At 36.0% G+C, this 135,275-nt stretch overlaps 25 protein-coding genes, 1 long non-coding RNA gene and 1 pseudogene across 37 annotated transcripts in view; 8 read left to right on the top strand and 19 right to left on the bottom strand.

The window, feature by feature from the left end:
• LOC111481306 (glutathione S-transferase T1-like) overlaps positions 1–548 on the top strand; it is a 2,827-nt gene extending 2,279 nt beyond the window's left edge. The window contains exons 6-7 of the mRNA XM_023126741.1: positions 1–14; positions 114–548. The exon at positions 1–14 is cut by the window's left edge and continues 192 nt beyond it. Of these exons, the coding sequence (XP_022982509.1) occupies positions 1–14; positions 114–290 (191 nt within the window). The 3' untranslated portion in view covers positions 291–548. The remainder of the gene's footprint in view (positions 15–113) is intronic.
• Positions 443–5,652, bottom strand: LOC111479197 (probable LRR receptor-like serine/threonine-protein kinase At1g63430). Its single transcript, XM_023123752.1, has 12 exons — positions 4,886–5,652; positions 4,368–4,506; positions 4,049–4,264; positions 3,800–3,949; positions 2,935–3,045; positions 2,790–2,854; positions 2,135–2,389; positions 1,846–2,051; positions 1,634–1,766; positions 1,395–1,549; positions 1,072–1,287; positions 443–955 (listed from the first exon to the last, which is right to left on the bottom strand). Exons 1-12 carry the CDS (start codon positions 4,968–4,970, stop codon positions 710–712), a joined length of 1,977 nt encoding a protein of 658 aa, XP_022979520.1. The 5' UTR covers positions 4,971–5,652; the 3' UTR covers positions 443–709.
• A 3,704-nt stretch (positions 5,653–9,356) lies between these two features.
• On the bottom strand, positions 9,357–12,271 carry LOC111479768 (myosin-11-like). Its single transcript, XM_023124620.1, has 6 exons — positions 11,837–12,271; positions 11,489–11,689; positions 11,280–11,399; positions 11,162–11,199; positions 10,961–11,060; positions 9,357–10,423 (listed from the first exon to the last, which is right to left on the bottom strand). Exons 1-6 carry the CDS (start codon positions 11,912–11,914, stop codon positions 9,452–9,454), a joined length of 1,509 nt encoding a protein of 502 aa, XP_022980388.1. The 5' UTR covers positions 11,915–12,271; the 3' UTR covers positions 9,357–9,451.
• Positions 12,272–13,297: 1,026 nt separating this feature from the next.
• Positions 13,298–15,601, bottom strand: LOC111481959. Of its 4 annotated transcripts, none has more exons than XM_023127592.1 (4): positions 15,430–15,601; positions 15,214–15,335; positions 15,106–15,144; positions 13,298–14,493 (listed from the first exon to the last, which is right to left on the bottom strand). In XM_023127592.1, exons 1-4 carry the CDS (start codon positions 15,585–15,587, stop codon positions 14,432–14,434), a joined length of 381 nt encoding a protein of 126 aa, XP_022983360.1. In that variant the 5' UTR covers positions 15,588–15,601; the 3' UTR covers positions 13,298–14,431. The 4 variants fall into 4 exon arrangements, with proteins under 4 accessions (XP_022983360.1, XP_022983364.1, XP_022983371.1 ...); XM_023127596.1 differs by having other exon boundaries at positions 15,214–15,331; XM_023127603.1 differs by lacking the exon at positions 15,106–15,144.
• LOC111481204 lies at positions 15,601–18,469 on the bottom strand (annotated as a pseudogene).
• Positions 18,470–18,864: 395 nt separating this feature from the next.
• LOC111482199 lies at positions 18,865–40,355 on the bottom strand. Its single transcript, XR_002718153.1, has 3 exons — positions 40,336–40,355; positions 30,729–30,739; positions 18,865–19,053 (listed from the first exon to the last, which is right to left on the bottom strand). It is a non-coding gene; the product is annotated as an uncharacterized LOC111482199 (long non-coding RNA).
• LOC111481645 (40S ribosomal protein S10-1-like) lies at positions 18,898–20,959 on the bottom strand. Its single transcript, XM_023127188.1, has 5 exons — positions 20,860–20,959; positions 20,561–20,609; positions 20,188–20,467; positions 19,834–19,969; positions 18,898–19,197 (listed from the first exon to the last, which is right to left on the bottom strand). Exons 1-5 carry the CDS (start codon positions 20,860–20,862, stop codon positions 19,117–19,119), a joined length of 549 nt encoding a protein of 182 aa, XP_022982956.1. The 5' UTR covers positions 20,863–20,959; the 3' UTR covers positions 18,898–19,116.
• On the top strand, positions 22,090–23,635 carry LOC111480438. The gene has a single exon (XM_023125473.1). The coding sequence runs from the start codon at positions 22,166–22,168 to the stop codon at positions 23,369–23,371; it is 1,206 nt and encodes a 401-aa protein (XP_022981241.1). The 5' UTR covers positions 22,090–22,165; the 3' UTR covers positions 23,372–23,635.
• Positions 25,963–27,252, top strand: LOC111482054 (heavy metal-associated isoprenylated plant protein 39-like). Its single transcript, XM_023127692.1, has 3 exons — positions 25,963–26,117; positions 26,275–26,350; positions 26,866–27,252. Exons 1-3 carry the CDS (start codon positions 26,112–26,114, stop codon positions 27,114–27,116), a joined length of 333 nt encoding a protein of 110 aa, XP_022983460.1. The 5' UTR covers positions 25,963–26,111; the 3' UTR covers positions 27,117–27,252.
• Positions 30,729–32,933, bottom strand: LOC111479912 (1-aminocyclopropane-1-carboxylate synthase). Its single transcript, XM_023124820.1, has 5 exons — positions 32,674–32,933; positions 32,448–32,579; positions 32,207–32,367; positions 31,347–31,935; positions 30,729–31,254 (listed from the first exon to the last, which is right to left on the bottom strand). The coding sequence occupies exons 1-5, from the start codon at positions 32,842–32,844 to the stop codon at positions 30,853–30,855; spliced, it is 1,455 nt and encodes a 484-aa protein (XP_022980588.1). The 5' UTR covers positions 32,845–32,933; the 3' UTR covers positions 30,729–30,852.
• On the bottom strand, positions 37,044–39,777 carry LOC111481338 (2-C-methyl-D-erythritol 2,4-cyclodiphosphate synthase, chloroplastic). Its single transcript, XM_023126762.1, has 3 exons — positions 39,298–39,777; positions 38,908–39,038; positions 37,044–37,458 (listed from the first exon to the last, which is right to left on the bottom strand). The coding sequence occupies exons 1-3, from the start codon at positions 39,641–39,643 to the stop codon at positions 37,225–37,227; spliced, it is 711 nt and encodes a 236-aa protein (XP_022982530.1). The 5' UTR covers positions 39,644–39,777; the 3' UTR covers positions 37,044–37,224.
• Positions 40,356–43,299: 2,944 nt separating the features above from the next.
• Positions 43,300–44,564, top strand: LOC111481241 (probable WRKY transcription factor 29). The gene is made up of 2 exons (XM_023126646.1): positions 43,300–43,665; positions 43,798–44,564. The coding sequence occupies exons 1-2, from the start codon at positions 43,361–43,363 to the stop codon at positions 44,258–44,260; spliced, it is 768 nt and encodes a 255-aa protein (XP_022982414.1). The 5' UTR covers positions 43,300–43,360; the 3' UTR covers positions 44,261–44,564.
• A 1,332-nt stretch (positions 44,565–45,896) lies between these two features.
• LOC111481692 (probable WRKY transcription factor 43) lies at positions 45,897–47,058 on the top strand. Its single transcript, XM_023127257.1, has 2 exons — positions 45,897–46,258; positions 46,678–47,058. Exons 1-2 carry the CDS (start codon positions 45,915–45,917, stop codon positions 46,853–46,855), a joined length of 522 nt encoding a protein of 173 aa, XP_022983025.1. The 5' UTR covers positions 45,897–45,914; the 3' UTR covers positions 46,856–47,058.
• A 127-nt stretch (positions 47,059–47,185) lies between these two features.
• LOC111478602 lies at positions 47,186–61,903 on the bottom strand. Of its 2 annotated transcripts, none has more exons than XM_023122967.1 (9): positions 61,591–61,903; positions 58,570–61,263; positions 58,385–58,488; positions 57,457–57,526; positions 53,787–54,593; positions 53,094–53,296; positions 52,793–52,916; positions 48,923–49,132; positions 47,186–47,947 (listed from the first exon to the last, which is right to left on the bottom strand). In XM_023122967.1, the coding sequence occupies exons 1-9, from the start codon at positions 61,744–61,746 to the stop codon at positions 47,804–47,806; spliced, it is 4,512 nt and encodes a 1,503-aa protein (XP_022978735.1). In that variant the 5' UTR covers positions 61,747–61,903; the 3' UTR covers positions 47,186–47,803. The 2 variants fall into 2 exon arrangements, with proteins under 2 accessions (XP_022978735.1, XP_022978744.1); XM_023122976.1 differs by lacking the exon at positions 61,591–61,903 and having other exon boundaries at positions 58,570–61,075; positions 61,150–61,263.
• Positions 61,904–62,891: 988 nt separating this feature from the next.
• Positions 62,892–69,790, top strand: LOC111479123. 2 transcript variants are annotated; one of them, XM_023123614.1, is made up of 7 exons: positions 62,892–63,346; positions 64,382–64,690; positions 65,399–65,545; positions 66,318–66,658; positions 67,026–67,548; positions 67,671–67,703; positions 68,990–69,790. In XM_023123614.1, the coding sequence occupies exons 1-7, from the start codon at positions 63,169–63,171 to the stop codon at positions 69,502–69,504; spliced, it is 2,046 nt and encodes a 681-aa protein (XP_022979382.1). In that variant the 5' UTR covers positions 62,892–63,168; the 3' UTR covers positions 69,505–69,790. The 2 variants fall into 2 exon arrangements, with proteins under 2 accessions (XP_022979382.1, XP_022979390.1); XM_023123622.1 differs by lacking the exon at positions 68,990–69,790 and adding an exon at positions 67,955–68,494.
• A 1,856-nt stretch (positions 69,791–71,646) lies between these two features.
• Positions 71,647–72,751, bottom strand: LOC111481485 (protein LURP-one-related 17-like). The gene is made up of 2 exons (XM_023126924.1): positions 72,336–72,751; positions 71,647–72,193 (listed from the first exon to the last, which is right to left on the bottom strand). The coding sequence occupies exons 1-2, from the start codon at positions 72,603–72,605 to the stop codon at positions 71,813–71,815; spliced, it is 651 nt and encodes a 216-aa protein (XP_022982692.1). The 5' UTR covers positions 72,606–72,751; the 3' UTR covers positions 71,647–71,812.
• A 2,546-nt stretch (positions 72,752–75,297) lies between these two features.
• On the top strand, positions 75,298–82,788 carry LOC111478739 (respiratory burst oxidase homolog protein A-like). Its single transcript, XM_023123172.1, has 14 exons — positions 75,298–76,316; positions 76,396–76,558; positions 76,928–76,976; positions 77,718–77,831; positions 78,803–79,225; positions 79,308–79,691; positions 79,795–79,890; positions 80,016–80,131; positions 80,580–80,747; positions 80,848–81,004; positions 81,162–81,344; positions 81,443–81,571; positions 81,804–81,882; positions 81,974–82,788. Exons 1-14 carry the CDS (start codon positions 75,638–75,640, stop codon positions 82,081–82,083), a joined length of 2,850 nt encoding a protein of 949 aa, XP_022978940.1. The 5' UTR covers positions 75,298–75,637; the 3' UTR covers positions 82,084–82,788.
• A 1,168-nt stretch (positions 82,789–83,956) lies between these two features.
• Positions 83,957–86,819, bottom strand: LOC111480174 (probable membrane-associated kinase regulator 2). The gene is made up of 2 exons (XM_023125121.1): positions 85,069–86,819; positions 83,957–84,926 (listed from the first exon to the last, which is right to left on the bottom strand). Exons 1-2 carry the CDS (start codon positions 86,351–86,353, stop codon positions 84,859–84,861), a joined length of 1,353 nt encoding a protein of 450 aa, XP_022980889.1. The 5' UTR covers positions 86,354–86,819; the 3' UTR covers positions 83,957–84,858.
• A 3,453-nt stretch (positions 86,820–90,272) lies between these two features.
• Positions 90,273–95,518, bottom strand: LOC111478841 (calmodulin-interacting protein 111-like). Of its 2 annotated transcripts, none has more exons than XM_023123345.1 (16): positions 94,913–95,518; positions 94,574–94,695; positions 94,395–94,483; positions 94,263–94,292; positions 94,067–94,163; positions 93,835–93,877; positions 93,637–93,737; positions 93,278–93,342; positions 92,699–93,195; positions 92,540–92,627; positions 92,329–92,454; positions 91,680–92,248; positions 91,430–91,568; positions 91,272–91,344; positions 91,051–91,173; positions 90,273–90,650 (listed from the first exon to the last, which is right to left on the bottom strand). In XM_023123345.1, the coding sequence occupies exons 1-16, from the start codon at positions 95,128–95,130 to the stop codon at positions 90,610–90,612; spliced, it is 2,421 nt and encodes an 806-aa protein (XP_022979113.1). In that variant the 5' UTR covers positions 95,131–95,518; the 3' UTR covers positions 90,273–90,609. The 2 variants fall into 2 exon arrangements, with proteins under 2 accessions (XP_022979113.1, XP_022979104.1); XM_023123336.1 differs by having other exon boundaries at positions 91,051–91,176; positions 91,276–91,344; positions 94,913–95,513.
• A 95-nt stretch (positions 95,519–95,613) lies between these two features.
• LOC111479689 (calcium-dependent protein kinase 1-like) lies at positions 95,614–99,931 on the bottom strand. Its single transcript, XM_023124503.1, has 8 exons — positions 99,153–99,931; positions 98,806–98,949; positions 97,575–97,727; positions 97,222–97,337; positions 96,875–97,042; positions 96,635–96,762; positions 96,459–96,558; positions 95,614–96,025 (listed from the first exon to the last, which is right to left on the bottom strand). Exons 1-8 carry the CDS (start codon positions 99,871–99,873, stop codon positions 95,942–95,944), a joined length of 1,614 nt encoding a protein of 537 aa, XP_022980271.1. The 5' UTR covers positions 99,874–99,931; the 3' UTR covers positions 95,614–95,941.
• Positions 99,932–100,506: 575 nt separating this feature from the next.
• Positions 100,507–101,296, bottom strand: LOC111481603 (disease resistance response protein 206-like). The gene has a single exon (XM_023127131.1). The coding sequence runs from the start codon at positions 101,107–101,109 to the stop codon at positions 100,540–100,542; it is 570 nt and encodes a 189-aa protein (XP_022982899.1). The 5' UTR covers positions 101,110–101,296; the 3' UTR covers positions 100,507–100,539.
• Positions 101,297–102,344: 1,048 nt separating this feature from the next.
• LOC111486467 (cation/H(+) antiporter 17-like) lies at positions 102,345–103,495 on the bottom strand. The gene is made up of 2 exons (XM_023133636.1): positions 103,490–103,495; positions 102,345–103,388 (listed from the first exon to the last, which is right to left on the bottom strand). Exons 1-2 carry the CDS (start codon positions 103,493–103,495, stop codon positions 102,345–102,347), a joined length of 1,050 nt encoding a protein of 349 aa, XP_022989404.1.
• A 668-nt stretch (positions 103,496–104,163) lies between these two features.
• Positions 104,164–107,791, bottom strand: LOC111478865 (cation/H(+) antiporter 18-like). Its single transcript, XM_023123368.1, has 4 exons — positions 107,718–107,791; positions 107,424–107,626; positions 105,669–107,218; positions 104,164–105,355 (listed from the first exon to the last, which is right to left on the bottom strand). Exons 1-4 carry the CDS (start codon positions 107,731–107,733, stop codon positions 104,692–104,694), a joined length of 2,433 nt encoding a protein of 810 aa, XP_022979136.1. The 5' UTR covers positions 107,734–107,791; the 3' UTR covers positions 104,164–104,691.
• Positions 107,792–110,785: 2,994 nt separating this feature from the next.
• Positions 110,786–119,198, bottom strand: LOC111478812 (multiple RNA-binding domain-containing protein 1-like). Of its 4 annotated transcripts, XR_002717549.1 has the most exons (17): positions 118,972–119,198; positions 117,956–118,036; positions 117,661–117,768; positions 117,402–117,516; positions 115,490–116,175; positions 115,230–115,361; positions 114,748–114,837; positions 114,532–114,655; positions 113,954–114,277; positions 113,614–113,678; positions 112,490–112,658; positions 112,207–112,311; positions 112,024–112,125; positions 111,740–111,913; positions 111,380–111,511; positions 110,901–111,252; positions 110,786–110,857 (listed from the first exon to the last, which is right to left on the bottom strand). XR_002717549.1 is itself a non-coding variant. In XM_023123293.1 (16 exons), the coding sequence occupies exons 2-16, from the start codon at positions 117,967–117,969 to the stop codon at positions 111,085–111,087; spliced, it is 2,508 nt and encodes an 835-aa protein (XP_022979061.1). In that variant the 5' UTR covers positions 117,970–118,036; positions 118,972–119,198; the 3' UTR covers positions 110,787–111,084. The 4 variants fall into 4 exon arrangements, 3 of the variants coding, with proteins under 3 accessions (XP_022979061.1, XP_022979082.1, XP_022979074.1); XM_023123293.1 differs by having other exon boundaries at positions 110,787–111,252; XM_023123314.1 differs by having other exon boundaries at positions 110,787–111,252; positions 118,991–119,198.
• A 1,850-nt stretch (positions 119,199–121,048) lies between these two features.
• Positions 121,049–121,921, top strand: LOC111486357. The gene has a single exon (XM_023133452.1). The coding sequence runs from the start codon at positions 121,049–121,051 to the stop codon at positions 121,919–121,921; it is 873 nt and encodes a 290-aa protein (XP_022989220.1).
• An 801-nt stretch (positions 121,922–122,722) lies between these two features.
• LOC111479805 (6-phosphogluconate dehydrogenase, decarboxylating 2, chloroplastic) lies at positions 122,723–124,723 on the bottom strand. The gene has a single exon (XM_023124673.1). The coding sequence runs from the start codon at positions 124,589–124,591 to the stop codon at positions 123,104–123,106; it is 1,488 nt and encodes a 495-aa protein (XP_022980441.1). The 5' UTR covers positions 124,592–124,723; the 3' UTR covers positions 122,723–123,103.
• Positions 124,724–125,212: 489 nt separating this feature from the next.
• Positions 125,213–131,422, bottom strand: LOC111479001 (translation initiation factor IF-2). Of its 3 annotated transcripts, XR_002717583.1 has the most exons (9): positions 131,197–131,421; positions 130,865–131,042; positions 129,397–129,517; positions 129,222–129,291; positions 128,635–128,974; positions 126,700–127,740; positions 126,111–126,260; positions 125,491–126,010; positions 125,213–125,455 (listed from the first exon to the last, which is right to left on the bottom strand). XR_002717583.1 is itself a non-coding variant. In XM_023123435.1 (8 exons), the coding sequence occupies exons 2-8, from the start codon at positions 130,922–130,924 to the stop codon at positions 125,576–125,578; spliced, it is 2,199 nt and encodes a 732-aa protein (XP_022979203.1). In that variant the 5' UTR covers positions 130,925–131,042; positions 131,197–131,422; the 3' UTR covers positions 125,213–125,575. The 3 variants fall into 3 exon arrangements, 2 of the variants coding, with proteins under 2 accessions (XP_022979203.1, XP_022979188.1); XM_023123435.1 differs by having other exon boundaries at positions 125,213–126,010; positions 129,222–129,273; positions 131,197–131,422; XM_023123420.1 differs by having other exon boundaries at positions 125,213–126,010.
• Positions 131,423–135,275: the final 3,853 nt, after the last annotated feature.

Genomic DNA, 135,275 nt, shown 5'->3' with positions numbered 1-135,275 from the left:
TTACGCAACTACAGGTACACTGGTTTTAATTACGTTTAGGGCTGAACTTATTGTCTTCCCCCTAATTTAGTTTTCACTAGTTCTTATCGTGTCATGGACTTGTTGAAATGCAGCTTTTGGATGAGAAGGATCGGAATCGTATTCTGGGTCCGCACCTGAAAGTGAGGGAGTGGCTTGAGAATACTAGAAATGCTACGAACCCGCAATTTGATGAGGTTCATAGGCCTCTCTACATGCTCAAGACAGCCCTTATAAAGCAGGGCGTAGAGAAATTTACTTCAAAGATGTGAAGCTACTTAAGTATCACATTGTGTTTTGGTAGGTTAACTTGTAGTTAAATGAGGCTAGACTATTTAGAATTAGTTTCCAAACCTCAAGAGCTGAAGTAAACTTTGAGAACCAAATAGATATCAAACAAAAAAATGTATTCAAACCAAAACTATATATATAAGAGAAATATGTATTTTTAGTCATAGACGAACATGTTCATGAAACCTCCTTGATGCTTCAATAACTATTTCACGATTAGGGGCTTCCTTCCTGAATAATCTGATGCATTTATGCCCGAACCTCATCTGCTCTGATACTCATAGCATTTACAATAACAGAGAAAGAAACTCAAACTAGAAAAGAAAAAGTATTACATTTCTGTGTGTGTATATATATATATTTATATATCTGATCATCTATGTGTTAGCTTGAACCTCATCTATGAAGAAAGTGCAAGTTCAGCCCAAGCAAGTGAAGATGCCTTCAACTCAACAGAGACCGAGGTGTCAATTCTGGTCTCTAACATGTTGCACAAGTCCTTCATACAAACCAGCATCGCAGGTTGTGGATGAATGCAAAGATTTACCACCTCACATATCGCCCTCAGATCTTCATCAGCAAAATGCTTCACTTCGGGGTCTACTAGGCAAGACATTGTGTCGGGCGATCCGAGGAATTCCTTGGCCTGATTAGAAAGAAAAGGCTAATTTTTAGTTTTTCTGCCCAGTAGAATCAATGGTTCAACATTATTGTAACAACAAAGTTTGTGTCAAAAAGCTCAACGATAAGTGAGTTTCTCACCCAGTCCACCAAGCATTCTTTGTCCTTACAGTATGGAGGTCTCCCACTGACTACTTCCAGTAAAAGAATACCAAATGCGTAGATGTTACTTTCAATGTCGAGATGACGTGGTTCAAGAGAATTTGGGAGAATACATTGACTGACTTGGTTTCCAATGGATCCCGAGTTCTTTTCGGACCTTGAAAGAATGGTCTTCCAGCTTTCAAAGTCAACCAGCTGCAGTTGAAGCCAAGACACCTCTTATTAAGATCCAAGGGTTATAAGAGATCCTTTGTAAGATTGGATTTAAAAAGACACATTTCAGGAGTTTGTATATAGCAAACCTTGGGTGAAAAATCATCTGTAAGATATACAGCACCAGAATTCAACTCTGATATAGTAAATGGTGGTTGAAGTTCACTATGAAGGTACTTCAGTCCACGGGCGATGCCTAAAATAATATTCATTCGTCGTGTCCAGGATAAACAACCTTCTCCATCTGGAGGCAGACAAATAATCAAATGGTATCCAAGGAGAAAGTAATGAGACGGGTAAAGGAGTTCAAAAGAGAAACTCTACTTACAATGAAGGTGTTCATACAATGTTCCATTTGATGCATACTCAAAAACCAGCATCCTTGTAAATGGACTGCTTTCTTTACAATAGCCCAGCAACTTTCCTACATTCTCATGATTTAGCCTGGCTAGATCTGCCACCTGAAGAGGAATTGAACAAAAACAACCACTTAATTGTTTATACACCAGGGTTCAAACGTCTTCCCAAACGGATACTTACCTCTCGCTGAAAATAGAGCTCGAGATAGTCAGTCCAGTTCTCTTCTTTAATGCATATGGAGATAACAGCAATCTCAGGTCCACCTTTCATGGTGCCTTTGTATACCAAACTGTCTGGTGAGGAGCCAATAATATTACTGAAATCTTCACAGGCTACTTCAAGATCTTGCCTGCTGATGCTTGGTACATTTTTCAGCATCTCAGTGTCTATCAATAAGTAACAAAAGCTTAGGCAAACATCATATACGATAACTACATTGATGCGAAGAAATTAAGGTTACGAAACGAACCAATGTAAAGAGTAACATGATCCTTCCCACTTGAGGATTTCTTCCAAGGGATGATGATCGAGGATTTTCCGTTGCATTTTCGAAGAGAAGTGATCAAAGCGACTATAAATAGAGAACCTGTCGTGACTCCAGTGATGATTTTGAGGGTTAGAAGCCAAGAAGGTTTTGAAGTCTTTTGGTGCTTGGAATCATGTTGAACGGGTATGTGCTTTGAGTTGCCTCCTGAGTGTGATCTAGCAGGCGGAGCAACACCACCTACAACAGAGATTGTAATCACAAACTTGAGTGACCAGAATTCATTTGTCAATAGCTATTGGTGATGGCCATTTAATCATAGAAAGTCTAGAAAATGAAATAGTTGCATATTTGGGTGTTCAAATCTAAGACCTTGGCATTGATATATCAAACCTGGGCCCGCCACAAACTATTCCCTATGGGGCACTTCCCCTTGTAGCTCAGAGACCAAAACATAATGGATTAACAACTTACAATCAACACGAGCGGAAATAGTTGCATATCTGTGTGTTCTTCAAAATATTGGTTTACTAAATTTAGTTAACATATACTTAAGCAAACAACTAGAAGCCTATAGCTTGTTCATCCATATCTATATACGCATACATAAAAACACAGTAAGAAACAAGGTCAATCATACCACACTGAGCTGCAGTTCGCTGTTTAGGATCTTTGTATTGAAGGCAATTTCCTCGAAAACTTGACCTGCACCGAATGTAATCAGCAGAAGTTAAGGAATGGAATGAATATGATCCATGATGAAAGAAAAACAAGATATGTGTTACCTTGGAAGATAATCCAAGCACTTGGGTATTTTCCCAACGAAGAAATTGTATGAAAAATCTGCGAACTTAAGCTCAGTTGAGTGACAGAAGCCAGTTGGATTTGAAGCATACCTGAAACGTAATGATAAGAAGGTACCTAAAACCTTGAATTGAGTTCTAAAGCACGGTTTCTTCAGTCATTTAAGATTCCCCTCAAACTTTGAAAGGGAAACAAATATTTAAGAACAAACAGGGAACCTGAACCTTTGCAACATCATCATGATCTCAACATAATGAACATAAACAAAACAAGCCCACCGCTAACAAATATTGTCCGCTTTGACCCGTTACATATTGTCGTCAGCCTCACGATTTTAAAACGCGTCTGCTAGGGAGAGGTTTCCACACCCTTATAGGAAATGTTTCGTTCTCCTCTCCAACTGATGTGAGGTCTCACAATCCACCCCCCCGGGAGGTCCAGCGTCCTCGCTGGCACACCGCTTGGTGCGTGGCTCTAATACCATTTGTAACAGCCCAAGCCCACCGCTAGTAGATATTGTCCGCTTTGACCCGTTATGTATTGTCGTCAGCCTCACGGTTTTAAAACGCGTCTGCTAAGGAGAGATTTTCACACCCTTATAAGGAATGTTTTGTTCTCCTCTCCAACCGGCGTGGGATCTAACACGAACTTTCTGGTGTTAATCACAACTCTGGACATTGAATTAGAATCACTTCGAATTACTTCACAATTTATAACTTAGTGTACTTGTGCTCATAAGCCAAATGGGGAGCATTCATCTAGTAATACTGTCGATTATGGCTATTAACCACAAACTTATGGTGCATACTATCCCAACTGCTTACCACTAGACATGCAAATACTTACATTCTATGCATATTGGACGTATACACTGAATTGTCGCCATCAGGAATGGGTCCTTGAAGTTTGTTCCTATCCAACCTAAGTTCTCTGAGGTATCTCAACTTTCCCAGCTCAGGGGGTATCCTCCCAGTCAATCCGTTTGATCCCAAGTTGCTGCAATGATAAAGAGGAAACCAAGCACAGTAAGAAAAAGTTCATGGAGAAGCAAATTCAAAGCTCAATCAGAAAAAAAACGAAGTCATTTGCTTTCACATTTTCAGAATATCTGTTAAACTCCCAATCTCTGAAGGGATCGGGCCAGAGAGTTGATTCGTCCCCAAATCAAGAACCTTAAGTTTCTTTAATAACCCCAGCTCCTTTGGTATTGTACCGAACAGATTGTTGCCATGAAGATACAGTTCTTGCAGGAAGCTGAGTTGACCCAAGCTTGGTGCTAGAGATCCTTTCAGCAACGCCCCAGAAATGTCACTACAACAGCAAACCCAACGCAGTGCGGTAGATTTAAGCTATAATAGATGAACAAGAGCAAAAGAAAAGAAAAAGAGCCACAAAACATAAGAAACGTACTTACAGTTTTATAACATGGCCTCCATCCGGAGAACAGGCAATGCCAGACCAGTTACAAGGATTTTCAGCTTGTAAATTCCAACTTACAAAAATTCGTTTTGGATCTTCATATATTTGTTCTTTGAAGGTTTTAAGAGCCGACGCTGAAGAAAAAAATAGAAAACCAAGAACATCCCAAACATAAGTCTACGAGTTCCTTCTTTCTGCTTAGCATATTGATATAACTTGAACCAGATAAAGAAACATCACTAAGCAAATAGAGGAAAAATTGATCTAAAAGCAGAATTAGAAGCATGATTTGACCAAGATCCGGATCCCACTACTAGAACTCCGCATCACTTCACAACACAGGATTTGCTCAGAGCTGTTTATTTCCACTTACCATTTCTGAACCGACTGTTTTTTATGAAGTCAATTCTAAGACAAAACTAAGTATATTATCTCTTGAAATTGCCCAACTCAACAAATTTATAAAATATGCCCTGAAAAGGTCAAGATCTAGCAGAGAATAAGATCATCTACCTTCATTCGATGCAAACGAATCACTAGTTACAATCAGAACTGCAGAGATCAGACAGAAAATGTGAACAGAAGCAAAATGTCCCATTCTCTCTTAGTTTTCCCAAAGAAGAACAAAACCCAGATAGCTCAATGAACCCGCATTGCCCAAAGAAACGAAAGAAACCCAAAACAAAATGATGAAGAAGGCGGAAACAGCAGAAGGAAATCGGGTAAATAGGAGATGTAGTAGTAGTTCCTATCAGTAAAATAGCTCTGCATTCTCCCACTCCCAGATCCTACTAACACAGTAATCTACTAATCTCCAATATTACGAGAAAATGGGTCGATTCTCAAACTCAATTAGTACACTAATCAAGTGAGATGAAACCCAGAAGAGCGAAGACTTCATTACTCGCAAAAACCAGAGAAAAAAGAGGGGAAGTTTCGAAAAATGAAGAACCCCTCAAGTTAAGCGCTCAAACTTGAATTGAAAGAGAGGTTTGGGGGAACAGTAAAAGAGGGAGAAGAAAAGGAAATGGGTTGCGAAAATGGAAGAAAGGAAAGCGATAGATAGGATTAAAGTGGGAAATGAGATTGAGAATGTTGCCCTGCAACTTTTGGGAGCCAAATCTGGAGGTTTCGGCAGCTGCCCACTTTGATTCGGCTGTTCCTATTTGCTTTATCTTTAAAACGAAACCACGGTGGTTCAGATTCTTCTTCTTCTTCTTCTTCTTCTTGCATCCATGTGGTTGGTTCGGCTTGGAATTGGATGGTACACACAAACATCATCTTCTTTCAACTATATTTTGCTAATGATTGAATTACAAGTGAGATTTGTTTAATCTTCTTCCCTTAATTATTTCTTATGGAATTTTCTTTTCTTCCCTTATCCTTTTTACTACCCACCTTCTATAACATTTTTTTTAAAATATTTTATAAATTTCTTGATATATTTTAAATAAATGACAAAGATGGAAAGTAATTTTTTAAAAGGTTAAAATATAACCAATAATTTTTTAAGATAACAAATTTGTGGGAGAGAATTGAAAACTCTACGTGTTAATTATAGTTAAATTATAGTATTTTAAAAAAATGTTTAATAATAAATGGTACGTGTCAATTATTATTTGATAATAAATTAATAAACTTTTAATTATGGGTTGAAAATATCAAAATGGGTATGATAAATCATTTAAAAAAATTATCTTCTATTTAGTATATTCTCAATTATTTAATTTTGATCTAATTTATGAATTTCTTTAATTCAATTTCAAACTTATTATACATAAAATTAAAAATAAAACATGAAGGCATTACTGAAAAACAAATAATAAAAAAAAAAGTGATGGTATTTTAATCAATATGCTAAAATTATTCCTTCATTTATTAACATCTAATTATTTGAATTTAAGTTTGACTAAATTAAAAAATTTAGAAGTTGATGAATAAAAGATTATATTTTATTGAGTTGTGAGGGAGGAGAAGTGGCAATAAATATAATAATATAATTTTTTTTTTTTAAATGGGAGAAAATGGAATAAATAAATATTTAAATATATGGTTGTTGTTGATTCAACTTATAATAATAACTCAGCATCTCTGATATAACCCATTCTTAAATATCTCCAACAATTTGGTCCCCCAAACACCGCCTCACACACTTACACTACACATAATTCTCACCATTTTTTTTTTATTTTTTTTTTCTTTTAATAATGGTTTAATTTAAGGCAAGTAAATTCATGAATCTAATAAATAAAACTCTTATTATTATCATTAAATAATGGATAATGTACCGTCGTGGTGATTTATTCATAGTCTAGGATGTTGTTAAAAGTTTTTATCATAATAATTATTATTATTTTCTTTGTTTTGATAACAAATCCAAAAGAATTTTCCCTATAAAAAAAAATATATTAATAAATTTTAGGAATAAGAGAAGACAGAGTGATTGCTTGCCTAAACATGAAGCAACCCTCTGAATGATGATGCTTCTAAGCAACTGTCTAAGAAAAAAGGCAACCACCATTATTATAAATTAAAAAAATTAAAGAATTAAAGAATTCACCCTCCCTTACTTTCTCATTTTTTTTCTTTTTCCCACTTAAATTATTAAATTATTAGTAGGTAGTATGTTTAGATTGAATTTATAGATGGGTTGGAATTAGACAAGTACATCATTTAAATTAATTATGTTTTTGTACCTTCTCCTCTACTAATTGAGTGACAATGTTGATTGTGATACACGCATCAACAACCTTGGACGAGGTATGACTAGGGATGGAGGCTCTGTAGTGACCACACCAAAGGGTGAATCAGAGAGTAGCATAGAGAAAGGAAAAGAGAGATCAGCAGTGTTGGGAGGTGTACATTCGAGGTTTAAGACTTGTGTGACAGGGGAACTAAAATAGGAAAAAGGAGAGAGGGTGGTATGCACTATATCTTCGTGTGTTCGTGATTTTTACGTTTATTTTTATTTTTTTTCCAGTTCTCATATGCATACATATTTGGTGTATTAAACAAAAAAAAAAAAAATCAGGAACACAGTAGTAGTAATAAATAAAAGAATGAGATGGTTGAATTTGAAGAGTAGCAGTTCTAATTAATTGAAGGAGAAATAAATTAAATAGTTTATATTATTATTATTATTAATGTCTGATTGGGCCAGAGAAGAAGAAAAGTCAAATTATGTATTTTAATTTCTGGGAATAAATAAGAAGACATATTGAAAATAATGTGATGTGAAATAGGGACCCCACCAAGCCATCTTCATTTTATTAAATAAATATTTATCCCTTTTTGTTATTTTTTTTTAAATCAAATCTCAATAATTTCCTTCTAGATTAAGGACACTCTTTTTTTTTTTTCTTTTTTTCTTTCAACTAATGCTTTTGGTGGATTGACTAAAGTTAATTAAAATTACCCTTTTTTTTTTTTTTTTTTTAATGCGGGGTTTTCCTTAATGGCCATATAATAGGATTATTTTGTACCATAATTTTTTTTTAAATTTTTTTTTATATTTTTATATTTATGGGTTTTTTTTCTCCCATAATAGACTTCAAAAAAAACTAATTCATATTTTAGTTTCTATCTCTAAATTTAGTTAATTTCTACTCATTTTAACAAAAAGGTAAATCACTAATTTCATTAATATCAAAATTTTCACCAATTTAAATTTGATTATACATCAATAATAATAATTTTGCTAAATTTTAATGTTATTTTTCTTTAAAATTTTATCAAAAACACTTTTAAATTTAAGATATAATTAGATGAATAAATTGAAACTTTAGTTAAACACAAAAAAAATTCTCCTTAATCAAATATTTTAGGTGGTTTTTAAGGTACACGGTCTTATTCCCACTCGATTCATCAAATTAGATTCAAAAGCAAGCCATTTTCAAATGTTGGGTGATTTTCCCAAATAAATTTAACTATAAAAAGAAAACTCCAAAAAAAAGAACAATTTTTAGTAAAAAAATTATTATTATTTTACTTTAAGAACATTGGGATATTGGAATGCTTCCACTAATTTTTTTTAACCAAATCTAGTAGTAAATTGAGTGCATATTATAATGGTCGGTAAGAAATCTTTGTCACGTTGTAAAAAGATATGAGTAAAATTAAATGAAAATAATGAGCATGTAATTATGGAAAACCCACCTGAAAATGCTGAGTTAGAAATAGATTAATAAAATAAAATATTTTAAGATTTACACATAATTGTTGTAATTCTTTTCTATTATTCATCCATAAATTTGAAGATATAATACCCCAAAATGTTATGACCCTTCTTCTCAACACTCAACATACAGCCCAAATGGTTATATCAAAATTACACCCTTTTTTTTTTTCCTTATTTATTTTTTATTTTTAATGACATCACAATAGTTTTAGAATATTTTAGAGTTTAATTTTGAAAATATCAAAACATAAAAAAAAACTATAATCATTTAACTTTGAACATGATTAATAAGATTTATTTAATTTTATGTGAATAGATTATTAACATAATTGAAAGTAATCAAGTTTTTTAATTTTTTAAAATTTAAGAAACAAACAGAAACAAATAATTCAATTACAAAATTTCAGAAAAAATATATTTCAACGAAGTTGCCGAGACAAATTATACTGTTGGAGTGATATCATTCTTTAGTTCATCTTCATTTTCTCGGATTCTCTTAAACTTCTTAATAGTTCAACCTATAATTTGAATTTTGATGAAGTGTTTGTTAAAAACTTGAGACGAGAAATGAGCCTTTCATATAACATGCTAGAAAAGAATAATAATTATATGTGACCTTCTCACATCAATTGGAGAAGGTAACAAGGTCAGCAAGGACGTTGGTCTCGAAAATGGTAGAATATGAGATCCCACACTGATTGGAGAGGACAATGAAATATTTATTTATAAGGGTGTAGAAACTTATTCCTTAATGAAGCTTGAAAGAGAACAAAAAAGGACCATATAAAATCTAATTTATGGAGTTCAGTAAAATGAGCTCCTCAACTCTACATTATCTATGGGGGCACTTTCTCTCTTCGGTGGTGGCCCGTATTAAAGTAGAATTGTGTTAGATAAAAGACTTAATTTCTGTTCGCATTCCTGAGGTTGCGCACAGTCATTACTAGCCGCTGCCTTTCACCTTCCACCTCTGCAAATCTAAGACTTATCTCTGAATATCTCTCCTGCATATCCTTCACTTCACTCTCCATTGTTTCCAATTTTTCCTCATAACTCTCTCTCACGGACCGTATCTCTTCATTTGCATTCTGGAGAGCTTCCTCCAAGCGACTTCTCTGTGACCGAACCTCACTCGCTTCCGCCACCGCTTTCATAGCCACCTTCTCATTTGCCTCAAATGCACACACCATCTGCTTCGACACTCTTCCAAATTCCCCCTGAACCCTTTCTGCAGTACGAGCATTTCTCGACCTCAATTTTCTCAAAGCTTCTTCAGCTCGGATCGCCCTTTGCTCTTGCTCAACCTTGGACAGGATCATTGCCTCTAACTCCGCTTCGAAATCTTCCCCCTGCTTCTCAAGTTCTTCCTCCAAACTTCTGCCATGGGATTCAAGCTCCCTGATTGCATCTAAAGCATCAGAATATTCAGCCTTCTTGGAATTTAACTCGGTGTAAAGATCTGATATTTCGCAGTTCTTCTCGTCCAGTATCTCCTCAAGATCTTGTACTGTTAATATCAACTTGGTGTTTGATTCCTGCGTTTTCTGTACCTGTAACCGGAGATTGCCATTCAAGTCTTTCTCATAATTCAGTTCTTGTCTCATTTCTTCTAAGACAGCCCGCAGATCGTCCGTTGTTAAGATATGATCAGATTGAGTCGACCACTTCCATGCCAATGTCTGATCCTCTTCATGTGAAGTTGGTTTGCGAGAGACCGGGGCGTGGCTTAATGGTGAAACGAAGCCATTAGGTTGCTGATGGATGTTTTTCGTAATCCCATTTTCTATTGGACTGTCAAGTCCAGAGCTGCTTTCAGAACTTGATAACTCACCATTTACTTCACCATTCTTTTCAGCTTCATCACTTAATCCATCCTGCAAAATAAAGAGGAGAGAGATTTGACTCAAAATAACATTGACCCAAGCTTACCGCTAGTAGATATTGTCAGTTTTAGCCCGTTACGTATCGTCGTCAGCCTCACGATTTTGAAACACGTCTACTAAGGAGTTTCCACCCCCTTATAAGAATGTTTCGTTTCTCCCTCCATCCAATGTGGGATCTCACAATCCACCCCCTTGAGGCAAGCGTCCTCGCTGGCACACCGCCTGGTGTCTGGCTCTGATATCATTTGTAACAGCTCAAGCTCATCACTAGTAGATATTTATTCGTTTTAGCCCGTTATGTATCGCCGTCAGCCTCATGGTTTAAAACGCGTCTATGAGGGAGAGGTTTCCACATCCTTATAAGGAATGTTTCGTTCTCCTCTCCAACCGACGTGGGATTTCACACTATTCTTGTGGATTGGACCATTTCAATAATTTGAATCAAACCTTAGCTGAATGTAAATGATGGGGAAAAAAGCGAACAAGAAAAGAAAACGCAGTTTTGGCGTACTGGGGAGGAAATCTTACTTCAGTGTAATTGTTCTTGTTTATATACTCATTGTTCAAGTAGCTGCTTAAGCTCTCATGTTGAGATCTACTTTTTAAACCTTCAAATTCTTCCAAATCTCTGGAAAAAAAAATTCCCAAACAGAGCAGATTTAGCCCCCATGTTCTATAAGAAAACAGTCAAGAAACTTATAAACTCTAATTCACCATCTTATTATCTACCTTTGCTCGCCATCTTCCTGAATCCTCTGTATCCAAATCTGTATAGCACAAGAAACTTCAAAGCTTATGTTTATGAACAAATAAGAACAGAGAGAGACAGAGAGATAAACAAACTAACATGCAAAACAGCAGAATTCGAATTCTGGAGGGGAAGAGAGGCAGAGAAAGGCTTAGTGGCCTCAGCATATTTAGCAAAATCAATAGAAACATCACCAAGTAAACCAGGTCTGGTCAATCCCTGTACAAAACCCACAAATAATATCTAAAAACAACAGCACATTTCGTCGAACACATTGAAAGAAAAAAGAATCCAGCCAAGCTTCATACCGTGGAGACTCGAAAATGGAGAAGTTTCTCAATGAACTTTCCAGTTTTTTGGTCTGCATCGAACTTCACTGTTACATAAGCAGCATTCTCCCACCGACATTTTCCTCCTCGCACTGTGGCCTTTTCCAGTCTCAGCGTCGGCTTTCCCACATCACCAGGAACCACAGATATCATCAACGAATCCCCACCAAATTCCGGTATCTGAAATCACAAACAGTTAATCCAAACAATGAACTAAACACTATTTTGTTTTCCCATTTGCTACATTTTTCCAGAAACCAAATCGAACTCAATCAAAATGAAAATTCCAATACGATCGGAACCCGAAAACCCTGAATCCCAAACGACCTGAGTGGCACAGAACCGCAATTTGAACTCGGCCTTGATCCTGTTCTTCTCACTCCTCCACCTTGCCGACTTGAACATCTTCGCCAATCTTCAAGCTCACCGGAAAACTTCACTCGCCGGAGCTCCAGCCATTTGCTGGAAACAGCAACATTCGAGTCACCCCCAGATGGGTTCAGCTCAATTCAACGGAATCAGTTGGCATTGCCAAAACAAGAGCAGACAATGAAGAAAAGTCAACTGAAGAACAAGTAGAGGCTCGAATGACGAGGAAGAAGAAGAGAAGCCGGTAAGACATGGAAGACGGGAAGAGTTGCATAGGAAATAGAGAATAGACGCTTGGTAAAGAAACAGAGCAGCAGATCTAAAGGACTTTATTTGCCAGAGTGCATTTGGAAAGAGCGGCGAGTGACACGTGGAAAAAGAAAATAAAGAAAGGGAATTAAAGGCATTTTGAGGATAAGATTTACTCAACTAATTATATAATATAATTTCAAATTGTTAATAAATAAAAGAAAATATTTTAAAAACTAGATTCATATCTATTTTTACCCAAAAAAAATTGCAACTTTATACTTTTTTTTTTCTTTTTCTTTTTCCATTTATCCAACAAGTAAGCCTTACGCAACCATGCATGCAAGTGGTTTGAAAATGAAATGGATTAAATTCGAGATTTAATCTTAAATTTTTAAATGTTTCATTTAATTTTCAATTTTATATTTAAATTTTTTTAAAAATTCAATCTTATTAGATACAAATTTAAAAGTTTTCAAATCATATTAGACATAAAATTCAATTTTATAATAAATATAGACCTATTACAACATAATTTACAACATAATAAGAGTTCGATTAAATTAAATTTGACTTCTTAAGGATTATCAGAGTTACCAAAATACTCTTATTATAATTATTGTTATATACATTTAAAAGTATCTTAAATTTTCTTCTAAAAAAGAGGGGTATTATTGGATTGAACCTAATTTCTTAATCTATGTTGGGGATTTGGTAGCATAAAGATAAGGTTCATAAAGATGCATTAATGAATGAGAGATTAAAGTAGAACAAACTTAATAAACTAAGGCTCCCTTAGTCCCATAACTTATACAAAAACGTCCCTACACATTTATCCTTTAAATAAATAAGCCGTTATTATTGTCAACCTTATTAATATTTATAAAAAGGGAAAAAGTAGTCAGTTTAATTTAAATGAATGAATATAGGAAATGGTGTGATGAATAGGAGTCACATTTATATATAAATAAATAGTCAGAGGAAACACTAAGATAAATAAATAAAAATAGATGAGAAGGAAAGATGGATAGTTTCATGGAGGTGGGTTGGAGAGGAACATGAAGTGGGAACCATTGGGAAAGATGATAGCAATTGTCAATTGCTGGATGGTCCCTTTCACCAACTTACTACCCAATCTATAGATCTAAAATCAACCACTCAGGTAGAACCTTCTACTTCTTATAGTAGACATGTTTTAACCACGGAAATATGCGGAGCCTACGACTTTTTAGAAAAACTAAGATATCTTATATTACCCAATGTGGAACTTTCGAAATGTTCAATTTAGTCCTTGAATTGAACATGATTTCGAGCCATACAGATTCAAGTCATACAGATTAGAGATGTTCATTGAACAAGTAGATATAAGATCGAAAAAATAACCCAACAAAACAAACTTAAATAAAATTTAGGGATAAAAATAGAGCAAACGCCAAAATAGAACAAACTTAGGAGTTATAAAGACCCAGACTTGAGTAAAAGAGGGCAAAAGGCTCTGTTTCAAGGCTTATCATGAAGCTAATATATCAAACTCAAGGATGATGATGGTCTCTTTCAATGAAAGATGAAGATTATTACACCCTATTTTGGGTACACCAAAACACATTAAAATTTCAACCTAAAATTTGACATGAAATGAAAAAAGGTCCAATGGCAAAACCCAAAAGATATGATACTTCACCAAATATTATATTCTTCGAGTTCTAATAATGAATTAACCTTTTATTGGTAGCTCAGGGCTCTGTGTTTCCTTATGGAGTTTTCTTTACATTTCCATTCCTCTTTGTTCTATGTGGCCTCATATGACGTTAAATAAAGGTGTGAGTGAAAGAAAATCCATGGCGTCTTAGATCAAAATAACCTTAGATTCCTTAAGAGCAACCCTTTATTGCTGTTGATTCCATGACATGTGAACCATATTGTTTTTCCTTTGTTCTTTTAAGAACACCGACCTATTTTATTGACTTCAACCATTTATAGCATCAAAAAAAGAACAGGAATCAGATCTCGAGGAACTTTGCACAGTTCTTTACATCTAAATAGCCTGTCTTACTAGTTAGCTTGTGGATCTAAAAAGATGATAAGGGCAGCATATCTTTCTTTTTCATACCCCATTTTTTTCTTTGGTTTACTATTTATCTCTGTTCTCATTTCCAGGCTTTCATGTTTATAACCTACTAAGAACTGAGTGGTGACAAACGAGAGAAAGCTGGAAGATGATAATTTTCAATGTGTGTGGAAATGATTGTTTATAAGAAGAGAGACTGAAAGACAGAGTGATCAGAGAAGGGGTCCCAAAGAAACTTACTGGTGAGCTATCTCAGTCACTCCCGTCTGGATTTGTTTTTGACCCTTTTTGCTTCCATCTGAAGAGAGAAAAATGTTGAGACAGATTTATCATAAATGCCAGCCAAGAAAATTACAACACAACATGCTGACCAAACAGAAAGCGGCAGAGAAAGAGAGAAGATAAAATATCTACTGAAAACAACAGCAATTAAATAAAGAATTTAGAGCTTTGACAGCCAGAAAGTGTACACCTCACGTGGAAATCAATCAAAACTTTAGGGCATATTTGAGAATGAAGTTGAAATGATCAAAAGATCACTCCAAAATATTCATTTAATTATTCAAAATCAATTTTGACGATGTGAAAATCACATTAAAACTGTAAAACCAAACGCTCAAATAATTTGAAGGATTAAATATCCCTTTTGAAGTGATTTTCAGTATGACAAAAACTATTAGAACCATTTTAAAATCACTCCCAGAACATGCCCTTTTACTTGTTCTAGAATAGGGGTCTCTGAGGAACTAAGAATTCGTTGAAATATCATAATCCATCTGCAGAAACATCGTTTGAGGAGTTACAAAAAAAGAAATATAGGAATTCAGTGTAGCAGAGACTTTTTTGGCGTGCACCATGTGTAGAAGAACAATCGATGAGAAAATGGAAGAAAACAAGAGAACTTACACACCATGGGTATACCTTTCTTTGTTTTGATCACAGGCACGACCTGCAGAAATAAAATGAAAACAAACTTCACACAAAATTTTGAACGTTTCGTAGATTTATAGAAACCCACCTCGGCAACAATGCCCCTCATTTGATACTGCGAGGTATAGAGGTAATCTAGCATATCCATTCTCTTCTTCTTCAGAAATATTGTTCTTCGCTTTGAGCAGGCATACCTGTTCAAAAACCTTTCTACGAACAATTGAAGAAAAACCATGTGAATTTAAAAATCTTGGGCAATGCATCATAGAAATAGATTGGAAATTTCAATTTGAAAGGCTTGAACCTTCTCTCTTCCCTAAATTGGTACTTGGGCTGTGCTCTACCGTAGCAGAAATGTGGGTTTGGCAAGGAAATAGAAGCCATGCACATATCAACTCTTCTGAAATCAAATAAACTTGAAATAACAGAATGTAAAAGTTCACTTTGTAATAAACTTCTCATGTCATATATTTAGTTTGATTGAACTTAACTCTTATATTTCCACTGTTAATTGAAGTAAAAGCAGAGACATACACTAAAGTAGCATAGGGACACTTAATTCTATGGCGATATCATGAAAAGAAAGTAAAATATAAAACAGCAATACATCAAACAGAAGGGATGGAAAATGCTATCTACAGAGTCCATTAACATAACTATATATTGTTGCATCTCACCCTACAGATAACCTTATAAGCATAGGGTTCTCTAATTTTTGAAGAGCTCGGGAAGATGAGCATTGGTGAGCTTAGTCCTCTTGCTGATATCTTGCTTCTTTTCCTTGGGCTTCGGCTTCAAGGATGCTATGTGTTGTGCATTGGCTCGCCTCTTTGCAGTGTTGGTTGCAGGTTTCATCAGCATGTCGCGAGGTAATTCAATCTCCTGAAAAAGTTGCTTCAGATCGTCATCTACCTTGATTTGAATTCTTGGGTCGTTTGGGTATGCGATATCTTCTTGTGAATCAAAGTTTGAGAGAAGCCAAAGCTGGCCTGAGGCTTTTAGGGCCTAAACAAGAGGGGGAAATACATTGTAAGCTGAAAAGTAAAGGTAATAGACTGTCATGTAGACCTCATTATATCATCTGGAAAATAATAAGTTTATACTCGGTTTCAGAGTGAAAAGTACAGCCACATGCTTTCAATTCATTATACAATTAAAGAAGTTGTAATAATATAAGGGCCAGTTCCGTCGAAACAAAACTTCATAGAGTTTGGGAGGCCAAAAAATGATGATCAACAATCATGGAATCAAAACATTTAATTTTTGAAGAAACACAAACTCCAAGCCGTTCCTCCTACTGCATCGGAATATTATACTTATTAATATCATTAACAAAGAGTTAGAGGTTTGAATCCCCACCTCCACATATAATTGAACTAAAAAAAATCATCAATCATTAGCTACTAAAGAAAGTTGTTTCTTGTAACACTCTCAAGCTACCTCTTCATTAGACAAATCAAAACACGATAAATTGATGACTTTAATATACATTGCATTTATATATCAAATATAACTGAGAATCCTGATCCCAATCCCCAAGAGTTTCTTGAACTAACCTCCTGAGTATTTAGAATTACAAACTAACTATAATTCCTATTATTGTGCAAATCAAATAAATAACCTCAAAAGCAAAAAAGTTAAAAATACATTTGATGTCCAAAATTGCTCATGCATTTAACTCCATAAAAGTTGTTGCCGAAGCAGTTCAATAAGGATAGCATCATCATTGATATATTGCACATTTTTTCATTCAGAACAGAAAAGGCATAAAAAAAACAATCTCAAATATACATACATGCAAATCTTCCATTACGTTTGGATAAGAGTCCTTGAGATCAATAACAGCAATGCCTTCTGGAAATTTCCGTATCAAGTAAAGTTGATTCTTATCCTTCAGATTGTGCTTGGACTGAATAGACGAAAAACAGCAAAAAGAGAAGGAAAAAAAATGTCATACGACATTGAAGGTTCAAACATTTAAACCAAACAAGTACAAATTCGTGCAAATTACACATGTGTTTGAGAATATAATTACCTTGTACGAGAAACGCCTCCCATCATAGTGCACCTTTAGGTTATTCCGTAGACTATCAAAAACGGCTTTGTTTGAATTAATATCAACATAACATGCTTCACTGATTTGCAGTGGGGTAAGGGCTTGCCTTGTCTGTTAACATGCAAATAAGCATGCTGAAAGATTGAAACATACCCTTAAGGTTCCAATTCACAAACAGGAAAAGAGAAAATGCATTTCAGAAAAGAATTTCTTTTAAGCTCTTACAGTCAATTCAAAACCATGAGAAAGAGGGGTGAGGGGATTAACATATGTAATTTACATGTAAAAACACATTTATTCACTAACACAAGTAGTGAAGAGGATCCTAATGACAATCACAAGTCCCACTAGCTGAAGAGTTCCTCTTTCTATGAGGCCAGCCAAATCTCCAGGTTAAAAATTCATCCATTAAAAAGAACATATTGAAGTCGGTAAAACTTGGACAAATTAACAACAAGAAATAAGTGAAACTAAGGAAGCTCTGTGAACATTTCGAATCAATACGTGGTGAATTGCATCCTATCCTACATAGCCTTCCATAGAAGACTTCGATCAAACAAAAGAAACCTTGTAAAACAATCGAAATAAAAAGAACAAAACAGGAGGAAAAGGATGTAAACCTCCAGCAGCAGGTCGATAACCCTCTTGACTGAGCCCCAAACTGGGGATTTTCTTATGCTGTTAATATGTTGGAAGTCTCTCAGTATCATTTGAAAATTTTACAGCAGGAGGCGGAGGTCTTGCAATGGAAGAAGGCGGTGGAGGCGTAAACTTAGGAGTAGACTTGGATGCAGCAATGCCAGTCAAGGTAGTCTGACATCTCTCTTGCTGTTTCTTAAACCTATCTAGTTTTTCTTGCAAAGCCATCCAATCCCCTTAAGCACGTTTCAAGTATCAACCCTAACAATCAAAACAACGATACAGATGAAAATAGACGCAACCAATAAAACCAATTTGAAAGGCATCAAGTCCAACCCACGACTTAAAATGCCCACAAAAGAAGAAGGGAGTAACTAGAATACCACAAAATCGACCGCCGTGGATAAAGACGACGGTGGGGTCGGGGGTCGACGTTTGATAACCTGCAGTATACATAATCAAGCCGACTGTTGAATCGAGTTCAGTGTATGAAGCTATGGAGGCTGGAATGGGGAAAGCGCGGAAGAGAGGGAAATCGGAGTTGGATATGGCGACGGCCTAATAAGAGTTTTTTCTTTTTTCTTTTTAAAACAAATTATCATGTCAGGACTAATAAAGCCACATCATCAATTGATTGGAATTTAAAACAAGTCCAATCAGCATCCTAGTCAGCATTTCATTAAGTCATTAATGGCTGTGTTATCTCGAGCACTAAGATTCAGCATTCTTAAAATTACTATTTTACCCTTAATTTTTATTACTATTTTCTTAATGAATGATATTCTAGGCACAATTTTATATACTTGCTTGAAATTTTACATCCTTTAAATTTCAATTTACATTTTGCTAAATCTGAAAATCTTGGTATTAATAATTTTAAAAAAAAATAGTTGTATTCGTCCAATCAAAACATTTTCTAGACTTTTTCCTCAAACATATGATCTTGATCATATATTTGTATATAAATAATAATTTTGGAGTTAGAAAACAAGATGAAGATCATATATTTGTTGCAGATAAATCAAAACAAGGAATAAAATTACATACAGAAAACAATTATATCGTAAATATAATAAGTTGCTTAAGATGTTTGTTTCCTCATTACCAAGGCAGTCGATCTTCAAGACAATAAAATCACATTCTTGCTCATACCAAACAAATAGTAATTAACCGTTCAAAGAGAGGAACAAAATTTAAATTTGTAAGATCCCCATATGCTAAATGAAAGGAAAACTTAATCAAACTGCTAGCTCATTCCACTGAAAATTCATTAAACTGCTCGTAAGACCATATTTTTCAAGGAAGATTTGAGCTTGCTCCAGCTCCTCCGCCATAGCTACCAGCTCCACGGCCAAAACCCGGTCTTCCACCAGGACCCTGATAAATTTTTAAGTATAAGACAACAATCAACGAAACCATCGAAGAACTCACAAACGACTCTCATAGAGTTGCCAAGTCGTTCAAAATATAACTTCTGCACCTATCCAATGACATCTCTAACATTTCAGCTAATAATTTTTCTATTAACTCTCATTCTTTGATGAAACAGAGTAGCCACAAGCCCCCAATTCTTTGAATATGCCTAATCAACACAGGTAAACCCCACATTGAAATCATTAATCTTTTTCAGATGAGCCCAAGAATATTTTATTAACAAAGACCATGACATGCAAATGCCACAAGAAGCTATGAATTAACATCATAATCTGAGTTATTAGCAGAGCAAACTAACTGAGTAGGGAGCACTTATGAAGGAAAACATGAACAGATGAAGGAACTAAACTATTACAATATGATGCTTCCCATCAACTCTTGACCCCTGGTGCGCAGGGCTCACTTACAAAAATTCTTGCTAGATACATGAACAATGATTGTAATGCATTTTATATCTATCATAAAGAATCATCCCAAGGGCAGATCAAAACAAGGAAATAGCAACATTCTTATATAGAGAGCATCAACCATATTATGTATAGCACTATGATGATGCAAAATGGATGATTCAAAGATTACCCCAAAAGAAGGCCTGTAATCTGCTGGAGCTCCTCCCTTGTCACCACCAAATTCACCAGCAGGTCCACGAGGACCTCCACGGTAGCCATCACGGTCACCAAACCTCCTCTCACCTCCCTCAAAACGAGGTGGACCCCTAATTCATATAATCACCAAAACTCAATCAGAATACTAATATGGGTAAATACAACTTACTAAATAACATAGCCCTCGCATTATACAATCACATATTACATACACCTCCATCTATAAACCTAGAACAGTAACGAAAAAACTTCATAATCCATAGTTCCAAAGCACAAATAAATCAACCATAACCTTAATGAATTGATCAGCATTACAGACATATCTTACCGTGGGCGATCCCCGGGTGGTCCGCCAAAGGGCCTGCCAGCAGGCTTGGCTTGTTTCTTCAAGGTAGCAGGGACAATTTCAGAAGGAAGGTTGAGGTAAGTCCTGAGGAACTCAATGCCATCATTGGTAAGGTACCAGTAGTAATGCATCCAAGCAAATGTCTCGCGCACATATTCCTTGGACTTGAAGCTCTGCATTAGCTTAATAACCTGCAAATTGGGCACATCGATTTCTGGGTGCTTGGCCAAATTGTAGTCCTTCTTGGCATAACAAACCCCCTCTGAATCGCCAACAACAACGAATAAATAAAATCGCGAAATCATCGTCAAATCAGAAATAACCCTCGTCTAAGAGGGATTGAATTAAAGTGTACCTTGAAAGAGGTACTTGGAGATCTCCCTACGGTTCTTCTCTGAAATAATCTGAAGAAAAGAAACAAATGAACATGAGAGACTGAACACGAGGAAAATAATTCTTCGAACGAAAGAGAACTCAACCCACTACATCAATTCAAAATACACAAACAGGGAAACAATTCCCACTGCCAGATTGATTCCTTTCAAAAATCAATTCATTTTAAAACACCACACAACCTTGGAACGAGAATAAGAAGAAAAAAAAAAAAAAAAAGGACATAAATCAGTCGCTATGAAAGAAGAAGAAGAGAAATACCATGGTTGAAGTTCAGAAAGAACTGAAACGGCAGTAGTAGAAGCGAGAGGCGTGAAGATTGAGAAGAATGAGAAGAATGAAGCGTAAAAAGAGACGGAGTTAGGGTTTGTGGGTGTCGAGTGGGCCGCTGGGCTGCGTAGGATGAGCTCGCTAGATTGGGCCGCGTAGGATGAGCTCGCTAGATTGGGCCGCGTAGGATGAGCTCGCTAGATTGGGCCGCGTAGGATGAGCTCGCTAGATTGGGCTGCGTGGGATGAGCTCGCTAGATTGGGCCGCGTAGGATGAGCTCGCTAGATTGGGCTGCGTAGGATGAGCTCGCTAGATTGGGCCGCGGAGGATGAGCTCGCTAGATTGGGCTGCTACAGGTTCGAGTTGGGCTTTGAGAAATATATAAACACACACACGTGTGATTTTCCCATTTTAGGCTGCTGCAGCTCTGTGGGGTAATATTCAAATTTACAGAAGATATGGACCTATTTTGAAATTAATATCATAATATTGAGGCCGAAAAGGTCTTCAAAGAAAAAGAAAAAAACGCGGTTTGTCCAAACTTTTGTGAATACGTAAATATGTGTGTGTGATAATAAAAAGTTGGGATCCTTTCCACAATATTTCAATTTCATAAACAGTCCACACCAAAAGTGTATTTCTTTTATTTTTATATTATAGAATTAAATCAACACTTTCTTACTTACTTTAACATACAAATATTTAATTACTTACAAGTACATGAGTTAAAGAATATATTATTTAGGGGGGCGTTAATTAAATTATTCATTAAATTATTTAAGGCTTAAAATGGAGGAGGAGGAGGAGGAGGAGGAGGAGGAGGAGGAGGGAGAAACTGACGGTGACGGGGAGGCGGTTAGAGAAAGAGAGAGGAGAATTGTGGCGAGGCGTGGGACGTGGAGCCTGGTCAAATGCCCTCTTGACTTTTTCCTCTGTTTTGTATTTTTTATTTTAAATTACATTCCAATTCTAACCCCTGACTCAGATTCTCCATAGGGCGCGCCTTTACCTCTCTATTCGACTCGGCTCGGCTGACTATTGTAATAATGCAATAATAATATTAATATTTCTAAAAAGAGCTTCACGGCTACCAAGCGTCCAAGCCTGGGGTATAATGGTGAAGGTAAAGGGCAATTCCGGAAAACAACACTCTCCGGTCACCCGTACAAGGCGTCGCCTAAAACCTCGGTCCCAAATATATAAAAATAAAAATAATAACAAACCGTAACTTCATCATTCCCTTCTCATTTTCAAATCCCTTTTCTTCTTCTTCTTCCTCTCTAAAATCTCTGCAACTATGCCGGCAACGGAACAGCCCAGCTCCTTCCTTGGCCGTATCAGCACCCGCCGAAACCAAGTCATCTCCATGGACGGTGCTCACGAGCAGGAGCTCGAGGATCTCGAGCTCTTTCAGAAGCAAGTTTCCGAGCGATTTTCCGAATTAGTACCTCCGTCCTCCTCCGACGACGTTTCTTCCGAAACTTTCCTCTCCATCGCCTGGCTCAGGAAGCTCCTTGACGAATTCCTCTGCTGCGAGGCTCAATTTAAGGCTCTCCTCATCATGGGCCGCGATCCCTCTCAGATTGTCAAGCCGCCGCTCGACCGTCTCGTCCCCGAGTTTCTAGATCGCGTCGTCAAGGCTTTGGATATCTGTAATGCCGTTCTCCACGGGATTGAATCGGTTCGCCAGTTTCAAAAACTCGCCCAAATCGCGATTTCAGCTCTGGAGCAGAGTCCGATTGGAGACGGACAAGTGAAACGGGCGCGTAGGGCTTTGAATACCTTGATTACGTCCATGGCCGTTGAGGATAAGGATTTCTCCAACAGTAAATCCGCAGAGAGATCTTGGTCTTTCGGGCGTCGGGGAGGTGCCGGTGCCGGTTCCGGCACCGCCACTCCGCTGCATAAGGACCGAATCGCAGGACAGTTTCGTTCGCTCTCTTGGAGTATGGCGAAAGGTTGGTCAGCGGCGAAGCAGATTCAAGCTATGTCGTCTAATCTGGTTGTGCCACGCGGCGGCGAGTCATCGAGTTTACCGCAGACGGTTTACTTGATGAGTACGGTTTTGGTGTTCGTAATGTGGACTCTGGTTGCGGCGCTGCCGTGCCAGGAGAGAGGCGGCCTGACGACGTACTTTCCGGTGTCGAAGCAGATTAGCTGGGCGCAATCCATGATCGGACTGCAGGAGAAAATCGCGGACGAGTGGAAGAAGAAAGAGAAGAAAGGAAGCGCTGGTCTGTTGGAAGAGATGCAGAGGATGGAGAAACTGAGTCAATCACTGATCGAATTCACTGATTCGTTCGCGTTCCCGTTGGAGGCGGAGCGGCAGGCGGAGGTGACAGAACAGGTGGCGGAGCTGGCAGAAACCTGCAAGAAACTGGAAGATGGATTGGTGCCATTACAGCAACAAATCAGAGAAGTTTTCCATAGGGTTGTGAGAAGCAGAACAGAGATTGTTGAGCTTTTGGAGTACACTGCAAAGGCATCTTCCCCAATTGTGTGAAACAAAACTGAAGAAGAGGAAGCCATTAACACGCCATGATCACTGGTAAAGGATCTTCTAAACTTGCAACCTTTTTCTTGTAGCAATCAGTCCCATGGTGGCTCCCATGTAGATTTTGTAAGACTTTTTATTTATTTATTTGTTTATTTATTTTTGCTCTTACAGTTTTAATTTCTTGCTGGGTGTTAGAAAATATTTAAGGTTAATCTGCAGATGTAATGGTGATGAATTTATATGGTTTATTAATGAAATTGAAATATCTAATTTCTGGGATTGTTGCATGACATGAATGCAACATCATGGTGACCATGTTTAAATTAAGATTTACTTTACTTTTACTTTTAATTATTGGATTGGGCTACGTCATATCACCAACATTAATGCTATAAATATGAGAGTTTAATTCGAGTAAGGCCCAAACTCTAATGCATTACAAAAGTGGCCCAACTATACTTATTATCCAAAACAACAACATTTATTCACGTCAAATTTTAGTTCCTCAAATATTTTTACTTTCGGCACACCTGCGAGTTGAGGCATGTGGAATTGTGAGAGATGATTAGAGGGTTTGACCTCGTGCTCACGAACGGTCCTCAACGACCCTAGAGAAAATTAAGGTAGGTCGGTTGTAACTAGTGTAGTGTTTGAAGTTTCTACTGCTGAGCTAGGCGTGAGGTCGATTAAGGATGGTGGTCTAAATGAGAGAGTTAGCTGGGCTACCCTACGCGCAGGATCCAACCTATGGGAGGACGTTGATCATGCAGCAGAGTTGGCACGTACAGAGAGTAGCGCCCTTGACCTTGGTCTATATTATGGCTTGTGGGATGAGTTCGCCAACTACCTCCTATGTCCCTACTTGTTAGTGAGAATGTTTTTTGAGGTAGTGCCTCAACACATCAGCTACCTCTATGTAGGTAGCTCTCGTGGTCTCCTACTACATCAAGGATGCGGCAAGAACCTACAAGTAGGTCCCTTTCTCCATTTTCTTTTTTCGGTGCATGATGATGCTGGTTGAGGAAGGGGGTGCATGGAAACTCAATAGTCACATAAGAAAGTCAATCGGTAGTGTTTGTTTAGTCACATGTTTTATTGTCATCATTTCAGTACACATCATATATCTCATTCTCTATGCCCTCTTTAAATGAGAAAACATACATATATACATGTTTTTTGTTTTACCTTGGTCGCGTAAATAATGTTGGTAAACTTTTAAATTCGTGCGAAATTTTGTTTTTTTTCATTGTCTTCTCATTCTTTCATTTTGCATTGTATATTCTATTAGTCACGATGCCTCTTGAAATTCAAAGTGATAATTTAAATTTGAAAGCTTTAAACTTAAAAGTCATCGAGTTTGATGTTTGTACTTTGTCAACTTTGAGCCAAATTGTCCTCCAATTGACCTTTTGAGTTCATTTAATCTTCAAAACAATTACTATATGACCTAATTTGGCCGGTTAGACTTACTCGATAAAATAATAAGACTTCTTGACATTATTTGAGATTTGTCATTTTTATTTCTTTAAATTTTGCTCGAGACCCACATGTCGATTTGTAATCCGTTCAAAATTTAATAATATGTAGTTTTATCATTAATTGAAAAATAACGATTTGACAATTTGTGATCGAACAAAATAATGAAACTAATTTAATAAACTATTTCGTCCTAAAAAAACAACTTAATTAACTAAAAACTAAATTAAATAATTGCCTCAGGAATCTAAATTCATTGATCCCATATCTTTTTTCTTGTTAAACTAACATTTTTTTTAAAATGTAGATCAATGTTTGATTTTCTTGTATTTAGTTTATATGGTCTCCATCCATCCCTAATTTAGTTTGACATATATTCATTAGATTTCTTGAAAGGAATTAACATTTATTAAGAGAGACCAATTATGAAGGTCTTTGTTTTAGGTTTTAAAGGTTTTTCTTTGAAATTGACTCCCCAACCACTGATATGATATCATAGACTATGTATTATTTTCACCTAATTGGCTTGAGAGGGCTCATCTTTGTTTTGGTTTAATACTCATAATCAAACCCCAACCCAATTTCCTTTGACCCATAAACCAACCTATACCGCACAAGTGTTTATATATTTTTCGATGATTATGATATTGCCTAATTTAAACTCGAAACTCATACTCTATGGTTGGACGCGCAAATTCGACATCTTAAACCCAAGTTTTTAAATACATGGTATATGACGAGTTCGAACAGTAAATTATTTATGCTCGGTTTCTCCATGGAAAGGTTAACTTAATTAATTAGAAAAATAGTTCTACCATAAGCTCAACTTGTCCGTACCATTGAAAAGGTCTTCTTACAAATAAAAATCTATCTATGGTTGGAGTGACGTAAGACTATGTTTGCATCTCTACGTCCGAAAGCTAACGGTTAAAAATGCTGCATAGCAATGAGCTATAAATGTTTGAAAATAGGATCAAAGTCAATAGGAGGTTTTTTTTAATATTCAAGTTGGGAGGTGGGAGGTTTTTTTTAATATTCAAGTTGGGAGGTGGGAGGTTTTTTTTAATATTCAAGTTGGGAGGTGGGAGGTTTCTTGTTCTTGAACACAACTACAAAACTTGGACTGTTAGCATCTTCATGAACCAATCCCAATCTCCTTATAAACTGACAAATCTATGAGATTGTATAGTGGTAAAAGCCTCCTTATGATCTTAGCTTCTTCTGTTCTTGCTCTATTCTCACTCGAGTTCTTCACAATCCTGAACTAAACATGAAGGTGATTCATTATATTCACTTCTTCTCATAACATTTCTAAATTTTTCTATGTTTTTATTGGCAATTTTGGGTCATTTTCAAGAACCCTAAACAGTTTGTACTTAGAACAGCAGATAATAATGGTATAATAATTGGTTTGTTCTTATATTTTGATGCAGAAAATAGTGGTGAGAGTGGATGTACCTGATGAAAGAGCAAAGCAGAAGGCTATGAAAGCAGTTTCCTGCCTTTCAGGTACTAAGTTTCATCCTCCTCAAACTAATTTAATTAAAAAAACAAAAAACAAAATGGTTATTCAACTAAATTTTAATACATCAAAATATTATAAGTGTGACGGTCTAACCACACCGCTAACAAATATTGTCATTTTTAAAATTTTTCCATCTAGATTTCTCTCAAGGCTTTAATCCCCAATTGATGTGGGATCTCACAATTCACCTATCTTCCGAGTCCAGCGTTCTCGCTGACACTCTTTTCTTTCTCCTGTCGATATGAGACTGCCCAATCCACTTCTTTTAAAGCCCAACGTCTTTACTGGCACACTGACTTAGTGCCCACTCCCATTCGGGGCTCAATCTCCTTATTGGCACATTGGCCGGTGTCTGGTTCTGATACTATTTTTAACAGGCTAAGCCCACCACAGACAGATTTTCACACCTTTATAAAAAAATGTTTCGTTCTCCTCACCAACCGATGTGTGATCTCACGACAAGTGTGTTATAAGTTTGTGGGTGATGTTGAGGATGCAGGGATAAACTCCATAACCATGGAGATGAAAGACAGGAAGATGATCGTCGTGGGGACAGTAGACCCAGTGGAAGTAGTGGAGAAGCTGAGAAAGCTTTGGTTTGCAGAGATTCTCACAGTTGGACCTCCAAAAGAAGTGGAAATCAAAAAACCACTAATTACTTGCATTGGGTATCCCTGTTATTGTTGTAATCAGCCCCCCACCTTCTATTACAAGCAAGAGGAAATCCCAAATGGTTGTGTTCTCTGTTGAAACCATCATTTTTTTGTTAAATAAGGTTTACCTTGTGTGCTGCTTCAATTTTCTTGTTCATTTGTTTGTGTTTTGGTTTTTTTGTGAATTTTAGGATGTTTTTTTTTTTTTTATGGGTATGATGATGAATTTATCATTTGTTGTTCTTGTGTCGAAATACTCCACCCAAAAAAAAAAATAAACTTATAAAAGTTCTATCCATTGTTTTTCGTAGTACCAAGTTGTGCTTAAGTTTATAAGGTTGACGATGACGATGACGATGACGATGACGATAGTTGTGTACTCGAGTTGATAACCTATGAAGCATGAGATAGAACTCTTATGATTTTTTTTTAAAAAAAAGATTGAATTAGGTTGAATCACGATCACACGGACCTATGTGCCCGACATGGGGCCGACCAGGGAACTTGGGCTTCGACCCAAGCTTTTTTTCTCTTTTGTTTGGTGGATCGACTCCTTTCATGCTTTGGTTCATTTTAGTTCGTGTTGGATTTTTTTTCTTATTTAGTTCTTGATTTTTGTTGTATTTTATGTTTGTTAGGTCTAATTTTACTCATAATATATGAATTTAAATTTTATTGGAAATAAAACAAGCCACTTAGGAGAATATATTTGTATGAGATCCACATGAAAATGAAATATTACTTATAGGGGGCGTGGAAACCTCTCTCTAGTATACGCGTTTTAAAATCGTGAGGTTGACGATGATACATAACAAGCAATGGATTGTTACGGTTCGTGTGTTTATTTGTGTACGTGGATGAATTATCATTTTTATTTTTGTCCAAAATTGTTGCACTTAAAAAGAAAAAAAAAAAAAACAATACTATATTTTTTTTATTATTTTATTTGAAGAGATAAGAATATGTTAATTAATTGGTTAAGTTAGACAGACAATGCTAATCAAAAGTTAACAATCATTTTCTTAAAATATAATATTGAAAATTGAGTTGAATTGGGTGCTGGGTTGTTTTAAGTTGGTAAAACTAATATAAATAATTATATGAATAAAAAAATATAATATACATGAAAACAACTGGTTAACGTTTCTATATTAATAATAATAAGAAAAGGTTAAAGTTTCTCTCATTTAAGTTAACCAATGATTATCACAATCAAAAATCAAAATAATTAAGACAGCCTAATTTTTTTTAATCTTATAGTTTTATATACTAAGGTCCCAATTAATAATTATAGGAATAAAAAAATATATTTTATATTTATAATAATAAGAAAAAGTTAAAAGTTTATATCATTTAAGTTAACAAATGATTTATTATTAAGACATGCTAATTAATTTTTTGATGTTAAAGATTTGATCTTATAATTTTAAAGACAAATGCATAATGTTTTAACCATTATTATTTTTCTTAAATTTGTTTGATTAATATTCAAGTTGGCAGTTTAATTTAATGAGCATGACATAAAATAAAAACATTTATAATGGTTATTTAATTATATATTTACATTTTCTTTTCTTTTTCTAAAAAATTCAAATTTACAAATGTTTTATAATAAAAAGCTACGTTGGGGAATCAAAATTTCCAAAGAATTGGGCTGAGAAAGAACAAAAACAATTGAGAATTTCAAAGTTTTTTTTAATAATAACTCAAATCTATTGGAAAATTTTAAAAAATTATATGTTTTTGTTTTACAAATTAGAGCTAAGGTTATGGAAATAATATAATAGAAAAGACTCATAATTTGTGTCGATTTCGTTAACGGCTTCAATTGGAAAAAGTGATGGCGTCGTGTAACGGCTCAAGGTCATATTAGATATTATTTTCTTTAAGTTTTTTCTTTCTAAACTTTCTCTCAAGATTTTTAAAATGTGTTTGTCGGAGAACCCTTATAAAAAAAAAAATGTTTCTTTTCTTCTCCAACCCAATGTAAAATTTTACACGTCGACTCATTCATTTAACTTCAATTCATTGTCCAAATCGTAGATAGGAAGCTCATCCATGTCAATGAACGAAGATTATACTACGTTTTGTTTATCTCAATTATGGTAATGAAATTAATATGAAACGTCCTAAACAAAGCCAAATCAAATTCAAATTCTAAGACAATAAAAACTCCTTGACCAATTAAACTCTTGAAAAATAAACCACTATTTTCAGTCATGATAAGAACAAATAAAAAAAAAAGGGTTATTTCAGTCATGGTAGACCAAAAAGCTTGGTCCCCCGACCTTATCATAAAAAAATAAAACCAGAAATATATATTTATTTATTTATATTATAAAGTATTGCTTGTGTCACGAATTGCATTATTTAATACTTTAATTTCCAGAATGCGTAGGTGGCTATGTTTCTGATTGGTCTTGTCCACTGATGTCCTGTCATTGTTTTAACATTTTCTATTTCATTAACCTAATTAAAATAAATAACTTAAATAATTGGTGTCACATATCACATCACACTCTCAAAATATAGCCCACCCATCCTTACCTTATCTTTTTTTTCATTCATTTCTATTCTGACCCCACTTTGATTTTCTTATGGACTTATAACTAATATATATATATATATATATATAGTTATAAATATTTGACTTATTATATAAGTTGGACCCAATGAGATTTGGTATTACAGGACCATATCATCTATTTTGTTTTTTTTTTCCTTCTTATTTGAAGTATAATTAAATTTATTTTTTTCCGAGTGTTTGAGATGCGATAAAATATTCAATTATTCACTCTTATGTATTTCAGAACTAAAAAAACGAGATAAATAGACTCTAAAAGTATTTACTTGTAAAAATAAAAATTTATCAAATATAATATATAAAATTGAAATCTCCTAAGTAACGACATTGATATCGACCTTGCCAAAGGAAGTAACGTGGAGGGCAAAGAATAGTGAAGAAAGAATCAAGTTGTGTGAATTATTGCATTCTCTGAAATGATAAGACAATGCATAGAACACTAGGGGACATACTAAGAAACATCATAACCAAACCAACCAAACAACCACTACCTTAATGAATGAAATGAGTTCGAGTTATTCGATGTAGTGTAGGCATGGTCTATGCCCCAACAAAATAAACGAGAGTAAAGCTTACTCAAACAATAACTATTATTGAAACAAACAATTGAAGGCAATCTTCTTGCTATTCATCTGTGAGAGGTAATAATCCAATCTCTTTTCAATATCAAATAACATCTATTATTGAAAAGAAATGAGAAAACAATGCAATTATAAGGGTGTGGAAATCTCTCTCTAATAAACGGGTTTTAAAAATCGAGAGGCTGACAATGATACATAATGGACTAGAGCGGACAATATCTACTAATAGTGGGATTGAACGGTTACAAATGTATTAGAACTAGATAGCAGGCGGTATGCCAACGAGGATACTGAGCCCTCAAGGAGTCTGAATTGTGAGATCCTACAACATCTAGAGGTGTGCCAGCGAAGACGCTGCCCTCAAGAGATGAATTATGAGATCTCATGTCAATTGGAGAGGGAAACAAAGCATTTCTTATTTGAGGAAAGGAAAGTTGTTTGTTATTGGTTTATATGAATGGTTGTTACAAGTTGTAACAAACCCTCGTTTACTTTTCACCCATCCATTTGATGAGTGAAAAACGAGTAAAAACAACCCAAATACAAAGCGCACAACTCACAAATTATTACAAACAAAAAATGGATGAATCAATCAATCAAATGAACCACCCCTAACAGTTAAACAAGTAAATTTTGTTAAGCTTGTCAAAACATCCATATCGTCCGCTTCAAGTTGTAGCACGCAGCATTGGCGACTGAGGCAATGGCGAGTGCGGCGACATTATGTCCTCAAGCCTTCGAGACGACAGCCTAAGTTCAAGGCTGCTTTGGCGCCAGCAGAACTTCTGTTTCTTAATCTTCGTTGTTACCTCCTTGTTTTGTAGCACAAAGTTTCTAATTCTCGTTATGGATATCTCCATCGTGTTGTCGTCCATGTTCGCGAAGCAAACTCTAAACCATCCCGGCTCCGAGCAATGGAAAGACGACCCCGGCGACACATTCAGCTTCACGTCGTTGATTATCACTCTCCATAGCGCCATTTCCGCTTCCAATGTCTTCTCTGTCAATAGATGACGCAAATCCATCCATAAGAACAATCCCCCACTTCCTCTCAAATATCCAATTCCGACCTATATTAAGCACAACAATTAAAAATTAGTTTAGTCGAATCTCAATTTATTTTAAAAGTTTTAATTAAATTTATCGTAACTCATTCACTAACCTGAGCGAGTCCTCTAGTAAAATTTCGATGACGTGCAGCAAGTTTCTTAGCACTCCCAACAAGGAAGCTCTCGACAAACTCATCATCGGACAACATCGACGCAATCAAATGTTGTGTTTGCGACGACACGAGGCCAAAGCTCGACATCTTTCGAGCACAGTTGACGACCGCATCATTATAAGAGTAGATAATACCAACGCGAAATCCAGGGAATCCCATATCTTTGGAGAGGCTATAAACCACATGGATCAAATTCTTGTCACATTTGGTGTCATTTTCAATTACTTCGGAGATACTAATGAAGCCAGGCTCAGTGAAGACAGTAGCAGCATAGATTTCGTCGCAAACCAAGTGGATCTTCTTTTGGTTGATGAATGCTACAGCAGTTTCAAGAGTTTGTCTATCGTACACTATGCCAAGTGGATTTGAAGGGTTTGTAATGAGTAAGCCTTTGATTTTGATGTTGGATTCTTGAGCTTTCTCGTAGGCTGTTTCTAAGGCTTCTCTTGTTAATTTGAAGTTGTTTGAGCTATTGCATACGACTGGAACTATTTTCACTCCGGTTCGCCACCTTAAATCTCTATCGAATCTGTACCCATATAAGGAAGGTTTCATTGTTAGCTAAATTCATTATTTATAAAGTTCATGCTGACTTGGACACGAAAATAATGACGTGGACTTGTTCGAGTTGAATGGAAGAGCTAGAAATGGGCAGCTGTCACTTTCATCCTTGTTTTTTTAATGTGTTGGGACAGAATTGAAGAAGGTGGATTGGTCAATTGTGGGTCAAGTCAAACACTTTAATATGTCAAAACAAAAATTAAATAAAATTAAAAAAGAAAAAGGAAGGAAGCAAATACCCTGGATAGTAAGGAACTGGCACTAGAAACGCTTCACCAGGATCAGCCAAACAAAACGCCACCGTTTCATGAGCTCCAGTTGCTCCACCACTCATGACAACTCGGTCAGGATCGAATTTGACTCGGTCGCCTCTCACTTTTCCCATAAAATTCGCCACAGCCTGTCAAATTTTATTTTCCAATTAGTTAATCATAATTAAGTGGAAATTAAATTAATTAGTTCGAATTAATTAACACTTACGTTTCTAAACTCAGGCAATCCATGGTAGTCCTGGAAGATAGCTATGTCCTTAAACTCATCCAGTCCTTCCACAGAACAAATGGAAGCTTGTGGGTTGTTCTTAATCCAATCCTCCACGAATTCAAAAGAAAGCTGCAATTTTGAAGCAAACCCACCAAGAAAAATGGTCAAAAAATTGAACCCAGAGATTCAAAGCCCAAAAAGGATCAGTTGAAATGGGTGGTACCTGATTTTCAGCCAAACCCATTTGAATAACTCCACGAGGGTTCATTATGGGGTGAAATGGATCAGTGTCGTAGGCTTTCCAGCCGTCGAAATAAGGAGAATCCTCGCCGTGGCCGTTGCCTTTGGCAAGTTTTGAGAGTAAGTTGTTTGCATTGCTGGACACCAACACCATTTTCAGTGCAAAAAAGTTGGTTGAGAATTGAGAAAAACAAGAGAGAGAAAGGAGAGGGAATTGTTTGAGCGACGAATGATTTATGCTTATTGGTGGTTGAGGAGATTGTAAAGAAGTATATATATATATAGAGAGAGAGAGAGATAGAGATGTTGGGTCAGCCTTACAAATCAAAGTTTTTCTTCTTACCGAAACTGGGAAGAAAGTTCTCGATGAATTAGGGACATCACCAATGTCCGCTGGTGAAAATTGTCGGCTCTTTCTCTCACAAAACTTTACTTAATATTATACTTTTTCATGTTTCATTCTTCATTCATGTATCGGTTCATTCATGTATCAATATGTTACCTTTTTATCTTTATAAGGTTGATAAGGTTGATGACCTTTTCTCATCTTGAAATTCAGTCATTAAATGTAAGTCTTAGCTCACCGTTAGTTAGTAGATATTTTCTTCTTTGATCTCTTATTTTTGAACTTTTGATCGAGGTTTTTTCTGTTCGAGAGAAGTTTTCACGCTCTTATGAAAAATGTTTCGTTCTCCCTTCCAACCAATGTGCGATCTGTTATTAAGACCTTCAATAAAATCCCCGCAACAAAAAAAACTAATAAATGAAAGTCAAAGAAAGAAGTTTAAGACACTCACACGTCGGCCACACACACGTTTCTTCTTTACTCGGATCAAAATCATATTTAAGCTAAACATAATTAATATAATTCTTTTGTTGTCCATTTTTTCACTCTCAAAATAGTAATTGAAAAGACGAAACAAGAATTATTTTTGATTTTTTAAAAACTATTGAGCAACTTCTCAATTATTATACATTCCAAAAGGAAAGTGTTTCGAGAGTAATTATTCAAAATTCAATTAAACAATAAAAAAGCTTACAACATGCATCGATAATGTATTCATCATTTTATTGATAGGTTTCACGTGTTAGATTTTAAACACGATTCTGCGAATCAAAATAGGACGTCGGAACCGACATTTTGATTAATTTTGAGAATGTGATAGCTAAGAGAGATCTAAGAATCTGATAGAGTGGCCTTAATAATTAAGGAGAAGACAAGAGGAAGCATAGGAGAGAGTCCTAAAATAAAAGAGTCTTAGGTACAACACCTCCAAAAGGTGGCTGATATGGATGACTTTAAGGGAGGTGCCCTACACGACAAAGAGTGTAGGGTCAAGTGTCCCACAAACCGACAGATTATTCAAACAGTCCAACTCGGAATATCCAGCCTTATGCCCCCCTCACACAGTTGGCACATCAGACTTTAATTTAAACTCCATTTTTTTTTTCTCCAATATATATATATTAAAAAAATATTAATTAATTATAGAATCTCTTGTTGGTGTATCCCTTTTTGCCAGAAGGCTGGGTTTTTTGTTTTTTATTTTTTATTTTTTATTTTTTATTTTATAATTATAATTATTTATTTTTGGAATTTATAACTCTGTTGGGATACAGCTTTTGAGACTGTGTTCGAATTATTTGAGAACTCATTGGGTGATGAATTATAAAATAATGGATTCGTGTTTTCTTGTCGCCTTTATTTCACGTTTATTAATAGTTTTATGTCTCTAATTTTTGTATTTTATTACAATTTTTTTAATGTAAAAATAGCATCGCTGGAAATTTTAAAATAATAGTCGACATAAGTAATATTTTATTATTTTTAGTGTTTATAAATAATAAAGGACTTTGCATGAGTGAATCAATTTATTATTTTTTTAAAAATAATAATAATAAAACTTGATTTTCTTGCATTATAATTTATAATTCAGAGTAACCGTGTCCGAGAATTAAATGGAATATGCAAAGTAGAAAATATTGCTTCTTTTTTTTATTTTTTAATTAAACTTATAAATATTATTTTTTAAATATGAATTTTCTAATATGTAATTAAACGTTACGAAATTGTTCATAAACATAAACTTGAAAATTGGAGAGATAAAATTTTAATTGGTGAAAAATTTAGAAATATATAAATAAAGGAAGAAGTCAGTTTTGATAATGGGTGTAATATGAACACACTTATAAAATCAATTCAAAACTAGTGATTAAATCATATTTTCTTCACAAAATTATTCAAAAAAAGCTGTGGTAATATTCAAAAAAGAAAAGGAAAAGACTTTGAATGCTACCCTAATTTCTTAAAACAATTTCTTACAATTATTTCTTCTCTAAATATAATATTTAAATTATATATTAAAAAAACAATAAATGAAATCTTCTCGTGCGGAGAATATCCTATCCGATCATGTTTGTATTTCTAAATAAAAAATAAATATCCAAACACCATTGTTCTCAATTATTATCAACCCAATTTTCATTTTCCTCAGATTTATCTTTTTTACAAAATATATTTATTGTATTAAAAATATTGTTACTAAATTAAGATATAAAAAAATGAAAATTTAATCAAATAAGGTCTAATTTATTTATTTATTTTATTTTCCTTTCTCCCTTTTTGCAAAAGCCATTATTAAGCTTTGAAGGATAATCTTCAAGTGGGTATGGTTCAATGTATTTTACCCAAAATCATAGTGAAACAATTTTTATTTATTTGCAATTACAGTGTATTTGTTTAATTTTTCTAAAAGTATAAAGGCCCAAATACAAAAAAATAAAAAAAAATTTGGACTCGTACCCATGGAGATTGTGTTCTTTACTTATAAACCTATAATTTTTTTCTTTAATTAGTCAATATGAGATTACTCCTCCGAATACATGCACTGTTGTTCAACCCAACAAAAATATATTATTATCTTTTATTTGAGTGTGTTTTAGGAAGAAAAAACAACATCGAGTCGAGCAACTTCTTAAATGAAAACGTTGGAAAGTGCATAAGGTTCAATGAATTTACTTTGATATTGATAAGATTAAATTAATAACTACTATTTGTATTGTGGGCATTTAAATTAAAATTGAGATAATGTGTTTTAAACATGTGGGTGGCTAGAAATGTATGCTTCCAGGCCTAATAATATTGAAGAAATTTTTTTTTGGAAAATAAAAAACAAAGTAAGAATTTATTGAAGACCCATTCAAATTCAAATTCAAATTCAAATTCAAAATAAAATAAAAACACAAAGGTTGTCAAAAACGACATAGTTTGGTTGTGTTCCATTTTATTCCATTCCACAACAAGTAGAAAGAAGAATAAAAAGTCAAAAAATCAAAAAAAGCAAAAAGTCAAAAAGTCGTAGGTTTCCAATTTTTAGAGACACGTGGGATGCCCAATATCTCCAACGGGCAGCCCCTGCCCCTTTCTTTATTACTATTTTCATTTGTTTTATAATATATTCTCCTTTCCTTTCTTTCTTTTTTCTTTTTTATTTTTTATTTTTCAAACACTTATACCTCAAATTTTTTAAGTTGGTGGCTTTTACTGACGTTGATGTTTTGAATTTATTCCTGTCAAAGTATTTCTATAATTTCACTTGCCCAATACTTTAATGATGTCATGATTGCTCGGGATTAAAATTGTTTGCTTTTCCCGGTCCCACTTCTTACTTCGTGAGATCCTCTTTATAAACGCGTGACTTCCTTTTATTTCATCGATGTTAGTGTTAATTTGTACCGTTTCATCCATGAAAATTAGCGTGAAATTTCTTTCATAGTAATTATATGATATATAATTTTTTTAGAAATTATGGAAGAGAATGGGGAGTAAGCTAATTAGAAAATGTTGAGAGAGAATGACAAAAAAAAATCGAAAGATCTTCCAGTTAGATTGGGGATTCACCAGGACCCGCCTCAATTACAGAGGGGATTCACCGACCGGAAATATATATATTTTTTTAGATGAAGATAAATAGAGTGAATGAATACTCCATCTAATTACTCATCATAATATTAAAATTTAAATTTTTAAAAATTATATGGGTAGGATATTATATATATATATATAGACATGTTTACTTAGGAAACATATCTATTTATTAAGTGAAATAGGTATCGAGAATGGAGACATAGGAACCGAGAATGGAGACAGAGAAGGAGAATCCCCACCTGTGAACATCTTTAATTTTGTTAATTACAACACGGTCAAATTTTACAAAATTCGACTCAGATATAATTAATGATAAAGCCAAAATGAAAGAGTAATTTCCACTCATCTTTACCTCTTTCACACACCAAGAAAAGAAAAAGAAAAAAAAAAAAAAAAAAAAAAAAAAAAAAAAAAAAAAAAAAACATTGTAGCCAATTTCTAATGTTGACCATATCATTTTCATTTTAACGTTGTTGAATGATCAAAACGTTTAACTGTGGAAGGGAGGGGAGATTCAAAGTATTGACACTAAAGCAGATTCCACTTGAAATGGAGCAGTGTTGTTGCTATTACACTAACAAAGCAGCAGCAGTAATGGTAGGGGTTCTATCTCCTCATTAGGAGGACCACCGTATGGGCAGCAATGCTTCGGTTTTCGCCGAGGCTGTCGACCTTCTCGTGTGTTTTTGCCTTCAGATTCACGACAGATTGGTCGGCTCCAAGAAGATTGGAGAGGTTTGCTCTGATAGCTTCCTTGTGAGGGCTAAGCTTTGGTCTTTGGAGTATCAATGTGGCATCCAAGTTTCCTATCTCATAACCTGCCTCATGCATCAGTCTCACCTGGAATATCACCCAAAATTAAAACCAAACTTCCTCATCAATCAAACTGTTCACTTCATTTTGACTTCTAGTTACTAGGTGAATCCATCAAGTAACCCGAAGTCAAAATGAACAGTTTGAATTCTGTCTATTTTAGACTGAAAAATGTTCCAGTGATTCCCCAAGGTCGTAACCCCAAGTCGAAATAATTGAAATGAACAGTTTGGGATGATATTTAAGCACACACGAATCAATAGTTTAACAAAAATTGAAGAACTACAAAGCAGGTGAAACAAAGGTCTCTCATTATTGATTACCTTTCCCTGAGACTCATTAGGGGTGTTTACCTCACCCTTCTTTTCTTTATCTGCGAGTGTCCAAGCTAGCTTACGAGCACCTAGATCTTTTATCTATGAGTGTCCAAGCTAACTTACGTGCACCTAGATCTTTTATCTATGAGTGTCCAAGCTAACTTACGTGCACCTATATCTTTTATCTATGAGTGTCCAAGCTAGCTTACATGCACCTAGATCTTTTATCTATGAGTGACCAAACTAGCTTACGTGCACCAAAATATTTCACACAAGACAGCCACATGACCCTACTACATTTAGTTGCCAAAGAAACATATGGTACTTTTCGGAGGGGGAAGTAAAAGGGAAATCCAAGGTTATAAGATTTGCAGCTTTTCTTCTCTTTTGATACAAATGTGAATCGGAAAAGTCCACCGCTAGCAGATATTGCCTTCTTTGGGCTTTTCTTTTCGGACTTCTCCTCAAGGTTTTTAAAACACGTCTGCTAGGGAGAGGTTTCCACACCCTTATAAAGAATGTTTCGTTCTCCTCCCAACCGATGTGAGATCTCACAATCCACCCTCTTTTGGGGCCCAACTCCTCGCTGGCACACCGCCTCGTGTCCACCTTCCTTCGGGGCTCAGCCTTCCACTAGCACATCGCCCAGTGTCCGGCTCTAATACCATTTGTAGCGGTGCAAGCCCACCGTTAGCAAACATTGTTCTCTTTGGGCTTTCCCTTTTGGATTTGCCCTCAAGGTTTTTAAGACACGTCTACTAGGGAGAGGTTTCCACGCCTTTATAAAGAATGCTTCGTTCTCCTCCCCAACCGACGTGTGATCTCACAAAGCCTGTCTTCCAACAACTTTCATATCAATTTTTCTTTCTTTTAACGAAGAAATTCATTAATATTCTCTAAAAGGCATTCATTTTCCCCTACAATCTCAAATAAAAGCTCTACTTTCTTATACTTTTCATCATCTTATTATTGGTCATACTAGTCCCCCTAAAGTGAACTTCAAGCAAACATAAAGGTATCATAATATCCAGTATGAAAGCAAAGCAACTAGAGAATCCTAAGATCATTTTAAATTAATCAAGGCAAAGAGGATATATTAATATATAAACATAACAAAACTTGGCAGTGAGTTTGAATTTGGTATGCCAGAACTACTTACAGCTTCTTTAATGAAAACAGATGAAGGGGCACCCTTCCATTTGGGATCTGAATCTGGAAAGATTTGTCCAATATCAGGAAGCCCCAAAGCACCCAAAATTGCATCAACCACACAGTGAAGTAGAACATCCCCTAAATCAACAAAACAAAGAACCACTTCAAAATTTAAAAGTTTTTAGATATAAAATTCCCTCATTCCATGTAGAAATTTAGAATTCGTCATTGCTGCAATCAAGAAATTAATGAAACCAACAAAAGTGAGCTTATTATTTAAAGAATTAGAATACACACAATTAAGTTCGTAAGAAGATTCCCTAACTCTTCAGCAGAACAGAACAGCAACCAACAAGAACACAGAAACAGGAAAACAAACTAGAAGCAAAGAGATTACCATCAGAATGAGCTTCGCAGCCTCTGTCATGGGGAATATTAATTCCCCCAATAATCAAAGGATACCCAGGCTCCAGCCTATGGAGATCGAACCCATGTCCAATCCGAAACGGCAAGGCTTTAGACCGAGAATCTGAGGCGGCAGCCCGATCAGAGTCGACGGCGGTGGCCGCGTCCACAGAGGGAGAAGCGGCAGAATTCACACGGATGGAAGGGCGCGAAGAGGAGGAGGAAACAACATTGAAATTTGTTCTGGGGAAGGAGCGGGGGTAGACGGAAAGAGAAAGGGATTGGTGGGAGGTTGTGGCGGTGGTGGCAGAAGCGAAGATGGGGAAGGGGACAGCCATGGAAAGGGTAAGCGAAGAGGAGGTGAGTGGAGCTGGGTTGTGTGGTTGACTTGTGTTGGTGGCGGAGAAAAGGGTGCGCAGGAACCGAGCCGCTTGGGGGTGGGCATGACTGCCAGCTCTTCACTAATTATCGCATTACCTTAAACGGATGCTCGGTACCCCAAAATAGTAAACTTGTTATCCTCATTTTTAACTATGGAAAAATATTTATAAAAGTTTATAAATATAAATAATTTCCAACAAAACATACCAATTGTTCGAGAAACACTCCAAAACATGTTTTAAAAATGAATACGTCAAATTTATTACACGTTTACTCCTAAAAAGAACTGACTTCATTTCATGACTTCAAGATGAGTATTTAAAAATACTCAATAAGTAACCTTACTATTCCACGCGAGCCAATGCCATGGATGACGAGCTTGTGGAACACAATCCGACCCAAAACCCTTCTCGATAGGAGTCCAATCCATGGGACTTCTTATATACTCCATGGTTGAAAAGTTGGCCAAGCGGCCCAAGCCCAAGGCCCAATTTTGTAAAAGCCCATTTGACCAATTTTATTGAATTTTTACGATTTTCTTGAATCACGAATTAAATATCGCATGCTAAATTTATAAATAGCTAAATAAGAATTTTCGCAAGACATTCCAACTGTCATCGGACAAAAATACCCCTCAAGTATATATTACACTCTTAATGAAGACTACTAAGAAAGAGAGATAAACGGTTGCTAACATAACTAAATTGAAATAATTCAAAATTAATTTAAATTAGTGTTAGTATAATCTTTAATAATAACCTAAAGGATATATAGTATATGGACAAAGTTGTGTGTCTTATCTCAATGACGCTGTTGATATGAGCTATTATGTAATTGTTATAAATGATTTAACCCATTGAAGCCACATAAATAAGTATATTTTATGCAATAAGTTTGTCTACGATCGGACTATAAAACATTAAATATATTAATTGAAAAGATTAATATTTATATAGTAACTCGATTTTAATCTTGAATGAGTTATGAATTTATGTGTATAACAATTTATCCATTGATTTGAATGAGTTAATGTGAATTTTTTTAGCCGATTCAATCAACCTACTATTTTGGAGACTTACTAAATAGAGAGTTGAAAACATAATTTCATAAAAAAAAATTGAGTTGGGAAATAATAAAATATTTATTTTAAGAGAAACAAATGGACACAGTTTGATACTAAACTTATAATAATCTAAATAGTTTAATACTTCAAATCAAAATTAATTTTATTATTCTAAATAGTTTAATTAATCATCTCAAAATCTGTTTTGATGCCCTCATCATAAACATCAAAAGCCATATATATAATTTTCATCATTAATTAATATTAATCTCAAGAACCCTTTTGATGCCCTCATCATTACATCAAAAGCCATATATATTTCATTTTAATAAATATCTCAACCAAAGTCAATCAATTTGATTCGGATTGTCTTTTCATAGACATGAAGAGCTCGTCACCTCAAGAACAAGAATTATTAAAAGCGCTTGTAAATAACTGATAAAAAAATAAAAAAAAAAACTTTATATATATCATACAAGTGGAAAGATATCGATGTCAATACACGCTTTGTCTCGACATTCATAAGGTCAAACAAGGAATTTCCCTTTCAATTTCTTACCTACATGGAAACAAACAAAAAAAAGAAGAAGAAGAAGAAGAAAGGGAAAGCAAGAGACCATTTCAAAGGCATCTATGTATCTATCCATCTTATTCTCATCTCCAAGTTGCCCATTTCCGCGTGGGAAAATCAAACACCCCTTTCTTTAAATGGCCCATACTACGCCATTCGTAACCTTTTTAACTTGGTCCCAAATTCTTAACCCTTTTTTGTTTTTACGTACTATCAATTCAAACGTCTATCTTATGACTAAAATCATCCATTTTTAAAATGATAATTAGTGTTTTCTTCGCTGAATTAGGTTTGAATTGAGTTTTAAATTTGTTTCTTATACATTTGACCTTCAATTTCTTTTAGAAATTATATTTAATAGCACTTGGAAATGACGTTAAAGTGATGTCATTGTTATAATATTCAAATAATAGTATAAACATATCTTAAATATTCTAATTAAATAACCTTTTAACGTCAAGAAAACTATCAAATGATAACAAAAGTTAATAACGAAGAAAACCGAGACTAAATTTATTGCTATTTACGAATAGAATAAGAATTATACACTATCATCATTGATGGGCCTATTTGACGTGAAAACGCACTCGAATGACATCTAACAAGTTGATTTGGTTAGTAAAATCCAACCCCATAGAATAGGGTTAAAAGATTTTGAGTGGCTTTGGTTCTTAATAAGAGAAAGTAGATTAGGGCAAGGGTCCATGGAGTTGAAGATGTGGCAAGTTGCAAAAGAGGACTTTAAGGAAGGTTCTTGATTATAGGATTGAGATTAGGCAGTGGGTTTTTTTGACTGAAAAAGTAAGAAAAGTCGGAAAGCAATGCCCTGTTTTTAGCATTATTGATGGATTAGACTAGAACAGTATGTAGGCAATGGGAGCAAGCGTGGGAAAGGCCCAAGGGATGGGGAGCAACCTATAAGCGATAACATATAATATCCATCCATCCATTCCGTGGAACTTTTCATTAGTCGACATCCACATGAACAAATGCATTGAGATGAGATTACGTCTGTAATAGTCCAAGCTCACCGCTAGTAGATATTGTTCGTTTTGGCTCGTTACGCATCATCGTCAGCTTCACGGTTTTAAAACGTATCTGCTAGAAAAAAAAATTTCACTCTTATAAAGAAGGTTTTGTTCCCCTCTTTAACTGATGTGGGATCTCACAATCCACCTCGCTTGAGAGTCTAACGTCTTCACTGACACACCGTCCAGTGTCTAGCTCTTATACCATTTGTAACTGCCCAAACCCACCCCTAGTAGATACTATTCGTTTTGGCCCGTTATGTATTGTCGTCAGTCTCACGGTTTTAAAATGCTTCGAGGAGAAGTTTCCCTACCCTTATAAGGAATGCTCAATTTTTCTCTCCAACCGATCAGTATCCGATCTTAAGTTTGATTTATAGTGTTAGGCTCAAATTTGTATCAAAGGTAAAAAGGGTTTTTCGAGAAATTTTAAAATCGGATAAAAAGTTTTATCATAGTACTTTTAAGGAAATTGATTAATTAAGTTTTTTAAAAAAGTGTTTAGTACTAAAAGCTTTTTTATTCAAAATTCACATTCATGCCGAACATATTATAAAGAAAGTTAGAGGAAACGAATTCAAACTTTATAATATCTACGTACTAAGATATTAAAATATCGATAATAGACGAGACGTTCAAAGCATCAAAACTAATATTAACTCTCAAATGGAAAAAAGGACACATTTTTAAAGCCATTATTGATATACTTAAGAGGAAAGCTTGCTAAGATGGACAACTATAATCATCAACAACACTGTCCAATTAAAAGAGAGGAAAGAAAAGGGTCTGAAAATAACATAAGATTATATTAATTTATCAACAAAAAAAAAAAAAAAAAAACCATTTTTTTAAACGCGTTGACATTTAATAAAGTCAATGGAAATGCAGATTAAAGCGGCAGCAACAGTTTCAGAAGATCCCATATCTTCAATTATTTAAACAAGTTTGGGGAAATTCAATTGGCTCAAAGCTGTAAACTTCATGTTCAAAGTGATCTTTGAATTTGATATCCATGGAGGATTGGGATTTGCAGGCAATAGTGAAAGGGTGCAGTGCTAGGCCGAGCTCTATGCTTCAAGATCCTTTCTTTTCTTTTTTGAGCGAAGAAGATGACTTTTCTCGTGATTTTTCTTCTTCTTCTTCTTCTTGTTCTTCGCATGAATTTGAAGGATTTGGGAGCTCCATTTTTCCAGTTTTTCATCCCTTGATTCCTTATCCAAACAATTTCGCCGCCATTTCTGATCTTCTCGGAGAGTTTAAGGAGCCACAAAAGCTCCTTCAGAAGAAGCAAATTTCAGCTTCCAAGCAAAAACTAAGGTGGGTACTTCAATTTCCATGTTCTTGTTTTTCTTACGGGAAGAAATTTTTTTTTTTCAGGATCACAAATCTCCAAAATTGTATGATATTGTCTACCAAATTTGCTTCTGAACCATTTTTTTTTTTTTTAAGCAAGAAGAGTCGACAAAATAGGGTGGTAAAAGAGGTGAAAGCAGACAGTGTATGCTCAGATTCATGGGGATGGAGAAAATATGGACAGAAACCAATAAAAGGGTCGCCATATCCAAGAAGCTATTACAGATGCAGCTCCTCAAAAGGATGCTCAGCCAGAAAGCAAGTCGAACGGAGCTTCTCCGATCCTGACATCTTCGTCGTTACCTACACAGCCGAGCACAACCATGCCGAGCCAACTCGTCGCAATGCCCTCGCCGGGACTACTCGAAAGAAACTCCCAGCACCGGAGAATCCGAGCTTTGATGTGGTTCTCTCTCCCAGTAATTTTACTTGTGTGGCATCCATTGAAGAAGAACGGCCAATGGAGGGTGTGGGTGAGGGGGGAGTTTTGATGCATATACCGTTTGAATTCTCTAGCGAAGATTTGTTTACTGGTTCGGAGGATTTGCTTTTTGGATGACAAGTTTTGTGTTTTTGGAAAGAGATTGTTGTGGATTGAGAATTGTAAAACTTATGATTTTCCTATTATTTGGGAAGAACACATGATGGTGATGAGGGTGGAGTAGCAAATTCATAGAAATTGATATTAGTGGTAGATGCTTTGGGATGGTTGATCAAGAGAGCTTCAAGTGTGTGATATCTGTTAACAATTTGATATCATGTAAATTATGTGTAATTGATGTTGAGGAAAGAACTCTTGTAATTGTTAAATGTTGGGATTAAAGTCAAGAAAATGAGTAGTAAAGGAAATATCTTTATGCTAATTGAATAGCTAAATGAGCTTCCCTTAATTTCACCATTTTAACTATTTGTTATGACTATGAACTAAAATTACTTTGGGAAATGCCCAAATCGAAAGTATAAATGTTTGCTTTAGCCGCTAGCAAATACGGTCTGCTTTAGCCCGTTACGTGTCACCTCTAACCTCACGTTCTAAGAACATGTCTACTAGGCAAAGGTTTTCCCGCCTTTATAAAAAATGTTTTGTTCCTATCTCTCCAAAACTAATGTAAGATCTCACAATCTATTCCCTTGTGAGCCAGCGTCCTTGCTGGCACACAGCCCGATGTTTGGGTTTGATACCATTTGTAACACTCAAGCCCATCACTAGCAGATATTGTCTGCTTTAGCGCGTTATGTATACCCATTAGTCTCACGATTTTAAAATGCATATACTAGGTCCTCTCTTCTATCAAGGTGAGATTTTACATGATCACACTTCATTGTTATTCCATTAACAAATTGTTATTATTAATTTTGTTTATAGTACATGACAATGTTTGAGCGTATGATCTTTTGGTGGATAAAATATAAATGTTTTAACGCCTTGAGATAAAATGAATTATAATTAAATTGGTAATTCAAATATATTAACACATTTTTTAAATATCTGAACAAAATAATTTAAATATCAATTTTGATAACAATTTTGAAAGCGTTATATTGAAAGAATTGGTATTTACCTACCCATTACTTACTCTAACTAAACGTTTATCTACTTATAATCACAAATGTTTATTAGTTAAAAGAAAAATTACCGTAAGGACCAAAATGTCATTTTATAAAAAAAATTTAAAGATTAAAGTAAAATATCCTCTAAATTTGAATTTGAAAGTGTGTTTGAAGGAAAGTGAAGAAGAAATTAAGAAAATAGAGTAATGTTTGGATAAGATGTTCAAAAACATGGAGTTTGACTGCAACTATAAAATGAAGAACATACCAGAAAGCTGTTGCAATTACTTGTAATAGATGAAACCCAATTTCAAAAAAAGGTTTCATTTTTTCCAAACTACCACAACCCATTTCCCCCTGAGGCAGTTTAACAACATCATCAACATCCACAAGCCATCCATCCATCCATCAAAATATATATATATATATATATAGAGAGAGAGAGAGAGAGAGAGAGAGAGAAGAAGACATAGCTTGAAAGTTGAAACTAAGTTAAACCCAACAAACACGTACCAACTAGTTCAGAAATTCTGTTCAACTGCCCCACCCCAAAACATGAGCTTCAATTTCTCTCTCTTCTCTCTAAAAATATATAAGTTTTGACTTTGAGGGTTTTTTTTGGAAAAATGGTAATGGATGGTGACATTCATAATTCACATGATATGGCAAGTTCTAGTACTGTCAATTACCAAAGCTCTGATGCTGCTGCTGCTGCTGAAATTGATTGGGTTGGGATTTTTGGTGGTTACTCTGATGTGAGTTTGGAAATGGAGAAGGGCAGTGGAGTTAGTGAGGGTGCAACAATGGCCATGGGGGATTATAACTACCAGAATGACACTCATGTTCATGTTCATGGAGGGAAGAACAAAGGGAAAATGGCGATGGCAAAAAGAGGTGCAATTCCTAGGGTTGCTTTTCAGACAAGGAGCGCTGAGGATGTTCTTGACGATGGGTATCGATGGAGGAAATATGGTCAGAAGGCTGTGAAACATAGCACTCATCCTAGGTACTTCTTTTAAGATTTTCACACCTTTTACAAACGTGTTTCGATCTCCTTCTCAACCATTGAGGATCTGGGATCTCACCGTTATCATTTTTGTTGTCATTTTTAGAAAAATTGGATAGTTTGAATATTAATGATATCTTTTCATGAAAGGATTTAAAGATGATACTTGTTACTGAATATTCATTATGTCCTTGATGAGTATAAAAAACCTTTCGGCTTTCACGAATAATATTTTTACTTTAGCCATTAAGTTAATATCAGTTAACAAGAGAAGGGGTGAGAGATAACAACGGTATTCATTCCCTCGAGATTATAATCTTTCTTCTTTCGTTCGTTACAAATGAAAAGAATCGAGAAAAATTCTTATCGGATTAAAATAATTTTAAAAAATTCTTTTCTTTTTTTGCCTTTTTTTTCAGGAGCTATTACCGATGTACGCATCATACATGCAACGTTAAGAAACAAATTCAACGGCATTCCAAGGATCCAACCATAGTGGTGACAACATATGAAGGGATTCATAACCATCCATCTGAAAAATTAATGGAGACTCTAACCCCTCTTCTCAAGCAATTGCAGTTCCTTTCTGGCATTTAGAATCTCATTTTTCTTTTTTCCTTTTGCAAAGTGTAAGGTTGGGATATAAATCACATTATTTTTTTACATTACTTTACTCAACGTCGTCGTCGATTTCTTCGACAATGGCTTGCAATGGTTGCTGTACAAATGAAAATTACTATTCATGAGTTGAAATTGTTTTCATTGATAATTATATGATAAGATAGGTAAATGAGATATACAATTACCTTAATTGCAGTTTTTCTTTTTCCAATAAATTGACTCAGATATCTCAGTGCTTAGTTTAGCTCCATTTTGTTTAATCTACATGAACATTCAACATATTCGTTGATAATACAAATCCAAAAGTAAGCCAATGGAGAAGTAGTAGAAAGGAAAAATAAAGCAGCAACATCAGTTCCATATTGAATGGATTACCCAACACAACTCTATAGTAAATTCCTCTCTAAAATAATAAGGTTTGGGTTTGACAGACAAAAAACAAGACATTACATGCAACTTTTATAAACAAGCTGCTAAAACATATAAATTAAATACAATATAACCAAAGCTATGCAAAAATAGCAATTACTACCCGTGGAGACTCGAAGAAAGTCGATCTTGAGACTGGGAATACATGAGGAGAAAAGATCGAAAATATTTAAGAGGGATGGATTGATAACATGATCATACCAGAAATATGCATATCAGACTCTTTTCTTTCATTTCTCCATCAAAGAGACAACTGAAGATATATCCTGCGAAGGCCACAATGAGACGCCTTTTAAATTCTTCATGTTGCGCGTGGGCCGACTTAATCAGGAAATACAGAACCACAGCCCGAAAGCCTTGAACTAGTGGTAAGCAAGCAAGAGGATGGAAACTAGGAAATTCATGATGGTTTTTAACTTTTTAGAGACTTCCTAGTCTGAACATTCAAGGATGTTTCTTTGAGGGCCTTGCCAACTGGTTTGCACAAAAGTACGCTTAGATTTGAAAAGTTCCCAACTCATTCCCATGCCGTGTGAGTTGAAGTTTCCGTTCGCCAGTCCATTCTAGACGATAAGAAAGATCGAGACTATGAATCAAAATCTTCAAAATGTCTGCATGACTCAAATCCCTTGCATTGTCCTGGAAAAGGAAATTCAGTCATTGTATACAGTGCTCGGCGTTTCAAATGCACAAGGCTGAAAGCGGGAAAAATGAAATGGCCGAATAGACCTATTACTTATATTAGAGGGATTAACCAAAACCATCCTACTAAGTTTTTGCAAAGAATATGCGATTAAACAGGACAGCAGCCAACAAAAAGAGATGTAACTACACCAACGTAGAAACCATATTCCACATTCTCTACAATTAGTGCATTTATCAATGTATCATTGACCAAATTTCTCTATAAAAATGTAATAATTAAGCATCAACACTCAATCACTAAAATTCCATTAATCCTGAGGTAAATAGAGATTGAATTTAGGAATTCAGATTTTATCCCATACTATCAACACTAAATTAATAAAAATACCCTTAAATTTGCACTCGGTTTAAAACATACCCCTAAACTTTCAAAAATTTCAATAATAACCTTAAACTTTAAAAAAAGTCCACAAATATTCTTACCATTAGTTTTGGATGGAAACCATTAGTACTTTGTTTCCCTTGAACTTTCAATAGTGGTTAAAAAATATCCAACTTTAAAAAGCTTCATTGATACCCTTCAACTTTTTAAAAAGTTCAAAAATACTATTGTGGTTAATATAGACACCTCATAAATTATCTTTGAATTTTTTAATATTACTATTGAAAGTTCATGAGTATTTTTGAAACGTGGTATTAATGATAAGGGTATTTTTTAATTTTTTAAAAATATTTAAAGGTGCTTTTGAAATTTTTAAAAAAGTTTAAGGATATTTTTGAAGGTTTTAAAAGAATTCAAAGGTAATTTTGATGTTTTTGGAGAAGTTTAAGAGTATTTTTTAGATTTTTTTTTTTGAAGTTAGAAGGTCATTATTGAAACTTTTGGAAGTTTAGGAGTAGTCCAAGGTGGTGTAAAGTTATCAGGGATATTTTTATTAATTTAGTCTATTATCAAAATGAAGAAATTACCTTCACATCTGCTTGCCTATCAGATGAGTCTGTTGCACTTGCCATTATACTTAACCTCGAAGAATTGGGCGAGAATCCCTCCCATGGAGAAACAAATATCACTTTGGTGCATTGAACAGGAACAAAGTTGCGGCTTAGTTTCTCCCACCATACAGATCCCACTGACCACCATCGGATCATTAAGCCATGCTCCGAAAAGGCAACCACACCCTGTAATTTATACAGCCGTACAACTTTAAGCACACTCCAACAATGGCACACCAAATATCGTAAGAAAAAAAGAGCGTACCAATATACTGGTAAAATAGGCAGTATGCCATACATTAATATTATATCCTTCAAAATTTTATATTGAACACCACAGTATGCATCCATCAAGGAATGAATACAAAATAAGAACATAATGTACTCTGACAATTGATGCAAATATTATATTAAAGATATTTGATTGCCATCATCCAAATGTTGAGATTTAAGCTCTCAACAAAGGTCCATTGAAGAAGAAATCGCAGAAAATGCTTCCACCCTCACCTCGTTAATCTCTTCACTAGACCTCACATTCATAGATACCTATGTATAGCAGTGGCTTTAGAGCCTACAAACTCCTCCGTTCACTCCCTCTTCAATCACCATTCCCCATCTCTTTGTGGGTTTATTTGGCAGGAAATTTTTCCTAAAATTATTAAATTCATCCTTCGGGAACTAAGTCATGGTAGCATAACATCCATAAGAGATTCCCCACAAATGCTGTTCTCCCAGCTGGCACATTATGTGTAACAAGGACTCTGTGACACGGTCATTATTTATCTGCTCCTTCGCTTCCAAATATTGGTCCTTATATCTTAACCTACCTGTAACTGGCAATTGACCCTCCCTCCCATAAAGCATGGCGGATCTACTTTCTTCCACTTTGGTTGGTCACCCCGTTTGAGTCAGGAAAAAGGCATCACTGGTTGCCTTTTTCTTGGAAGATTTGGTTTGAAAGGAAGAATCAAACCTTCAACATCTCCTCTATATCTGATGAAACATTTGTTTCCTCCCTTTAAAAAAATATCCGACATGCAACATGACTTGCAAAAATGGGGTCTTGAGATGTTATATATATTAGTTATGGATTCTTCATGAATTAGATATCGGATGTCTGAGCATAACAATGAGAAACACCAAACTGCTTGGGAGAGAGAGAATCATCTTCCTGGAGGTTGAATCCCCAATACAGCCCAGGCTGAAGGATTACCTCAAGATCAGGACAAAGATGTGGTAGTAGTTGTGCATCAGGTGAGCCATCATCAATAGCTGGCCATAGCAGTACATGAGACACCGGTTGAGTACAGAGTTCCGGAAGGAGATAACTAGAGCTGGCCATATCAGTAAGACATGAAACATCAGGTGAGTACCTGAAGAAGTAACTAGAGCTGGTAAAGGAAATCTGTCCCACAAGAGCTGCAATAGGAGACCTTATAATGCTGGTGCCAGTTTTTCGTTATGATTTTAGTTACAGAATCCAGGAAGAGGTTCAAGTTTGAGGTAAACTAAATATCACACCTCCAGGTAATATCACAATGTTTCATCTTTTTCTCAGCATGAAGCAGGTGAAACTTGAAGTCATCTAGAGTATGGAAACTCAGTCATCTAACACCTAATCCACTGAGGAAATTGGACGAAGAGTTCCTCAAATGCGGAACTGGGTGGAGCAAGTTTTCTAGAATTGTGTTATCAACCATAAAGTGTTATACCAGTTTCAGCCTGGAATCTCCACTTACTACATGATTTTTCTTGCTGGAGGTGAAACAACACAAATAAGCTTCCAAGCAGGCAGCAATTAAGCCTTCCCAACTGCCTATCAAATTGGGGAGATATGTAGACCTCCGTCAGTCTTTGCTGATGGTTGAAGAGGTCAGACTAAAAGTGTCTCAAAAAATCTTTTTTTTTTTTTTTTTATTTGATAAGAAACAATTTCATTGATGTATGAAATTTATGAAAAAAAGGGAGAGACAGCCTCAAACCAAAGGAGTTACAATAAACATCTCCAATTGATCAAAACTGAAGAAATACTCTAAGAGGAAAAAGGTGAATTCAGCTTACACCAAGATAACGCAAGGGGGAAGATGTAGAAAAAAAAAAAGACCGAATATGTCTTTTCCTTAGACTAAAGGTTTCTTTCAATCCAAACCGACCACAAAAAAGGCTAAACAAGATTCAACCAAAGAATTTCCTTCCTATGCTCAATAGGATGGCTCGAGAGGAGGAAATTTAAGTAAGTGTTGGGGTCCTTTGGTAAGGCCGACCTCCAGTTGAAAGAAATTCTCAAAGCATTCCAAAAGAGCCGTGCAAAGTGACAACAGATAAAAATGTGGTATTGTCTCTCCAAATCAGCTTTGCTAAGGATACACCTATTAGAAGAAAGAGCCATGTGTGCAAGTTCCCAAATGAAGAGTTTTATCTTCTTTGAATAATTTCTGGATCAAATGGCCTTTGTAAAAAGGCATGGATTTTCCACGGACAAGGAGACAAGGCTGCTGAGCAGAGATTTTGTTGAGAAACTCCCATTCTTCTGAAAAGGACACATCCAAATATCTTCCTCATTGGTCAAATGGGTGCTCTATAATATGAAGCTCAAAAATCAACCCTGTCAGCAACCTCGTCTTTAAAAGAACCTTACATCGATTAAATGCACTCTTAGGGATATTTAATTGCAGAGAAATAGTTCTTCCCAGGATGCAGGTATGGATGGTAATAGACATTTTCGTAACTTTTACCTTTTTATGATTTCTACCAATCATAGGAAATTTTTGTGACTTGTTTGATTTTGGCAGCATTGTGCCTTGTAAATTACATTTATCAATAACATAGTTTATTATCTTAATATCACATCTCATGTAGATCCTTTAAGAGATATCTTTTCTCTGAATCCTATTGAAACACAAAGACTGTTACCTAGCCTGTTATGTTTCTGCCCAAAAATCAAACCATCTTGACAGTCTCTAAGACACTTCAAGTCGGAATTATGAAGTACTCTGTTTTCATAATTACCGCTCAGTCTAATAAAAAAGGGCATGTAAATAATAAGCAGCCCTAAATTATTAACCTTGAGAGGAGGTTTTGTCCCTTGTTTGGTTTCATGCCTCTCTTCGGGCTTCAGTATGTAATTTTTTTTTTTTTTTGTTGCAAAAGTCCGAGTTTTCATTGATAAAGCTCAAACAAAAGGGGAGTCCAAGAACTTCGCCTATGTCAAACTTATTTCAGAACCTCTAGGATGTGCTTTGTTACTGTGGATCGCCAGTGATTTCAAATAAAAATTGAATCCTTTTGGGAGTTACTTTTTTTTTATGCTCTTTGTATTCAGTCATTTTTAAGGCATAGTTTTCTAATAACAAGTAAATTCAGCTCAAGCTTCTATGTCTTCCTAGCTCAACTTTAGTAGTGAAGAAAAATCTGTCATTCAAAACTAAACAAGAACTTCGTCTATGTCGTACTTAATCCAGAATCTCTAGGATGTACTCATTTACCAAGGATTACCTTTGACTCCAAATAAAAATCGACACTAAAGAATTACAATCAAACTTGAAAATTTTAGGGCAATTACTCACCGTAAGTTACCTTCAGAGAAAAAATAGAAGAGAAATGAGCCCCAATCCTTACTTCAATTAAAATGAACCAGTTAAAATCATTATAGTTCAGAATTTAGATTCTAAAGTGCAAACACTTGATGAGGGTATCTATCAGTATAGAATATTCCCTTTTCCAAATGATATCAAGTATCAATGGCAAATGAAAATACAGTTAGCCAACAGGCATAAACTTTATTGTCCACAATGATATCGAGACTCAATAGGATAATGAATTTTACAATGGAACATTAACACATACCTCTCCATCAGGGGAAAAGCTCAAAGCTGATATTGAGGTCCTTACTGCCTTTTCTGAACCTGCAGCAAGCAAACTTGGAAGTCCAGGAGGTCCACTCGCATCCAAAACCTTAATCTTTGTCACACTGTTTCCAAAAAAGGAAGAAAAGTTACCTGTTTGGTACACAATTTGAATTCTGCTTCTCGTTTTCAGATTCACTGAACCTCATATTTGTTTGGTGATTTTTCTTTTCAGATTTTAGATTTGAATTTTGAACATGAAGAATTACACCATGATAGAGAATATGCATGTTAGCTCTGACCTTTGTAGATCATACACACGAATGCTAGCACTGTTGATCTCTCCAATAACATCACCAACTGCCAATCTGGTCCATGAATCATTTAATGATACCATAGGAAAAACATGCACCACTTCCTTTAGAGCAGCCATTGAGCTCTGATAACAAATTTTGCGCAAGACTGAGTTGCTGGGATCCATAATTTGCAAAATGAAGTTAACAGCCTGCAGTACTAAATGAGATGAGATTTCAATGGCAAGTATTATGGAACCAAAAGTAGTTAGGTAGTAAAAGGTCAAACAAAGTGCATCGTCTTTAACTTACAACCCGTGATAACAAATTCTTATAATCTGAGCGAATGATTATTGAACTAAACATTGAAATTTGGAAGGCCATCTTATCCCCCTCCAAAAAGAACGCACGTGCTCCCCCGATTTAGTCATGTTTTTTATCGATTGAAAAGTTTGATTTTTTTCATTCACATTTTTCTTCAACCGCTAATCCCAGGAGAGAATCATCTATTTCTTGATGGGGAACATGGATTATATTGGCTATAGAGGGTACAAGATTAATTCAGGTCACCTTAAGATGCCGAAACAATAACTCAGAGCAGAGAGTGTCCATACAAATTCAGTATGAACAAATCTTCATGAAAATGGATAGGAAGTCATGGTTTCAATTTAATTAATATTTTATATAGAACTTAGAACAAACCTTGTCAAGATATGGTGCCAGGTTTCTAGGACAACCACGCACAACCCTGATCAGTGTCTTAAGTGACAACAGATGAACAGGTGAATCAGATGCAGTAGACCAAATCTGGCTTTCTATTATTGTTAAGAATCCAGGTATATCAGCCATTGCTAGATTTGGGAGAAGAACTTCAACCAAAGTCTCCCGTATGCCCACAGGAAGAGCTGAATTTTGAACTAACTGATTTGCAGATGGACCACTTACATATTCCAGCTGGAGTAGTACATCTTCAATGAGATGAGGAATTTCATTACCCAGACAAGCTTTCCATGTGCTATCCATACCTTCAGCAAGGAGCTCTGCAGCAGTGGAACTGTATTTATCATTCATGGACTTTACCAACTTTACTAAGGAATGAACAACCAGCATTGGTAGGATTTTCTTCACAAGACTGCGATACCAAATGGATAGTGCTGCTGCAACTATTAGATGAGAAGTCATTGCATCTTGGCTCTTTCCCCCAACGCAAGAAATCCAATCTTGTATTTCATAAGATTCTAACCAGTTGCGTACAATGAATTCCTCAACCTGAGAGACCCCTTCACTTTTAGGAATGCAGGCAGAAGATATTACATTATCAGACTTCTCATCCACGTTCAAACAATCGAGTTCATTGTCACTATCTCCAATTTCACTCAAACCTCCATGTTCAGTTGACCTTCTACCTCTTAGAGGTAGTGGAATTGCACGTGAAGCTGCACAATGGAACAAAGAGCGAGCAGCCATACGGACATGTTCACTTTCATCTTGCCAGAAGCTCACTAAAAGCTGTAAAATACATAAGCAATAATGACAGATGTTTAAATTAACAACATAAAATTTACAGCTCAACAAATTTCATTATTTCTAGTTTGGTTGTCTTGCGACTTGATATTTTCATTTTGCCTTCGTTGGTCATTGCTACAAAGAGGGATCAGAATCAAGTAAAACAAGGACATTACTAATAATCAGGTCAGAATACTAGAACAATGTTCCAATTTTGTTGTCTCCACCTTATCATGATCAAGCCAACTAAAAATGTTACATTAATAACATTTAACCCAATAAGAAAATAACCCTCATTTATTATCATCAAGCCAGCAGGCCTAATATATTAAATGTCACTGGGACTACAGCCAGTGCAATATTTCGAATTTTTAATTTATTGTGTAAGCCATATCCCATTCCCATCATCAAGGAAATCAAATAGTTCATATTTTGAATCTTAAGCCAGAATTTATTTATCTCTATCTGCTTCCACACTAAAAATTCTATAGAAACTTGAGTATGAAATTGCTTCACCTACTTCAGCACTTGAAATTCTTATCAGTAGATATATAAACAAAATATTGCCGGCACCACAATAGTTTCTTAGTCAAACGATAATTATAATGTTTTGGTTCAATAGTCATAAACCATTAGGCAGAGAGACTTCAATAACGTATAAAAGCCAGCTATCTCATTAAAATGAAAATGAAAAAGAAAACAAGTCAATTTCTTCTTGATCCTTCAAAAAAGGTTGAAACATCATCAAGGTCATAATAAAAAAGATGGCTTTGCTATTCATCAACACTTCTACACAATAAACACCAACCAGGAGAGATGGCCATGTATGGCATGTGTCTCTGAAGAAGAAAATGGAGAAAACTTCGGCTGAATGGAAGATTTATTGTATTTCCAAAGGTGGATATTGGATAGCTGAAGCCTATACAAGCAGTAATATCAAGAAGTGTAAACTATTTCTCCACCTTCGAAAAATGGGGGTTTGGGAAGCTTAAAGAAAAGGAATGACTTTTTATTATGGAGGGATATGAAGAAAGGGAGAATTTTAAAACAAAATTAAAAGAGAAAATACAAATTGATAGTAATGGGATAGATGACTAATATATGAAAGAGAGGAAGTATAAGATCTCCTTGGTTTTCTAAAACAAAACGATCATATTTAATTGAAAATAATTATTCCCTGAACTTGGCTATGGAAGAAGAGTCAGATTTTGGCTTGATAAATGGGTAGAAGACCAGACCTTGAAGAATGTAATTTCTAAGGAGAGTGTGGCTCTCGAGGATCTCACTGTTTCCCTAGGTTGTACTCTCCTACCTCTTCAAGGCAGCAATCGGCAGTGATTTGTGGTCATCTGTTATAATTTTAGGATTCAGATTCTGAAGACTCATGGATGAGAAAGAAACAATCGAATGAATCAGTTGCCTCTTCCTAAGCTCTCATTGATCTCCCCAAGCCTTCCAGATGACATATGGATATGGCTGTATGATCCCTCAAACAACTTCTCGGTGAGATCTATTTTAAAGGATCTCATCTACAATCTACTCAGGAATACTTACTTAAGAACAAGATTTGGAGGGATGAATATCCTAAGAAAATCAAGTTTTCTGTTGGGAGCTTAACCATACTAACATGCACACGTGAATAATTCAAAGAAGATGGCTCACCATAACCATTTCACCAATCTTGCCTAATTGGGGAATCATGTATGAGAAATATTGAAACGTAGGGGCATTTATCAATAACATGTGAGTTTACAAGCAAATTTTGGAGCCTGCTCTTAGCTTCTTTTCGATGGCAGACTCTCATGACAGCCAATATAAACTTTTATCTATCTGCTTTTTTGGTAGACCATCTGTTCAGAAAAGAGAAGTCAATCATCTGGGTTCAACTCTTGAGAGGGTTCTTATGGTAGCCCATGGTCGGAAAGGAATAGCCAGATTTTCAGCAACAAAATCCTCTCTTTTGATAGTTCCTATTATTAGGTGAGGAAATTGAAGAGCATTCTAGTAACTTCGTTGCACATATGTGATTGGTTTATCCATCATTCTCACATCAGCTGTGTTATGAAAAGTTTCACATCCAATTTTAGAGAAAGGGATCTAAAAGGCTACTCAGAAGGAAAAAGTTAAAAGAATATTTGAAGTTTTTTCTTTTTTTTTTTGGGGNGGGGGGGGGTTAAACAACCTTTCTGAGAAGTGTGAATACATGAGAAAAAAAAAAAATCAGAAAACATAAATGAGAATTTTAGAGCTGTCCCTAGTGTACGATGTGATGGAGTATACTTAAATTAGTCAATATGTGTTGGATCGTTGATCCAAATGTGCCAGGAAACTTGGACCAGGTGCTCACTGGAAAAATACACACAAAAAGTAAAGGTGATCCATACAAAATTTGGTGAGAAAGGACTATATGAATAGGAGAATATTGAGGGAGGAAAGGGGTTTCGTGTTAGAAAAACGAAGTGCTCCCAATTGGTCTAGTCTAGATATTTACTTTGTGAGCAACACGCATTAGGGCCATTTTATGTTGCGGGCAGGAGTATGCTGGTAAATAACTTTTTACCGTTTCAATGAAAGTGCCTATTTCAGGATAATGGAATGCACCAGTCGCCTCAATAATATAATTTTTTCGTTTCATCAATAATCTATGCAGATATAAAATTGGTCTCCAAACATATTAACTTGCAAAAGAAGCAACTAAGCACAGCAACAAGTACACCGATCCAATCACGCAATGGTACAGATCCTCCAGCAATGTCACGCAAAACAAAATGAATACCTTATTCTAATTATAAGAATGAATTACATAGGTAACTACATGTAGTTTATTGGTAAACATACAAATTGAGAAAAATAAGCAAAGATGTACCTGAAGTAAAGGTGGCTTTATATCTGGAACCTTGTCCACAAAATTCCTCATATAGAAAGCTGCCAGCGCACTGCAAAGAAAGAGAAACAGGGTGAAAAATGAACAAATCTAGATAACTGACATACATGAAGAGAGGAAACAACTTGTTCAGTATATATATATATATATACACACACACACACACATATATATGCACATCATGTATATGTATATGTACATATATCGGTATCTATATCTATGTGTGTGTATGTGTGTAATTGAAAATGTGTACACTGGCCTTTCTACTTTTCTTAATATTTGGAATTGTTTAAGCCTTTTTCCAATCATCTTCTTTGGGCCACCAATCCATGTCATATGTGCAAGAAGAAAAGTAGCTAAGCCGACTAAGTGGAACTGGCTATGTTATAAAGAGGGACGTGTTTTCTGCTTGTTCATATGGAGTCCATTCTTTAATAGCAAACAAAGTATTAGTATGGGGAAAGGGAATACTTATGCAATCATGTGAATAGAGGGCGTTCAGTTTGTTATTATTTCATCCTAATGTCAGCTCTAGGAAATGAGAGTTGACCTCTCAGAGAGTCGCTCCAGTTGCTAGTATATCGCAAAGTAAATAAAAATTTGTCCACACTAATGCAAAGTGTTTGGTGGGGTCTAGCATTCCCCAACAGTTTGAAATAAAGATAAAGGCCTTGCACCACCTAGTGATCCTGTGTTCAAAACCCCTATTAAAGATTTCACGTGCTTTCTTGGTAAAGTGGTAGTTAAGCCGACTGAAAATGATGAGCCGGTAACTTTTACAATTAAAAATAACTTCCGAGTTCAGGACTGCATTACTACATCCTAAATTTGGGGTACATGTCTAACTCAAAAGAAAAAAAGAAAAAAAAAAATCAATTGCTAGATTGCTTGTGCAGTAATTTTAATTAACCTGCTGGCAGATGAACCTGAGTGAAACAAGCTAATCATGTGTTGAGCAAGGGACAGAATCATGAGTGACCTAATGGCGCAAAATTCAGCGGAGGACTTCCAAAGCTGAAATTGAATTTCAAAAGTCAGAAGGAATATGTGAAACGTGAAAATGCCACATTATTCAACACAGATTATCTAGACTACCTCAAGAACAGCTTTCAAACCACGAAATGTCACTGTTAATGAACCTTTATCCCCCTGCAAACCAGAAGCTACAATAAAGCTCTCTGGTTTTTTCAACTTCATGTCAGTTACTAGTAAATTGTCTAGATCACTGTCAACACCCCATACATGCAAAAAGGACAAGCTGAACCGAATTAAACATTCTTCATATGAACTAATCCAGTTAAGCTCTTCACTATATTCAGTTGAAATTTCATGGGCCAAAGGATCATCCATTTTATTATCCCTGGCGTTGGGACTTGACATCCTAGCTTGCTGATCCTTCGGAACTGCAGTATCTTCGATATTATTTCTATTTATCATTGACTTAGCCTTCTGATTGAAAGACATTAATGCAGTAAGATCAAAGCTTATTGTAGCAATCCCAGGGAATGGACATGAGCACTTAATAGGATGCTGTTCACTCTCAGAATTATAGAGAGAGTTTAGAAATGATTGAGCAGAGTTCTGTCTTCTAGCATGTCCATTGGACATGCCCGACTCTACCTTGTTCGTCAGATGTGCCATTGCCTCTAATGTATCAGTGGACTGACCATAGCTTGAAACAGAATCATTAATACTCCCATCTTCGACTATTGTATAGAATAGAGATGAAGCAGAGGTATTTCCATTCAGAACAGAGCCAGACAAACACTTGCCAACTCCTTTACAAAAATAATCGAACACTGAGTGAGAAGCTTCCCCAGGAATAATCCGCTCACGAGCACCTGTCTTAATATCCCAAATATACAATATATCCACAGTATCAGATGTACTGGAATGGTTACTGCACATGCATGCAATATACCCTCTTACACCGTCCCACACAACTTTTTCAGGATAGTTGCGATGTCCAGGAAACATTCTCTCCACCTTTAAAGTCTCTAAGGAAGCAAGTGCAACACAAGAATCCTCCCCAACTGAAAGAAAACAATTACTCCAAGGATGGTCAGTATGAGAAGGAGGAAGAATTATCTGCCTCACAGGAGCCACATGGTGGTGCATTACCATGATAAGTTTCCCAGATTCAAGATCCCATATCCGAATGGTGCAATCCATACTTCCAGATAAAAGAACTTGCTCGTTACCTTTGCCCACTATTCGATGAACTGCCAAACAAAGTACCGGTCCCATGTGTCCAGAAAGATATAGTTGTGGTACATGATGATTCACTTCACAGTGTGGACTTCCACTATGAGAAGGGAGATCTTGGAACAAATCAAGCTTTAGAATTTGTATATCGCCACTAAAATAGCCATAAACAACTGCATAAGGGGTAGATAAACTGTCAGAAATAACCATAGAAGAAGATATTATTTGTCCCTTCTGCACAAAATTGTTACCACCACCTAAATATAAATCATTTACACTTCCGGAACTAGAATCAGACAAGCGCTGAGAATTCAACTCAGATCCTACACCATATTGCCCTACGAATTCACTGTAGCAAGTGGAATCTGAAATCCACTCCGCCAATGAACTAGATTCACCAACCATTTTGCATTTCAGGTACGAATTTCCCTGAACATGATGTTTCTCTTGTAGTGACCAGATCGTAATACTAGAAGTCCAATGATAAGGTTCTTCAATTTGAGAGCTGAGTGACTCGACGCGGATGACATGTTTATTTAGCTGAATGAAAGATATTGCTAGTCTCGCATCTGAGGAATTAAAAGATGCAGGAATTTCATAAAGAAGTTTGTATTCAAATACGTTATTTGCAAATGATATCATATATACGATTGCATGACCTCCAGAATTCCACACAGCAAAGTTCTCAACAAATGTTTCAGGGCATGTCTGGCTATCCATGTTATTCAATTCATCACCACCCTCAAGAAACATTGCTCCAGCAGCATGAGTTTGCGAGGTGACCTCATTAACACCAAAAAGAATGTCCGTAAAAGAAAGCTCTCCAACCATGAGACCGTTGATTAAAAGCTTAAACACACAACGATCAGGCAACAAAAAGGCAATAATATTGCGTTTGGTTGCAACCGATAAAACCAGACCTCTCTCACTTAATACCTCATCCCAAATGGAAATATCCACTTGCGAACTATTGTGCAAGCTAGCCTCATCGACTTTATCTTGGTAGTTAGATGTTGAAACCATCTGCAGCCGACCAAATGAATCAACTAAAACTGCTGAATGATTCCCCTCACCTGTTAATGGTGAGACTATGGCCATATACCTCAATGAGCCAATAGACAAATTTCCATGCACAACAGTTTGAACAATGGAAAGAGTATACGTATCAAAGGTAACGAAAGAGCATTTGGAATGGTTTCTATGGCGATATTCTTTATTGGTTGAAGCCTCACTCCTTTCAGCGTGATCAACCGAGTGGTGATCAGACGAATGAGCACTATCAATAAAACAGCATCCAATGCAAACATATCTTGGTTTTGACGGAATTGTACGCACCATGGATGGACTCCCAACCCAAGCAGGTAGTTTTCTTCTGTGCCTGCAATGTCCACTTCTCCTGCTCCAAATGCACAGCACACCATCAGAACACACACTTACTAATGCACCACAAATTTCTGAAGTTGAGTTCACCTCGGCATCACTTGAAATTTCTGTCTCACTCGTCCCCGAGATAAGAGGATAACAAATGCCAAGATCGACTATTGTCGCAGCATGGCCACACAATACTGCAACTGGTTCAATTTCCTAACAAGAGGAGAAGTAATTATCGAGCTACATGATTTACTATCCATCCACGGAGCAAATATATCAATTTGAAAGTAAATTAGAAAACAGACATAGAACAGTTGGCGAAGGAATTACACCAAATGAATTGGTACCTCAAGCTCACCAATCTAAGTTGAATTATAATGTCGGAGCAGAGAAATTAAATTAAATGCAATGAACAGTGAGAACGGCAAAACTGTTAACTGATCTATCTTGACTAGCTAACGAGTCTCCATTGTCATTATATAGATGATCAGCTAAACACTATAATCAATCGCGGAGTTTAGCTATAGCTATTCGAATTACCGAGCTGGAATCGCTTAAGGATAAGTTCCACCAGATAATTGAGCCATCAGATCCGCCGGTGTAGAGAGTCGGAGGGTGGTTCAACACGGCAGTGGCGGTAACTCTGTGCGACAGAGGCGTTCCGGTCCATATGCACGCTACGCTCCGGCACTTCATGACTCAGTGAGACGAAGAAAATCACCTTGTAATTGTGCCCGCAAGAGAACACAGAGCGAGTGAGCCACAGAACAAGCTCGTCATGTGGGACGACACAACGGCAGAGCTCGGTGGCCGGTTGAAGACGTCTGAACCGGAGATACGTATTTGCCGTAGTAGTTGACATGGGGCGACAGTAATTTGGATACTAAAGAAACGGCCCATCCACTCAAATCGGGTGTCTCGGGTCACATTGGATTGGATCTAGTGGGCCGACCCAATGAGGCCCAATAAAATAGGCCGTGTCCGTCTGCAACTCTGACTCGCTGTTAGACCTAAAATAAATCGGAGCTTATTTTTTTATATTTCAAAACCTTACATTTTTTATGTGACATTCGAGCTTAATCAATTTGTTCTAATTTCAAAATATTATTTCTTATATTTTTTTAATACTTTTTATTAATTTAATTTTCATTTGATAAAGGTAATATTTTAAAACATATAAACCAAATAGAAATTAAATTCAAAATTTTAGAAGTAAAAGTATAATATTGGAAACTTAGGGTCCTAACAAAAGAGCAACACAAAGACCACTCGCATTAGTTTGCCTAAAGCCTGGGAGCATCTAAATTAGTGTTGACATAAGAGGACTAGACAATGTTTTAAAAAAAAAAAAAAATTGTTAAATTACAAAATAAATCTCATAGATCTAATTTGGATCATATCATTTGTTCGTACTATTTTTCACAATTTTAAATTTAAATATCTGAAAAATAAATCATTTTATTGTATTAGATTTATAGACTTTTAGGACACTTAAAACAGATCAGGACTAAATTTGAATATTTTTAAACCACATGTCAATATATTTTAAATTTTGTTTAGAATTTTTTTTATAATTTTTTTGTACTCGACGTAGCAATACGTGATGGATGATTATTGGTTGGAGGCAAAGATTATCCGATTAAATTTTATAATGGGGATTTAATTATTTAATGGATAATGCCACGTCAAGGTCCGTAAAAGACAACAAGCCCCATCTCCACGCAAAGTGGGTATTCGCGGACGACTCTTGACGGAGAACGGAACGGAATATTCTCCCGTCGACGGTCTTTTCCAAATATGACACATATTTTCCCGAAAACTATATATACTTACCTTTGTTCCCCAATTCGTGCCCTAAAAGCTCTGATTTCTCCTACTCTTAGCCGCAACATGCTAAACACTCCCGTTTTTCTTCCTTTCTCCTTTCGTTTTCTCCCACCTAATTCACTTTTCTTGACTCACTCTCCGATCCCAGTCTTTCCGGTGCGATGTCCAAATGGTTTTCTCTAAGTTCAGATTGGTATCTGTTTTCGACGGCGTTTTAGGTTCCTTTGACATGTTCGGCGGCTGCAGTGAATCGTCTTCTATTTATAGTTCGCTGTTGTTAGGGCTTCGGTGATGGATGCTCTTGAGTTGAATTATCCGGTGGATGTGGCGGCGCCGAAGCTCATGGGACCTGACGGCTCTGTTAGAACCGGGATAATAATCGAGGAGGTTCAGTTGTGCGAAGCTGATCGTGGTTCTGCCCCTCCTAGCTATTCGTTTCAGCATTTTAGCTCGTACGGTAGTCAAAAAGGTGAAACAGCCTTTTTTTTTTGCTGTAATACTGCTGTTTAATTTTTTGATTTGTTGCTGGTTTCGTATTTTTAACTGCATCCGATGGCTTAGTAACCTCCTCGCATTCCAATTGGCCAATACTGGAGGCTATGGAGAGTGATATTTGTTTCGAAAAAGAGATGATAATGAATATAGTGCTTGGATTTTGATGCATTGCTTGTTCATGAACTGACTCTATGTAGTAGGATGAAACTTACAGAGAGTTTTGAGTCACTTATTGTTGAAGACCAATGCGTTTCAGTAGCCCCATGAAGACAGTCACCACTTTGTAATAACATTTTTTCAATAAATGTGTTCCCGCGGATTTTGCGAATTGAAGTGCTTTATATAAACCCTAGGCGTTTGTGAAGATGTCTTATCCTTTTTTCTTTTTGTGCTTTTTCATTATTAATAAAGGACTCTTCTTATTAAATGTGTTCCAGTGGATTTTGAGTGAGGTTGACTTGGGATCCAGCACGCAGATTACTTAAATGTGGCAGTCATTTGGTTTTGTATTTTATTATTTTGAAAGGGAAATGTGATAAAGAAAAAATTCTGCTCTTAGGATATGGTGGCGGAAACATCAAACATTTTGCATAAGAAGAAACACCGTGTTTATTTTTAGTATTCTTTCATAGGATGGTTTATATCATCTGTCTACTGAAATTCTGAACATGGAATAAGGTCTATATGGTGGGTTTAGACAATCTTGAAGAAAAAATTGCATCTTTTTTTAACATACTTTGTATAGATGGATGACGATGATAGTTGGTTCTGGCTGCTGCATTTTTGAAAGGATTGCCATATATTTTGGTTTATTTGGACTTTCTTAAGTCTTATACGTTTTTATTCTTTGCCACATATCATCTATGTATGTGATTCCACTTCAAGTTGTTTTTTGTAAAATTTATATATTACAAGTCTCTAGCATAATCATCTCCTTTATCTGCCATTTTTTCTTTCTTCATTTTCTATATTTTAATGAAATAATGGTCTATAAATGTCGGTGTGCCAGTTGGGACGAGCTCTATCAATGATTTGGGTTCTGTTTCTTTGGATGAGATTCATGATGGGGCAGTTTCTAAGGATGGTGAAGATACACCTGAAGATTTTGAGAGTAGGAACAAAAGAAGTCACTTGTCCACTTCAAGTCCAGGAGTACAGCAACGTAAATCGTTAAAGGTCTCAAGGAGTAGTAGCAGTAGTTTATGTTCTAAGAGGCGTTTGGTTCAATTGGAAGATTCTTTATTACTAAGTGGGGCTGATGAAGTAAAAGATACGTCTGACAAGCTTGGATCATATCTTAAAAAGTGCGGCTCTCATGGTAATGTTCAGTTCCCAATTTAATGTTATAAATGTTCATCTTTTGCTATAACTTTAGACTATTCTTATCATTTCCAAATAACGCCATGCAATACATCTATTTTATATTTTCAGATAGGATCATTGTGCAAGAAATCTGATTAAAAAATAATCCAAATGTTTAGCTATAACTAGAAGCAATAGGAACGGATAAAGAATCTAAAAATTAAAAGTAGCCTCAGTTGTTTAAAATTATTGCATGTGAATTGTTTATAAGATCCATGTGTAGAGGACCATGAAAGGCAATTCAATGAACTTTGATCCCAATTATTCAGGATGTGGTTATTTTCTTCTTCGCTATTCGAATGTTATGATTCTTTCATTTATCGTAAATTTATGACCGAGGAGGATATTTGGGAAATTTTTTGGTTACATTGGTAATGTTATCAATTGATTGATCTTACTATGTACTTTCTATTTCTAGAGTTAAGAAATCATTGTATTCATATTTTCTTGACTTAATGTATTGAAAAACTGGTGCTACAGTGGTGATTTTACTTTTTTTAAAATATTTTAAATTTGTGTAAGCTTAGAATGGGCAATATCTGTTGCATATATGTGATTGAGTTAGGATATCCTTTCGCAGTTTCTATACTTCCTATGCTTTCCACGTTTAAGTTGTTACTGATGTATACACCCCTCCNAAAAAAAAAAAAAAAAAAAAAAACAGAGAAGCCTCAATTGATGAAACAGAAAAGCAGCGTAAGCAGCAAGCGGGGTGATAAGAGAAATCTCAAAGTGTCATTGAAGACCAAATTTGATTCACTCCCTATAAATGCTGGGAATGGCTCAGCTACCGCAGGGTGCATTTTTTTCGGTATGATGATGTCCTGTGAATTATTAGTTAATGTGCTCAGAAACTTGCATTTATGTGGTACTTATGGTATTTTGAGGACCTTATGACATGTATTGAAGAAAGACTCCACTGGATAATGCAGACGTTTTAAATTGTGTAGATATACTTAGTTTGTTGTGAAGAAAATTTATATCATTGTTGTGACAGAACCTAAATTGAGGGATAACTAATAAGTCTAACCAAATCAGGACCGTTCTAATTCTATCATGTCTTGATTTGTGTGTTACTTCAATATTTTTCTGTAAAGATATTAATTGGATAGTCCTTGTAATTAAGATATCCCTGGAAAGACATTATCACATGAATAGCCTTTTGAATAAGAGGTATAGCCATTGCACATCTCGCGAAAAGATAGAAAGTGAAATGTCGGCTATTTTATTTTGACTTCCAACAGGAGTTATTCCTTGAGTATGTCTTGATGTACAAAAATGAGCTGCGTCCCAGTTTTCACAAGTGTTATAATGAAAGCAATTTCTCTTTACCTTCCTTGATTTTTTTTTTCCTTCCATCACTGTAGGTCGCTACTGGATCTTGTTTTCAGTTTTGCAAAGAGTTTAATTGCTCAGTGCTCAATTCCATTAGTTGTTACTTCCTATTATGACATAAGTAAAGAAACAAATCACTTGTTTATAATCTATTTATAATAAACGTTCTCATTGGTTTTTACTTTTGTGCACCTTACTTTGCCTTACACTGCATAAAATCATTTATGGGCCTTGTGAAATGTTTACAGGACTATATGGGCTGAAATCAGATGTTCATGATTTCACAAAGCTTACGGATGATCCCCCGCTGAATGATCTTCTTGATGGCAGTTATGACTATTCTAGTTTAAGTAAAGCCAAAGGTAAAAAAGACACAAATGTAAATGAATGTTTTCTGCAGTCAATTAGAAAAGCTTGTTCTGTTCTTCAGCTCCCATGGCCTGTCCATCCACAAAATACTGCGGAGTCAGAGAGTTGTTCTAATAGCAAACCATCCACAAGTCTAGTTAGTTCTGTTTCAAGCATGGAAGAAGGGGTGAACTTCGATGCAAAAGAACTTAGTACAACAGATGCACCTTTATTAAGCAAGGTCTGTGAGTAAGAATTTGGCTATCTCTCTGGCCTATGTGCACATGCACTCACTCTAACACATACTGTACCTAAGTGTTTGTTGTTTTTAACTTCTTGATCTGTACGCTGACTGACTATACATTTTTATTCAATTGGTTTAAATTATTTTGACATCTCTGTTATAGTTATTTGAGATCTGTCTACAACCTGATTGAATCTATTTTTGCTGATTCTCTTATGTGGTAATTGCCGTGGCAAAATACTCAATTCTTCATCGAAAGGATATTTTTTAGTGTCCTAAACTTCAATCATAAATTCGGAGTTTCTTTCCATTATTACATTCAGATTTAGACCTTAATTTCGTTCTCTCTTGGTTTTCCATGAAGGTGCAAGATGCTTGTAGCAATTCTGAAACTTTGACCAACGTACTTGATTTTAAGTTGTACAAACCAGATGACATGTTTGTGAAATTGGGCCTTCCTCTACCAAAGGATTTGGAATCTTTGCTCCAGGATGCCAGCAAGTCCTCTGTATCTTCAAAGAATGCAACAGATTTGCGTTCTGCAAAGCAACAATCTCGTCGAGCAATCTTGCAACCATTTCCGTGGTCACATTCTTTTAATGGGCACTCTAAAGCAAATTCTGATTCATCCAAGTTTTCTGCAAATAGAACCACATGTACCGGTAGGTGGTGGCGAGTCGGAAACTTTGCCAATATCCCCACTGCTACTGCTGATTGTTTTACAAAAAACTTGGAATCATTGATTTTTAACCAGAGTTTATTTCCTTCAACAATGAGAGTTGGTCCTGATGATGGAAAGTCCTCCTCTGTATCTGTTAATCATCATCAAAGTGGATGGGATTCCCTGTCTTCTGCAACTTGTTCGAAAGCTTCCTCTATGCTTGTGGGTAAGGATTTATTGGAAGGCATTTATGTCGCGTAATTGAGATACAGTATTCACCTTTGAACCATTCTGCTATTATTGTTTATTTTACTTAAATCGTGACCACTGCTTTTGGTCTACATACAGATTCTCGAGGGAAGATGAATCGTGAGGCAAATGGTATGACCTCCTTATTTTTCTGCTATGAATCAACTAAATCTTATTCTTGATTTTTTTTTTTTTTTTTTTTTGAAGTTAGTAGTTAAGATCCAATAAATTATAAAAAAAGTTGAACTGTGTCCGTAACTGACTTTTCAATGGCACCATAAGAACTACCCACTTAATTTCTTATATCACATAAATGACTTTTCTTATGAAATACCAACAGTAACCCTACGTAAAGGAGTCTTAATGGGGTCCTTTCTCTGAAGGAACCAAAAAGAATCCACTGAAGGAAGATGCTTATTGAAGAGCTGAGGGAGAGAAATATTGGTCTTGAGAGAGAAAAGTAAGAGAGAGGAAAGTGAGATGAGGAAGAGAAGTCCTTAAGGAGTGATCTGAGTCTGTAGTTATAAACGAGAAGTTTTTTTCAGAAGTTCAGTAGTTGAAGAAAGTGCTTTGCTAGTCTGAGAATTTTTGGCAAGTACAGAGAAGCCTGCTCTAGAAAACATTAAGCGTTTTAGAGGAAACTAAATCAAATCCCTTGCATTTATTTGTTATGCATAATTCAGAAATGTTTAAAACTTGGATTCTTAATCTCCCTAGAGCTATGAGTACGAACTCCTTAGTTTGGCTAGTGTGTCCATGTCTAACACGTTTTAGACACTTCAACACTTCTGACATTTGTTGGATATGTATCAGATACTTTTTAGCACAATAGTTATGTGTTAGACTTTGGTACAAAATCAATATGAGTTCTATATTTGTCCGACACATATCGAACACTTATTAAGTATACTAAATAGACACATAGGACAAAAATCATTATGTTTGAGAGTAAGACATATCAAACTCATTTATTTAATCATATAAATGCCTTAACTTATTGACTTTGGATTTCTTTAGACACCTAACGTACACTTCTTAAGTATACTAAATACACGTATAAGACAATAATCATTAAATTTGAGAGTGAGATACATCGAACTCATTTATTTAATCTTATAAATGTCTTAACTTATTGACTTTGGATTTCTTTATATAAACGTATCCTTGCTGTGTCTATGTCATAGTTTTTTTAAATAATGATGTGTTTCTGTGATGTCATATCCACGTCCCGTTCTTCTTAGCCGTAGAGAACTGTAGATATAATATACGTCTCTCAAACATTAGCCACTTTCCTAATCTTTTTTACAAATGCTATCTCGCTGCAGCTTGAAACTTTATGAATTTTGTTGTGTCATTTGCATGCAACTAAAGCCTAGTTGAATTTTTTGTCTTCGGCTATTGATATTGCTTCTCTACAGAGCCGCACTGTCCAAGAGTAATGGCTGCTGCTCAAACTCTCTACGATATTGCAACTCGTGCTGCATTGAGGCAAAACATAGACGGTATAGTAAAGTGGCCAAAAAAGCCTTCACAAAAGTCCATGAAGGCTCGAAAGTTGAAATCAGAGGAAACCGAAGAATTATATGCCGCACCAACCACATACGGATTATGGTCCAACAATTCATTTAAAAACGAGGGCCAATTGCATCCCTCGAAGAAGCCAAAGCCAGGAACAGTAGAGAGCAGGAGAGACATTACTCAGACAAATAATAGAAAGGGACCATTGAATTGGGCTGCGACCAAATCGAGTAGATCGTCCCCAAGTAAGTTCGTTAGAGATTCGGTTTCGGAAGCTAAACATTCAACCTCAGGCGTAGTAAAACAATCATCAATGATGCCTCCTCCAGCAACTCATTTGTCCAAGGCTAGCGAGGGACAACAAAAGACGCGAAAGTTAATGCTCATGGATTGGAAAAGAGGAGGAACAGATTAGATTGATCAAGAAACTCTACATTATTTATATATCCCTTTCCAACAAAACGCTGCTATTAAATTAGAACCACTCCTCTGGGCTAGGAGTGGCTAAACTGGTAGGTTGTTTGTGTACATAATATTGTTGTAAGTGGCTGATTGATATGATTATTGTAATGGTCCGTCCTGAATAGTGACACGCTTTCTAATTGTTGTAACATCACCTTCATTCCAGAACGCAGTAGCAAATTCCTTGCCACTGTGTGCAAAAGTATTTGACGAGTCAATAGAAATTTTAGTTCTTATTACTGTTCCCTTGTGCCCCTAGATGTGCTCTTCACCAGTTTTTTCTTCTTTTTTTGATTGTCTTGTCACATCTCTGCAATAGACCAAGAAAGTTCGAGTTGTTTCGGTTTGTTAGGGCGGAGGACAAAGTATAAAGCAGGGCTGGCAGGAACATAGACACGTCCACACTGCTATTCTTGTAGTTGTCGCTGTCATTTTGATTGTTATCTCCTAGTTTGTCCTCTTGCTCTATCAAATTCATGGAAGACGAGGAGCCTTAATGTTGTGAATGAATTCCCTCCCCTCTACTGTCCTTCCCACTTTGTAGGCGCATGTAAAACGGCACTTTTCAATACCTTTAAATCTTTTTTTATTCCCTTCCTTAGTTTCTAAACTTTCAATTTTTTTTAATATTTATTAATCTACTTAATTACATTAAAATTTTAAGGTTTTGGTATACATAATTAGAAATTTTAAATTTGTACACATTTATTAGATATTTACATGAATGATATTTTAAAGTTGTAACGACTTTATTTTTCTATTCTAATAAAGTTGTTACTTACATGGATGATAAAACGGATAAGTAATAAAATATTTAAAATATTATAATAAAAAATTAATAACATAAAATTTTAAGATCAATTAAAATTCAGAAATTTTAAAATTGTAGAATTTATTAAATATAAAATTGAAAGTTACCTTAAAAGTTCAATAACTATAATTTGGCATATATATTTGATGGGTATATGTATGTAATCTAATTTATTTATTATTACATTAATTAACATAGTGCTGTCTCCTGTGTGTTTTGACCTTTCTACCCATGCATGATCAAGTAGTAGCCTATCCTAATGTAGCTTCCATTTCGATGTGATGATAAGTTAGGCTAAATAATTTGAATGATCTATGCTAATACATTTATTTTAGGTTTGAAAGAAATGTATGGACAAAAATATAAAATTACAAAATAAGGAGATTGGATTCAAATTTTAACTTTTTTTTTTCCCTCCTCCTCCATCGAGTAGGTTTGTAGCTATCTTCTTATACAACTATCGATAAAAGACTTCGAGATTTCATTTTCTACTTAAATTAATTGTCATATTGTAATGACTTATTTTTCTAAAGACTCAAGCCATATGTTGTCGATAACTGACAAATTTAAAACTTTTTAAAACGTGCACGCATTTAATAAGTGTCAATTTAAATAGTACGTTACATTTAAATCAACTATATATTGAAGCATTTAAAATACTACATATACCGTTCACAAAATGACAAATAACTGCAGGAAATACAAAAACAACTGAGTTCATAAAGTCATAACATCTAAGAAGCCAAGATAATCTAGCTCGTGCGCGCCCTTGCCTTGACCACTCTATCTAAACTTCATCTAAAGAGATTAAACTAGCACGGATGAGTATAAAACTCAATAAGTAGCTTGGTTTGTTATTAATTTTGTCCGATATCTTCGTACTTAATAACCTCATTCCTAAATCATGTAGTTTCATAGGCTATCTCCTAATTAACTTAGTTAGAGTCATGGTGCGAAAGTCGTTATATTCCCTTTCCTTAGCCCTATCTCGATTATTAATTCTCATAGTTCTTCTTAGGGTTCTAAGATCATTATCATATACCTAAATCATAAGCAATCGAGATTATCTTAAATTCAAATCCATAGTTTTCATCCTATTCTTAGATTTCCTAAAATATTATATACCTACACAACCGTATGATTACCTACCACCATTTGATTGTATAATTTTTTTTTTATGTTGGAATTGCTAAAAAAAAATTTAATGGTGGTGTTTAGAAATCTAGCGTGTTAACATCTCAATTACTTGTTTAAAAGGATGATCATAAGAGTCCAAATTTGGGATTGAAAATGAAATAGGCGAAAGGAAATTCAATTATTCCTACAACAAAGCAATATTGTACCCTCCTTACTCAAAAAGGAAACAAATCCCTTTCAAAATGAAAACGCAGCTTCTGCAAAATATGTACAGCCACAGAAAAAGATGATCACGACGAAGAAGAATCAAATTCTAAGAGAACATCTGATCCAAAAGTAAAACCAGAGCCATAGCCAATCCCGAATCAAAACCAGGAAGAACCAGCAGAAGAAAAACCTCCGCCCCAAAACATACGCCGCCTTTAATCGGCTCCTTCCTCCTCACCTCCGCCACCACTCTCCTCGACGCGTCCAAAACCTTGCACGATCTCTGCCCGTACGAACCTTCTATACTGTAGGCATACTTTTTGTCTGAGATTCTGTAATCGTATACGTACGCGAGCACTTTCGAATTCGGAGCGACATGTAGTATGTTCATGTTCTTCCTCACTCGACATATCGGATTCTTTCTAGCCCTAATTTCGCGTCCTACTTCCCCTTCGTACACGCACCAGTTCTCTGCTATTCCGAGTTTCTGTTTAACCAAAACAAACACAAATTAGAAAACAATCCAGCCGGAATCACAGCAAAAATCAGAGCGATTCATAAACATTAAGTTCAATTTCATCGGAAAGACGAAGAATCAAACGTATGCGTGAGAGTAAAATTTGACTGACCTTGGAGCGGCACATTGTGAGGACGGATTTGCCGAGACCGTCCATTAGAGTCACTTCCTCCGGGCGTCCAATGTAATTGTCGACTCGATATACGATGTTTCCGCTACGATCGATGACTGTGAATCCGTTGCAGGTGAGTAGCAGTGACTTCCTCCACACGGTCAGTGAGATACACGCGCCGCCGTCTCCGCCTCCGCCACATCTCTTGACTTCCTCCTGCGGCTGAGATTCCTGGTGTACTGCTCCGGAAGAAGATTTGAAGAAGAGCATCCTTAATTGATTCCTTCTTGCGTTGCCGATGGTTGATTTCTTTTCGAATTTATTGGAGGATGATAGCCGGGAGAGGAAGCAGATATTTATAGAGTCTCAAGACTCATAATCGGACGGAACTTCGATCCTCCATGAAAAGGATGACTCTTGTTCACTAGGTGGTAGGCTCCTCATTTCTCTCTCTACCTTTTTCTTTATTCTTTTTATTTTTCGTTTTCTTTTTTAAAAAATAAAATATTTCAAAATCTAAGTACATAATTAAAACCTATTTAAAATTCTATATTTTATCTAATTTAACCAAAAATTTAGATTTTTAACCATTATTATTATTTTGAAAAGATTTATAACAATTTAGCCTCTCATGTTATTTTAAAAATTGGTAACCATTTAATTATGGAGATCATTAATTTGAATAAAAAGGAAATTCTGAATTAACAAATATTCAAAATAAAACAAAATAGACCGTTAATGACAGAAATTTTGCCTCAAATGATCCTGGCCAGTTGCCGTTAACTTGAGAAATTTTGAAATGATTTTTTTTTTTTTTTTTTTGTTAAATTTAATTATTATTTGAATTTTTCAGGAAAGTTTTCTTTTAAAAAAATATATAAAGTTTGGAAAAGATTGTTTTAAGATATGAATTGGTAGACTAAAACTAAAGTTGGAGAATTTAATAAAAATACTTAGTGACTCATAATGAGCCACGTTTTATACTAATCCCTACCACAAGTCGACACGTGTCCCTTTTCAATTTTCCATATTCAACCTTTTGCTTAGTAAGGTGGGCTTTCTTGTCCCCGACATCAATTTTATTTATTTATTTTTAATTCCAAATATTTATCAAACTAAATCACATTATTCAAACATTTTTCTATTATATTCCAACTTTTAATCCCACTAAATATTGTTAGTTGGGTGATTAATTAAGTTTAAGTTTAATATTTTATTCGTTAAATTACGGAAAAAAATTAAAAAAGTGTTATTTATTAGATTAGAAATATATATATATAATTATGTTTGGGAATATATGCGTCTAATATTTGTGATCCATAGTAACTATAGATTTGAGTAATTAATTTTTATACTGAAGAGGGGAAGTCATACACGTGCGTAGATTTGTATATAGAAGAAAAAGATATTTTTGGAAGCGATGGTGAGGAATTAGGAGTGAGAAACTGGCGTGGTCGGTTGCCAGCCGAGAAAATTCCATCGGCTGCCCCTGTGGGCCCCATATCACTCCCATCATCTTCATTATATAATATATGCTTTTCAAACTTCTTTTGTAGCCTACCCCCACTCTATATTTTTCATATTATTCTTTCATCCTTCTTCCTATTTAATTCACCAATTCATTCGCATCTTTTTACAACTTTATATTATTAATTTCACTTACCAGTATATATCTTAAATGCTCACTATCTTTAATAACAAAGTGAGTATTACTTTAACCCTAATTTATATATGAAGTGATGGTCGATGTGGTTGGTTGTTTTGGTTAAACTGTTGAGAAGAAATGAACAAAAAAAAAAAAAAAATGTTTTAGCGTTTAATATAAACTTTAATTTTATAAGAAGGTATCATCTTAGTCAACCAAATTAGTTAGGATATTTATTAGTTAATTGAATAAAATATATCCGGTGAGGTACTCTCCCTAGGATTAAAATAATTTTCTTTTAAATTAATTTTAATTTTTTTTAAAAATATAATTTTAAAATGTATAATCTAGTTTTATGATTTGATTAAAACAAGGTAGACCCATCAAACACGTTTTGAGTTGGATTTTGGCTTCATACGAAAATGAGTTATTTGTGTTGGGCTCATCTAGAAACATTCACAGTTCATTTTGGTCTCTATGTGACACTTTCACCCTTTACATGCTTTTTGGACACTTTTAAAATGCCAAGAGATAAATGTTATAAGAGTGAATAATAATTATATTAATGTGGATAAAATTCGAATATTTTATTTTCATAAATCATTAATTTTTTTTAAGACTATTTCATATTCAATAATATATATTCTTTATTTATTAAATTTCATACTTATTTAAAAAAAAAAAAAGTTGATTATGAAATTAAAATTTAAAATCCATATGGTCCTTTCAAGTTGGTAGGTATTTTGAATAATAATGAAAAAAAAATCAGTTTATCAACTTTGACCTTTAATTAAATGGATGGCAATTGACTCAATCATAAGAATTTTATGGTTAAGCATGGTTTACTTTAGCAATTTTATGTTGTGCGAACTCATAAGAATTTTTTTTAGAAATGCTTGATCATCAAACGTCAAATGAATTTTTCTCACTCGACATTTAACAATAAAAAATAATATATTATTATCGGCCTTAATAATACTCTAATCAAAAGGATTATCATCCTCGAGAGAAATTGAATCATTATAAATTTACAGACAATAATTATAACAGTAATATTTCAAAACAAAATAATAATAATAATAAATACATGAATATGCATTGACAGATAAATTTGACATATAAAAATAATTAAAACTTTCTAACATATTCGAAAATTTTAAAAGAAGGGCTAGATTTGTAAATGAATGAATGTATCTTTTATTAGTATGGTTTGGTTTTGAGTTGTTTACTTGTTAAGGAAGAAAGTTTAATTTAATTTAATTTAATTTAAATCTCATCGTAAAAAAAAAATGACAAAAATTATAATATTTTTCTCCCGCCTTAATTTAATGTCATGCATAGAATATTAGAAAGGAAAGGAATGGGTCCAAATCAAGGGTAAAATGGTAATTAAGAAATGAAAGCAGCGTACATCCACGGTCTCCCCGTCTATGCAAGATTAGGTACAAATACTTTTTGGTTGCTGAAAATCTTTGTCTTCTCCGTTTAGAGCAACTCCTTCCGATTCCGGATGCGCCTCCTCTGCAACTTCTTTTCTCACTCCCGATTGGCTGATTGTTGACGACGGCTGCGGCACCGGTCTGTTCCTCAATCTGTTGATGATTAATTTGTTTCGCAGACTGCAGGCACGTTCCGGTCTGCTAATTATTAATATTCAATGACCACGACTACGGAGCGGGAGCGCCGATACGGATCTGACGACATTATACAACTTGATTCGATGATCTTCGGATCGTCGCTAGGAGCGCAGTTCGACGTGGCGGAGGAGTTTGTTGAGGTGACGCTTGATGTGCAAGAAAACAAGACGGTTGTGCTTCGAAGTGTTGAACCTGCGACTATTATCAATATCGACGATGGCGTCTCTGGAACTTCTGGAACGCCGGCCTTGACTTCTGCTTCGACTTCGAGATCTACCTCGGTGAAGCGGAGTTCGTCGCATCGGTTTCGGCAGTTCTCTCAGGAACTGAAGGCGGAAGCGAGAGCTAAAGCGAAGCATTTCTCGCACGAGTTAAAATCCGAATTGAGGCGGTTCTCATGGAGTCGGAGTCAAGTGTCGCGAGAATTAGCAGCGTCGTCATCAAGTTTGAACACGAACAGAGCTTTTGGAGTAGAAAACGGAATTAATTCGGCTTTAGCGGCTAGAGATTTGAGGAGGCAACGAGCAAAGCTTGATCGAACTCGTTCCGGCGCTGAGAAGGCTCTTCATGGATTAAGATTTATAAGTAGCAAAAATAACAAAACGACTGGCATTGATTCGTGTAGTGAACTTGAGAGCAACTTCAATAAGCTTTCCAAGGACGGGTTTCTCAGCCGCGCTGATTTCGCACAATGCATAGGTACAAACTCGGCCTCAAACGGTTTCAGTACATTTCGTGAATTTTTAATCGATTTCATTGTTTCTTTTTAATTTGAAAGGAATGAAAGATTCCAAAGAGTTTGCTCTCGAGTTGTTCGATGCTCTAAGTCGGAGGCGAAGACTCAACCACTTCGAACAAATTAGTAAAGACGAGCTATTAGAGTTTTGGCTGCAAATCACAGATCAAAGTTTCGATTCCAGGCTTCAAATCTTCTTCGACATGTAAGCACCATAGCGTATAATTTTGATCACAATTTTTTTTTCTCAAAGAATGATTAATAATGTTTTATTCTCCCCCAATTATTATATGCATAAAAAAAAAGTAATTTGGTTTCCTAGCAGTTAGCACGTCGATTTGTTTACTAATATTTAACGAATTCGTCTTTAAACAATAGATTATTTTTTTGTGTTATCGAAACATTTCTTTCGATGATTGCATTTCTATTTTAACTAATAGGCTTATTGATATTAATTATTAAGAAAAACAATCGGTCAGTTAATTAAAAAAAAAAAAAAAACAGTATGTATTATGTAGATACTTCCTTAATTAAACGCCTTGATTTAGTCATTTTAAATACCTAAACATCCCAGGGTCGACAAGAATGAAGATGGTCACGTTACCGAAGAAGAAGTAAAAGAGGTAAAAATTCTATTTCCTAACCACTTCTCAACTCATTGCTTTTGATGCTGCTGATGATATTTTAGGCAATTAAAAAATGATTTAAGACCAAAGCCGTTCCGTTTCTGTATATATAAAACTATACGTGCATGATAAGATTATGAAGAAAAATGGATAAAATTCATATATTCTAACCTACACAAAAGGGGGATGATGTCATTTTTAATAGAGTAGCATTGTTATCACCCTCCCCAACTAAAATACAGCTACTTGTATAATTTCAACGATATTATTTACATTTTTTATATAAAACTTCTCCTAAAAGATAAATCAAAAGTGACCTCTAGTTGGTGGGATTCTGTCTTAACCTTTACTAAATTCTCGAATATTTTAAAGTAAATGCTATTGACATTCGTCTAAAAATAAAAGAAACAAATAAACAAGTGCACCTTATTTGTTCTGACTTTTTCTTTCTAATTTTCCTGAATTCTATTGCCATTGTTACGAAGAATTGTGAAGTAGGAAAATTTGCATTTTTCAATTCAGAAAATTACAATTTTCTAACACTTTAGAAATGGTCAGGCGTGACATTTGTATCGACCGGACCGTGGTTCTGTGTGAAAAGAATTTTAATAATTTCCTCATTGTGATTGGTTAATTTAGGGTTGAATATATTTGCTTACTCATAATCTCATATTTAAAAGTTCCTACCCAGAACAATTTGATTTAATTTGTCTAACTTTTCATTTCTCCAATGGGTAGATTATCATGCTAAGCGCATCAGCCAACAAGCTATCTAGACTTAAGGAACAAGCGGAGGAATATGCCGCCTTGATCATGGAAGAATTAGACCCAGAAAGACTAGGTTATATCGAGGTATGCCATCTCTTTTAACCATATAGTACTTAATTTAGTCCTTAAAATTGGTAGGGTTTTGTTAAAAATAAATAAATAAAATAAACAAGTAAAGAAGGTAAAGTAAAAATAAACTGTAAAACTGAGCTTACCCACGTTAAAACTGTTAATTATGTTACTTGTAGTTTAATTAATCTAATCAAGTTTCAATAGAATTTCTCAACCACCGAACGGTTGGAAGGGTTAATATTCCACGTTTTCATTTTTCGTTAGGTAAGGTTGCACCCCAATTCGGTCCATCACCTTCAATTATTTATATGTATTGCATGTTCCTGGTGGTTGAACAGTTCATTTTCGCCCTTTTCGGGTTTTGTTGGTCAATTTGTTGATTCTGTTTTATAAAACGCCAATTAGTCGCTCTAACAACTTGGACCAAGGGAAATACGGTTGGTTGGGCGATTAATATTTCCCTTTTTTTCTTTGCATAAAATATCACAAGGTATGATCTGTACCTTTATGATTGCCAGTTGCCAGTGGTAGACGTTAGCGCCACCACTAAGCCCACGCCTAATTCATCCAGTTTCAGGCGATCTGGAATCATATGACAAATACCGACGAATTCGGCTTTAATTATCCGAAACTTATACCCAGTCTAATTTTAATTCGATGGATTGGCCTCTTTGACTATAAAAAAAAAAATTCACCAAATCTTGGTCTGTAGAATATAATTCCTTTCAATTCTTAGAAGCTCGTACATAATGTTACAATAACAGTAAAAATTGGAATCTATTTCTTGGTCGTTGAGGTGAAATTTATCTGGATCAATTTCAATGTTATCTTTAATATCTGATCCTTCGGGGGAAAATTGCGAAAAATTGTTATGCTAGTGTATAAATATTTCCCATGTTGTAGTGCCCAAGCTAATTGAGAAGAACATTGCACGTAATTTCGACTACCGATGAATTTGTTACTTCCGTTGAGGAATGTTTCAGCTATGGCAATTGGAGACACTTCTGCTGCAAAAGGACACATACATGAATTACAGTCGAGCCCTCAGCTTCACCAGCCAAGCCTTGAGCCAGAATCTACATGGCGTTCGACAAAGAAGCAGAATTAAAAGATTCAGCACGAATGCGCTTTACTTTCTGCGAGAGAATTGGAGGAGAATTTGGGTCTTGACACTTTGGATTCTGATCATGGTTGGGCTTTTCACATGGAAATTTTTTCAGTATCGACATAAAAACGCCTTCAAAATTATGGGATACTGTCTCACTACGGCAAAGGGTGCAGCTGAGACCTTGAAGTTCAACATGGCTCTCATTCTTTTGCCAGTTTGTAGAAACACTATTACTTGGCTAAGGAAAACCAAAATCGGTTACTATGTACCTTTCGACGACAACATCAATTTTCACAAGGTACACGCTGACCCCGATGTTCTCATCTTAGTTTTAAAGGCATGGATATCAGTTCACCCAATTGGTTAACTTACCTGTGTAGATCATTGCGGTGGCCATTATAGTTGGAATCATTCTCCATGCTGGAAACCATCTTGCGTGTGATTTTCCAAGGCTCCTTAGATCATCTGAAGCTGAATATGCTTTTTTGATTGGTGACTTCGGCAAGATTAAACCCAGCTATATGGACCTTGTTAAAGGGTGTGAAGGCGTTACAGGAATCTTAATGGTGTTCTTCATGGCAATAGCTTTCATACTTGCAACGCGATGGTTTAGGAGGAACCTCATTAAGCTACCCCATCCCTTTGATAGGCTCACTGGATATAATGCCTTCTGGTATTCACACCACTTATTCATTCTTGTTTACATACTGCTCATCATTCATGGTCTGTTCCTCTATCTCGTGCACAGATGGTATCTTATGACGGTAATCAGTTAATGATTTTCTTTTGCTTTTGCCTACGTCTCTCAACTAAATGCCCCTTCATTAATGTAAAAGGCTGATTAACATACTAATTTTGTGATTTCAGACATGGATGTATGTCGCTTTTCCAGTTTTGCTGTACGCTGGAGAGAGAATCTTGAGATTCTTCCGCTCCGGATCATACACTGTTCAAATCCAAAAGGTTTGTTTGAATTAAGAAATGAAATATGGGACTAAATTTTAGCTTTCTACAAACGTTAGAGACCAAAATACTTCTGGTTTATAAATTCTCTCTGAAATGTACGGCTATCTCTGTGACACATTTAGGTTGCCATTTATCCTGGAAATGTTCTCAAACTACAAATGTTCAAGCCGCCCCAATTTCAATACAAAAGTGGACAGTACATGTTTGTTCAGTGTCCTGCGGTCTCTCCCTTTGAATGGTAATGAAAGATCAGATTTACTAACGTTTTCTTTTGAACAGTCTTCCAGTTACCCTTGTGTAAGATAAATGCAAAATAACCTCAAGAAAGTTGTCACCTTTCTGAAACAGTTAAACGAACACATATCATCCATACTGACCTCTAGATTTCATTGCTTTTCATCAATCTTTTCCTACCTCCAAAAAATGAGTGTTTACAGGAAGAAAGAAATCATATATTTAAAACGATAACATGTATCATAGTTCGAACTTTGAACCTATGATGCAGAATCCAATGGACTTGTTACTGCCACAGTTGAACTAATAGATTTTAGGTAACTTTTGGGTCAACTCTGTGAACTGCATGGCCATATCACTATTTGATAAAAAAAAAAAAAAAAATCCTTGTAAGTTGATTGAATTATAATAAGTTTTTAATATATTACATACTTTGTAAACTTGGCATGCAGGCATCCATTTTCAATTACCTCGGCTCCTGGAGATGACTACCTTAGTATCCATGTACGGCAGCTTGGTGATTGGACCCAAGAGCTTAAAAGAATTTTCACAGAGGTTTGTGAGCCTTCCGTCTCCGGCAAGAGTGGCCTTCTAAGAGCTGACGAAACTACCATTAAAAGGTTAATATCATCCTTATAATATTCCTTTCGTCTTAGACCTCATTTTAGCATACTGCATTTCCTAAATTTAAATATTGGAAATTTGTTCTGCCCATGTCAGTTTGCCAAAGCTTTCAATTGATGGCCCATATGGTGCCCCAGCACAGGACTACCATAAATATGATGTGCTACTACTTGTTGGCCTAGGCATTGGGGCAACACCTTTCATTAGCATTTTGAAGGATTTGTTGAATAACATTGTGAAAATGGAGGAGCAGGTAGCAAATCAACTGCGTTTTAGACCCGAGAGAATTTTTTTTTTGAATTTCAAATTTCTGGTTCTATTGTGAATGTGATCAATCATTTGTCAAAATCTAATAGCTCTGCAATTCGAGAACAATACTAAATATGCTTATTACATGTTGTTTCTTTTAGGATTCATCAACTGAGATCAGTAATGTGGGCGACCTCAGTTATGTGAACAAAGATTTTCTCGCTCCTAAAAGGAAAAATAGTCTGAAGACCACTAATGCCTACTTTTATTGGGTAACTAGAGAGCAAGGTTCATTTGATTGGTTCAAAGGTGTAATGAATGAAATCTCGGAGCTGGATCAAAGGGTAATTCATGTCCTCATGTTCTTATATTGAGTATACACTTGCAATTTGATTTCATGACATGTCTGTTAATTGGGAGTATCAATTGTCTTGAATTATAGGGGTTAATTGAGATGCATAACTATCTGACTAGTGTGTATGAGGAAGGGGACGCTCGTTCAACTCTCATTACCATGGTTCAAGCCCTCAGTCATGCTAAGAATGGAGTGGATGTTGTGTCTGGCACCAGGGTAAAATCATAATCATTCATTACTGTTTCTAATACCTTTTCTTCATTTCCTTTATGATTGATATACAAATTTGAAAATTATGCCAATATACAATCAACAAAACTTGGAGAAAAATTGTGAGGAATTTAAGTACTCCTATGTTGGCTGATAAATTTAGGGGCCAGGTTGGTTCTTGACTCACTGTGTCGTCCATTATACATTCATAAAAAAGTTTTTATTGGATCCAATACAGGTGCGAACCCATTTTGCCAGGCCTAACTGGAAGAAAGTTCTCAGCAAAATCAGTTCCAAGCACTGTGGTGCAAGGATAGGTGGGTTGATTTCAACTATATCATAATAGAATCCTATTAATGGAACCGTACCCTCTTCTCATATTGTTGTGGTTTTGACATTTTCTACTAGGTGTCTTCTATTGCGGAGCTCCAGTTTTGGCCAAAGAACTTGGACAGCTCTGCCATGAGATTAATCAAAGTGGCTCGGCCAAGTTAGACTTCCACAAGGAGCATTTTTAAGATAAGTTTGGATGCATCATTTCTTCCCTGCTGTCCTCGTTCATGATCCTCCATTCTCATCTCAAAAATATATCAAGATTAAAATTTTCTACATTGAAGTTGGAGAAGCCGAGAAAAAGAAGAAAAAAGAACATAAGATTGACTACTAGTAGAGAGTAGGTAGGAAAACAGAGAGGAAAAAAAATACTAAAGAAGTCGAGTGATACCAGGAGGCTTGGAAGATTTAGCCACAGGTAAAATTGCGAGTAAACATTATGGTTCATGTTTAATTAGGATTAGGAATTTTAAACAGGCCGAGGTTCTGCATTGTATATATGATTACCATTATGCTGAACCGATGGTACAACACACAGCTACACAGGAGAAAGAAGGAAGTTCACCAAATTGTAGGAGATATTTTGGGCATTTGGAATTTGTCATAGCATTCTTCTTAGAGGTTGCAAAAGGAAACGATTCTGATGTTTGGATAAGGGGATGAAATGGAGTTCTGGAAGTGGGAGTCAGCTTTTAATCTTATACTATACTGCCTACCATTATACCTGTGAAAATGCCGATATTTGAATATTTTTGGAACATTCTTTCTTGTATATTTAGGGGGACGGGGGGGATTTTTGTTATTGTTATTGTTATTATTTCCTTAACGCCATGTGAGCACCTTGGATAGTGTCTAATTTTTGCTTTAAAATTTATGCATACTTCTACAGTGCTCCATCCTACTTTTTACTAGAAAATGTTAAGGTTGGGACTGTAGGACTAGACCAAAGAAAATGAAGAGATGTATAATGGATTTTGAAGCTAAGTAGTCTCTCAAGTAGGCAAGTTAAACTCAAAACATTAATAATAATTCTGAATCTAAATCTAAGTCAATAATCACCTCCATTAAAGAAGTGTCCATTCAAGATCCTCCTCCCGATAGATAAACTATATATATATATATATAGTGGCTTCTCTTATCCTGATTTAAAATTCTAGGCGAATCAGAAGACAGAGGATGAAGACAAGAAGTCTCCTTTTCCCTAAATCGAGACACATAGATGAGATGACAAATTCAAAAAACTAAACAAGGTTGTCACATGCGGACTCACTCAAAGAAATCCATCCTAGTTGAAAGTGGAAACCCACTATTCCATTTCCGCTATTATAATAACAACGAGTTAAATTTATGGGTACAAGGGAAGAACTGGTGGTCAACCTCCCTGGCTGCACATGTAGTAGGAGACAAACTATTACCATTAATCATCTGCCTAATCTCTCTGTCAGACAAGACAAGACAAGACAAAACAAAACAAAACAATACAATAAAGGATAGGAAGAGTGGAGAAGTGAAAAATAGGGCTTGTCCATATTCTACAAGGTTGTCACATGATGCCTCTCCTTTGCCTCTACCTCATCATGCTCATCATGCTGGTTATTATGTTCCCAATGTGAAAGCAATGAGAGAGAAAGAAACATAGGAAAAAGGGTTGGAAAAAAAAGCCTTATTCTGAGGTAAGTGTTCTACAAAAACACACCCCTTTAGGCCTTTACTGCAATAAAAAAGGAGAATCTGAATCATTTTTACTCGTGAGATTTTGGAAGTTTCTTCCTCTCCTTCCAATCAATGATGCAAAAACTCAAATGGGCTGGTGACTATCTATGAAGTTTAATCCAACTATTGGAAAAAAAATTCTAACTTCTACACTTGTTGGGACTAAATTCTAATCTGCCCTGCCTCGAACTACCGAAACTAAATTTATAATTTAACTAAGAAAACCAAAACTTCAAGCACAGTTCAGCTTTGGACAAAATGGATAGAGTAGAACATAGAAGAGGATGGAGTGATGGACAAATATGGTGTTTAAAAAAATAAGGGCGGAGAAAACTTAACACAGAAAGCTCCAAACCATAGTTGGACAATTCTCCACCATCCATTAAGACTACAATACGATTATATGTACTTACAAAAGATTATGACTTGAAGAAAACAACCAACCATAATATGGACAATATGATGACAATTTGACATGGAAGAACAGAGTATTATTCCCAGAGGCAGTGATTTTCATGGGACCAAATCAAAACCCTGTGTCTTGAAAACACAAAATTGGATCTATAAACCCCCCCTAATATTAAAACATTAAAATAAAAAAACCCTCAATTGATCCAGGCATTCAATAAACCTCCATAAAGTCATTTATCTAACCCCCACATGCTTCCCTTTACTCTTACTTTTAGACCATAATTCATTGGATAAAACAAGAAAAAAAGAAGGAAAGATAGAACCCATTTTCTCTGTTTAAGTAAAACCCCACTTTTCCCCAGTTCTCTGACCACTAAAGACACTATTTTTGCCACAGAGATGGCTGGCCTACTGAGACCCACATCCTTTACCAATCTAAAAAGCCAAAAAAAGCAACATAATTTCAAACCGCCCACTTCAGCTCAGTGATTCTTAAAATTTCAATTGGGGAAGGCATAGGAAAATCACATACATACACGGGGCGCCCAACTCTGCTTGCTTTCTATGTATCATTCATCACTTCCTAATACTTTTTACCCTTCACTGGAAAAATATTCAAACTTTTTACTTAGAAGGCCAGAGGAACCCACAAATTCAATCCTTCCTAACCCAACAGATGAACATTTACATATAAACTACATATATATATATATATATATATATATATATATATATTAAGCGAGAGAAATGTGAAGGATATTGACCAAAATTTTCCCGCCTGTTTGGATTGAAATTTTCTCATGGATTGATGGATCGATCGCTGTTTTTCTTTACCTTCAAACAATGGCTTTTTCTGTGAAATCTGAAGCTTTCTCACGCAGAGACAGCAGGGAAGACTCTGAATCTGTTGTTTTTGGTGTAGAAGAGACACAAAAGAATTGATCCATTAATGAAGTTGAAGAAAAAAGGTGAAGCTTTTAGTACAAGTAACAGAACNGTTTATGGTTTTTTTTTTTTTTTTTTTTTTTTTTTTTTTTTTTTTTTACCTCTAGAGGCGTTGAAGGATCTCTTGCAATGAAGAATGGCGCTCTGGATTCCGTCTTGTTGCTGCAGAAGTGAATCGTCCCTTCTCGACGGCGCCTGCCCGGGTGGAGCCGCTGCTACAGCGGAGGATGCTGACCGACTTTTCCCCAAGTGCTTGCAAACCACTCTTAGCTTGGCTGGCATGTTCCGGCCCTTTGTGTTGATGGTCGTTGTTTGTGCTTGTACTTCCACAAGTTCTGTGTCTGTCACGGCCTTTTCCACCGGCGGGGAAGTGGGTGGCGCCGCTATTGAAGGCAGTGNACCGGACTTAGCTCTGGCTGCCCCCAAAATCAGCTGTCCGGATAACCTGAACTTCTCGCCGTATCTCCGTGAAACCCGAATGTACAGAGGCTTCACCATCTTTAAGTACTTTTGCATTATTACGTCTTTTGAAAATCGATTTTCTTCCGAGGTTAATTCGTCGGAGCTTTGTTTCTGTGCTTTGTTGTTGTTGTTGTTGTTGTTGTTGGTGGTGGTGGTAGTTCCAGCCGAGCCTCTTGAACTGTTGTCTCTGGTAAACAGAGACATGATCGGAACTTCCTCTACCTTCAGTTTCACGGCAAATAACTTACTTTTCGTTTGATTCTGGCTTTTGTCCGATTGGTTCTCGTTTTTCTCCGGTGGGTTTTCCGGCGTCAGTTCTGTTGTCTCACCTTTAGTCGGTTCCCCAACAGATCCATCCGTCTCTGTTTTCTTCTCCCCGTTTGATTTCGATTTCTTGAGACCCGACATAAATACCCTAAACTTCGCGGCTGATTTCAACAATGTGACACGAAGCTGGGGTTTGGAGTTGGGTTCAGAACCGCCATTGGAGGAAGCTTCAACGGGGACAAGCTTTCCCTTAAAAAACAAGTCATCCGAAGGAGAGAACGTAAGATTAGCATCGGAATGTTCATTGGTAGAGCCAGACGAGAGCGTGAAATCGAACTCCCTCTCACCATCCGAGTCCCCATCTTCTTCATCATCATTCTCCTCCTCACTTCCATCATCACAGTTTCTGCCATCTCCATCTCCCCCCTGTTTCCGACCCTCATCCTCTTCAGGAACAGCAAACTCCAAATCAAAGAACGGCCCATCATCGTCATCCTCATCCTCATCAGTCTCCGCCTGGTTCCTCGCAACGGCAGTGACAACAGTGGCGGTGGCAGCAGATGAAGTACTGCTGAAAGCAAAATCAGCGGCGGCAGAAGCAGGCGCACCACCCCCGCCGCCTCCTCTCCAGTATTTGAGCAAGCTGAAGCTTTCCATGGTTGGGAGAGCCAGAATAGAGAAATGAGGAAGAGGGATTAAGGTATTGAGAAGAAGAAGAAGAAGGGAGAGGCAAAAAGGAAAAGAGGAGTAAAGATAGGGAGAGAAAAAGTGGGTTGTTTGGAGAGGTGAGTCAGAGGTTCAGAAGAAGGACATGGTAATGGTTGTATTGCAGAGGAGGAGGAGGAGGAGGAGGAGAAAGAGACGAAGGGTTTTTGAATGAACTTATTTATTTTTGTCGTGGAATTTGAATGCGTGATTTGCAGAGAAGTCATGTGAGCTCAGTCCTCCTCCTCTGTTCACAATAAGAAAGACAGTGACAGAGTAAATGAAGGAAGAAGCAGAGGCATTATTCGAAAACCTTTTCAACCTTTTCCCGTTTTCCCATTTCCCTCATCTTCCCTTTTTAATTGTAAAGGACTTCCCTGCTTTTCTTCTTTCTCTTAAACACAATTCAACAACATTTACTCTTTCTCCCCCCATTTTCATGAATCAGAATAGCTGCCCAAAACCAACCTTCCATATTTGTGGGATATTTGTAGGATTAGGGCAAACTCATTACAACAACCACCACGTGGGTAACAAATGATATCAGAACCATACGCATAGTATACCAATAAGGAGGGTGGATGGTGAATTCCCACGTTGGTTGGAGAGTAGAGCTAGACCCTCTATTATAGACACATTTTAAAATTTATAATTATAGAGAAGAAAAAAAAAACGGAAGAACAACAATAATTTATAATTATAGGATTGATGCGTATTTGAATAACAAAAAGTTGCATTGTCGTTTACCAAAGATATCTGAAAGAACTCACCATTTCTATTTATATTTTTTAACCATAAAGTCTGTCCTAAAAAACAAAAACTATAAAGTATCTTTTTTTCTTTTTTTAATCTTATCAAAATAACTTAATTATTCCTTTTCCACCACCTTTCTCCAATAAAAATAAATAACTAAATAAATATATTTTCCTTTTTTTTTAAATGCATCTGACATTTACGTGACATGAATGATAAAATTTATTTGAGAAAAAAGAACGTAACATATAAAATAAAGAACACCTGCACCCGTGTAAGAACTTTAAGAGAGTTAGTAAGAGTTTACCTTCTTCAAGCATGTGCTCGGAAACTTGAACTTTGGCTGAAGTTTCTCTTCTCTTTTCCGATTTGGTGGTCTTATTTTTTTTTATACTTCAACTCGTTTTATTTTATATATGTGCGTTAATTGGTTGAATTTTAGCTATACCTATTTTAAAACAGCTCTTTAGTTGGGTCCAAATGTAAATCGTCTTTCTTTATCGTTTGCTGTTGGAGAAGTCTAGTGAGGTCGATGGAGTGTATTTGCATTTAGTATAATTCAATGTAGGTAACGTAATAGGTTGTGGTCCATATGGCCCCATTGTACTGAGACCATACCCTCCCAATCTTAAATGGGCCTCCGCTCATTCATTTCTATATAAATAATTTATTTGTTAGTGAAAGTATAGAAAATGTCATTATAATATTTATTTTTTTAACCTAATGTTTGTTAATGAAGAAACCATATGCTCCAAATTAATGTATCATAAGCTGTTGGAAAAAGATAGGAGCTTGGACTTTCTATGCTTTTTTTTTTTTTATGGATTTAAAATAAAAATTAACTTTTTTTAATGAAAACAATTCACCTTTGATCACAAAAAATTACCCAAGAAGTCAATATTTTAAAGTCTTCATTTTTGTGAGAAAATTAAACATCAAATAAAAAAGTATATCCAATCATAAATAGATCCTATCATCGATATTATCCCGTCCACTTCTGGATAATTTGAAAAATTAAATCTCCTTAAATAACTATATAAAAATAAGTCTATAAATACTATTTTTATTTGTTATCTATTTTTTTACAATATATTTTTAAAAATATGTCCAAGAATATATATATATATATATATATATATATATATATATTTTTTTTTTTTTTCCATTTTTTTTTTTAAAAATTAGCTAAAATTTTAATTATTCTAATAAGAAAGATAAAAGAGAAATGACATGAAAAGAATTAAATTTGAAAAAAGTAAATAGTAATGAAAATAGGACCTAAAAATGGTCTTTAATTCTACATTTTAGAATGATTATTAAGATGTATTAGGGTTGTTTTAGGCATATAGATTAGATTGATAAATTGGTTAATAAGAAAAGTAATCAAAGTTAATGGAACAATTAGCTCCAATTTGTTCCCCCCGATGAAGATAGGACAAAATTAACCTCAAACAAACCAACAAAGCAAGTAAGATTAGGGTTAAATAATCTTAATTTTACTTAGCTTGGTTCCTTAATTGGAATCATAATGTTGGAAACCTGTCTCTTCTTTATCCACCTTTGTCGGACCTTCCTTCTCTTCTTCTATTATTCTTTTTTTTTTTCTCTCCTAAATAATAATGATAATAACCATAAATAATACTTGAAATTTTCATTCAAGCAATCGTTAGTGTTTGTTTTTTAGTAAGTGATTTTATGTACATAAATTTTATATCTCTTCGTGTAGTATTTTGGTGTTGGTATCAAAATCTTAGTTTGTGCGACTATGAGCAACACGTCTTAGACAAGCATGATCGTTATAATTGACACGATTTTGCTCTTTCTCACCTTATGAATTATGATTCATTTAGATTCACCTAATACAACTTTAGTTGATTGATCTGATTGGTGGTATGATGGGAAAAAATGAAGATTAAGGGAATAAAAATCACTTTAAAATGGGAATTTTGAAAAAGAAATGAGTCAAAGGAGAGCTCTATTCTCAATGCCCTAATAATTGCTTCATTCCAAACTTCATGTTTGATAATTTTAATTTATTATTATTAATGCTCAAAATTATATACAAGAATTATCCAATTCATAGATTTGAGAAAATTTGTAATAAATTTAAAATTTTTTAATTTATCTATTAGATATATTGATTATTATAATAAATATTAAATGTTATAAAATATTGAATAAAACAGAATTGAAGATTTAGGAATTAAAAAAATGATTAAATATTTAATAAAGTTTATAGATGGTCAAGAATTCAATATAAACGGGTTTGAGAGAGATTTATTTATTACATTACTAAATTCGGCCGAAAGCAAAAAAAAAAAAAATAATAAAATAAAAATAAAAGTAGCCGAAAAATAAAAGAAAAAGCATCCCCACTTAATAATAAATCTAACTATTTAAACCTTAACTGATTTTGACGTCTAAATAAATGTCTTCTATTTTATTTTTAAAACCCCTTTAATTCCATAATATATTAAGGGATAATTCAATTGATTTAATTATTATAATTATAACAATTTTTATTTAATTAAAAAAATATAACTTTTTTTTTTTTTTGTTTAATATTATTGATAGAATTATTTTATTGGGTTATTTTTTGTTATAATCAAATTTAAAGATTTTATTATTATTTTGTATTATTAGGGGAATTCAATAAGATTAAATAGAGAGTAAAAATTGTATCATTACCAAAACCTCTAAAATTTGAAAGTCTTAACAAAATGATGATCTTAAACTCACCCTAATTCTTATTTATCATTTAATTAAAGTTTGTATTTAATTTTCTATTTCCTTTTATAATATATGCCTATAGTTTTAGGGTTTACTTTTTAGCATGCTTTTTTTTTTTAACTCCTTTTGTCTTATTTGGAGAATTAATAAACACTTTTACTCGTTCACCTCTTCAACTCAGTAACACAATTTCATTGCCTGACGATTTCTGAAAAGTATTTTCCTGTTTTTTAGAGGGAGCAAGAAACACGACGGTATAACACTATCAGTCTCACAATTCCATTACTTGAACCTATTTATTCTTTATCCTTGAACTTATTGGTTTTTTTGAGTTTTAGTCGAGAATATATAGCGTTGAAATAGTGGAAATGAGGGGAAGAAAGGAAGTAAAAGAAACAATTTGATACAAAATATATAAAAGATAAGGAACTCAGAACCATAAACAAAAAACAAAAAAGAGGCTTTTGGTTTGCTGTGATTCCAGCACCAGCCGATTGAAAGAAACTAGTTGGGTATGTAATTCCCAGAGCAGAGCCACATAGAAATGGAACAAATCAAAGCTTTCCTCATATTTACACAAACAAAGCTTCCTCACATGGAAATAAGAGAGCCCTAAGAGTTGCAGCAAATCACAGCCATTCATGGCCTAACCTCACAGGAAATAAGACAACTGTTGCTTCTTTCTTGATCCTCCTTCCCCATATTGCTCATTCCATTGCTTCAATTCACTCATCATTGTTCCTTCTGCTGCAAAACTGGCTGCAACCTGCAACCCAACAACTTGTACAATGACATTCTTATAGTTGTTGTTGTTCGGGAGTCATGGACTTGTGGGAGTGACACAAAAGGCAATCAAACGATGAGGAAGCAAAGAAATGAATTTTGGTGGAGTTGAGAAGACATTATATGGGATCCTACATCGATTGGAGAGAGGAACGAGTGCGACTAGGCCCTGAATGTGGGTGAATTGTAAGATCCCACATTGGTTAGGGAGGAGAACGAAGCATTCTTTATAAGGGTGTGGAAACCTCCCCTAGCAGACGCATTTTAAAAACTTCGAGGAGAAGCCCAAAAGGGAAAGCCCAAAGAAGATAATATCCTCTACTAGCGGTGGGCTTGGGGGTAAATAAATGTGGTAGAACAACAAGGAGATGTTTCGTAGTTACCTGATTCTTTGCTTGTTTGAAGTCCTCCATGTTTAGTGCTCTGAGGGTGATTACTCTTTCTTCTTTGCCATCTCCTGCTGCATCCCCTACTGCATTCTGTGCCTCCGCAGCACTTTGTTTTTTCTCCTTCAAAGCAAAAGAGATGGACAGGGAAATGAAGTATCTAACTTGAATACAAAGCAAATAAAAGGATACAAATATGGCTACTGATTCCCTCACACTTACCATATCCTTTAGTCTTTCTTGCTGGATTAGTTCCCGAACGGGTCGATAAGCAGCCGTCATGCAGAAGTTCTGGTTTCAAAAGAAGTTCTGAGTGAAGAAACTAGTAACAGGATTTGGTCCTTTAAGAAGTAAATAGTAAGTTATGATAGCAAACCTTGAGATCACTTCCACTATATCCTTCTGTCATTGTTGCAAGCTCCTTCATGTCTAGTCCTTCTTCCACCTTTTCCTTCGCCAAGAGAGCTCTCAATATATTTTCTCTACTTTCAGGTGTTGGTAACCCCACCATTATTCTGTTCATAAAATTATAAGGTTGATCCGAAAAAAACATCTGAACATATAAGATATGCATAGCAGAGGGTGCATCACGCGTTGTTTGTGAGTGCATTTAGAACCACAAGTACCTTCTCTCAAACCGTCGAATGATGGCTTCATCGAGGTCAAATGGCCTATTTGTTGCTGCAAGAACCAGCACACGCTCCCCTGAATTTGTCAAGAGTCCATCCCAATGAGCCATGAACTCATTCTTTATCTTTCTCATTGCCTCATGCTCACCGACTCTCGTCCTCTGCCCGAGCATACTATCAACCTCATCTACAAATATGATGGTGGGAGAGACTTTGGCTGCCAATGTGAATAAAGCTCGAACATTCTTCTCGTCTTCTCCAAACCATTTGGAAGTTATGGTTGACATCGATACATTAATGAAGCTTGCTCCGGCTTCTTTGGCTATGGCCTTGGCCAACATAGTCTTTCCAGTTCCAGGAGGTCCAAACAACAATATGCCTCTGCAAGGCTTCAAAAGCCCTCCGAGAAATAAATCTGGCCTTCGAAGGGGAAGCATTACGAGTTCCTGAAGAGAATCTTTTATCTCGTCCATGGCGCCGATATCAGAAAATGTAACACCAATCTCGTTCGCTGGTATAACCTCTGGCCTAATGCGTTTCTCGAACTCATTGTCTGGTGGAACTTCCTATGTAACATTTGATCATAATACAAACATCAGTAATGCAATTCACAGAGCCAACAGAACAATTAAAAGTGGAGACCTACAGGGGCTTTTGCAGCTGGAACAGTAGCCTCTCCATCAGTTTTCGCCACGGCTGCAGGCGCTGCTTCACTTTTGTTTTCAGGAGCTGCGGCACCAGCTTTTGCTTCGGGTTTCACCGCCCCCGACTCCTAGAGATAACAAATTAAAGCTCTCAATAATCTTGTTCCCTCGTTCTCAAGGTTGAAATAAAATGGTCAGAACTAAAATATGAACCTTTGAAGCTTCAGTTTGTGCTTCAAGCTGTACAGTGTTTTTGCCATTGGATTTTCCTGATTGGAATATGTTCAATCCATGGGACAAACTGCTCCAGGACGAAACCTATGAGTACTTATAACCGACGATGGGAACTCAAACACGAAGGACTAATCTTACCTCTTGCTCGAGATGATCAGTTTTCCATTTCTGTATTCAGGATCCTTGTTGTTCATTAGATGATAAGAAATTGCAGACACCACAATCTCTTCTATGTAGTTGCTGAGAACCATGGTATCAGCAACACAGATCGAGTCGAGATCATCACAGTCAAGATCGTTCGCTGAAAGAACTTCTATTACATGGTTTCTGTTATCCTGAACCTTGATCTTCTTCATATCCTCTTCCAATTGAGACTTCCAACTGACATGCTGAGATTCATCTTCAGGTGGCTTGATCTCGATATTGTATGGAAAAAGAGCAGAGAGCCTATCATCCACCTCGATATAATCGTTGCTTGAATCGGTAGTACGCGAACCAAGAACCAAAATGGTGCCTGACAGCTTTTGTAGCATTTTCTGGAACAAGTTATATACCCTATTTGACTTGGATAAGAACCTATCTACGTCACGAAGATATAAAACAATGGGACTCGCTTTCGATACATATAGAAGAACCTGCAAACAAATAAAAGTTGTGTTCTGACCAAAGTTCTAACAAATTTCAGTTGAATCAATGAAGAATGCTACTCATTATTACCTTATACAGACACTGTATAAGAAGTTTCTCCTCAAAAGGCCATCTGGTCATGAGCTTAAGGGGAGCTACAAACAATTAAACTTCAACTAAGTCAAGAAATCAGTGAAAAGAACAATCAAAAGCAGAGTCTGGCTTCAAGCTCGAAAAGAATCACAAAGCATCTTCAGCAACCAATGAGTAGTTTATCGATATGCACTAAAAAAAAACAGTTATGGTTGCTGATTATCTGTGCATTTCTTCAAACAACAATCTCACTCATCGAAGGAAATTTAGAAATCATGAGACAAGTACTCGGACACTTCGTTTGAATATTTTATGTTCACCAATCATTCATATGAAGATTTGAAAGGCAGGCAGACCTGGCTTCTCAACATTGCCTTGTGTTGCAAGGTTATTAATGTTAGCAGCAGCAGAGGCGTTTCTTCGAAGTTTCGGGAGACTGGGAGATCCTTCCTTTCCGCTGCAAATTCAAACAAAATATGTATATATTTTCATTTAATCTCAACGATGCTTTTCTTAATGACAGAATCGAGACTTAAATAAGTCAGGCAGCATACCGTGATGCAAGTTCCACACCACTACTTTGCCTTCGTAATGAACCTGCAACACAATGAACACGAACTCGTGTTGATTAGCCAAAGATCGAAAACGTGAAGAAAAACAATATTTCCAAAAGAAAAAACTCTAAACATGATTCATATCATAATGTTTCAAGCTAAATTTGAAGGATCCAATGATTAGGAACTTCATCCATCATTATAGTTTAAAAGTTTTAAGCTAAAAACCAACCTATTTTTTGTTGTTCCCTGGGTTGAAGGATTGAAAAGGATCCAAATAAGCCAGACAATCTCTCCAATGTTGACTCTGAAGTGGATCGTCTAAAACCCTAATATGATCATTCAAAAAAAGGATCAGAAATTTCATTGCACTTACAAACATCAAGAAAGATCACATCTTTTTAAGTTTAGAACAGCCTTACAGATACCTGAACGGTGGTGCCATATTTGCTCTGAATCTGAACCCAACACAAACAAGTGAATAATTCCAAAGAAGAAGAAGAAGAAGAAGAAGACAAGCAAACCCACCAAACTTGCACGAGAGAATTCAGAAATTTCACCTTTAGGGAAAAGGCAGTTATATCTAAAAGCAACAGTTTGGCCTCGAAGTAGTGAGCCAATGCCTTTGCAAGCATTTGCTGGTAAAGTTCTTCAAGAAAGGAACAAAATACACACAAAGATGACAAGTTTTGAATGAATAGAAAAAGTTTGAATAATATTAAGGTAAATCAGATCAGACCTGTAGGTCCGGAGAGTAAGATGGCTCGACTTGCAGGGGAGAGGTTTCGAGTAAACTTAGAAACTTCAGCATGTTTCAAATGGACATATGCAGCACTTGTCAATACAACTCGTGTCTGTTCACTGTCGTGATCACAATGCAAAATTCCAACCAAACAATAATACAACTTATTTCTTTCCAAAGAAGTAAGCGTGATAATAAAGTTAAATGTTCAAATTTTCATATCATTTTTCTCTTTGAATTTATCGTTTAACATTCCTTATAGACATGCGTGCGTGCGTGCATGCATGCAATATGAGAATAAGAATGAGCAATAGAGAGAGGGAAAGAAAAGGGTACCTGAGATAGTAAGGGAATTGATCAAAAGTGACTTTGCTTTCACGACCATCAACAATGAGTTTAAGGATTTCGTGTTCCAATTTATCAGCAGTGATAACGTTGGACGACGAATTACAGGACGACCATTTGGTGATGCTCTGTCCGGTGGCCAAACCCAGCCCCACACCCACTCCCACGCCGACACTCAACGCCGACACCAACAAACCCTTCTGCTCCATTATCAAACCAAAACAAAACCAACCCTTTTCCAACGCCACAATATGGGAACAGACGCACCGATTGTTTCTCCTTGTACTTCTAGGCGGAACCAGATCTGATCTGAGGAGGAGATTTGTCTCGTGGGTGTGTTTCTGGGTTTGCAGTTTTTTAAGGCATATACCTCGGACTGCGAGCCTTTTTCTGTGGTGGTTACATGGTACTGTGTCTGAATCGGGTACCCGGTTTTACCTTTTTTTCGGAGTCACACTCACACGCGCCCTGCTCACCTTTCCTGTTTTTCCTGTCTCCCTCTCTCAAAGTTTGCTCCCAAATGCGAGCCATGGAAGGACGGTGTAGATAAATTAGAACCTGCGGATGGACTAAAATAAAATCCACAATTTTGGATTGTCTGTCACACCCTTCAAGGGTTGCAGTATTGTCAATCTCTGTTTTTTAAAATTTTCTTATAATAGCTTTGAAAGGTTTATATGAAAGCAATCAGATCAGAGCACAAGAACAGTTTCTTTATTTTTCAACAACAATAACAGTGTGGCCTTTTTCAAGCTCACTGATAAAACAAAACTAAAGATGGGTACATTTTTCTCTTCCTCTCTAATCATTTGGTGGATTTACAGACTGACATTACATTTTCATTCTAAAGAACATTACATTCCTAGGAGACTTATCTACCCAAGCATATTAATATTCTTATACACTCAAATCTCAGAATAACACACACAAAATGGCTCAGAATAGTTGAAGTTTCCTGTAAACAAAACTTCAACCCTAATGGAACAGACAACACAGCCAAAAGAATGAAGAAACTCAGCTTCATTTTTGTCGTCTGGTTGTTGTCAACTCCGGGTTTCCTTTCCTCATCATTTCAACGAATTCGTCGTAGTTTATTCGTCCATCCTGGTGTAAATCAACCAGAAAATTTTCATTAGCAAGAGAACAAAACATCATACAGAATTTTGATGTTGTTTGGAACAAGACTGTGATATGAAACAAGTTTCTAGCACCATTTTCGTCTTCTATGGAGTCTTCGTACATGCTGTTCTAGAGAAAGATTGAGCTTACCCTCATGTGAAGAAGTTGCATTAACTGAATTGAGCAATTAAGGAAATGCTGATGGAAAATTATAACCTTACTTGAACAGAATCTGTTCTATAGGTTGTACCTAAATGCTGATGGAAAATGATGTAAAGTAAAACTACCAAAGTCACATACACAATTTTCTTCACATTTTATACACCTATTTATGTTGGTATGACTTTGCTAGAGAGAAATTGATACTCGAAAACCGATGCACTTGAGGAAGTAACTAAAAGGAAGAACAGAATTGTACATTATCCGTGTCAACTTCTGCGATAATCTCCTTTATTGTTTTTTCATCACCCATATTGTACTTCTTGAGGGCAGACTCCAACTCCTCCATTGTGATATACCTACGGTATATGTATCAGAACAGCGGATTAAGTCCAAAGCCAAAACCATAGACTAAAATAAAACAGCAAAGATTACCCGCTTTTGTCTTCGTCGAAGTACTCAAAAGCTTTGAATAAGTGATCCTCTCTATCGACTCTGTTCATGTGCATCGTAGCTGTAATAAACTCGATGTAGTCGATTGTTCCATTTCCATCCACATCAGCCTGAAAAGCACAAATAGTTTTGTCATTGATGAAGTGACAGAAAATGTTTTCTGTAAGTTCAATACAAATAGAGAGAAGAAAGGCATAACAAAGCGGAAGAAAGTAAAATTACTGCTTCCATCAGCTGCCTAACTTCAGTCTCGGAAAGCTTTGTACCCAGTTTCGGAAGACCAGCCTTCAACTCCTCGAAAGTGATAGTTCCACTATTATCGGTATCCATTGACTTGAACATCTCCTTTAATCCCACAATTTCTTCTTCTGAAAGATTTTCAGCAATCACCTACAGAAAATGAATTAACATTTTAAGATATGTACTTAAAGCAAGTACAAACACTTTGTTTTAATTAACTTTTCAGCTCTGGTTATGGAGACCTCCACCTTCATCAGTTTTTCTCATAAAATTTGTTCGAAGGAAAATTAGACACTTTTTAAGTGATGTTATGATGGAGATTCTCCCACCTTTAGAGCTACTTTCTTGAGTTTGTTCATTGCTCTGAACTGTTTCATTCTAGTCAAAACAGCAATATCAAGAGGCTTGTCAGGTGCTTCCCCATCTTCTTTCATCCATGGATGATCTGCACGTTATAACATAAGAATATCAGTCGACGGGCAGTATAAAAGAACATTAATGAAAAATTCCTGTGATTATTTAAGCATACATTATTCATTGCCTCACCAAACTGCAACTACATTATCATTACTTCAGTTTTATTTGCAGGGGCAATGTGGCTAAAATTTCTGGTAGATAATTTTCATCATAGAATGTGTAATCATTTCTGTTAGCATGATCTGTCTTGGAGATGGAAACTTACTTAGAGCTTCAAAGGGGGATAATCGCTCTTTAGGATCAGACTGTAACAGCTTTCGAATCAGATCTTTGGCACCACTGGATATGGAAGGCCAGGGATCCGATGAGAAATCAATATGTCCCCGAAGAATAGCATCAAAAATACCTTGATCATTCTCTGAACATGAAAAGAATTTAAAAAAAGAAATGAGGATCTAAAACCACGAGTTATTTCAAGAAGAAAAGAGTTCTTAAATACAAGAGAAACTTATTTACAAATGAAAACAGATAAATTTCCAGCAATATAATATAATAAAGAAAATAAATACTGATTAACTAAAAAGGAAATAACCAATACTCCCCCGTTTGAAGATATCATTTCCAACTTGTTAATCATGAGATGCCTCTTTGTTAACACATAAACAATTTGCTCTGTCGTAGGAGGGCAGAAAATGCATATTACTCCCACGTCATTTTTCTTCTTTATGAAATGTTCATCAACCTCAATATAATTTGTTCTATCATGAAGGATTTGATTGTGGGCAATGGAAATCGCTGCCTCGTTGTCATAATAATTACACATAGGCATCATCCGAGAGAATTTCAGTTCTTCCAATATCACTTTATCCATATACTCTCACAAATCGTATGGACTAAGTCCCTAAATTCAACTTCAACACTACTTCTAACCACTATACCTTGCTATTTGCTTTGCAAGGTAACTAGATTCCCTCCAACAAAGGAGCATGAACCAGAAGGCAGCAATGGTGGTGGTCAGCAACAAAGACAACAACAAGCTCATATGCAGACACCCCCACAAATCTGTGTAAAAAACTAGAACGAAGAATGTGAATCTGTGAATGAAGGCCGTGATTTCATGGAGCCCAAGGAGACACAAACTTGTCTGAGGGTGGCATTGGGTAAAAGCAGACGGCTGGAGGCAGCAAACAACAACCGTCGGCAGCAGCCGCTAGGTTTAAGGTTGGTTTTTTAGGATTTCTCAACATAAGAGATAACATTTTAGGAGAAGAAATGGGTTCTTAAATAGAAGGAACACCCATTTACAAATAAGGAAATAAATTTTAAGCAATGTCCTACAATAAACACTGATTAACTACAAAGGAAATGACCAATAGCATGTTATATTACATATTGTACTATCAGGATTAGATAGAGAAACCAAATCTTTGTTCAAATGACATAATCACAAAAAATGAATTGACGTTGAGACTTGATAAAGAGACATAGAGAGGAACCTGCCCAGAAAGGAGGAACTCCACTGAGTAGAATGTATAGTATAACTCCAGCACTCCAACTATCAGCCTCGTGTCCATAACTTCGACGAAGAACTTCTGGAGCTACATAGTATGCACTTCCAACTAGATCTTTAAAAACATCACCTGTATCCTAACAAGCAAAATTGTCATAAACAAATCCCCGCCAATGATTTTCAACATGTCCAACTCACCAATTGAATAGCTCCCCACCCTAAACAGTTAAAGCAGCTTAAAATATCCAATTAACACACTCAGGAAGCTGACTTGAGAGAAAAAAGGATAAAAAAGAAAAGAAAAAAAAACAGAGCAAAAGGATTCACACAGACCTGGTTTGAAGAACACAGAAAGCCCAAAATCCGTAGCCTTGAGAGGCGAATTCTCATCCGTACTCAAAAACAAGAAGTTCTCCGGTTTCAAGTCCCTATGCATAACTCCCATGGAGTGACAATTATGAACGACCGTCACAATCTGCCGGCAAAGCGAGGCCGCAGTGGATTCAGAGTAGTGTCCCTTAGCAATAATACGATCGAACAATTCACCGCCGGCGCAGAGCTCCATAATCAAATTGACATAATGGCGGTCTTCGTACACTTCTTTCAGTTCAACAATGTGGGGGTGCCCGGTGAGATGGTGCATAATCTGAACCTCCCGGCGGATATCTTCAACATCATCTTGACTGATCAATTTTCTAGTGGCGATTGATTTGCAGGCAAACTCCTGCTTCGTTTCCTTGTGTGTGACTAAGTAAGTAACACCAAATTGGCCGCGACCCAGCTCGCGGCCAAAGGAGTAAAACGACCGGACGTCGGAAAAGGACCGACCCAGAACCCGGCCAACGGCGGGCGGCGCAGATGATGACGAAATTTGTTTGGGAAGGGGTGGAGGCGGAGAAGGGTCGGAATCGGGTGGGAGGACTTTGACGACGCCGTTTGAGGGAGGGCGGTGGTCGGACTGATCGAGGGGGTTGCCGGCGAAGATTTGGCGGGCCGGCAGACCACTGCAGTTGCCCATTTCGTATGGAGTCAAATGGGAGTCAGATTGGAGCATCCGAGAGGCGAGGAATTGACGAAATCTCTACCGGAATGGAGAGACTTTGAGGTGATGGATGAGAAGTGAAATGACGTTAATGGGCTTCGTTTTATCGGTCGTCGAGTCAGCTGTCGTACAGGGTACTGTTTATACACCAAGGCGGCAAGGCCCCGCCATCCAAATAATTATTCTCTACCATTTTTTATTTTCAAATTCTAATTATTTTTGGGTATGAAATTAATAAGATTTCAATCAAATTATCTCTTTGAGACACCACTTTTAAACGAATACGTGATTTTGCTTTGGACTTTTCAAAAGACCTCGTACCAATGGAGAGGAGAGTGTATTCTTAGATTATAAACTCATGATCATTTCCTAAATTAACGTGGACACTTTCATCTAACAACCACAAGTTCTTATACTAGGAAAAGTTGCGAAAATCTTGTCTCAATTTTGTTGCAGGTTTGCGCATATTGGTTCCTACTCGACTTGTTCTAGAGTTGGCTGAGTTCATTTTAGTAGCCGAGGAGAGTGGCACATGGGTCAATTAACTTATTTTATCAACACCGTCCTATACTAATTTAAAAAACAACTTATTATTATTATTTTCTTTTTTTCGAAAACATGACACAACAAAAACGACAAAACAGAAACTCCAAATGGACGGTTCTTAAAAAATCAGCATCACCAGCATTCGTACAGATTAATATCCGCCCTAAGCCTAAAATAAACCTCTCCTTCAAACGAATCCGTGGACAGAGTCGCAATCCCTCTCGCCATGAAGAAATCCCCCGTCCCGCCGATCACCGACACATCCCTCGTCTTGTTCATCAGCGGATCCGCGCCCGCGAAGTTCAGGCTCCCTCTATGCTCCGTCGAGTTGAACACAAACGAGAATCCAAGCCACGCCGTGAAGATCTCCTTCCTATCGTAAATGTAGAACCCCTGCGCGCGCCCCACCGCCGGCGAGTGCAGGTTGTTGTCCATCGTGATTGGATCGTCAAACACCACCATGTCGCCGAAGTGGTTCTGTCCGGCCAGAATCGTGGTGTTTCCCCACGCCGGTGCTCCGACAATGGCGGAGGTGGCGTTCTCCGCGTTTTCGCCGTTGTAGATAATGTCGTGGAAGTAAAACACCAGGTGGCGGCAGGGGCGGCGAGGGTGGTGGGAGCGGGATTTTCCAGCGGCGGAGAATGCGAATAAGAAGATGAGGAGGAAGAAGAGAAGATTGGTAATCGGAGATTTGCGAGACATTGTGTTCGAAGATGTAGGGCACAGTTTTTTAAAATGGAGCGGATTCCGGTGGGTGTTATATAGGGGGAGGAGCAGAGAGGTAATATGTTGACTTCATTAATTGTGCTTAGGTATAATTTTATATTAGCAAAGCCTAATTTTGATTAGTTTGACTGTTATGAATTATAAATTGAATTATTTATTTGGGTTGAAAATTGATTTAATAAATTAAGTTTAAAAGGAAAGATGTTGAACCACTCCTAAAGTGGTGAGGTTCATAAGTCTTTTCAAAGAATTAAAAAATAGAAAGATAAAGAAAGAAAAGGGTGAAAATGAAATTCAAAGCAAATTATTAACAAGAAATAATGTAATAATGGGGAAGTTGCTCACTTTATCTTATTTTATATGCACCAAATTGGTGGGTGAACAAAACCCACCAACTGTTTGTTATAGCTTTATTAATATATTTGATATCAATTAAAAAAAATGTTTAGGGTTTAATTTGTAATCTCTCCAAAATTTTTATGAGGTAGGAAACATAAGCTCTCATATTGTTCCTCTCGTGGCTTTTTGGGCTTCCCCAACAGGCCTCATACCAATGGAGATAGGCCTCATACTTTGTTCACTTTGACCATAATCTCTCATGAGTTTTTGGGCTTCCCAAAATGTCTCATACCAATGAAAATAGTATTCCTCAGTTATAAACTCATAGTCTGGTCTTCCACTAAATTAACCAACGTGGGACTCACTCCCAAATCCTCAACAATCCTCCCCTTAACAAAGTACACTATAACCCTCCCCTGAGGCTTATGGAGCTCTCGAACAAAGTACACCCTTTGTTCGACACTTTAGTCACGTTTTTACTACACCTTCGAGACTCACAATTCTTTGTTCAATATTTGAGGTTCTATTGACATGGTTAAGTTTAGGGCATGACTCTGATATCATGTTAGAAATCACGACTCTCCACAAAATAGTATGATATTGTTCACTTTGAGCATAAGCTCTCATGGGTTTGCTTTGGGCTTCCCAAAAGACCTCATACCAATACAGATAGTATTCCTCAATTTTATAAACTCATGATTTTCCACTAAATTAATCAAGCAGGGGCTCACTCCCAGTAATCCTCCACACATCTCACGTACCCAACAAAAAAGGTGCAGCAGATAAAAGAACCCAAACTGCAGTTAGGGGAGATTTATTGGAACCAGATAATGCAATGGAAAGAGCAAGGAAAATCCATGCAGCTACGTCGTTCACTGCTGCAGCATAATCGAAAATGTCTGATCGTTCAAAACCTTTCTATCTTTGCCGATGTTTAAAACGATTAATTCGGGTAGGCCTTTCGTGTTCATCAAAAACCCCAAAACCAATGATTCTTTTAATGGAACTTTGCAGAACATGGCAATGGAAACAGTTCCGACGATTTTACCAAAACAGGCGTTGAAAATGACTAAAACAAGAAGACCCCATGATTGAGCTCCTTTAATTGTTGCCACGTTTGTTTTTAATCCGCTTGAAACGAAGTATAGTGGAAGAAAAAGACCAGAGACGAGATCTTCAACTTTCTCAACCAGAGCTCCGGCGAATGGGCCTTCTTTAGGAACCAGTACGCCTATGATGAAAGCTCCGAATAGGGCATGGATTCCGATCAAATCTGTGACGAACCCAGCAGCCAAAACAATCGACAAAGTGGCACAAATGTACAGTTCCTTCACCGGCTCACCCTCAGAGCACTGTTGCGACATCCACCGGAACACCGGCGGAAAGAAAAAGATACAAAACAGGACAAAACCAGAGCCAAACAAGAAAACCCAAAGGGAAACAAGAGGGGAGTTGCCAGTGCCGGAGAGTGCAATTGCCAACGCTAGAAGAATCCACGCCGCCACGTCATTGACAGCGGCAGCAGACATGGCCATGCGACCGACGTCAGTGGTCAAAAGCTTGAGCTCAGCCAAAATTCTCGCCAGAACGGGAAATGCAGTGATTGAAAGAGCGACACCCATGAAGACAAGAAAAGCGGCTTCATTGACACCTTTGGAAATGGTTGATCGGAGAATTATAGAGGTGCCAATGCCGATGATGAACGGAAGGGTAATTCCAGCGAAGGCAATGCACATTGCTCGTTTTCCGGTACGGCGGAGCGATTTGGGGTCCAACCCCAAGCCGACGAGAAAGAGGAAGAAGAGAAGACCCAAGTTGGCCAACGTATCCAATACGGTGAGGCTCTTCGCCGGGAAGATTGTGTGTAAGTAGTTAAAGTTTCGGCCAAGCGCCGATGGACCCAGCAAGATTCCTCCCTTGCAAAAGAACAAAAAGTTTTACTGAAAAAGAACACAATTCTTTGGATCCATAAGAATGTGAAGATGATAACAGAAGTTAGTGAGACGAAAGAACATACGACCATCTCAGCAATGACACTAGGCTGTCAAATTGTACTATCATTTTCTATTCAAGTGGCTCCAATTATTAATTCAACCAATTCAAATTAAAATTTTGAGTTTATAGAAAAAAATTTCTCAACCCAATCCAATTCAATCTAACTCATATGCATCATCACAAATAATCCTAAAAAGTTATCATCCACATTTGCAAGGTTATTTATGGAAATTTTATGTTTCAATTTGTAATATTCCTTAAAAGTTTGTAACTATCAACCTTTTAATGAGAACATTTTTTTTTTTTTTTAGATTTTTTTTTACAAGTTTTCTATGAAAGTTAATTACTTTAAATTTTAAATCAAATTAAAATAATAACTAGACCAAGTTAATCTTGTTCTCAAAAAGTATCTTGGTAAAGCAAATCTAAATGGTTTATTTATTCAACATCAAAAAAGGGTTCAAATATAATGTATTGTTATGTGTGACAATTGCACTCTTACTGTAGCTGGATGATGATTGTGCAACATTTATTCTGATCCAGTAAACAAGTTAGCTGTGAGAAATTCGTACTTTGCGAATAACGTATGCTCGAGTCTTGAGTCATGTTTAAGAAAAATGTTTTGGAGAACGTGAGCGAGAAAATATGTTGAAAATAATTTGAAATAAAGGAATATTATAAGCTAAAAGCGATTAGGTAACAATGACGACTTTGATAGTATATAACCTATGTATGAAGAAGTGACAACTAATAATATCCCTATATATTACATGGGCATTTTAGCCCTAACAAGTATAGACATAATTTTGGTGAACAGTCATACATCTATAGATGACACAACATGAAATAGTAAAACCCCATCTAAAATGAAAGCATGTAGAAGGAGTTTGGAATGGGTATGCAGCAATGGACAATACATCTTGGACAACATGATCAGGATGTTTGACATTTAGACAACACGACTTGGACAAGCATGATCATAACACTATGCATCCCTCGAGAAATCATTTTGTTTTATAGAAGCACATCGCTTAGAAGATCCTAATTCCTCCTCCCTCCTTTTCAAAAAAAAAAAAAATTCAATATGATCGGAGTATCTACTCCTTTCGATCACACTATAATCTTGTCTTCATAAATAGTTCTTCAACATTCGTCGACCTCATATCATTTTCAAATGATGATGATACGACAGACAATGAAGAAAATGAGTATGTATCGACACGTTTACTCCTTAACCTCCTCAGGCAAAACCATTGCAGATGTGGAAAAAGAAGACAAGGGACCACGAAACTGTTGAATCACCAACAGGGATGCTGATGTGAGGAGCTCTGGCGATGTGAACAAGCTCCCAATTGGCCCCAACTCAGGACATTCCACACTCTTCAAATGAAAGCTCTCCACTACTCGCCCTTCTGGCATTCGACCCACCAATATCAAATGGCATCTACCAAACTCCCTCATTACATCAATGGCGTCGCAGCTATTGCTCACAACCCTCTCTTCATATTTAATCGACTTCTCCTCTGTTTTCTTCAACTCCGACAGTACCCTCTCATCTATGCCTGCTGAAACATCATTTGTGTCGTATTTGTTAATGTCAACCACAATGGATTCTACCACCATGTCGGGGCTTGGAAGGAAGCGGATAACGTTTAGCATTATTCCGGGATGTTCGGCCATTCTCCGACCGTAGGCTAGTGCTTCACGGTCATCACGGCCGCCGAAGAAGAAGATGGTTATGGTGGAAGAGACGTTGCTAGCGCTGATGTGAGACCCACCTCCAAATCCTCGGTCGACCAAGATCCCAACAGAGCAAGGTGGTTGTTCGAGAACTTTTTGATTGACCCATTGGAAATTGCCTCGTGTTGTCTCCAAACATCCATCAAACCTGCAATTTATCATCAATAAGGTCAATAATATTGACGATTGTTGGGAGAGAGTCCCATGTTAGCTAATTAAGGGAATGATTGTAGATTTATAAGTTAATGAACATATCTAGATTGGTACGAGACTTCTTGGACAAACTAAAAACAAAATCATGAGAACTTATATTTGAGACGATATCATACTATTATGAAGAATAGTGGTTTCTAATGTGATATTAGAGTTATGCCATGTCTCAATTAAGGAGAGGTTATTCAGAACTAGGAAGGCTCTATTGCATCATTTGCTGTATATATGAATGAAATAAGAACACTAACCTTTGGTGTTTGTGGAATGGGAGGATGATAATGGCTGCTCGTTTCCGCTCGGCGCTGTTGCAGACATCCTCATGAATGCTAGATAGTGGAGATATGGCCGTCATTGGACGTATAGACACCCGACTAAGCTGCTCAAAATCCTCAAAAGCCACCACGATTTGATCCGAATCGGCCTTCCCCCCTTTATTCCAGAACGGAAGCTGATTCTTCCGAGCTCGGTGGACCATAAAAATGGCCGACGACCTCTCCGTCAGCTCCATCAAATGCATAGCATAAACGCAAACCCGGCGCCCAACCCATTCTTTTCCTTCCGCCCCACGAGACGCCTCAATCAAGTTTAAAACCGAAGGAATGTTGGTAACAGAGTGAAAACAAGCCAAAATCCGCAGCTCTGAATTGGGATCCTCACGCTCAATTGTTCTGTTTATGTATTCAGATTTGCTTTTTCTCTTTGCCGGTTTGTAAGCCGCCATCACGATTGGGGTTGTGATGAAGGTTGTGATGATAGCCATTAGAACGAGAATTGCAAAAGTTTGATCGTTCAGAACTTTTCTGTCTTTCCCGATGTTGAGGACGATTAATTCCACGAGCCCTTTCGTGTTCATCAAGAATCCTAAAGCGATTGATTCTTGGAATGGCATTTTGTAGAAGAGTGCGACGGCGATGGTGCCCAGGACTTTCCCGAAACAAGCGGTGAAAACGACGAGAACGAGGAGACCCCACGATTGGACGCCTTTGATGGTGGCGATGTTGGTTTTCAATCCGCTAGAAACGAAATAAAGAGGGAGGAAGAGACCGGAGACCAGACCTTCGACTTTGTCGACGAGAGCGCCGGCTAGTGGGCCTTCTTTTGGTACAAGAACGCCGACAACGAAGGCGCCAAAGAGGGCGTGTATTCCGATTAAATCGGTGAAGAATCCGGCGGCGAGGACGATGGATAAGGTGGCGCAAATATAGAGTTCGCTGATGGGTTCGCCGTCGGAGCAGCGACAGGACATCCAGCGGAAAATGGGCGGCAGAGTGAAGAAGCAGAACAGGACAAAAGCAAACCCAAAGAGGAAGACCCAGAGGGAGACGAGAGGGGAGCGGCCAGTACCGGAGAGGGCGATGGCGAGAGCGAGGAAGATCCAGGCGGCGACATCGTTGACAGCGGCGGCGGACATGGCCATTCGGCCGACGTTAGTGGTTAAAAGCTTGAGCTCGGCCAGAATACGGGCCAGGACAGGGAAGGCGGTGATGGAGAGAGCTACGCCCATGAATATAAGGAAGGGAGGGGCATGGACGCCTTGGGAGATGGTGGAACGGAGGACATAGGAGGTGCCGATGCCGAGGAGGAAGGGGACGGTGATTCCGGCGACGGCGATGCCCATGGCGGCCTTTCCGGTATGGCGGAGGGACTTGGGATCCAGCTCGAGTCCAACTAGAAATAAGAAGAAGAGCAGACCCAGATTGGCCAACGTGTCCAACATTGTTAGGCTTCTCTCTGGGAACACTGCGTGTAGAAATTCATGGCTCCGACCCACCGCTGATGGTCCCAGCAATATTCCGCCCTAACGTCAACCATAATAAACGCATATCATTTCTTAGCATACCACAAATTGTTTAATATTTTTCATTTATTATTAGACACATGCAACAATTTATATATATATATATATATTTTGAATAGCTCGAGAATTTTAGTGGCATCGAATTCCAACCTTACTTAACTATATATCTCCTTATATATTACCATTAAAATTTCATTAAACTTACAACGATCTCTGCAACGACACGAGGTTGTCTGAGTGGTCGGAAAAGCAAACCAAGAACACGAGTGAGAATGACCACCAAACATATTTGAAGAATCGCCAAAGGAAGAGCGAAATCAAGCGGATTGTCGCCTTGAAATACTCCATTTGACGTTGCTTTCATCTCTGACGGACAGTTTATGGCTACCGTCGTATTCGCCTCCATTCCTAGTAACACGATGCAATGCCATTTTAATAAATTCACTTTACTTGGAAAAAAAATAAATAAAATAAAGGAAAAATATAATGAAGTAGTCACCTGAATTTGGGTTCATTGAGATACAAATATTTGTATCTCAAAAGGCTAAATTTCTTAAAAGAGATGGGAAGTAGATGGGATGAAGAATTTTGCAGTACCACACCTCCCTTTTATATCCGAATGCCTTGTTGGAGTACAAGGGTTTTTTGGTCATTTGGTTTTAAATATTGATAGCCACTTCATCTTATTCATCCCGGTTATGGCACTTATATATATGAATAAAATTAAAATATTTTACCTATTTTATAATGATTTATGATTTATTATTATTATCTATTTTTACCATTTTGAGACATTCGAATCATATGGCTCTAAGTATTATTAAATTAAAAAAAATATTATTCCTTATTCCATCATTAAACACAAAATTTATAATAATTTGTCCTACAAATTAAATTAGCACACATATTGTAAATTTGTTTAGTTGGAGAAAGAACATGATCTAAATCGAACCGTACAAAAATACTGCATGTCATGGAATTATATGGCGCATACCTCCGACCTTAGCTTCCACCTTAGCTCCTTGTGGAGTTTCAAGGAAGGAGATTTGGGCATCGTTTAGATTTATTCTTTTGGTCCAAAACTTTTCAAAACATATAAGTTGACTCAATAACATGCATTGTTCTACTCTACATTTCATATGATTTTTTAAGACATGTTAGGAACATCCGAGAATATGTCACGTAGTTTTCTAGGCCGATGCTAGATGTACATGATATGTCTAAAAAAGGCAAAGTCTTTTAATTTGTCGAGAGGCAAAAGTTGTGAACGAAGTCCAGAACAAGGAAGTATCCTATTTTGGTGGGTAAAGCATAAGAAGCCTAAGGACATGGCTCGTAGGTAAGAAACTTAGATTCCTTGTCCGAATATGGAAATGAAATTGATATTAAAAAGGAATAAGGAATGATATAGAAGAGAATGAGCACCACAAGTTGGGATGGGTTGGGCATCTCCCAATGTCAACTCCACTGTTGTTTCTGCTTAAACTGTTCATGTTTGCTAATGACGCCTGCCCTCACTACTTCTCCAGTGTCTTTTGTAAGTAACGATAACGTCCCCAAACTTTAGGGCCATTCATGGGTCAAGCTTTTTTTATTTTGTTAAGGTTGGGTCACCTCCTAAATATGGAAACCCTATTTCGAGAAGACATTAGGGTAGTTCATGGAAAATAAGATTTTATATCGTTCGGGACGACCCTCTACGTGTCTTCACAATAATATAATATTGTTCATTTTGAACGTAAGTTCTCGTAGCTCTACGTATCTCCATGTGTCGTACGATTTTAAAATACATTTGTTAAGGAGAGATTTTCACACCCTTATAACCATGCTTCATTCCCCTCTCCAACTAATGTGAGATCTCACAATCCACCCCTTTGGAGGCTCAACGGCCTCACTAGCACACCGCCCGGTGACTAGCTCTAATACCATTTGCTAGTGACAACTCAAGTCTACCGCCAGCAAATATTGTCTTTTTTAAGCTTTCCCTTTCGGAGTTCCCTTCAAAGTTTTTAAAACGTGTCTGCTAGGTGAGATCTCACATATCGAAGATTACAAAAGAATGTCAGAATTGTTAGACGTTACGAGCCACTCGATAAAAAAAAAAAAAAAAAAAAAAAAAAAAACTATAATTCATTTATATCAATTCTATTGGTAATTAATAAAGTATATAGTGAGCTGATGTAGCTGTAAATTTGATATGGCAAGTTATTTGTCCACGTGTTTGGTGAAGAATCTAATTGAAATTAAACTCTTCTTTTTCAATAAAGAAAAGACATTGAATCCATTCTCTACGAATTGGTGTTCTTAATGGTCAACCAAGAATATGAAATCAACATAATGGATCTCAATAGTAGCTTGTCGATGGAATTTCATATCAACACATGTCTCGTCATATGCTTACCATCTGAATCTTGTAACGAAACAAAAAGTTAGTAACACTATTTCATGCACTTGGTGAAATTAGAATGATTATGCTATTTCCTCCACTATATATGGATTACACATGCTTACATTTCTTCCATGCACTATCTCACTAAGTGCAAGTAGATATCAGAAGCATAGTCTTGAGTATCATAATTATGCATCCTTTTGCTACCCATTTTGTGAAATACTGACCCCATATTTTATACATAAAAAGTGATTTAAAATGAGCCTCATAATTATATCAGTGGAAGGATAAGTTAACAACCCTTAAAATTACTATTCAATATTCTCAATAATAGTGGTTTAAAATTCAACTCTTTTAAGTATTATCATCATCATGCTACATTCTTAAAAAGAGTTTATTTTAAAGTATTTTTTCTAGAATAAATTCGAATCCAGCAAAAAAAAAAAAAAAAAATTATATTTGTGTTTGAAAACTTTTAAAAATTGAGAAAAACATAGTTAAAAGTTGTTGGTTAGAAAAAGGCCAAATCTTATCTTTTTCTTTTGCCATATAATTGATTTATATTTTAGAATAAAAAGATGATTATTTCCTTTCAAATTCATTATAATCAACCTAAATTCTGAACTCGAACCTTCAAATCAAATGTATGATTTTAGTGGTGTAAAAATCACAAAAGATTATCCAAACCTTTTGAAAGTTGAATTGTACACGGTATTTATTTAATTGATATGGAATGAAAATAGACCTCCAATATTGTTTAATACACTAATTAATTCTTTGTATTTCAAATATGTATTTATTGGAAAAAAAAAAAAACAATATAGGGTCCACATGATCTTTATTAATTTTTTTTATTATTATTTTGTTGAAGACTAAAGCTATCAGCTAAAGCCACAAAGGTGGTGATTTGGGATCATATCACAAAATTTTACAATACCAACTCCCTTCACCTTATGATTCTCAGAATCTAATTCAATTATAGAGCCAAATCAACATATTCATATTCAAACTTGGATGATAATAGAGTTGTTATTCTAGAAGAAGAAAATCAGCACAAGAACAAAGAAGATAAGTTGACAAGTTCATAAATATGTCTATGAAGTTATGAAAAATCCAAACATCAGTTATAGCCACAAAATTCAAATTTATTACACTTACATTACTAAACTCGTAATCTAATGAAAGAAAAGAAATGAATATTAAAGGTAGAATGACAAGATTGTTATACAAATCAATTGAACTGTTATACATTTCAACGTTCATAAGAAAATAAATACAAGCTATATTTTAGACAAGGACAACAGAGGAAAATGCTACACTAATTCCTATGATAAACAGTACAAAACTGTGGGAAGCAGCTCTTCATAATAGATCAAAAGGGAACTGGAAGACAAGATATGGTACAAACTAATAAGCAAAAACAAAACAAAATTGATGATCATGTAATCTTCTAAACTACCATGCACCTTAAATATGGTTAATCAGTCCTTAAAAACTTCTTACTGTCTTCTTCAAAGTCATCCACCTGCTTCCTCTTCTTGGACAAAACTGGATTTTGAGACTTATCGTGATCGTTGCTGAACTGAGCAGCCGTTCGGGCCCTCAATTCTTCCAAGGTCTCGCCTTCCTTTGCTCTCTCTAAAACCTGTTTGTTGCATTAGAAAACTCGTAAGAAATGCATCATGGTTTGGAGTTTACACTATGCAGTAACTGAAGCACCACAAGAAGTAAAAAGTAAAGCAGCTGATTCACGAGGTGAGTTCAAGACTTACAAGATGCCGACCATACAAGTGGGTGTTTGAAAGTGCCTGAAATGCATTTTGCGCCTCCTGCTTTGTAACATACTCCACAAATGCAAAGCCTCTATGTTTTCCAAACTTCATTGGCAGTCTTAAGCTCTTAATCTGAAAAAAAAGGCAAATATTAACAAAAACAAAGTGATAACCATATAGTACAATGAAAGAAGAGGTACCAAATCTTTGTAAATAACCAACTAGAGGTACAAAATTCTTTTTCATGAACAAAAATGTCCGTAGATAATAGTGAAAATATGTTTTCAAGTTGAATGAGACAGATCCCAACATGAAAATAACAGAGGCAGCCGCAGCTAATCAACAAAGATAAGCAATCACCTGTCCGTAGGGACTGAACAGCTGTCTTAGATCTTTCCCTGTAGCCTCAAAGGCCACATTTCTTACAAGTATTTTAGTCGAACTCTTTTCCTTATCTACTTTTCTTTGCCCTTGATCATCCTTCTTGACATGACACATTTGCAAGATGAGGGCATGGCTATCCAAAACAGTTCCCTGATACAAAGAAAAAAAATTAAGCAATCTAATTTATGCCTAAACTGATATGCAATGTAAATAAAAATAACAATAATAAAAATAAAAATTTGCCTTGAAAGCACAATCACCTGCAAGTTACTGCAGACCCTTGTGGCAGTCTCCACCGAATCAAATTCCAAAAATCCAAAACCCATCGAGACATGCTGTCCTTTTTTTATATGCTTCTTTACCTGGCAGTCAAGAAATAAAGCTAAAAAACTTTGAACTTCTTGAGATCAACAAAATAAACTGCTGAGATCATAATATTTTACCTTGGCACTCAATATTCTTCCCTCTTTCATGTTTTCACTAAAATGCTTTCTCAAACTTTCATCCGTCGTTTTAAAGTTGAGGTTCTTGACAAAAAGAGATCGCGACTGAAGAAAATAGAACGAAAAGCAAGTAAATAGATTGAATAGGCAAGATAACTAAGCTCCCATGTTTTAAAAAAATTAAAGAAAATATATGAATGCTACATGCAAGATAAAAAACTAGTTGATGATCGGCTATGTACTGCTCCACTGGATAACTATTACAAAGACTCAGAAAACAAACCTCAACCCTGTCAGGGTCAAAATCAACATCTGATATTCCTTCCATTGCCTGCTCTAATATCACCCTCCTAGCATCACCTTCACCAACTTTCTCGTCCTTAACATTGCCAGGCGTTGGATTGTGACTAAGAATGTTGTCAGGAGCCCATTCCAAATATAAAGGAGCATCCCTAATATAATGTCAAAAAGAAAGAACTGTTACTTCCACGGGGGAAAACCCAACTATTCTTTTTTAGTTCAAAAACACGTGGGGTAGAGATTTAAGGTTAGAATAAAATGCCTTCACACGCTCAAGTAGCAAAAATATCCCTCACTATTAGAAAGGGTGAACATGCTCACATCAACAATGAGGGAAGTAAGACTATACTTTCAAATTATAGGTAAAATTACAATTTCAGTTCATATGGTTTGGAGAAAGTTAGAAACTAGTCCCTTTAGTTTTAAATGTTAGAACTAGTTCCTATGGTTTGATAAAAGCCTCCTAAAGTCCCTACTAGTATATAGAAAAATAATGGATATTATAGCACTCCTAAAGTCCCTACCGTATAGAAAAATAATGGATAACATAGCACACTAACGATTTCCCTTTTAAACTACCTTATGCTTAAGAGTCTAGTATTAGATATAGATAGAATGTGGTAGTTCTTTCTTATTTTCTTATAATTATACTTTAATCAACTATTTATGAGGTTTTATCTAACCATAAGAATGAAATTCTAACTTTTAAAACTATAGAGACTAAATTTTAACTTTTTCCAAATCATAAGGACAAAATTTGCAATTTAACCTAAATATTAAAATAATTTGAAAACCTTAAAGCAAAACATTATCTTTCTAAGAGTAAAGGCAAAGAATAAAGGCAGCACTGCATGGTGGACATATTTGCTCCAAACATGTTTGGTTAGAGAGTTACAAAATTAGAATCTCTAATCTCCATTGTTTGATTCCTAAGAAAAGAAATTTGTTATGTAACTTTGTTAGATGCGATATTAAGTTGTTCTTAGCTAGATGTAACATAATATTCTTTAAACTATTATGTCTGCATGGTAAAATACAACTCATTAAGCATATACCAGAAAGTACTACAGATGTTCTCAGACATATAATGAAAGGGAATGAGCTTACTTGTAACGTTTGTATGCCAAACCTTTAAAGGCAGCACGAGCTACAGATGGCTCTAGAAAAATAACCTGTATCTCACAATAAAAGCGTCGAAGATTAGAAGATAAAGGTGAAATTAAGTTACATGATAAAGTTTTGAAAGATTTCATTGGCACCACCAATACTGAAAGGTGCTTTGATCAGTCTAGCTAATAAAAGACGACAATGAATAAATCATAATTGATAGCATAGATGAAATTGTTTATTTGTAAGGTTAGTCTCATGTGTTATAGAGCAATCATTACGCCTAAGTTATATTAACTTGTAATATATATTATATAGACAGAGAGAGAGCAACAATTACCAAAGCCAATATCTTTGTTGGTGGAAGGATGATTTTATCTAAACTCCCAAATTTCCCGAACATATTTGCAAGTTCTCCTTCAGAAGAACCATAAGGCAAGTTTTTCACAAGAAGAATATGATTGCTCCTTTTGTGTCCATCAGCTTTCCCAGAAGCAAATTCCTCTAAAGATGCAACATTTACTCCAGCATTTGTGAGAGCATTCTTTGTCTCTGCAACTACTTGAGTTTCACCCAAAGCAACTCGTACAGCAAGGTCATCAGCTTCCCCGTCCAATAATTCACCCTTACTAACACCATATTTTCTAGCAATATTTTCAACCACCTATAGAAAAAAGACATCAAGGTGACTGACAACAAGCTCACAACTGAAATTTATTTTTTATAAAGACGGAGGTGGAAGGAAACATGCTCAACAGATTTTGAACAATCTTCAAGGTCATTTATGAAATTTTGGACAAGACCCGGGGATAGACAAGCCATCCACACTCAAAGATCACATATGGCAAGTGCCTGAACCTAGGAAATTATTCAGATACAAGCAAGTGGACAGAAGTAACAAACTAGGTTAGGTCATACCGTATCAGGGCGCATGAATAAGCTATTCCATGCTTTTGTATTGCCACTAGCTTCAGATGCTTTTCTCTCTTCCTCCCTTTTCTGCTTGAAGGATTTTGACCTTTGGCCCTCTAAAATATTTTCCCTGTCAAGTGAGCGACATTCTCCACTAAATATATTTACTATAATATTCAAAATTGTGCAATCCAGGCATAAAAAACATACTAAGGAACTTACTCTGGTTTCTCGGATATTTTCCTTAGTTGAGCAGGCATGACGTGCAACAATCGCCCTTGGAAAATTGAATTATCCAATTCTTCAAGTGCCCTTCAGTTAAAATATAATTAAAAATGTTTCTTAATAGGCCCAATTTTTCAAGAATGTATAAGAAGTGACAGGCACAAAACCAAGCATACTCTTGTACTTTATTTTGAAGTTAAAATCTGAAGTTCAAAAGAAAGCAAAAATGGAGAGAAAAATCACAACGAAATATTAGTAATTTCAATTTTCGATTTCCCCAAAAATCTCTAAATTCAACCAATCATGTAAGGCATGTCTTCATGAGGAGACCTAGCAGCACTTAGAAAATTTAAGCATATTGAGATTGACTATACATCCCGGATTGGCCACTAAAGCCACAAGAAATACAATATATCAGGACAAACAAATACAAAAAGGAACAATGGATCTAGTAAAACATTTTCATTCACCAAACTTACCTTTTTGCAGATTCCGGAAGGGTGTAAAGGATATAAGCAATGCCTTTAGACCGCCTTGTATCTTTATCAACTACAAGATGTACCTCTGAGACAGTGCCATATTTGCGGAAGTGCTCTTCTAACTCTTCTTCGCTGTTGATAAAAGTTCAAAAAATAACCAAAAAAATCTTCAATTACAACAAATTGGTATGAATAAAATATAAATAAAAACGAAGAAATGGCACAGTTGAACAATTGTAGATTGCAGAAAGTATTGTTACGTTGCTGCATATGGCAGATTTCGAACAAAAAGTCGACCACTCTCCAGCATTTCATCCTTCTTATCTTCCAGAGTTGATGAGGATTTCTCCCGGTTGAGTATATCCGCATCACAATGATTGGAATGGCCCTCTTCTTTGGCTTTTGTTTTTAGTGGTAATTTGGAATCTACTATCGGAACGTCCCTTATCTCCAATGTTTTCTTCATAGACTCATCCTCGTCACTATTGTCAACATCACTAGTCTCTGAATCTGACCATGTTTTCTTCACCCTGCTTTTAAAATATTCCATATCCGAAATTTTATCATCATGAGCAGGGTTTTTATGCAGTGCAGTTTGCGTTTCCTCAGCTTTATCTCCATCAACATTCACCAACTCCAGTCTTCTTCCACCCACCGTTTTCATTTGACTTGCTTTCTCCTTGCCTTTTCCATCTTCTGGAGCCATCAAAGTGTCATTTGCCCATAATTTTGAATTAATCCGAGGTTGTGTCACTTGAAGAAACTCTTGGATTTTAGGGTCATCATCTTGAATACTCAATTTAAGGTTGTCTCCCTCTTTTTTAGATCCCAAAAGACTCATACTTTTGTCATTTTCTACTTCCGTCTTATCTTTAGTGCCCTTTTCTTCTTTAGAATGTTTACTCCATGGTCGGGGAATTTTTGGATCCCCAACTTTCCAAGCAATCTGGAAAGCAAAAATCAGGATTAGTCACAATCAAATCAACATATGTATCTTCACGGCCTAAGGATTTTAGAGAACATTTCTTCCCTGCCTATGCACTCTAACAAATTATCACTACACAAGCAAAAAAAATCAACCTAATCAAAGACAATGATTCCAACTCAAGATCTCATGTACAGAATACTTAATCAAGGTACTTCACGAAATGACCTGGCATCGCAACACAAATCAATCAAAGATATGAAACCCACCTTGTATCTCATTTTCTCTATGTTTTTTAATTGAAACTGAAATATACATCACAGAAGATTAAATACATAAGAGGAAAATAAAGTGCCCCCCAAGCCAATCACAGAGCTCCAAAGGCAACCCAATAGTCAAAACACAAAATAAAGACGGCTACAATTGGCCAAAAAAAAAAAAAAAAATACGCCAACTAGAAAGGTAGGTATTATTTAATAAGGTCCCAAAATTCCATGAAAACAAAAGTTCCTCTTCAAAGACTTTTATTTCTCTCCATCCAACAAATAGTAGTTTTTACCACACGTTATCCAAAAAACAAAAGTGGCATAGTCTCTCTATAAACAGATGCCCACACAAAACCTAAATGACATTTTGTTTGCAACAATTGTCGAAACAGTTGTGCTGAGTTTGATACATTCCCAAAGCATCGAAGGGCATTGGGAGGCAACAAAAACATCTTTACTTAAACCAACGGAACCATCAACAAACCTAAGGTATTTAAACTCTCATGATCCTGAAACCCTCTAGTTTTCCACTGTCCTCCTAAATTTTGCTAAGAGCATACCTTAATTACAACTATAACATTATAAATCCAACTAATAATTGAACTTTTCCACATTTTTGTTTGAGCGCTTGAAGCAAATGAATGAACCTTTTCCACATTTTCATTTGAGCACTTGAAGCAAATCAATGAACAAACAGCCCCTTGTATATATAGTGGAAAAGTAGTATAATTAAATCCTTTAATTTCCAAAAAAATATCACAATGTTTTGTTATGTTTTAATTTTAATAAATTTGTGATTGGTTCTAATCATCAATCATTTGATGTTTCGGTACAGCACAGTTGGAGAGTAGAGTTCAAATTTCTATGGTGGGAAAAGTTCACGAACAGAAAATTTTCCCAGCGCAAGAAAGAAAATATACAACACCACTAATGTAAAATATCAAAATAATAACTAAGCCAAAGCCAAAAAATACTACAGACCTCACAAGCAATCCTGTGGGTGTTGAGAAAAGATTTGTTGAAGTATCGTATCGCTTCTTGAGCTTCATGTTCCGTGCGAAACCCAATGAAAGCAAATTGCCGGCTCTTCCCATCCCTTGAAAATAAAAAATGAAGAAGAAAATAGCATATTGTAACCAAAATATATGAAGCAAATTCATTATTTTATCTCATAAGGATCAAAACGACACAACCAAAGGCAGAAACATTCAAACAATCAAGACAAGGGTATGAAAAATACTTGGTGCGCATGAGCTTAACATCTGTAATCTCTCCTTTCTCAGAGAACAAGGTACGAAGGCGATGATCATCTATGTGCTTAGGCAAATTCTTCACACATATCCTAGACCTGTTATGCAGAAAATTCATAATCAAAATTCCTTTTGAAGACAAGACTTTGCCATTCGTCATTTTCCATTTGCCAAAAGTAAGTTTTAAATCCCTTATGTTGACCAGATCCTTCAAGAATTAAGACACAAAAACAAGCAAATACGAAGAAAAAATGAAGGAACTCCACAAAAAAGAAAAGAGCTCACGTGGTTTCAGTCATTGCAAAGTTGAGGCAACCCAATGAGACTTCCGAACACCCAAGTGAAACTTACAGGACTAGATGCAACCTGGACGAAAGCATAAGCAAAAAGTGTGAGTCACAAAATGCCCCACATAACACTAACAGGTAAAAGAAACACACAATGCAACCGGATTCACACATATTAATCCTTGATATTAAAAGAAGATATTAGACATCCAAATATTTGATGAAATATTTCATCAATGTTTCAAGTATGGCACTTGTTGCCGAGAGACGAAGGAATTAAAGAACCGGTATTTAAATAAAGTATGACACCTGCAGGAAATCAAGACGTGATAAAAAATGATAATAATAACAATTAAAAAAAAAAACCATGAGCAGAGTTGGAAAAAAACAGAAAACAGAAACAGGCCACAGATGGGATATCTGAACGGTTATGCAACAAAACTTTAAATTGTCTAATAGATCCCTAAACTTTCAATTTTGTGTCCAACAAATACCTAAATTACAATATTTTTTATAATAGATCCGTGACATATTTGACGTTTTTTAAAATTTATGGACCTACTAGACACCAAATTTAATATTTCTGAACATTATCGAACACTCTTTTAACGAAGCACATGAACTAGATACCTAACATGCAAGTTTAATTTCCATAAGTTCAAAGTAAAATTCGTTATTGCATTCCATATAGGAGAAAATTTCAATGTTTTTTAAAAGAAATTAGTTTCATTGGCTTCTTCAGCTATAATCTACAAATATGGTTGAAGCTGATGGGCCAATCAAAATAGCTTCTACAAGGTAAAAATTAAAAGAGAATTGGGTGACTGATTCTTGTCCAAATCAGAGCATCCAAACGCAAACCACGTCCAATTTGCGTTTGTTTCGTAGCTAATAGACTATTGTTTTTTTTTTTTTAAAAGAAAAATCAAACAAGTTCTCCTTTCAATCGTTAGAAAAACCTTAATTTGTGTTGCTCAAGTGAGAAAAAAGGCATAGATTGAGATGGAAGACTACTAGTAACAGAGTAGAAAACCAGTGCAAAACCGCAATGAGGGGACTTCGAGGGCGAAGAAGGACGACGGCGATACTGAGCTGCTATGCTGAAACGGAGAGGTACACGGCGTGAAACACGTGAGAGGAAGGTGAAGGGGATTTTTGCGCGGAACCGGAGAGAGGGGGCGGCGAGGTGGTAGAAGCAGCCGGACGTGAGAATGAAAGGAAGATGAAAAGGGCCTAGGGCTTCCTCATAAGTTCAAATGGGCTGACTTACTGGGCTATTGGTACGTATATCTTTATCCCCTTGCTAATTTATATTATTTTTTAATTGTTTTCTAAGTCGATTTACAATTTAATTATTAACAGTAATTTAAAATCATGAATAATGGTTTATAAAAGTCTTAATTAAATATTTAAAATAATGAAAAGTTAAAAAGTATTACTAGTATCTCTGTTCTTTTAAATACGTATTATCCTAATAATTTAGTATAATTAAATTATTAATGATTAGTTTGAAACATTAAAATAATAATATATTTAACACACACATATATATAATTAAATATTTTATTACATAAGTTAGAAATATGAAGTAGAAAGTGACCCATAGCCATACATAAAGGACATGGCTATGTAAATAATTCAAAACTTTTATGTGTTAGTAGCCCTCTAAAATATTTAGAATTTTTAAAAATAATTAATTTGAAAAATATTAAATGAAATTTCTTACCATCAAATAGTATTTTAAAGCATTAAATACATAAATTAAAAAAATATATCAAAATATTTATTCAAACTCTATGAAATAATAATGACAACAATGGAAGAAAATTTGTTTATTTATTATTTTTTTAAAAGTATAATAATTTCATTAAAGAAAAGTCATGGTTCGTATTGTCTTGCGTGTTCGAAATCATTATTATTTTAAAACTGTAAAAAAAAAAAAAAAATAGAAGTAACTCGCTAAAAATTACATACCTTATACGGTTTACATAAGGTATAAGTAACCTAAGATACCTTTTTAGGAATCATTATTACTAATGATGAAATGGAAGAAGAAGGGAAGCAAAGTGTACTATTTTTTAATGTCAATATTCCTTCAATTTAGGAGAGTAATCAATGCTGGTCGTTGATTTCTTTTTTGAAAATAATGCTTCTTGCTCATATCGTTAGGGACATATCTTATCCTTTGGTCCGTAATTATGGAGTATCTTTACGTGTTCATTTTATTTTAGAAATTAGTATTTGAAGGATGATGTGTAGCCTATATTGAACCATAATGGAAAAGAATGAGACATTTAATATGATGGAGTTTAAACCCAGCACCTTAATCACCTAGAATATCGTGCTCGATATTTTAGAGAACTCTCATGCTTACTTGAAGTGAAGGTATGAAGTCTTGAGCATCATAGCTCCATTTCCAACATCATGGTTGTGGAATCTCACAATCTATCATAGGGAGAAGTTTCCACATTCGGGTCACAATCCACACCCTTGAAAACCAGTGTTCTCGCTAGCACAATATTCGATGTCTGATTTTGATACCATTGGTTCTTAAAAACGTTTAAGAAAGAACCTAATAAGAATAGGGTTGTAATGAATATTTATGTTTCACCAAATTTTCCTTTTCAAAAAGTAAACTTCAACACCCAAGATTTGCTTGTTTAAGAACTGATTTAAGAAATCAAACCAAGCCCATTATGAGTGATAAACATCACAAGCAATACTCAAGTATCTTAGAAGCAACATAACTTTATCCAAGTGTTGTGAATAATTTACCCTTCCCTTTACACCAGAAGCTTATTGCTTTATAAAGTTAGAGAAATCAAAGGTAACCCACCCCCAAAGTTCTCTACTTTTTTCAAAGTAAAAAAAAAAAAAGAAAATCCAAAGTGACCCTTTGATCCATAATTCCAGCTTCCTGTTGTCCCCTTTTGGGGTCCCATTTCTTGAGCATGCTTGCTCTCCTACAAGCACAAATCATCCATTCACAAAGACATGAAATTTCTAAAGATGCCCACCAGATAAAGTCATAGCTAGTTTAGCTAACAGAATTGAAGTTCTCAAAGCACCCTGGAAATTTGCTTACCTCAACATGAAATGGAACTTCATCTTCCTGGTTATCTCTTTCACTTTCTGCCCATTTGTTTACACTTTGCAGGGCAATGAGTCTATCTCTATGGATGCATTTCTTCAAGAAACTGCCTTCAAGACGTTGGTTCGTCGCAGGCCATATACGGGTGCCTTGTACCGAGCTAGCCTCCCGGCGAATTTCTCTGGTATGGAGGTCTCGGTTGTCAGGCTAAGGAGCCGGAGGCTGTGGGACAAAGGAGCTAATTTCAGTCACATTGGCATTCCATCAAACACCTTGCCGGTGCCCCACGTTAGAAGAATGGTAATTGTGTACCAAGACTTCGGCAATTTGTCTTCTTCCTACTTCGAAATTCCAGGCTTCTCACTTCAAACTCCAGTAGTTGGATTCATGGTTTTCAATGCCACATCAAATATAGAACCGAAAAACATCACAAAACTCAGCATCAACACAATGGAAAATCCAGTAGAAATTCACTTCCCAGACGTGAAATTACCTTCAGGCAAATCGTCGAACACAAGGTGTGCAGAGTTTGATGAAAATGGTAGGTTTCATCTGACCCAAATGGGCTCCTCCCTCAACGTTTGTTACTCGAAAAAACAGGGCTATTTTGCAGTGGTTTCGAAGTTGAAGAGGAAGAAGAAGACGTGGTATTTGTGGGTGATTGGGTTTGTTTTGGGCGCTGGTGGGGTGGTGGTGGCTGGTTATGCGGCCATGGTTTCGATCAGAGCTTTGAAGACGAAGAAGATTCAGATAATGGAGAAACAAGCTGATGAAGATTTGGTTCTACAGAGTAGATGGGTTGGCAACAGCAAAATGCCAAGTGCCGCAGTGACAAGAACAATGCCGGTTCTTGAGAATTCAAGTTTTCCATAGCCTTAATTTCATTCACTTTCTAACTTTTCCCTTCATTTTCTTTTTGGCTTCTGAGATCTCTCTCTTTCCTGAGCTTTAGAGTTGGATTACTTGTAATGTAACTTTGTAACTTTGTTGTTGTATTAAAATCAAATTTCAATTCAAACATATATTATATGTTATATTATATGGTCTTAGATATACGTTTGAATTACCTTCTTTTGCTTCCTATCTATGAATTTCTTTTGAAGTAGCAATTTTTAATATCTCAACTTTCATATAAATAATTTAGTCGATATATTTTTAATTTTATAACAATTTCAATTTAGACCCTTTTTTTAAAAATTCAATCAAAATTAAATGTAAAGATTTACTTTTGTTTGCTTAATGATAGTCTTCACATTAGAGACTAATTGGTTATAAATACCTGGAGAAGAAGCTCAAAAGGTTAGAGACTAATTGGTTTAGCTCAAAAGGAAAAGCCCAAAGACATAATAAGTCTTCGAAAAATTTAAATAAGTGTTCGAAAGCATACAGAGGGGGGGGGGAGTTCTGCAAGATGAGCAGATGAATTTAATGGGTTAATTTGAGTTTGGAGTTTATAAGCAATTTGGTAAACTAAAGATTAAGGAAGCTAACGTACTGAGAATAAAAATGACAGAAGAGACCATGTTGATTCACACATTGTCAAGTGCCTCTTATTAACTAAAAAATACCTCGAATTTTTCTTGGTGTTGGAAAATTTTGGAAAAACTTGGGAAAAGGAACATACAAAACCACCATTCCAAACACACTAATTCATCAAAGATCACCAAACTGAAATAATCAACAGACTCAAGCTCTAAATCAGAACTTATAATTATTCTCATTCCAGTTTCAAAGACTCTGATTAAACAAAAGGGAAATTCATCATTATGAACTACAAAGAGATGTGAAAAGAACTCAAATGGCCATGCTTGCAGCTCCATCTTCTTCTTTCTTTCGTTTATTTTCCTCATTAGTTCTTATTCATGGCAAGTACTTGAGGCCAGTAAAAAAATATCTACTTACTCCCTAAGAAGCATGGATGACTGTCTAGATTGTGATACAAGCAAGAAAACAACTACAACAATTGAAAAGGCATGCAAAATCAAGTAGGAAATTTGCACACTATTGAAGCAGAGAAGGGAAACCAACCAAATGGGAAGGCAGCATCACACAAGCTCAGTTGAGAATGCCAACACTAGCTTCAGCCTTGTGAGCGAGCTTTGTCCACTCTGTGTGGAAGGAGCCTGGGCGATCCACCCGCTCGTATGTATGAGCCCCGAACAAGTCTCTCTGCGCCTGCACAAGATTGGCAGGCAGCCTAGCGCGCCTGTATGTGTCAAAATAGGCGAGGCTAGCGCACATCCCTGGCGTACTGATCCCTGCCGATATCGCCAACCCAACCACCCTCCTCCAAGCAGCCTGCCTCTGCACCATCTCTCTGGCAAACTCAGGATCCACCAGCAAGCTTGCAAGGTTGGGATTGCGCTGATATGCCTTCTTGATCCTGTCCAAGAACACAGCTCTTATGATGCATCCACCTTTCCAAATCCTTGCCAACTCTCCCAAATTCAAGTTCCATCCCTTCTCCATGCTCTTGGCCCTCAGCAGGTTCATCCCCTGAGCATAGCTGCAAATCTTGGAGGCATACAAAGCCTGTCTGACATCTTCAATCAACTTCTTCTTATCAATCCCACTCCTCACTGACCCCACGCCATCATTCAATCCTGCTTCTTTCAACGCCTCAGCTGCACTTTCCCTCTCCTCCTTCAATCCACTCAAGTATCTACAATCCAAAGACGCTGCAATTGTCGGCGCCGCAATAGAAAGCTCAGCAGCTTGCTGCACAGTCCATTTCCCAGTTCCCTTCATCCCAGTCTTGTCCAAAATCTTATCAACCAATTCCCCATCACCATGTTCATCCTTAACTTTAAAGATATCTGCTGATATCTCAATTAGAAAGCTCTCCAGCTCCCCCCTGTTCCACTCAGAGAAAATGTCAGCCAATTCAGAATTGGACAACCCACCAACGTGCTTTAAAACGTCGTAGGCCTCCGAAATCAGCTGCATATCACCATATTCGATACCATTATGCACCATCTTAACAAAATTACCCGAACCCCCTTCACCTATATAAGTGACGCAAGGACCATCATCGACTTGAGCAGCCACCTTCTTCAGAATATCCTCAACATGAGAATAAGCCTCAAAAGACCCTCCGGGCATTAACGAAGGGCCATTACGAGCACCATCTTCGCCGCCAGAAACCCCCATCCCAAGATATAAAATCCCCCGCTCAGAAGCCTGCGCAATCCGACGCTCAGTATTCTCATACCACTCATTGCCACCGTCAATGATAGCATCACCAGGCTCCAAGTGGTCAGACAAAGCCGCAATGGTCTGATCGACGGGCAAGCCAGCCTTAACGAGGATGATAACCGATCTAGGGCGCTGAATAGAAAGAACAAAATCGCGAGGATTGTACTGACCAAAAAGAGGAAGATTACCTTCGTTGTGAGCGCGATCTACAGTCTCGTCGACCTTGGAAGTGGTGCGATTGTAAACGGAAATGGGGACGCCCTTCTCAGCAATGTTGAGGGCAAGATTTTGTCCCATAACAGCCAAGCCAGCAAGGCCTATGCGAGAAATAGCTGCAGAAGCTTCCATGGCGGCTGGGAAATAGAGAGAAGAGACTGTAGAAAGAGATGGAGTCGTCGAGGTCAGAAATGGAGGTCGCTGTGTCGACTGTCGATGAAGAGAAGGAAGAGGAAGGAGATGGATAAATAATTTCAAATAAACGCAAAAAGAAAAGAAAAAGTGTTTTTAATTTAATATTAAAATTATAAATTGGATGAAAAAGGCCAACAAAATATCGTGACGGACTCGTCGAGGCAGTGAAAGGTCGCTGATACCCTGATTTAAGCATAAATATTTATCATTATTATTATTTTGAAAAANAAAAAAAAAAAAAAAGCCCTCCAACCCTCACACGAATTTTAAACCCCTTGTTAATTTAAGGTTTAATAACGTAATTAATTTCTAACTGATTCATAATTGATGTATGAATGTAATAAATAAATAAATACATATATATATATATATAGAAATACAACTCATTTAAAAAAATACATACCATCAAATTGTAGTTACCATATATTATTTTAATTCAAGGAGAATTTGGATTTGCTAACCTAATAAGAAAGCAAATTGTAGATGGTCTCCCAGTTTGTCCTTTGAAGCCATCGAAGAACCAATTTAATTCACAGATCTCTAAGAACACAGCCATAGTTCAGAAATAAAAGCATACTTAGTAGAACATTCATAATATGAAATGATAACTAAATAAAGTTTTCAAAAATGTTGTCACATTGACGTTATTAGTAGATCCTAAAATGTGTTTCCTTCTATTGGTCGGTACAATAATTATCGTATTATCTTCTTCCTCGATTCTACTACATATAATGAGTTATCTGTGTCACAACTCTCATGGAGTTTTTTCCACTCCCAAAATTTACTAACCTTGATTTCAAACTATATCTGCAATGTAGGGCAGAGCATGGAGGAGCATCCAAGGGATGAGTCGCTAAAATGCATCATGCAGCAGCCATAACAGATTTGTAAAGGGAAGGGAGCTGCGAGCTGCGAGCTGCTTCAGCACTCGATTCTAACAGCACCGCTCTCGGATGAAATGAACTTCGGCTTCCTTACTACTTGCTTCAAGCATTGAACGACGTCTCCAATCTGGAAATTATCCCAGTCGTTTATCACGAGTCCACACTCATTTCCCTTCTTCACTGCATCGACATCCTGTTTTTCCCGCTTAAGAGATGCGCATGATCCTTCGAACAAGACTTCCCCGCTTCGTAGAAGCCTCATGGTTGACGATCTTGAAAAGCAACCGTCAATCACCCGACATCCAGCAATTTTAACATCAGGTCCCTTTGACTTGCTCCTTCCTTTTAGCTCAAAAATGTTCAGCACCTCAGCCTCCCCAGCAATCTCTGTCTCGCAAGTCCCAGGTGCTTTGTCAACGATCAGATTCCCAATGTCCTCCAGGAGGTGATAAATTACACGATGTAGAATTATCTAAGCCATTAAAGAAAAACCAACTTTTCATTGTTTCTTATGATCTAGAAGATGGAAGCGAACTTCGTGAGGATATATGAGATTGAATAGCAGCAAATACCTGTATACCAGCTTGAGTAGCTGTCTGACTGAGAGAGCTTGGGGGATTCTTCACATTGAACCCTACTATATATGCACCACACGCTTGAGCTAAGTCCACATCAGACTGCGACACCGGGCCAACGCCAACATGGACAATATTTACAAAAACCTGGATTGAAATAAAAAACATGATGCACAACTGCTCAAGTACAGAGAAGATTGAGGAAAATGAGACAACCAACCATGTGTTAGACAGATAATCACTCTAATTTCTCTCAAGTAGCAGTTATTGGTTCCAGGTGAATTGGGACGATGTTGAAGTTAATGTCTAAAAGTAGGTCACAAGTCAAAATAATATGCAGTTACGTAAAGTAATAATTAGTAAATCAAACTGGTTGTCAAGGATACTATATTAGCCTTTAGCCATCACAATGAATGGATAAAGAAATAAAAAATAACAAATTTCAGTACGTTGGATAAACCAGATAAAAGTTGTTCAACGGTTCAATATAGAAAGTACTATTTGATCAAGAAACGAGAGCTCATGGTTAAGGTTTCAGACGGCAAATGAAAGCAAAAATTGTGGGTGGGTGGGGTGGGGGGAGTACCTGAGGACTGTTTAAACTCTTCAATGCATCCGTAACTGCTTGCACAGTACCCTGAACATCAGCTTTTACTATTATTGGTAATTCAACCCTCTCAATTACCTCCTCCTCAGATTGTTCTTCAGTTTCAGACTTCCCCTCGTTCAGCTTCTTCAGCCTATCAATCTCAAATTTCCTTTTCCTTCCTGCACTGAGCATTCGTGCACGCTCCTCAGACTCTACAACAATAATGTCATCACCGGCCATAGGAAGCCCCTTTAATCCTTCAATCTCAACAGGCATTGCAGGCCCTGCTCGGTCTGTCAATTTCCCCAACATATCCCTAATAGCCCTTATTCTGCCCCACTCACAGCCCACAACCACATACATACCACTTTCTAAGGTCCCTGCCTTCACTATTGTAGTAGCCAAAGGACCTCGACCTTTGTCAAGCCTTGCCTCCACCACATATGCTTGAGCTGGTCCGTCAATACGAGCTTTCAAATCCATCATTTCAGCCTGGAGTAACAATGCTTCCTCCAAGCTGTCTAATCCTGTTTTCTTCAATGCTGACACATAAACAACTTGAACATCTCCTCCCATCTCCTCAAGCAACAAACCCTCTGAGGCAAGCTGCAGTTTGACTCTCTCTGGATCAGCAGCAGGCTTGTCACATTTATTAATAGCAAGCACGATAGGCACATTTGCTGATTTAGCATGTGCCATAGCTTCCAGAGTTTGAGGCATCACCCCATCATCAGCAGCCACGACCAGGACAACTATATCAGTAACTGCAGCACCTCTTGCTCGCATAGCACTAAATGCAGCATGACCTGGGGTGTCAAGGAAAGTGATTGAAGCACCTGAAGGCATGCTCACAACAAATGCACCCAGGTGCTGAGTTATACCCCCAGCTTCTCTAGCTGCCACTGATGTCTGTCGTAGTGCATCTAAAAGAGAAGTTTTTCCATGATCAACATGACCCATAACTGTCACAACTGCAGGTCGAGGTAGAATTTCAGAACCTTCACTAGAGTGTAATCTCTTAATGTTCACTCCAACTTCCTGAAAGAATGAAATAATAAGTAAACACTACTACTGAATAAACTGCCTAGTTGGTAATCACACTAGCAATTCATCGTCTTTAATTTGCTTGAAAATGAAGAGTAACCACAAAATGTATGAAATATTAAAGATCTACTATAGGTATTGTAATTTAAACCGTTATAATAATAAACTTAATTGGTTTACGATGATTGGTCTTTTGTGCATTAGTTAGTGAGTACACCACAATCAAATTAGTACTTTTCACAAATTTTATGACAAAATCTTCATATACATAAATTTCTTATTTTCTTAATATTTTGATTTTTGTTGATAATCTTTTAAGCCTTCAATCCATCTTATTCCCGGTTGCATGATCTTGATTTGAGTCAGAAAATCATGTTTGTATCAGAACACTTGAAATCGATAACCAATACAGAAACTTTGAACCATGACCTAATTACACCACAAACAGATGAAGATTGGCCTAACTGCCTGAGAGAAAATTGTTAATTACACAAGTGCCCCACATCATACACCATGATAATTTTGTTTGAACAGAAAAATTTAAAGGGCGGGGGGTTCGAACACTACATATAAAGGAGGAAGAAAAGAGTGCACGGCAATGCCTATACACCATAATAGACTTATGAGAACGACCTTCTCCATAAAGTAATTACCTCATGCATATATCTGGAATATACCCTATAAATGCTCATAAGAGTTTGAAATGCATTGGCCAGCGAAAATAGACAGAAATAACTGACCACTTAACCACAATGTATATAATTGAATAGAGATTCTCATTAATACTGGTTACTTATGCTTAAAAGTTCTTAACTAAGTTGTTTGACAGATGCTTAAGCTAATTGGATATTTCTAAGCATATGATAATTATCTATAAAGCAGACATACCATGGCAACCAGCTCTGCAATGTCAATGCTGAGCAGATCAAACTCTGAGTTAATCTTTTCACCAACATTTACGAGAATATCCTGCAATCTGGATATTGACACGCCAGTACGTTTAGCAAGTTCGACAATTGTCATGCCATCGAATATCTCGATTGTTTTATCTGGAACAGATCTAATAGTGCTTTTTGGCTTTGGAGGAACATATGGAGCTTCAACTGGTGGCTGATTCCTGCCTTCCCTTTTTACAAACTTTTCTCTCTTTTGAGTCTTCAAGCCAAATTCCTGATCATGTCCTCTCCTAGCCAATAATTCAGCACTTGAATGGAAGTGCCTAAACAATCTTTTTGAAGGAAGAAAAAAATAAAGAAAGAACCATAAGATGCACCGCAAACCACCAACTTAAAATTCTTCCTTTAAGTGCATATGCACGAATCGATCTAGGCATCTTCTCCCTATAACTAAATATTTCCTGGTGTAAAATTACATTGGTAACTTCACCAACTGTTAAGAAATTATAATAGCAGCAGCAAGTAGGTGATATTACTAGACAACCCAAAAGGAAATAGAGAATGAAATGATAGCATTACCGTCTTGGATGTTTAACTGTAGAAGCCATATAGTAATTGAACCCAAGACACGCTGAACCACAAGGGAATTCTGCAGTCAACATTTGAAATGGAAATGGTCACTTGAGCACAATTATCAGAACCAAATTCCAAAGCTTCATATGAAGGCAAAGAAATATTTTGTATAAGGTGTTACCTAGTATACATCTTGATGAAGCAGGGATCCACTTAACAACCTCATCAGTAGTCACAAAATTTGGCAAGGCAATATGCCTTCGAGAACTAGTAAAAGTTCTTCGGAGACCAGCATACATTCCCTAAAAGAGAAAAAAGAAAATTGGTGTAGTTCAGGTAAACAAGGAACAAGCACTTTAGAGTATGAGACTAGCTATATTTTCAATCAATTCAAAATTGATGAAATGAGCTACAAGGATCGAGGCTCTTTTCAGTCAGATTGGTTTCATACAATTCCAAAACTGGAAATATTTTCACTGTTGGTCAGTTTTGGTAAAATGGTTTTGTTTGTGGGGTTGGGTAGATTATTTATCTTTTGGATGGCTGATTTTTAATTAGGTTGTAAATTCTAAATTTTTCTTGGACCAAAACATAATTTGGCTATATTCACCCAGTTTTGCCAAGAACCAACCTGGTCACATCCTATCTTTGTCAGTAACTGTAAATGCCGACACAGATGGATGGAGAATCAGAAGAGCATCGTGGGACAAGAGGACCAAAGTAGCCTTTGAGTTTTAAACAAGTGAAGGAGCCAATCCCTAAATGCATTGGAGGAGCCCTAGGTCTGTCAAAATTCTCACCGTACGAAGGAATCGGTTCGATAATAGTTCAATGGTGTTTCCTAAATCAATATACCCTTCCTTCTCTGTCTATTTCCCTTTATTCAATTTTGGTGCCCTACTGTTTCTTCCTCCATCTCAGTTGAAATTTTCTACTCCTTTTTGTTTCTTCTCTTTCAATGTCCAATCATCTCGCTCATGTTCATTGAAATTTGAGGTAGCCGCAGAGCTCCAAGTACACTATATACTCTTCCAATTCCTTGGTTATGTAGGGGACAAAAAATTTGGCATCCATTGAAGCCTTCTAACCAAGAAAAGAATGGACGATTCGGGTTAGCATGTTCTCACAAGTCGGTTGACAATTTTATTTAAGGTGGTGATTACGATTCGAGTCTCAATTTTGTTTGAAAATTTCCCAATCATAATTTTATACATGTTTGTTTCCATTTTTATTTATTCATGAGAGAAATTGTCATTTAAACTTTTGGATGAACTCTATGTTCAATTAACTTCAGCCTAGACCGCAAATTTACTCAAAAAAAATCTATGAAGCTAGTCTCAATCATCGATTCATTGCTTTATGGTTGATGGCCTTAGCGTTCGATTCATATGGTGTGAATTTTGTTGGACCTAGGGCTCCTCCAATGCATGTAGGCATTGGATCCTTCACTATTTCAAAATTCAAGGGGTTCCTCTACTCTAGTCTCTTGTGCCCTATTTCCTCTGATTCTCCATATATCCCTGACAATTACAGTCACCGTGTTGTGTGTGTTTTGTTTTACTCCCTCTTATTTTGACCAAAGCAACCAACACTTCAACATTGAGAATACATGAAATCAATAAACAAAACCGCGAGGCAAAGATATGAACCTGAAGAGCAACTTTCGCAGCAATAGCAAGCTGGGCGTTGGAGAATAGAGCAAAACCCATAGGCTTTTCACCTTTATAATCAACTTGCGAAGCCTCGAAAACAAGGAACCATCAGAGAAGATTCTGTAACTCTCTCTTTTGCAGCTTCAGGAAGACCGGCTATAAATGTAGTTCGAACCTAAAGGAACACAACATAACAAATGGCCTCAAAGAGCATCGAATAGCAGAAAGAAACCATCAAATTTTTCCACAAGATGATTGGTTAAGCAACGTCTAGCCGTATCATAACTGAGTGCTACAACTTAAGAAGATGAAGAGGGGAGAGAGAGTACCTCGTCGGAGGCTTGGCAAGCGAGATTGTGGATGAGGATCTGAGGATGGGGAATAGGAGAAGTGTCGGTTCTGTTCTGATTACGGATTTGGAAGCTTCCAGGGGAAGGAGAATGGAGGAGACGAAAAGAACTGAACTTTGCTCCGGGAGGAGAAGAATCGTGAAGAAAAGACGGCAACTCGGGAAGGCGAAGCTGTGGATTTGAAAGACTGAAACCCCAAACCAAAAACAAAAGTATAAATTAATTAAAAAAAAATACATTTTTCACAATAAACAAAATAAGCTTTAACAAAATTCAGTAATATATCTTTAAAAAAAAAAACTGAATTAATACCAATACTCTTAATAGAAAAATAAAACTTAAAATCCGGACACCGCACTTCATGACTTACTTTTCTCCTCGTAACATAGAATTACTTCATATTAAATATAATATGTTCAGTACTAAATAGTGACTTTCAATTCTTTTAAATTTTTTTAATTATTCTATCCTGAGGATCGCTCTCATTCAAATGTGGTTTTGTTTCATTTATGTACTTCTCAATTACTCGAGTATCACATGTCTGGTTTTCAATCCTAATTTGAATCTTGAACATGGATTGTTACACATGATATCAGAGCGACACCTCTCATAGTAAGACGTGGTTTGGGAATGAATCAACGCGAAAATTGGTGTGTCTATGTGCGTCTACGTGGACCGTTGTAAAAAATTACTACACGTCCAATTTTAACCCGAACTAGAAAATGTAATTGCTTGATGACGAAATCAAGATGGGTGGATGAGCGCAGTATTTGTGGCATCTCCTACAGCAAAAGGTTTCAAATTTTGGGGTTAGTGTTATAGTGTGAGACTCTACCTCCTTTGTAGAATGAAACACTCTTTATAAAGGTGTGAAATCTCTTACTGGCATATACGTTTTTAAAACTTTGAAAGAACACCTAAAAAGATCAACATCGGCTAGCAATGGACTAGGACTGTTACAAGCAAAATCGGATTTGGAAAATGGAGGGTAATCCACCTCCTTTTAAGAGGGGTGAAATCTACTCAACCTTGAGAAGATGATTTGAAAATATGGCCACATAGGTTGAGTTAGATATCGAAGCCTATAACCTTGAATGCAGGTGAGGAATGGAGAGGCCTCTTGGAATTATCCGTCCTCCCTTCTTGTTAACGACACGATTCTAGTAAAGATGACGGTTCAAGAGCGATGACGGTTCGAGCAAAGCCATTGATATGGTAAGTAAATGTGGTGCTTTGAAAGATCATATTGGTTTGATCTGTTGTTGATATTAGAATTCTCTTTTTAAAGGGATATGGAAACTCGAAATGTTTTCTTTCTTCTTTATTTGCTTCCCTTCCGCTATGAACCTTCTGTAAAATTTGTTCGGGCTTGCTTGTTTTTCTCTCTTTTTCGTGAACAAATGATATCTCACATTGGTTGGGAGAAGAATTAAACATCCTTTATAAGGTTGGGGAAACCTTTCCCTAGTGTTTTAATTCAATATATTCGTCTCGTTATCTTACCCAATATAATAAAGTTAAGACAAAGACTATTCATCTTGTGGTAGAAAATAGTCCAACTTTAATACTAAATTAAATAATAAAGTTAGGATATTATATAAGTACTATAGTTGTAATATTATTAATATTGTTATTATTATCACTGTTACTTTAGGGTAAAAATAAAAGCTAGGTTGTCTTACTATCTCATAAAGCCATTCAAACTCTCAATAAAATTAGGAACCAAGAAGCTTCTTTTATTCCAAAAGATGGGTCATCTTTAATAATCAAAAATAGGAAAAAAAAAAAAAACTTTAAAATTATATAAAAATTAAAAACTTTATTTTAAAAATATCTTCATTTTTTTGTTATAGATATTTTTAATATTTTACCCCCCAATAAATATTAAAGATTCCTAGTCAGTTCAAAATATCTTTACTAAATAAGATAAAATTAGTAATTATATAATAAGGTGCTCTAAATCTAAATCTAAACCAATTAAATATATATTTTTTTCCCAACCAAGAAAATTAGGGAATAAAAATAAAATAATTTCATATGGGATTGATTAAAAAAGTCAATGCCCCACGTGTCATTACCTCATGAACCATGCCTACCATGATTTGTTTACATACATGCATGCATGTAGTGATTGACTATTGGGAATTTTTCAATTTTTCAATTTGTAATTTTATTTATTATATTTATAAATTAAAAAAAATAAAACTCTTTACTAAGGTGTAAGATGCTCATTTGGAAGTTACATTTTTTTTTATTTTTTTATAAATAAAAATTAATTTATCAGTCAATCAATAAATTAAATCCCTCTTTAAATAGGATTACTTTAAAGTTCTAGAAATATATTTTTTTTTGAATTAAACAAAATCAACGATAAAAAATAATAAAAAAAAAAAGTGATGGAAATTTAACTTCTTTCACATGCGCAACACGTGGGCAGTACGAATTTGTGTACTCGAGGAGGCGTGAAGGGCAACTTTGTTGAAAGGAGGCATCACTGGGACCCACATTTACTCTACACCTAACCTATTTTAGTTAGTATCATCGAATTTTTTTTTATATAATAATTAAAAATAAAAAATATTTATTTATGTATAAAATTATTCGTGAAACCGATTCCAAATCCTTTTTCAAAACAATATGATTCTCAAATATGAAAAAACCATAGCTTAAAATAATATTTTGTTTTTAAGTATTTTTTTTAATATCCTAATTTTGTATAGTAATAAAGTTTGCTTTATTCGAATATTATCGAATATATTTTATTAAAAAAATGATAAAAATATAGAATTCAAAGATTTATTTATTTATTTTAATATAATTTTGGGTTTATCAATAATCTGTCCGACTAATTCTCATAATCCCAACAAGAAAATGACAAGAAAAAAAGAAAGTTGTGGAAAGAAGACAAAAGGCAAAGTTTTTATTGTACTTCGTGTCCACTAATTATGATGTAAGAAGCGATTTTGTCGAATCCCATGTTCTTATTTCTTTGTTTTTTTTTTCTTTCTTTTAATTATTGTATTTCACACCCTTCAATAAATCTATCAAAATTCCCTTTTTTTGCCCTTCTTCTCAGTTTTATGATTAATATAGTTTATCTTATTACAAGATAGAATGTGATTGTTACCTTATTCATTTAATATGTCATGCCCTTCATTTCTATTTGACTATTATAGTTTAATATTCTTGTAACAATGCCTATCACTAGTAAATATTATCATTTTTAAGCTTATTCTCAAGATTTTAAAACGCGTCTGCTAATGAGAGATTTTCACACACTTATAAGAAATGTCTCGTTTCCCTTTCCAACCAACGTGGGATCTTATAATCACCATTTTGAGTGTCAGCGTCCTTGCTAGTAAACCATTTGATGTTTGCCTCTTATATCATTTGTTAGGGCGAGGTTTTCACACTGGGTGATCATTCTCAATTGGCTTGTGTGTGCTACAAATGATATTAGAGTTAGACATTGAAGGGGTGTGCTAGTGAGGACGCTGGCCCCTAAGAGGTGTGGATGGTAAGATCTCACATCAGCTAAAGAGGGGGAACAAAATATTTTGTGTGGAAACCTTTCACTAATAGACGTGTTTTATAATTGTACATAGACCAAAGCGAACAATATTTACTAGTGGTAGGCTTGAGCGGTTACACCGATAAAAAATTTAACTAGTTTATAACCAAATTATACGTGACTAAACTTAGTTAAGCATAAATAATCATAATCTACGAATATAATGTAAACTGTTAATAATGAAATAATTAAAAAGGGCATAAACTCACAATCACTAAAAGTTACAAAATAATCCAAAGTTTAGGAATGAAAGCAGGTTAAGCGGCGAAAGCATCCAAAATGGTATAAATTAATGGAATACTTTTGCGTATTATTAGCTAATAACGATTATGAACAGCCAACCACCAATCATGAAAGGACACCCATTACCTTTTTTACTTTGAAGATTCATTTGCTAATTATTTAAACACGACAATAATTGGCTTTATTTTCAATAATTTTTATTAATTTATAGCTCTTAATATTCGCATCCTGTAGGGATGATTAT

The sequence above is a fragment of the Cucurbita maxima genome, unplaced genomic scaffold, assembly GCF_002738345.1.
Source record: "Cucurbita maxima cultivar Rimu unplaced genomic scaffold, Cmax_1.0 Cma_Scf00001, whole genome shotgun sequence".
NCBI lineage: Eukaryota > Viridiplantae > Streptophyta > Magnoliopsida > Cucurbitales > Cucurbitaceae > Cucurbita > Cucurbita maxima.
Note: the sequence above shows the minus strand (reverse complement) of the source record. Positions and strands in the feature narration are given on the sequence as shown.

Bases quoted from the DNA above. Each gene is read 5' to 3' on its own strand.
- LOC111479197 (XM_023123752.1), bottom strand. From the start codon at position 4,970: ATGGGACATTTTGCTTCTGTTCACATTTTCTGTCTGATCTCTGCAGTT. The intron at 2,390-2,789 runs GTATGATTGACC...TCTCTGTTGTAG, and splicing joins GCGAACTGCAGCTCAGTGTG to GTGGTGTTGCTCCGCCTGCT. The intron at 1,550-1,633 runs GTAAGTAGAGTT...GTCTGCCTCCAG, and splicing joins ATTGTATGAACACCTTCATT to ATGGAGAAGGTTGTTTATCC.
- LOC111479768 (XM_023124620.1), bottom strand. From the start codon at position 11,914: ATGTTCAAGTCGGCAAGGTGGAGGAGTGAGAAGAACAGGATCAAGGCC. The intron at 11,690-11,836 runs GTCGTTTGGGAT...TTGTGATTTCAG, and splicing joins TGCGGTTCTGTGCCACTCAG to ATACCGGAATTTGGTGGGGA. The intron at 11,200-11,279 runs GTTAGTTTGTTT...TGTGCTATACAG, and splicing joins CGAATTCTGCTGTTTTGCAT to ATTTGGATACAGAGGATTCA.
- LOC111481959 (XM_023127584.1), bottom strand. From the start codon at position 15,587: ATGAGAAGTTTATTACAAAGTGAACTTTTACATTCTGTTATTTCAAGT. The intron at 15,332-15,429 runs GTTCAAGCCTTT...GTTCGTAGAAAG, and splicing joins CAATTTAGGGAAGAGAGAAG to GTTTTTGAACAGGTATGCCT. The intron at 15,145-15,213 runs GTGGGTTTCTAT...TTATTTCTGCAG, and splicing joins TGAGGGGCATTGTTGCCGAG to GTCGTGCCTGTGATCAAAAC.
- LOC111481645 (XM_023127188.1), bottom strand. The intron at 20,468-20,560 runs GTACACTTTAAT...TTGGCGATTCAG, and splicing joins CTCCAAGTACCTCTTTCAAG to AGGGGGTTTGTTATGCCAAG. The intron at 19,198-19,833 runs GTAATCTTTGAA...AAAATTTATCAG, and splicing joins ATTACAGGCCTTCTTTTGGG to GGTCCTGGTGGAAGACCGGG.
- LOC111480438 (XM_023125473.1), top strand. From the start codon at position 22,166: ATGCCGGCAACGGAACAGCCCAGCTCCTTCCTTGGCCGTATCAGCACC.
- LOC111482054 (XM_023127692.1), top strand. The intron at 26,351-26,865 runs GTACTAAGTTTC...TTGAGGATGCAG, and splicing joins AGCAGTTTCCTGCCTTTCAG to GGATAAACTCCATAACCATG.
- LOC111479912 (XM_023124820.1), bottom strand. From the start codon at position 32,844: ATGGTGTTGGTGTCCAGCAATGCAAACAACTTACTCTCAAAACTTGCC. The intron at 32,580-32,673 runs GTACCACCCATT...TCAAAATTGCAG, and splicing joins TGGGTTTGGCTGAAAATCAG to CTTTCTTTTGAATTCGTGGA. The intron at 31,255-31,346 runs GTTAGTGAATGA...TGCTTAATATAG, and splicing joins TTACTAGAGGACTCGCTCAG to GTCGGAATTGGATATTTGAG.
- LOC111481338 (XM_023126762.1), bottom strand. From the start codon at position 39,643: ATGGCTGTCCCCTTCCCCATCTTCGCTTCTGCCACCACCGCCACAACC. The intron at 39,039-39,297 runs GTAATCTCTTTG...TTGTTGATTTAG, and splicing joins CTGCGAAGCTCATTCTGATG to GGGATGTTCTACTTCACTGT. The intron at 37,459-38,907 runs GTAAGTAGTTCT...GTGATATTCCAG, and splicing joins CTGTTTTCATTAAAGAAGCT to GTGAGACTGATGCATGAGGC.
- LOC111481241 (XM_023126646.1), top strand. From the start codon at position 43,361: ATGGAGGATTGGGATTTGCAGGCAATAGTGAAAGGGTGCAGTGCTAGG. The intron at 43,666-43,797 runs GTGGGTACTTCA...TTTTTTTTTAAG, and splicing joins GCTTCCAAGCAAAAACTAAG to CAAGAAGAGTCGACAAAATA.
- LOC111481692 (XM_023127257.1), top strand. From the start codon at position 45,915: ATGGCAAGTTCTAGTACTGTCAATTACCAAAGCTCTGATGCTGCTGCT. The intron at 46,259-46,677 runs GTACTTCTTTTA...CTTTTTTTTCAG, and splicing joins AAACATAGCACTCATCCTAG to GAGCTATTACCGATGTACGC.
- LOC111478602 (XM_023122967.1), bottom strand. From the start codon at position 61,746: ATGAAGTGCCGGAGCGTAGCGTGCATATGGACCGGAACGCCTCTGTCG. The intron at 61,264-61,590 runs GTAATTCGAATA...TCCTCTTGTTAG, and splicing joins CCTTAAGCGATTCCAGCTCG to GAAATTGAACCAGTTGCAGT. The intron at 47,948-48,922 runs GTAATTTCTTCA...TTCCTTTTCCAG, and splicing joins ATAGGCAAGCAGATGTGAAG to GACAATGCAAGGGATTTGAG.
- LOC111479123 (XM_023123614.1), top strand. From the start codon at position 63,169: ATGGATGCTCTTGAGTTGAATTATCCGGTGGATGTGGCGGCGCCGAAG. The intron at 63,347-64,381 runs GTGAAACAGCCT...TCGGTGTGCCAG, and splicing joins CTCGTACGGTAGTCAAAAAG to TTGGGACGAGCTCTATCAAT. The intron at 65,546-66,317 runs GTATGATGATGT...AAATGTTTACAG, and splicing joins CGCAGGGTGCATTTTTTTCG to GACTATATGGGCTGAAATCA.
- LOC111481485 (XM_023126924.1), bottom strand. From the start codon at position 72,605: ATGCTCTTCTTCAAATCTTCTTCCGGAGCAGTACACCAGGAATCTCAG. The intron at 72,194-72,335 runs GTCAGTCAAATT...TTGGTTAAACAG, and splicing joins TCACAATGTGCCGCTCCAAG to AAACTCGGAATAGCAGAGAA.
- LOC111478739 (XM_023123172.1), top strand. From the start codon at position 75,638: ATGACCACGACTACGGAGCGGGAGCGCCGATACGGATCTGACGACATT. The intron at 80,748-80,847 runs GTTAATATCATC...TGCCCATGTCAG, and splicing joins GACGAAACTACCATTAAAAG to TTTGCCAAAGCTTTCAATTG. The intron at 81,572-81,803 runs GTAAAATCATAA...GATCCAATACAG, and splicing joins ATGTTGTGTCTGGCACCAGG to GTGCGAACCCATTTTGCCAG.
- LOC111478841 (XM_023123336.1), bottom strand. From the start codon at position 95,130: ATGGAGCAGAAGGGTTTGTTGGTGTCGGCGTTGAGTGTCGGCGTGGGA. The intron at 94,293-94,394 runs GTGAAATTTCTG...TGTTGGGTTCAG, and splicing joins TAACTGCCTTTTCCCTAAAG to ATTCAGAGCAAATATGGCAC. The intron at 91,569-91,679 runs GTACTTGTGGTT...TTTTATGAACAG, and splicing joins ATTCGACGGTTTGAGAGAAG to AATAATGGTGGGGTTACCAA.
- LOC111479689 (XM_023124503.1), bottom strand. From the start codon at position 99,873: ATGCTCCAATCTGACTCCCATTTGACTCCATACGAAATGGGCAACTGC. The intron at 97,728-98,805 runs GTTCCTCTCTAT...TTTCATGTTCAG, and splicing joins AGTTCCTCCTTTCTGGGCAG to AGAATGATCAAGGTATTTTT. The intron at 96,559-96,634 runs GTAATCTTTGCT...CATATACCGTAG, and splicing joins TTCGACGAAGACAAAAGCGG to GTATATCACAATGGAGGAGT.
- LOC111481603 (XM_023127131.1), bottom strand. From the start codon at position 101,109: ATGTCTCGCAAATCTCCGATTACCAATCTTCTCTTCTTCCTCCTCATC.
- LOC111478865 (XM_023123368.1), bottom strand. The intron at 107,219-107,423 runs GTAAGTTTAATG...GGTTGACGTTAG, and splicing joins GTGTCGTTGCAGAGATCGTT to GGCGGAATATTGCTGGGACC. The intron at 105,356-105,668 runs GTTAGTGTTCTT...GATAAATTGCAG, and splicing joins CCATTCCACAAACACCAAAG to GTTTGATGGATGTTTGGAGA.
- LOC111478812 (XM_023123293.1), bottom strand. The intron at 112,659-113,613 runs GTAAGCTCATTC...ACATTATATTAG, and splicing joins TTGGCATACAAACGTTACAA to GGATGCTCCTTTATATTTGG. The intron at 111,253-111,379 runs GTAAGTCTTGAA...TGCAACAAACAG, and splicing joins ACTTGTATGGTCGGCATCTT to GTTTTAGAGAGAGCAAAGGA.
- LOC111486357 (XM_023133452.1), top strand. From the start codon at position 121,049: ATGAAATGGAACTTCATCTTCCTGGTTATCTCTTTCACTTTCTGCCCA.
- LOC111479805 (XM_023124673.1), bottom strand. From the start codon at position 124,591: ATGGAAGCTTCTGCAGCTATTTCTCGCATAGGCCTTGCTGGCTTGGCT.
- LOC111479001 (XM_023123420.1), bottom strand. From the start codon at position 130,924: ATGGGTTTTGCTCTATTCTCCAACGCCCAGCTTGCTATTGCTGCGAAA. The intron at 129,292-129,396 runs GTAACACCTTAT...TGTTGACTGCAG, and splicing joins TTCATCAAGATGTATACTAG to AATTCCCTTGTGGTTCAGCG. The intron at 126,011-126,110 runs GTATTTGCTGCT...TTAATGGCTTAG, and splicing joins CTACTCAAGCTGGTATACAG to ATAATTCTACATCGTGTAAT.